This window comes from Culicoides brevitarsis, chromosome 2 (genome assembly GCF_036172545.1).
Source record: "Culicoides brevitarsis isolate CSIRO-B50_1 chromosome 2, AGI_CSIRO_Cbre_v1, whole genome shotgun sequence".
NCBI classification, from domain to species: domain Eukaryota; kingdom Metazoa; phylum Arthropoda; class Insecta; order Diptera; family Ceratopogonidae; genus Culicoides; species Culicoides brevitarsis.
The window spans coordinates 40,994,363-41,114,942 of NC_087086.1; the positions used below are offsets into that span (position 1 = coordinate 40,994,363).

At 30.1% G+C, this 120,580-nt stretch overlaps 19 protein-coding genes, 1 long non-coding RNA gene and 1 other non-coding gene across 27 annotated transcripts; 10 read left to right on the forward strand and 11 right to left on the reverse strand.

The window, feature by feature from the left end:
• Positions 1 to 8,399: 8,399 nt before the first annotated feature.
• On the forward strand, positions 8,400 to 9,633 carry LOC134830420 (vacuolar protein sorting-associated protein VTA1 homolog). The gene is made up of 3 exons (XM_063843900.1): positions 8,400 to 8,578; positions 8,638 to 8,708; positions 8,771 to 9,633. Exons 1-3 carry the CDS (start codon positions 8,503 to 8,505, stop codon positions 9,530 to 9,532), a joined length of 909 nt encoding a protein of 302 aa, XP_063699970.1. The 5' UTR covers positions 8,400 to 8,502; the 3' UTR covers positions 9,533 to 9,633.
• A 774-nt stretch (positions 9,634 to 10,407) lies between these two features.
• Positions 10,408 to 11,724, forward strand: LOC134832776 (nascent polypeptide-associated complex subunit alpha). Its single transcript, XM_063846926.1, has 2 exons — positions 10,408 to 10,495; positions 10,838 to 11,724. The coding sequence occupies exon 2, from the start codon at positions 10,876 to 10,878 to the stop codon at positions 11,566 to 11,568; it is 693 nt and encodes a 230-aa protein (XP_063702996.1). The 5' UTR covers positions 10,408 to 10,495; positions 10,838 to 10,875; the 3' UTR covers positions 11,569 to 11,724.
• Positions 11,725 to 11,739: 15 nt separating this feature from the next.
• Positions 11,740 to 12,609, reverse strand: LOC134829158 (uncharacterized). Its single transcript, XM_063842154.1, has one exon. The coding sequence runs from the start codon at positions 12,607 to 12,609 to the stop codon at positions 11,740 to 11,742; it is 870 nt and encodes a 289-aa protein (XP_063698224.1).
• Positions 12,610 to 13,701: 1,092 nt separating this feature from the next.
• On the reverse strand, positions 13,702 to 14,587 carry LOC134831887 (RYamide neuropeptides). Its single transcript, XM_063845716.1, has 2 exons — positions 14,200 to 14,587; positions 13,702 to 14,136 (listed from the first exon to the last, which is right to left on the reverse strand). Exons 1-2 carry the CDS (start codon positions 14,517 to 14,519, stop codon positions 14,109 to 14,111), a joined length of 348 nt encoding a protein of 115 aa, XP_063701786.1. The 5' UTR covers positions 14,520 to 14,587; the 3' UTR covers positions 13,702 to 14,108.
• Positions 14,588 to 24,291: 9,704 nt separating this feature from the next.
• On the reverse strand, positions 24,292 to 26,296 carry LOC134832823 (eukaryotic translation initiation factor 3 subunit L). The gene is made up of 3 exons (XM_063847003.1): positions 26,168 to 26,296; positions 24,585 to 26,051; positions 24,292 to 24,529 (listed from the first exon to the last, which is right to left on the reverse strand). The coding sequence occupies exons 1-3, from the start codon at positions 26,195 to 26,197 to the stop codon at positions 24,401 to 24,403; spliced, it is 1,626 nt and encodes a 541-aa protein (XP_063703073.1). The 5' UTR covers positions 26,198 to 26,296; the 3' UTR covers positions 24,292 to 24,400.
• A 321-nt stretch (positions 26,297 to 26,617) lies between these two features.
• Positions 26,618 to 29,523, forward strand: LOC134829335 (sphingosine kinase 2-like). Its single transcript, XM_063842374.1, has 3 exons — positions 26,618 to 27,450; positions 28,361 to 28,660; positions 28,718 to 29,523. Exons 1-3 carry the CDS (start codon positions 26,706 to 26,708, stop codon positions 29,521 to 29,523), a joined length of 1,851 nt encoding a protein of 616 aa, XP_063698444.1. The 5' UTR covers positions 26,618 to 26,705.
• A 31-nt stretch (positions 29,524 to 29,554) lies between these two features.
• Positions 29,555 to 32,740, reverse strand: LOC134829336 (transcriptional repressor p66-alpha). 2 transcript variants are annotated; one of them, XM_063842375.1, is made up of 7 exons: positions 32,348 to 32,740; positions 31,785 to 32,291; positions 31,619 to 31,681; positions 30,930 to 31,540; positions 30,068 to 30,249; positions 29,894 to 30,007; positions 29,555 to 29,835 (listed from the first exon to the last, which is right to left on the reverse strand). In XM_063842375.1, the coding sequence occupies exons 1-7, from the start codon at positions 32,543 to 32,545 to the stop codon at positions 29,717 to 29,719; spliced, it is 1,794 nt and encodes a 597-aa protein (XP_063698445.1). In that variant the 5' UTR covers positions 32,546 to 32,740; the 3' UTR covers positions 29,555 to 29,716. The 2 variants fall into 2 exon arrangements, with proteins under 2 accessions (XP_063698445.1, XP_063698446.1); XM_063842376.1 differs by lacking the exon at positions 31,619 to 31,681 and having other exon boundaries at positions 29,556 to 29,835.
• Positions 32,741 to 32,837: 97 nt separating this feature from the next.
• Positions 32,838 to 34,931, forward strand: LOC134829089 (CTD nuclear envelope phosphatase 1 homolog). 2 transcript variants are annotated; one of them, XM_063842083.1, is made up of 5 exons: positions 32,838 to 33,150; positions 33,346 to 33,606; positions 33,658 to 33,840; positions 33,900 to 34,069; positions 34,556 to 34,931. In XM_063842083.1, exons 1-5 carry the CDS (start codon positions 33,046 to 33,048, stop codon positions 34,575 to 34,577), a joined length of 741 nt encoding a protein of 246 aa, XP_063698153.1. In that variant the 5' UTR covers positions 32,838 to 33,045; the 3' UTR covers positions 34,578 to 34,931. The 2 variants fall into 2 exon arrangements, with proteins under 2 accessions (XP_063698153.1, XP_063698154.1); XM_063842084.1 differs by having other exon boundaries at positions 33,355 to 33,606.
• Positions 34,932 to 35,003: 72 nt separating this feature from the next.
• LOC134829088 (peroxisomal membrane protein PEX14) lies at positions 35,004 to 36,083 on the reverse strand. Its single transcript, XM_063842081.1, has 3 exons — positions 35,949 to 36,083; positions 35,333 to 35,889; positions 35,004 to 35,279 (listed from the first exon to the last, which is right to left on the reverse strand). The coding sequence occupies exons 1-3, from the start codon at positions 36,006 to 36,008 to the stop codon at positions 35,117 to 35,119; spliced, it is 780 nt and encodes a 259-aa protein (XP_063698151.1). The 5' UTR covers positions 36,009 to 36,083; the 3' UTR covers positions 35,004 to 35,116.
• A 1,170-nt stretch (positions 36,084 to 37,253) lies between these two features.
• On the forward strand, positions 37,254 to 40,013 carry LOC134830218 (uncharacterized). 2 transcript variants are annotated; one of them, XM_063843624.1, is made up of 8 exons: positions 37,254 to 37,411; positions 38,258 to 38,459; positions 38,517 to 38,641; positions 38,694 to 39,042; positions 39,098 to 39,357; positions 39,423 to 39,669; positions 39,733 to 39,820; positions 39,883 to 40,013. In XM_063843624.1, exons 2-8 carry the CDS (start codon positions 38,283 to 38,285, stop codon positions 39,960 to 39,962), a joined length of 1,326 nt encoding a protein of 441 aa, XP_063699694.1. In that variant the 5' UTR covers positions 37,254 to 37,411; positions 38,258 to 38,282; the 3' UTR covers positions 39,963 to 40,013. The 2 variants fall into 2 exon arrangements, with proteins under 2 accessions (XP_063699694.1, XP_063699695.1); XM_063843625.1 differs by lacking the exon at positions 37,254 to 37,411 and adding an exon at positions 37,476 to 37,687.
• Positions 40,014 to 40,802: 789 nt separating this feature from the next.
• LOC134829413 (WD repeat domain phosphoinositide-interacting protein 2) lies at positions 40,803 to 42,809 on the reverse strand. Its single transcript, XM_063842470.1, has 5 exons — positions 42,483 to 42,809; positions 41,878 to 42,374; positions 41,399 to 41,822; positions 41,218 to 41,339; positions 40,803 to 41,155 (listed from the first exon to the last, which is right to left on the reverse strand). Exons 1-5 carry the CDS (start codon positions 42,548 to 42,550, stop codon positions 41,070 to 41,072), a joined length of 1,197 nt encoding a protein of 398 aa, XP_063698540.1. The 5' UTR covers positions 42,551 to 42,809; the 3' UTR covers positions 40,803 to 41,069.
• Positions 42,810 to 45,526: 2,717 nt separating this feature from the next.
• LOC134829253 (AP-2 complex subunit mu) lies at positions 45,527 to 47,598 on the forward strand. The gene is made up of 4 exons (XM_063842259.1): positions 45,527 to 45,652; positions 45,897 to 47,003; positions 47,068 to 47,206; positions 47,272 to 47,598. Exons 2-4 carry the CDS (start codon positions 45,937 to 45,939, stop codon positions 47,377 to 47,379), a joined length of 1,314 nt encoding a protein of 437 aa, XP_063698329.1. The 5' UTR covers positions 45,527 to 45,652; positions 45,897 to 45,936; the 3' UTR covers positions 47,380 to 47,598.
• A 119-nt stretch (positions 47,599 to 47,717) lies between these two features.
• Positions 47,718 to 48,079, reverse strand: LOC134829254 (uncharacterized). Its single transcript, XR_010161916.1, has 3 exons — positions 48,043 to 48,079; positions 47,813 to 47,917; positions 47,718 to 47,752 (listed from the first exon to the last, which is right to left on the reverse strand). It is a non-coding gene; the product is annotated as an uncharacterized LOC134829254 (long non-coding RNA).
• A 144-nt stretch (positions 48,080 to 48,223) lies between these two features.
• Positions 48,224 to 52,984, forward strand: LOC134829252 (tyrosine-protein kinase receptor torso). The gene is made up of 11 exons (XM_063842258.1): positions 48,224 to 48,441; positions 48,496 to 48,732; positions 48,787 to 49,015; positions 49,075 to 49,154; positions 49,217 to 49,388; positions 49,787 to 49,956; positions 50,011 to 50,286; positions 50,354 to 51,057; positions 51,116 to 51,373; positions 51,435 to 51,581; positions 52,133 to 52,984. The coding sequence occupies exons 1-11, from the start codon at positions 48,283 to 48,285 to the stop codon at positions 52,191 to 52,193; spliced, it is 2,493 nt and encodes an 830-aa protein (XP_063698328.1). The 5' UTR covers positions 48,224 to 48,282; the 3' UTR covers positions 52,194 to 52,984.
• Positions 52,985 to 54,408: 1,424 nt separating this feature from the next.
• On the reverse strand, positions 54,409 to 71,762 carry LOC134832385 (G protein alpha o subunit). Of its 4 annotated transcripts, none has more exons than XM_063846391.1 (9): positions 71,693 to 71,762; positions 71,143 to 71,306; positions 67,858 to 67,900; positions 67,650 to 67,791; positions 67,430 to 67,590; positions 55,870 to 55,998; positions 55,682 to 55,811; positions 55,239 to 55,392; positions 54,409 to 54,826 (listed from the first exon to the last, which is right to left on the reverse strand). In XM_063846391.1, the coding sequence occupies exons 2-9, from the start codon at positions 71,258 to 71,260 to the stop codon at positions 54,639 to 54,641; spliced, it is 1,065 nt and encodes a 354-aa protein (XP_063702461.1). In that variant the 5' UTR covers positions 71,261 to 71,306; positions 71,693 to 71,762; the 3' UTR covers positions 54,409 to 54,638. The 4 variants fall into 4 exon arrangements, with proteins under 4 accessions (XP_063702461.1, XP_063702460.1, XP_063702459.1 ...); XM_063846390.1 differs by having other exon boundaries at positions 71,445 to 71,735; XM_063846389.1 differs by lacking the exons at positions 71,143 to 71,306; positions 71,693 to 71,762 and adding exons at positions 67,985 to 68,308; positions 70,498 to 70,793.
• Trnar-ucu (transfer RNA arginine (anticodon UCU)) lies at positions 55,463 to 55,535 on the reverse strand. The gene has a single exon. It is a non-coding gene; the product is annotated as a tRNA-Arg (tRNA).
• LOC134832384 (probable cytochrome P450 49a1) lies at positions 59,188 to 67,361 on the forward strand. Its single transcript, XM_063846387.1, has 10 exons — positions 59,188 to 59,322; positions 61,389 to 61,573; positions 62,837 to 62,931; positions 65,583 to 65,829; positions 65,899 to 66,092; positions 66,151 to 66,346; positions 66,410 to 66,575; positions 66,637 to 66,806; positions 66,861 to 66,939; positions 66,995 to 67,361. The coding sequence occupies exons 2-10, from the start codon at positions 61,455 to 61,457 to the stop codon at positions 67,340 to 67,342; spliced, it is 1,614 nt and encodes a 537-aa protein (XP_063702457.1). The 5' UTR covers positions 59,188 to 59,322; positions 61,389 to 61,454; the 3' UTR covers positions 67,343 to 67,361.
• A 149-nt stretch (positions 71,763 to 71,911) lies between the features above and the next one.
• On the forward strand, positions 71,912 to 87,411 carry LOC134829659 (dnaJ homolog subfamily C member 13). The gene is made up of 11 exons (XM_063842861.1): positions 71,912 to 72,015; positions 72,293 to 72,518; positions 72,580 to 73,569; positions 74,193 to 74,984; positions 75,593 to 77,642; positions 78,528 to 80,480; positions 85,858 to 86,516; positions 86,575 to 86,697; positions 86,754 to 86,849; positions 86,911 to 87,073; positions 87,133 to 87,411. Exons 2-11 carry the CDS (start codon positions 72,324 to 72,326, stop codon positions 87,252 to 87,254), a joined length of 7,143 nt encoding a protein of 2,380 aa, XP_063698931.1. The 5' UTR covers positions 71,912 to 72,015; positions 72,293 to 72,323; the 3' UTR covers positions 87,255 to 87,411.
• A 1,499-nt stretch (positions 87,412 to 88,910) lies between these two features.
• Positions 88,911 to 94,885, reverse strand: LOC134830600 (WD repeat-containing protein 7). The gene is made up of 9 exons (XM_063844138.1): positions 94,572 to 94,885; positions 93,542 to 94,518; positions 92,793 to 93,032; positions 92,511 to 92,731; positions 91,955 to 92,447; positions 91,758 to 91,901; positions 91,157 to 91,324; positions 89,290 to 91,095; positions 88,911 to 89,231 (listed from the first exon to the last, which is right to left on the reverse strand). The coding sequence occupies exons 1-9, from the start codon at positions 94,706 to 94,708 to the stop codon at positions 89,059 to 89,061; spliced, it is 4,359 nt and encodes a 1,452-aa protein (XP_063700208.1). The 5' UTR covers positions 94,709 to 94,885; the 3' UTR covers positions 88,911 to 89,058.
• A 1,651-nt stretch (positions 94,886 to 96,536) lies between these two features.
• Positions 96,537 to 104,733, forward strand: LOC134829159 (protein artichoke-like). The gene is made up of 9 exons (XM_063842155.1): positions 96,537 to 97,466; positions 97,527 to 98,138; positions 98,222 to 98,313; positions 99,543 to 100,385; positions 100,448 to 100,815; positions 103,406 to 103,652; positions 103,811 to 104,202; positions 104,254 to 104,445; positions 104,504 to 104,733. Exons 1-9 carry the CDS (start codon positions 96,537 to 96,539, stop codon positions 104,731 to 104,733), a joined length of 3,906 nt encoding a protein of 1,301 aa, XP_063698225.1.
• Positions 104,734 to 112,195: 7,462 nt separating this feature from the next.
• Positions 112,196 to 114,562, reverse strand: LOC134829161 (uncharacterized). Its single transcript, XM_063842156.1, has 3 exons — positions 114,482 to 114,562; positions 113,774 to 114,024; positions 112,196 to 113,176 (listed from the first exon to the last, which is right to left on the reverse strand). The coding sequence occupies exons 1-3, from the start codon at positions 114,560 to 114,562 to the stop codon at positions 112,372 to 112,374; spliced, it is 1,137 nt and encodes a 378-aa protein (XP_063698226.1). The 3' UTR covers positions 112,196 to 112,371.
• Positions 114,563 to 120,580: the final 6,018 nt, after the last annotated feature.

Here is a 120,580-nt window from a genome sequence, read left to right on the forward strand (position 1 = left end):
AATTTTACTTCAAAACTCTATTTTTTAAACAAAAATATATTTAAAAAAATTTTAAAAAAATATTATAAAAAAATTTTAAAAAAATAAAAAAAAAAATTAAAAAAATTTAAAAAAAATTTAAAAAAAAATATTTAAAAAAATTTAAAAAAAAAATATTAAAAAAAAATTATTTAAAAAAAATATTTAAAAAAATATTTAAAAAAAAATATTTAAAAAAAATATTTAAAAAAAAATTTAAAAAAATATTTAAAAAATTAAAAAAAAATAAAAAAATATTTAAAAAAATATTTAAAAAAAATATTTAAAATAAATTTAAAAAAAAATATAAAAAAATATTAAAAAAAAATATTTAAAAAAATAAAAAAAAAACATTTTTGAAGTTTTTACATTTTTATATTTAAAAAAATTAAAACTAAATAAATTTATACCAAAAAAATACAATTCCCTCAACAGTAAATTAAAAAATTCATGAAAACGCAATAAAAAAAAATTTTACACGTGATGAACTGGTCCCCCATAATTCAATAACTCGAGAGATATTTTATTATTATAAAAATAACACTCAAATAAAAGGTGTGCGATAACAAAGCTAATAGTGTGCAATAATATGTCACACTCTCTTCACGCCGCTGCTCACTTATTGTCGATGTATATTTAGACCAGAACACTTGAAAATCAAGCAGGTAGCACTTTTTTTCGTGTCATAACGACGACGAACCAAGTGTCAAGGGGGAGAAATGAGTGATAAGAGTTGCTTTTCGAGTTGCGGGCGCGTAAAAATAACGAATAAAGGGATAAAAATCGCCCATAAAATACCTCAAAACAGACGTCAATTCATCATTTTTATGTCATATTGCGATGCTTTTCACATATGGAACGGAAAAAAATGTGAAAAATAATATTTTATCAATAAACAAGATAATAAGAGTATGATAACAATTGTTGTTTACTCGCATTTGTTTGTCCCTATTACTCGACGACGACGTGTTTTGTTTGTGTATTTGACGAGTGTGTGTTCCAATAATGAACAAACAAACTAAATATCTTTTCTTGCTGCTTAAACGGTGCAAGTGAGACTTGAAAAACACCTTTTTATTACTTTTTCTTGAAAAAATGATGAAAACGTGTCTTTTTTTCATGATATTTGCAACATATTTTGCATTTTTAACACTTTTTCTTTGATTTCAGCTCAAAAATTTTCTAATAATCCGACATCTGCATCTCAAAAGAAGATTAAATTTATCAACATCTTGTTATTTTTTTCGTCGAGAGAGACCAATGTGCACAATGTAAACACCTGAAGTAAGCTTATAGCCCTTTCACAAACAGATTTCCTCAATAATATTATGATGTGATTGTAATACGTCTGCTGCGAGTTTTTTTTTTATTATTTTCATATAAATATTTTTTTATCGTCATCGTTCGTCGTCTTGGTATTGAAGTTTTATAGCTTCTGTTCCTGTCTTGCATGCATTACGCTGAGGAGCGAGTACATCATTCAGACATATTTTGATCTGTTTATTAAGATATCTTCGGTTTTTTTATGGGAAAAAGTATAAAATGTTACATAAAAATCCTCTTTTCAACGATTTTTTTGTTAACAAATAATATAATGACGAGTTGAAAATGTATCGAGATTGATAAAAATGGGATGTTTTTGATAAAATGTCGGAGATTATCCTTATTTGTGGACTTTTTTTTTCATCAATCTAAACATGTATGAGATGAGGATGAGAGTAGGAGTTTAAAATTATGTTTGAATGAACCGTTAAAAGATCAGAAATAGGTTTGTTCGAAAAGCATTTTTTTGGTTGATCTTAAAAAAATTAAAGAAAAATTAAATTTTACCAAAAGATGAAAAGTTTTCGAAATCTAAGTTTTTTTTTATAAAAAACGATAAGTTTTGATTAATTTTTTTTTTATGTATTCTTTTTTTCATATTTATTATCGAATTAATCCAGACCTTAAATAGATTTGTTCGAAAAACATTTTTTTTTTGATTCGAAAAAAAATAAAAGAATTTTTTTTTTCTAAAAAGATAAAAGTTATGGAAATTTAAGTTTTTTTTCTTATTGAAAATTGACAATTTATCATCAAAAAAAAAATTTTTTTTTTCAATTTATTTTATTTCGTTTTCATTATTGAATTGACACAGATCTTAATTAAGTTTGTTCAAAAAGCAATAAAAAAAATTTTTTTTTCCCAAATTTATTTATTTTTTATTTTTTTCATAAAAAATCGATAAAAAAATGTATTTTTTAATTAATTTTAATTTTTTTTCTTTTAACTTTTTTTTTCAATTTTTAATTGACAAAGATTTAAATTAGGTTTGTTCGAAAAGCATTTTTTTTTTTAATTTCTTCAAACCATTTTTTTTAATTTTATCCATTTGGAGCAAGATTTGACAAAAATTGCTTTGACACAGCTATTTTTTTGACACAGCTTTGACACAGTTTTTGACACCGGACCATTGCGGCCCCCATAAAATGATTAAAAATGATAAATTAGAGCCCTCTGACAAATTTCAATCCATTTGGAGCAAGATTTGACAAAAATTGCTTTGACACAGTTTTTGACACAGTTTTTTTGCTCTTGATTTAGTTTTTAAAACAAAACTATGTCAAAGAAAAAATTTTTTTTCAGTTTCAATTTTTTGGCAGTTTTGAGTTATAAAATGATTAAAAATGATAAATTAGAGCCCTCTGACAAATTTCAATCCATTTGGAGCAAGATTTGACAAAAATTGCTTTGACACAGTTTTTGACACAGTTTTTTTGCTCTTGATTTAGTTTTTAAAACAAAACTATGTCAAAGAAAAAATTTTTTTTCAGTTTCAATTTTTTGGCAGTTTTGAGTTATAAAATGATTAAAAATGATAAATTAGAGCCCTCTGACAAATTTTTATCCATTTGGAGCAAGATTTGACAAAAATATTTGACACAGTTTTTGACACAGTTTTTTTGCTCTTGATTTAGTTTTTAAAACAAAACTATGTCAAAGAAAAAATTTTTTTTCAGTTTCAATTTTTTGGCAGTTTTGAGTTATAAAATGATTAAAAATGATAAATTAGAGCCCTCTGACAAATTTCAATCCATTTGGAGCAAGATTTGACAAAAATAGCTTTGACACAGTTTTTGACACAGTTTTTTTGCTCTTGATTTAGTTTTTAAAACAAAACTATGTCAAAGAAAAAATTTTTTTTCAGTTTCAATTTTTTGGCAGTTTTGAGTTATAAAATGATTAAAAATGATAAATTAGAGCCCTCTGACAAATTTCATCCATTTGGAGCAAGATTTGACAAAAATAGCTTTGACACAGTTTTTGACACAGTTTTTTTGCTCTTGATTTAGTTTTTAAAACAAAACTATGTCAAAGAAAAAATTTTTTTCAGTTTCAATTTTTTGGCAGTTTTGTGTTATAAAATGATTAAAAATGATAAATTAAAGCCTTCTGATAAATTTCAGTAATTTTTCAAATTACAAATCGATGAGAAATATAACTTTTTAATGTATTTTTTTTCTTTTACAGGTTTAAATTTTCGTTGTTTCAAATTTTTTGGATTTCAGGATAAGGTAAAATTATCAAAAATTTCTTAAAATATTTTCATGTTTAAAGTTTAAATGAATTTTAATCAATTTCGTAATATTATTTAAAAAATTAACAAATTTTATCATTTTTAGGTAAAAATTCATCAAAAATCGAAGAAATTCAGTCCTCAAAAGTAATTTTTCTCAAATTTTCAACACCAAATCCCCTCAATTTTGCACCCCTTTGCATGCCAACGATCCCCCGACTCGACTAGATTACGTTCAATTAAATTATTTTCCTTTATTTTTTGTCATTTGTTGCTCTCTTCGTCGCTCCGATCCGATACAGAAAGACAAAACAAACAAGAAAAGTCAACACACGATTGGATGATACTCCCACGCCGCACATACAGAGATAGCAGATAGATAAATATATCATCGTCGTTGCCTGTTTGCCTGTTGCCATTCGGTATGTATTAATAATCCAAACAATTTTTGCACAGCATGAATTCAATTCCGGCCCCGATAATTAACCTTAATTGAATTGTTATTTTTCGTTGCGTTCTTTGTGTATCAATAACACACGAGGCACCATGACAATAATAAAAGGCATCCAGTAGTTCTGACTCGATTGAAAAAACAGAAAAAAAAGTTACATGAGACAACAAATTTGAAGAAAAATTTGATTACCGATGAAAAAAAAATGTCCTGCGAATCGAACACAAAACAATTTAATAAAAAGCTAATTTTGGACCAATTTACCCCGAAATTAATTGAAAAAATTCGTTTGACGAAATTTGACAAACGAAAAAAGGGGAAATTTGGATCCGTAATTTACTTTCTACACTTCAGCATCGACAATAATTACCCACTTACCTTTAACGACGGTTTTTAATGACTCACCTAAATTAATTCATATTACAGCAACAACAACCCATCGTCCTTCTCCGCTGGATTATCATCACGGGACACGCAAAGCTGCTCGGTAGTTGCCAAAAAAAGAGTCTTGTAACCCGAAACTCATCAAAAATAATGTTAAGTGTCATCAATTCTTGTGTCCCTTTACCGTTTCATCGCTTCATCGCAGCTACAACGAAAAAAAAACGAGCGACAGTAAAATCATAAGAGTAATTGAATTCATTCACGCAGCAGCTATCATCATTACACACTCTTGCCGCAGTTTGTTGATTACCATCGGGGATTTTGGCCTTCTTCTTTCAATTAGCGCTCTATTGAGTCTCGCGCTGAATGGATATCCAATTATATCGTTGTAAATGGCAAAATTATATTTTTCACACACGCGACACGTGACTCGCAAAGATCAAACGAAAATTCCTTTCTCGGAAGCCAGATTCGCAACTCGCATCGTTTATCTCGCTCTCTTTCGCATAAATTGCCGAGCAGATAAAATTACCTCAACCACAGATATTCGTAAACTATTTTGCTTCATTTGTAAATTGATTTCCATTCCTACCATATGCTCCGTTTTTATTTTTTTTACTATTTTTTTTTCTTTTTCAAGTACTTTCCAACGACGACGACGATAAACCGAATGAGAGATTGTAAGTTTTCTTCTTTTAAAAAAAAAAAAATTTTTTTCGAACGAACAGAACATTAAGAAAAATGTCTTTTCAGCTAAAACACATTTGCTAATATTATTGCCGCCGCAACTTGCCAAGTAAATAAATGTAAAATAAAAAAAAGGAGAAAAAAAATGAAGAAATGCAAATGAAATGCATGGCAGAAAAAAAGGGGCACATCATCAATGTATCAAGCGATTGGTATTCAATACAAAGTGATGGTCGTCGATTTTTTTGCCAATTCTTCGTCGTCTTCTTCAGGGTGAAAGTGAGAGAAACAGAAAAAAAATGTCTCAAAGCCATTGAGAATTCGTTTAAATATTTTTTCTTCTTTTTCTTTGGGACTTGAGTCTAGATGGAATGTTGCGAAAGAGTTACATGAGATGAATTTTTTTTTTTCGAATGTCGGAGTGAAAGTTGGAAAAAAGCGCATTTTTAATTTAGAATTAAAATATTATTTTTTTTTATGAATTTCAAGAAAAAATTTTAATTTTTCAGTAAATTTTTTTTTACTAAAATTGAACAATTTTTTTTTTAATTTTTAGATTTAAAAGTTTTATTGTAATTTCAGTAAAAATCAATTAAAAAAAATTCAATCAATTTTTCATAAAAAATTTTTGAAAAATTTATTTTGCATAAAAAAAATTATAAAATTAATTTCTCATAAAAAAAAAAAAAAATGTTCATAAAAAATTTTTAAAAATTAATTTTGCGTAAAAAAAAATTAATTTTTCACAAAAAAAATTCTTAAAAGCATTTGATAAAAAAGTTAATTTTTCATAATTTTTTTTAATAAAAAATTTTTAATCAATTTTATTTTTTTATATTTTACCTTTTTAATTTTTAAAAAAGATTCAGTCTTAAGATTTTTATGATATTTTAAAAATATTTTTGTTGAGTTTCGTTAGTTTTTTGACGAAAAAAAAATTTTTTAATTAAAAATCTTAATTTTAATATGAAAAATTTCTCAAATAATCATTTTTTCATAAAATCTTTCTTGCAGACACAAAAGTTGAAGAAACATTTAAGATCTAAAAGTAGAAAAATTAAAATTTGTGACAAATTTCTAACAATTTTTTTTCTTTTTATATATCAAAATTTGAAAAATTAAAAATTTTTTTACATTATTTTTTTTCTTTTTTAGGAATCAAAACTCAAAAAAAAAGATGAAAAATTAAAAAATTGACGCAACGGAGCTAATTCATCGACAAATCCTTCAAACGTTTAAAAAAAACTGTTAAATAAAGTGGTATTGGGGTTAAAAACATGCCGCCAACGACGTCGATTACTGAAAAGTATTGCGTGGAAGCCTACCAACTGCCGACGTAAACATTCGAATGACCACAACAAACATCCAAACGAACCCATTTCAATTCAATTCGATTCCCTCGTGAGATGCTCAACACACAGAGAATACACAGAACAGTTGACAGAATTGGGTTAACTTGAATTCAGAGACTCGTTTAACACACGAGGACAAAATAATCTGTCACCCCGAACCATTATATGATTAAAACACGCCGCTGACTGCAACGCACGACAAAGACTTTTTTTTCACTCTGAAGAAAAAAAAAAAAGAGTGAAAGAAGACACATTAGTACTCATGGCAACGAAAGCGTGAAATAATATCCTTTACTTATTTTTTTTTTGCATGAGACAAGGAGCGAGCATTCGACAAAAATAGAAGAGAAATAGATTTAAATCTGCAATCCGCACCTTTACAGAAAAAGTCATTGTCGTTATTATTTTTTCTTTAAAAATCGCATCCATTGTCATCAACTCTGTCATAATAATCAAGAAAATACAAGAAAAAAATCCTAATCCAGCATTAGTAGCAATTTTCCATTTCTTGGAAGAAATTTTAACCTTTTGTCTTAAGAAGAAGAAGAAAAAAATCCTTCAAGAAAAGGAATAAAGACACAAATAACAAGGTAAATTGCAGGAAGCAAGTAGGTGTTGTTAAAAGCATAACAATAATAATTATAATTATAATGGCTACTTTAGAGGCGAGAAGCAGTCGTCGTCGTCAACGTGAAAGATTATCGAAGAAGGGATAAAAAAAGAAGAAAATTTTCTCTCAAATAACGAGAAAATGGAAGAAAAAACTGTAAGAAGCAAATAATAATATAATGACGGGAAAAAGGGGTAATAATGATTTTTTTCTTTGTTTTATTAATTTATTATTGAGTCAAGGTGTTGTTGTTGTTGTTATGGGAATTAAACGAACGGATAGAAAGGGACTTAAAATGATGCGAAATTTTTTAAAGGTAATTTTTTAATTAAAATTTTGAGATTTTAATGGAAATTTCCTTTTTTTTAAAGGATAAAAAATTTATAAAAAATCTTAAATAAAATAAAAAATTTTTTGTAATATCAGAAAGAACCAATTTAAAAAAATTTTAAAAAAAAGAATTTTACATGAAAAAAGTTTTTAAAATTAATTAAGCTTAAAAAATTTTTTTTAATTAATTTTGTGAAAAAAAATTCATGAAAAAAATTATTTTTTATGATTTTTTTATTTATCAAAAAAAAAATAATATTTAACTTTTAGTTTAAAAATTTTCTTTAAAAATTAGATTTATATTGGAAAACTTAATTTCTTAAAATTCTTAAAAATTTCTTAAATCTATTGAAGTTGATAGAGGACTAAAAAAAATATTCGATACGTCGAATTATTTTTTTATAATTTTTTTTTAATTTTTAAGAAACTTTATTTTGCTCTTCGTGTCATCTCGATTTTTGTCAAATTTTAATTTTTTTTATTTAAGCTATTTCAGGCACTTTTGGAAAAGAAATTAGTGAGATTTAGAGAAAAGCTGAAAATTGTTAAAATTATTTTATTTAATAATAAAAATTACGTTTATTTTAATTTTCAATTTAATTTAATTTAATTAATATTTTTTTTTATTTTAATTTTTTATTTTATTTTATTATATTTTTCAAAAAATCGAGATGACATGAGGAGCAAAATAACCTTTCTTTGCTTTTTTTATGAATTATTTATCTTAATATCACAAAATTGTCTTTCCAAGGGTAGCAATTTCGTTGAAATTTCATTAGAATGACTTCAATTTTTGTCTCAGATCGATTATTTTGCCTTTATATGTCCTAAAAATTACTTTTTCTTCTCCATTTAGCGTAACAAAGTCATTATTTGAGGTTTTTTAATAAAAATTTTCTAACGTATGTTAACTTTGAATAACATCTCATCCATTTTAGTACCCTCATTGAGCAAATAGATGACGTTGTATGACTCTGAAATGGATTGAATTAGCAGATTTTATTTGTTTGTTTTGGTTTTTGACATCGAAGAACCACTTTTTGGATAATTTCTCATCAATTACTCATCAATTAAAGCCTAAAAAGTTGAAACTCAACTCTTGAAATCATCGAAAATGGCTGCAGCAAACTGTCCTGCTTCGTTAAAGCCGATTTCTCACTATTTGATTCTCGCTGCGGAACATGATAAACGTAAAAAATTTATAATTTTTTTAAAAATTTCATCTTAAATCTCAATTTTTACCTTTTAGGAGATCCTGTTGTTGCATATTGGACTCGTTTATATGCCTTACAAATCGGTTTGAAGCTCTCGAAGAAAGAAGTAAGTTTTAATTCTTCCCTTTAAATGACGTCATTTGATTGATTTTTCAATTTTCCTCGTAGAATGACGAACAAATGTTCCTGATTTCCATCATGGATCAACTGGAGGCCTTCAAAAAGGAAAATCGCGATAACGAAGCAATCACAAATGAGGTTGTTGCTCAAGCACATCTCGAAAATTACGCTCTCAAGTTATTCCAATACGCAGATCGCAACGATCGTGAAGCGAATTTCAACAAAAATGTCGTAAAAGCGTATTTCACAGCGGGGCGTTTGTACGATGTGCTCGAAACTTTCGGCGAATTATCCACAGAAGTCACGCAAAATCGTAAATATGCCAAATGGAAGGCGACTTACATCCATAATTGCCTTAAAAACGGAGAAACTCCCATTCCGGGTCCCATGGCGGGCGAAGGAGATGATGAATTTGCTGAATTAATGGGAGGCGGAGCTGCGGGAAATCCTTCTTTGCCGACGCCAGCGACGCCAACTGACAATCCGGGACCGAGTATTGGATTTCAACCGGCGCCTGCGAACACTGATGGATTGGTCGATCAATTCGATCCGTTGACAATTCGTGCTCCGAGTCCTCCAAAAGATCCGGAAAAGTCTCCCGGAGGTTTTAAGGCGTACGTGCCTGATACTCCGACGCAATGTGAAGCGTTTGAAGAGACAACAGCTGCTGGTTTGGGTCCCGAACTCATGGCAAAAGCACAGAAATACTGCAAATGGGCAGGATCTGCATTGAATTATGACGACGTTCCGACAGCAATTGAGAATTTGCAAAAAGCTTTGCGATTGTTGCAAACGGGACAAGATGGATAAATGCGAATATTTTGAAGATATATCGAAAAAATATGACGATCAGGGCTTCTTTTAAATTATTTTTAAGCTAACACGCAATAAATGTGAACAAATTTAAATGACGAAATTGAAGAAATTTTTTAGAATTTTTTTTTCTAATTTTTTTGAGAAATTTTTAAGGTAATTTTAAATATTTAATTATTAACAATGAAAAAATTTTAAAATTTTTCCAAAAATGATAAAAAAAAATTTTATGAACGTAAATTTTTCTTTAATTTTTAGTGAAAAAATTTTAATTTTCAAAATCAAAGTACAAAATTCATCAAAAAAATTTTTTTTTAATTTTTTTTTTTTGTTAATAAAATTAAAATTTAATTAAAAATAATTAAAATTAAAATTTTTTAAAATTAATTATTTAATTAAAATTTTTAAAAATTTATTTTTTAAATAAAAATAAAAAAAATATTTTTTAAAAATTAATTAAAAATTTTTAACTTTTTTTTGAATAATAAAAATAAAAAAAAAATAATTTTAAATTAATTATTTAATTAAAATTTTTTAAAATTGATTTTTTGACACGTAAAAATAAAAAAAGAATTTAAAATTAATTATTTAATGAAAATTATTTATTTAATTAAAATTTTTAAAAATTAATTTACAACTGTCAAGTTTCCTGTGCAAATTTCAAATTCTTGATCAAGAATCTTGGATGAAATTTAGTATGCGACCCGATTTTCATCAAAGTTGGATGGGAGACTTGAAAGGAAAATTGAGACGAGTGAAATTGATAAACTTGGATCCAATCCATCCAACTTTGATGAGAATCGGGTCGCATACAAAAATCCATCCAAGTCTCCCATCCAAATCCCCCATCCAAGCAACTTGAACTTGTACAAGAAACTTGAACCTGCTGTCAAATAAACTGCCTTTCTGTCAAATCAAAAACCATCGAACACCTCGTGTTTGTGAAAATTAGTTTTTTTGGTGAGTTTTTCACTGCATTTTCCTCAAAAATGTGCAAAAAATGTCCCAAAATCCGCAAATAACGCTTTGGTTCGTGTGAAAATCAAGGAAAACATCAAAAATCAATCATGGAAAGGCTGAATTTAGTACAAGGACTTTCGGCGTGAATGACATTCATTTACCGGAGAGCATTTTGCGTTCTTATATGGAAATTACACAAAAACTGGTTGATTTTAACTTGAATTTTGTGATTTTGGGACATTTTTTGTGATATTTCATTGAAACAAAGTCAAAACTTTTGTTTCAAGAATTTTGCGGTAATTTATCGAAAAATGTGGTTAACAATCTTTTCGTTCTTTCCAGACGTTTGTTAGTACTCGAACAAAAGGAACTTTCGCAAAATGCCATCAGCAAAGGGAAAGAAAGCCGCCGCCGCCGCAGCACCAAAAGCTGAGGAGAAAAAGGTCGAAGAGAAACCCGTAGTCACGGAAAAGGAACCGGAAAAGGAGCCCGAAGCCAAAATCGTCGATGACGTGAGCGACACAGACTCCGACGACACGCCTCCCGAACTCGAAGATGCTGGCGCCGCAACCACGCAATTGGGCGAAGGCGGTTTGCCCGATATGGTATCGAAGAGCAAGCAATCACGTGGCGAGAAGAAGGCACGCAAAATCATGTCGAAACTCGGCTTGAAACCCGTCGCCGGCGTCAGTCGTGTCACAATCCGCAAATCCAAGAACATTTTGTTCGTCATCAACAACCCGGATGTCTACAAAAACCCCCATAGCGACACATACATCATCTTCGGCGAAGCCAAGATCGAGGATTTGTCGCAACAAGCGCAAGTTGCTGCCGCCGAAAAATACAAAACGGATGCCGCGCCAACAGTTGGCGATGTTGCCGGGGCCGCAGCGAGAACGCAAGAACCCCCAATCACGGAGGAAGACGAAGAAGAAGTCGACGAAACGGGTGTCGATGAGAAGGATATCGAGTTGGTCATGTCGCAAGCCAACGTACCTCGCGCTAAAGCCATTAGGGCGCTCAAGAGTAACCACAATGACATTGTTAATGCAATTATGGAGTTGACAATGTAAAATTTTTGTCCCTCCCCTGTCATTAAGTACTCTTTTTTGCGCAACAACTCCCCTCTGTAACCCGTAATTTAACAGTAATCCGGCTTTGGAATTGAAAATCTTTCATTTTCGAGTTAAAACTTCATCATCAATAAAAAAATTCTTCAAAAAATTCAATTTTTTGCTCTTTATCTACCAACATTTCTTCAGAAAAGGCACCAAAACAGGCGTAGATTTTTTATATTTTTGATAAAATTCACTTTCGCCCCATTTTTCATCAGCTTTTTGCTCCAACAAGGGCACTCCAGATACAAACATGAGCAAAAATGTCACAAAAACGGGCGAAATACAAAAACAAATCACTCGTCGAACGTTGTTAAAGTCATCGAAACACGTCAAAGTCATGCCAATCCACAAAACAATCTCCCCAAAGTAGTTCGGATGACGTGAAATACTCCAAAGTCCCGAATCAATCCATTTCCCTTCGTTCGCTGGATTTTGTTTGAACCGCAATTTTTGGATATCTGCAGTAACTTCCATTAAAAACCCGAAAATCCATGTTCCCATTCCAACGTAATTGACAATTTTTAAGGGTTTTGCGTCGACTTCTTGATTCACAACGAGCACAGATAAAAGTGTGAGAAACACCCAGGCGCCTTGAATTGTCCATGCAATGAGAAATCTTCCTTTTTCCTTCTTTATTTCGGCAAATCTCGAATCAACGCCCCCCGATTTGTGAATCCGGTAGAACAAAAAACTCCCGAGGCGTAAAGCCCAAACGCCCGAAAGTGTGGTTGCGATGATTTGTCGAGCGCTTCTCGCGGGTAATTGTGCGATACTGATGCCTAAAGTTGAGAGATACGTCAAGGATCCGATCAAGTCGTAATATTTTTCGGTTGGAGCGTTGCCAAAAATGCCTCCAGCGTGCAAGAAGGAGATCCATTGAACGCCAATTGTGAAGAAACCCAAATAATTGAGGATTTGGGGAGTCCATTTGAGTGTTGTGGTGCCGAGAATTGCAATGCCTTGCGTTATTGCGACGGTAGAGAGAACGATTCCCATTGCTGTGATGATTTTGAGGAAAGCCATTCACACGACGAGATTGAATTTTGCTCAATGAATGATCGGGAGTGAAGGAAAATTCATATCTTTATGTTTTTAATCGAGGAACTGATAAGATATTTAATGAAAACAACTCTGAAGAGTAAATTTACAATTAAGTCAATGACGTACTTGACGTATTTGTGATGCATTTGTCACTTTTAAAAGCGGATTTTTGCATTTTTTTTTTTTATTTTGAAAAAAAAAATAACGGGTAAATTTTTATTTTTTTATATTTTTTTGGATTTTAAATTTAATTAATTTTTTTTTCTTTTAATTTAAATTATTTAAATATTTGATAAAATTAAAAAAAATGTAAAATTTTTTTTAGTTAAGTTTTAATTTTTCAAATTTTAAAATAATTTCTAAAAAATTCTAAATATTTAAAAAAAATAATTAAAAATTAAATTTAAAAATAAAAAAAAAATTGAGAAAAATTTAACTGTCGAAAATATGAGTGAAATTTCGCTTTTTCTCGATTAAATTATTTATATTATTGTCAAAAAAAAAATGATTATTTATTTTTTTTTGTCTTATTTTTGTTATTTTGAATATTTATTTATTTAATAAAATTTTAAAAACTTTTATATAAAATTAGTAAAATTTTACATTTTTCAAATTTTTATAAAATTTTTAAAAATTAAAAAATTAATAATTTGAAAAAAATTTAAAAAAAATAATAATCATAAGAAAAATGAACGAAATTTTTTATTTTTATTTATTTTGGAAGATTTTTTTTAATTCATTCATTTTTTTCATTCATAAGATTTAAAATTTTATAAAACTTTGAAAAATTTAAAATTTATTTTTTCACAATTTAAATTTATTTTAAAAATTAAAATTTAAACATTAAAAATTTTACATATTTTATAAAATATCAAATCTTACGAATTATTATAAAAAATTAAAAATGAAAGAATTAAAAAATATTTTTTTAAAAAATTTTTTTTAAATTTTTTTTAAAAATTTTAATTGTTGAAGAAAACAACTGAACTTCTTACTTTAATTAAATATCCTTTATTTTAACTTCATAATAATTTTTTTGGTATGTTTTTAAATATTTTTTAATTTTTTAGATTTTTTTTTACATTCATAAAACATTAACAATTATTTTCTTTTTATAATTTTTATTAATGTTAAAATTGTCGTTATTTAGAGAAGATCTTCTCTTCATTTTTTTGATTCATGTTTAACGTCTTGATCATATTTACAATAAAAGTAATGCAAAATTATTCGTTAAATATGAAAAAAGTGGCAAAAATCCTGCATTCGAAATTTTCCAGCCCATTTTTCAAACATTTTTTGTGCCTGAAAACGTTTTAAATTAATCGCAATGCATGACTTTTGAAACCACATCGAAGGAAATTAAATTAAATGGAGCTCTTCCATAATACTTAAGGCCATTTTTATACAAAAGTTAAACGAAATGATACACGAGAATGACTTGCTGGTTGCATTTTTTACTCTTCTGACGCTTCTTGGACATTTCTGTTGAAAAAAAAATTTTTTTTAATGAAAATTTATTTTTTTTACAGAAAAAATGGGGCTTACCCGAAGCATTTGTAGAGATTCAGTACGCCAGTGTACAAACAAGTAACTTCCGGAGTCTGTATTCGAATTGCGGGAAAGCCATCGTCATTTGCGGGTGATCGTTTGCCATAACGGGATCCAAGGAAGAATTTGTCGTTTCTCGCAACAACTTGTCGATGTGGATTCGAGGAACGCCCATAACGACTTCCCACGAAAAAGGGACGTTTTTCAGCAACTTCCTTACTTTCGAACATCTCGTTGTCGTCCGCAGCTGCCACGAAAGCCATCATCATGACGCATAACGCGAAAAATACCAAGAAGCAAGTCGATTGAAGAGACATGATGGAATCTGCAACGAGATAAAATTTAAAAATCGATAAATATTTATGAGACACTTTTTGAGACGACATCCCCCGAGTGACCAAAAAATAAAAAAAAATATCACACACGATTGATTGATAAATGAACTTCACCGAGAGAGACGACAATTTTTTCATTTGAAATCATTTTAGCGTGACCTGTGTGCCATATTCCTTCCTCTCCTCGACGATGATGATGAAAATTCACACGAAAACCCAAATGGAAAGCAAACAGGAAGAAAATGTTCTATTATTTTACGATCGAAATTTATTAGATTCAGCAGACAAATTTATTAGGATTTGAAAGAATCTCGCAAAACGTGACATAAACTTTAACCACAAGTGTGTTAAAACTCATAAACTTGTTTCAAAAATAAAAAAAAAGTAACTCTCTATGTCAAATAGTTATAGATAAGTTATGTTTAACGAGGGAATTGTTATTTACGCGAATGAACGTAAAAAAATAAAAGGAGGCGAAATTTTTACATGATAATCGCATTTTTTTATGCAAAGGACAGGTAAGAGATAGAAATAATTAGTAATTTGCGGTAATTAGAGCCTTTGTTAAATGCAGAAATCTGGTTATCATTTGTCATGTCAGGTAATTATTTTTTATGTGATATCTGCATTTTTGTTCAGAATTTTTTTTTTTTTTTGTGAAGAAATTTTTAATTAATTAAGATTTTTTAAGATCAGAATTTTGATTTTTAAGGCAAGTAAAATTTAAAAAAGAATTAAAAATTTTGAGTTTTTTAATTTTTTGAGTTTTAAAAAATTTAAAAGAATTACAAAATTAAAAAAAAAAGATTTAAAAAATTTAAATAATTAAAAAAAAATAAAATAATAAAAAAATTTTATTTTTTTTTAAATAATTTGGTAATTTTGGTAAAAGTTTTAATTTTTTTTTTTTTTTTGTAAATTTCGAATAAAAAAATTTAATGGAAATTCAAATTTAATAAAAATTTTTTTTGTAGGTAGATTTTTTTTTTTAATTAAAAATTTAATTTTTTTAAATTTAGGTATAAAATTTTTTTTGTTTTTGTTAATTTTAAAATTTTTTTTTTTTGAACTAAACAAATTAAATTTAAAAAAAAAATTAATTAAAAAAAATTAATTTTTTGAGTTGAAATTTTTGAATATTTTAAAATTAAAAAAAAAATAAATATTTGAACAAAAAAAAATAAAATAATAAAAAAAATATTTTTTAAAAATAAATAATTTATTTTTTTTTAATATTCTTTTTTTTTAAATTTTTTTTTTATATTTTAATTTTTTTTATATTTTAAATTTTTTATTTTATAATTTTTTTTAGAACTTATATTTTTATTTCAATTTTAAAAGGTTTTCGAACAAATTTTGATCAAAGAAATTTTTATTAATTTTTTAGAAAAATTTTGCTTAATTTTTTTTTTAATTTTAAAGCTTAATTGATTTAAACCTGAATTTTAAATTTGAATTTTTTTTATTGATCAAGCTTTCAAGCGAAATTTAAAAATGACAAAGAAGTACTTTTGGGAGATACCCTTCTTCAAACTGCTTTCAAAATTTTCTGAGAATACATTTTCTCAATTACGTTGACTTTGAAGAATTAAGCATCAAAGAGTGCATTAACGGAAATGACTTTGAAACTTCTCATTTTCTTAAAATTTAAACGAATCTTTAACCAAAAATTTAAATTTCAGCTTTAAGTCGCTCGAAGCTAAAAATAAATTTTGTTCCCCCAAACGATATCGCAACAATAACACGAGAGAACAATGAACGCAAAACAAAAACAATAAAAAAGGTGACAATAACTCCATTATTTGATAAGCTACAGACTACATCGACCTTCGTATCATTTTGCTTATCGTTTCTCATAATTTATTAATTAAATTCGGAAAATCAATAGAAACATCGCGCGCGCTCAACAAGTGCACGATTGACACATCAACAACGGCTTTTTAATCGGAAAAGTGACACAGATCCTGAAATGCGGCATCAATTAACGAGAAATGTCGTAATCAAATGCAAAACGGGAGTGCCAGTCAACCCCATGTCAGTCGTTTCCAAACTCAACCACGAGCCATGGCAGGGACAATTGTGCCGCTGTCGTGTGTGAGTTTTTAATAATGGGTGTTTAAAAAAATAAAATTCTCATTGACGACGACGTTTATTATCTCTTTTCCCATTTGGGACTACGAACGACATACAATCCTTTGTGTGTTGTTGCTTTTGCTGTTGTTCTTGTGTGCTCGGCGGCGGTAGGAGACTGTCACACAAGATTATCTAATTAAACAGAAAGTTGACAACAGAATTAAGGATTGTGAGTTTTTTTAACACCTTTGCACGTGTTTTGGGGAAATTTCATGTTTCGCAATTTTTCTTATTTTTTTTTTATTTTTTTTTTTATTTTTTTTTTTAAATTTTTTTTTTTTTTTATTTTTTTAATTTTTTTAAATTTTTTTTTTTTTAAATTATTGAAATTTTTAAATTTTTAAAAATATATTCAAAAAAAAATTTTTTTGAAAGTTTTTTTTATTTTGATTCAAAAAAAAATTTTTTCATAATTTTTTAAATGAAACATGTGACTTAAAAAGGACAAATTCGAGCCAAAAAGGAAAATTTTTATAAAGTGTCGTGATTCTTGAAAAAAATTCAATTTTTTAAATTTTTTAATTTTTTTCATAAAAATTAATACAGATGTTTAAATTTTTACATATAAAGGAAATATCGCAACTTTTTAAAATTATTTTTTTTTATAAATTTTTAAAATTTTTTTTATAACTTTTTATGGGATTTTTTTAAAGGATTTAATAAAAAAAAAATTGCAAAAAATGATGAATTCGAACCAAAAATGTAAATTTTTAAAAATTAAAAAAAAATTTTTTTAAGTCAAAATATGGACAAAAAATGTTCGAAAAAGTTCTTTCAGATAAGGTTTTATTCAAAATTAATTTTTTATATATTTTTTTTAAATACTTTTTTAATCCTTAAAAGACAAATTTTTAACTTTTGAGACTTGAATTCTTTAAAAAATTTCAATTAATTCGTTTTTTTAAATTTTTTTTTATAGAAAAGTTCATTATAGGAAAATTTTCATCTAAACTTCAGTAAAAAAAGCTTTAAAATAATTACTTTGAACCAAAAATGGTAAGTTTTGATGTTTTGAAGTTTTGAACTCAAAAAAAAAAAATCGAGTCTCATGAAATTTTCACAAGGCATCCCAAAAGTAAATGAAAAATCGTCATCATTTCGTTACATTGTCTCTGCCAACAGATAACCTTATCTATTATTTCATTTCATTACTTGACGTGCATCCTACAGGCAACTGCTGCTGCTTTTTTCTCTCGCATCGTTTTTTGATTGTTTACTTTTTTTATTTTTATTTTTTTTATGTGAATTTCACAAACAAAAAAAGCTTTAAGTATATTTTTTTATGTTTTTACAGCAAATAATTTAATATTTATCCCCAGAGTCGTTTATGTGCCTAACTCGCATCGTCAAGTCAGTTGGATGTAAAATGAGGCGCCGGATAAAGTCTCACTAATCTCTGAGTCATAAACGGTCCAAATCCCTCGGGTTTCGTTTTTTTTTTCATTTTGGAAGCTTTGAAGAAGAAATTCCGAAAAACATCCACGCAAAAAATAGCAAAAAAAAACGGAAAAATGGGAGCGATTCGCAAGGAACATCGAATTAAACCGATTAATTTTAATTGTTTTTCAACTAGAACGGCACAAAACGACATGAAAGGGAGAAAAAAGTTAATTGATCCACATGCGTGTTTTACCGTTTATTGAAATTGAGCGGAAGACGTGAAACGAGATGAGATGCTATTTGTGGCGAGTTCGTTCGAGGAACGTAGTAACAATTAGTTGACGTCATTTTTTGTGTCTGTAAAAGTGCATTGATGTTCATTACTATTCATAGAAGCACTAAAAGTTACTTTTTTCGCGATAAAACTCGAAATTTATGCAAAAAATTGCTTTTAAGGAAGTCTTTAATCCCAAAGGAACCAAATTCGGGGAAGGGAAGTTCATGAATCGTCGTTCAGGTCCCATCTTCAAGGAAAAAATTGCTTGTTTACGTTGTAAATTTGTAAATTGCATTCGCGGGAATCGCCTACAAGTAATTTTTTTCATATGAATTTTTTTTGTTTGAGTGAATTAATATTTTTTCTAAATATTTTTCTTTGTTTTAGGACCAAAACACCTCAAAACATGTTTTCCCGCCTAAAATAGAAACACCGCCTAATCAAACAAACAATTCATAAAAAAAGCAAGAAATCTGAATAATTGATTAACTTTGTCTTCGTTTTTAGGAATTCCTTAATTTCTTCTTAATTCACAAGAAAAAAAAATAATTCCCTTCTGCTAAACAATAAAAATAATGGAAATTCCAACCTATAACTTTTGTGAAGCGACAACATGATAATAATCAATCATCGACTAATCGTTTGATTTTACGGAATTTATTTTTTTTTTTCGCAGAAAGGGAAAGTTTTAATGAAAAAAAAAATTGTCGCAACAATTTCCGAGTTATGTTAATGATGGAGATGGGAGAAAATGACAAAAAAAAGTGAAAATCATTGTTTTTCGGGAAATGTAATTTTGATGCGTGAATTTTGTGAGTATGTGATGATATAATTAGCTTAGATAAATAAATAAAATTTCATTATTTTTCTTTTTTAGGATGCGGGTTGGCGTAGAAGATGACAATTAATTTGGAATTATTACATTTTCAGCCAAGGTTTTTGCGTTTCTGATTAATTTTAATGAGAAAAGGGTCTAAGATGGGTAATTATTTGTTAATTAATTAATTAATATGTGATAATTTGGTTTTTTTGAAAGTCATTTTTTATATTTAATTTTTTTTCTTATTTTTTACAGATTTGTAGAAGGAGATTTGGTAGATTTTCGTTTATGAGATGTCTTCAAAGACAATTTTAAGTCTATGAGAAGCAAAATTTCGTGTTTTTTAAGCAAATTAATGAAAAAATTATCAAAAATTCAACATTTTGATCGGATTTTTAAGAAATTTTATAAAGGTAAGAAAATTTTTTTTAAAGAAAAATTCAAATTTTTACACATAAAACTCATTTTAGGTCCCCAAGAAAACAAATTGAAACTATTGTAATTGAAAGCTGAATAAAAATTCAAAATTTTGATAAAATTTTTAATAAAGCTTGAAAAGGTAAGAAAATTTTTAATAAAAAAAATTAATATTTTCACACAAAAAATTCATTTTAGGTCGCAAACAAGAAGATTTTAACCTTTTTCCATCTTTAAGAGACTTTATTGCAATTGAAAACTTCTCAGGAGCATCATCTCAGTGCATTATTATCAAAGAAACACTCCATGGAAAAATTATTTTAACAAGAATTAACTTCCATTCCCGTTCATTCACCTACTTTGTCTCTCTTTGAAGTCACCATCCGCGGGACAACGAAACATCAAAACATGTTAATTCTGTTTTTGACAATTATTCGAGCCATTGGCGACAGAACGATGAATTTTTATGAACTCACAAAGGCAGGATTTCATTCGAAGAAACGAAAAATTAAGGATTTTTTCATCAAGAGCCCTGGATCGGAGATAAAAGGACAAACAAACAAAAAAACTAAAATTCGCTAAAATATTAAATAAATGCACAGCTTTTAAAATATGAGGTAAGTTGTGTAATAAGGCGGTTTCAGTAGGGTGTGTGTGTGTGGCACGTGTGTTTATATTTGTAGCAAACTCTCAAATGTATATTTAATTAAGTTATACGCATATATTGCTTTGTTCTTTTGCATGTTCACCCGCTCCGTTCATCGGTATGTTGCAAAATAAACAAATTACTCCTGAAAACGACGAGGGAAGTGCAGCAGAAGGGGAAGAAACACTCGTGGGAATCAATAAAAACTTCAGTTTGTCTTTTGTTGAGGCATTCAAATTATTGCAACGACCCACGCGAGTCCCGTACGCGTATCTACACGAAGAAATCAACGAGATTTTCGCGACAAACCTCAACTCACATCGAAAAAAAAATTAAATTTGTGTCACTTTCGGCAATAATTGCGACTCATTTCCAATCAACCGGATTTTCGCGTGTAATTGAAACGACAGCCCCCCCGAAAAAATGTGAGAAATTCAATTTACATCCCGCACTAAATTGATTTCTTTGTTATTTTTGTATCTAAATGTAAATACAAATTAGCGATCAAGACGTTTTTAATCTATTTCTATTTTTTAGATGCTGACAATTTTTCCGAGAGAAGTCGTCATCATATGTCGCATAAATAACTTTTCCGAAGAAGGAGGAAATCATCAAATAGAGCAATAAAATGCCACACAATCCAATTCCGATTCAAGTTTTTCTTTTATTGTTCGAGTCAGTTGGCATCAGGAACGTTATCTATTATTAAAATTATTTTTATTGTCGATTTTTTTAAAAAATAATTTTTTATTTTTTATCAGGAATCGAGATGCACACAGATGACATAAAAATGAGAAATGACCAAAAACACAAAAGTTCAATAGTTCGTTGGCTTCGTGCGTGAATTTTTTGTCAAAAATAATGAATTTAAATGAAATGTGATACGATTTAATTTAGTAACGGGAGGAAAATGAAGGAGATAAATGGAGATTAAATACGGAAAATAATTAAAATATTTAGACGTGAAAGGATTAAAAAGTTAATAAAATGAATCACTAAAATCGGGAATGAATTACATGACATTACAACAAAGTTGCGTGGAAGTCAATTAAATAGAGGATGTTTTTGTGAGAATTTTGCACGTAAGGATATTATTTTTTTCGATTTTATGCTTATTTTAAAAATTTTTTGTGAAAAATCTGAATTTTTAACACATTTTGTGATTTTTTATAATTTTTTTTTTTTAATTTAATTTTAAATTTTTGTGTATTTGAGTTAAAATTTTACAAAAAAAAAAAAAAAAAATAAAATAAATAAAAATTATAATTATAAAAAAAATAAAATTTAAAAATTAAAAATAAATATTTAAAATTAAAATAATTAAAAATAAAATTTTTTTTTCTTCAAAAAATTAAATAAATAAATTAATTAAAAACAAAAAAAAATGAGTTAAAAATATTTATATTTTAAAAATTAAAAAAATTAGAAAAAAATTAAAATAATTAAAAACTAACAAATTTTATCTTTTCTCATTAAAAAAATTTCTTTAAAATCTAAATTTTAAGTTTTAATTTTTTTTTAATTTTATTTTTTTTACACAAAAAAAGTATCAAAAATTAAAATATTTCATGCATATAAAAAAAATATTTCAAAAGTAAAATTGTAAAATGCACTTTAAAAATTCAAATTTTTTTAAATCACAAAAATTGAATAAAAATTGTCTCTTTCACTAAATTTTTAAAAATTAAATTAAATTTTTATATTTTTTTTTATTTTCTTATTTTTTATAAAATTTTCCATCTTTAACATAAGTTTTAAATAATTTTTAATTTTTCACAATCATTTCAAAAATTCACAAAAATAACTCACCAAATTTTTTAAATTTTAATTAAATTGAAAGATTTAAAAATTTAATTATTGCTTTTGAGAAAAGTTCTTCTAACTAATAATTTTCTCTAATTTTTTCACAGATTTTTCGTGTTTTCTGAAACACCTTCAGCACGACTAAGAGCTTTTATCAGACTGAGGACAACTGTTGAACATGCAGCTACTTTTATATAATTCACGGTGCTTTTTTGCGTACATTTCGTGCTTGCTGTTGAATTCTGCACGGAAAAATGTTTCGTATTTCCATTCATTCAACGGAGAGATAGGCGAAGCGGTTCGAGGAAAATGAGTGTGTGAGTTGGATGGTTTTTCCATGTTCTATACGACAACGCAGGTGAGTTGATTTGCATCAGAAAATTCGTTTAACGCACATTTAACTTCTTTGTAGATCACAAATTTGATGAAATTTTGAAAATTCGGCTCAAAATGTGATAAAAAGTTAAAAATTTCGATGGAGACGCCTTGTTTCTCGTTAAATTTCATAGAAAAATGACTCAATCCTTTACGTGGGACGTTTAAAATCCCATTAAATAAATTAATTTACGGACAAAATCACGAATTCCCGATAAAAATGATAATCGAGCATAAAATTATTTGTCTTTCCGTCATAAATTTCATCATAACTCGCCTCTTCAAGGCAGTAACAATGGGAAAATTTGATATTTTTCTATTTATTTGCTCAATTGATTAGACATCGAATGTAAAGTGATACGTTTTAATGCGCGACGATGCATCTTTGCGACGAAGTAATGAAAGAAAAAGATAAAAATTAGAACAATCGAGGAAAGATTTGATTTAATATCCGTTTTCCGATTTTAGAGTCGCAATAAAAAAAAAAAGGAAAAGGTTAGTTGTCTCAATTACATTTTATTTTATTCACAGTATGAATGGAATTTTTCTTTCTTTTTGTAGGAATCGAATCACGTGTCTATCTAGAAGGAAGCAAAAAAGTTTTTAAATTCTAAAGTTACCGAGGAAAGTGAATTGGTTACACCTCCAATTGCAAATCCCATTAAATTTTGCGGATTTTCTACCCACAATAACGTGACGTCATATGTGAAACGCCTTTTGTGACGTCATAACTAGCGGAGATTTTCGTTTTGTTATCAGTTTTTGTTCGAATCGGCTTGAAATCGAAGTTTTTCGGTGAATTTTCGTGATAGTTTATTGTTTTAATTAACATTTGGCGAGTTTTTTCAACACTCGGTAAGATAATTGAGTTATCTATGGATGACTTTTTATTGCAGTTTAACCACAAAACATCTGCGTGTTATCCGAAATATTTGCCGAGCCCACTACTGAAGTAACAGATTGTTGATATTTCGTAAGCAAAATGGAATTCAGGTAAATTTTGAATAATTTTGTGATAAATTTCTATTTTTTTTTTATTTTTTATTAAAAATTTAAATTTTTGATGCATTATTTAGAAAAATTAGAATTGTAAAAGTAAAAAATTTAAAATATTAAATTTTAAAAAAAATTTTTTTTTTGATAATTTTTGACTAACTTAAAAATTTATATTAATTTTTATTATTATTTTTTTATTTATTTTATTTTATTATTTTTTTTTTTTTTTAATCAAAAATTGGTCAATAATTATCAAGAACTCCAAATTTATTAGTTACTTTTAATAACTTTTCAAAATAATTTTTTTTTTATGAAAATATTGTCAAAATTAAAATTTTTAAGAAATTAAAAAAAAATAAAAATTTTTATTAAAAAAAATATTTAAACTTGAAAAACTTTTATGATGCCCTGTCTAAACTAAAGTTAACTACGATAAATTTAATTTTTTTTTTCAATTTAATTTCAATTCAATTTTCGACAAAATTCAATGCCAATATTGGAGAATTCAAAAATTAAAAATATTAAATTTTAAAAAATTCAAGAAAATTTTTGATTTTCTTTGATAATATTTTTTTTCAATTTTGAAAATTTTACCAATATTTTCAAATTTTAGCGAAAAATCCAAATTCATTCTGTGACTCTTAATTTTTTTTTTAATTGAATTTTTGCGAATTCTTAAGAAATTTAAAAAATTTTGAGAAATTTAAAAAATTTTATAAAATTATTAAATTTTAAAAAAAATTTAAGAAATTTTTAAAGTGAAAAATTATTTATAAAATAATTCTTAAAAAAATCTTCAAAATACAAAATTTAAAAAAAAAAATAATTTTTCACCTATACAAAAAAAAATGAATTTTCTGACAAAAAAAGAAAAATTCAGTATGACGAGTTAAAAAAAAACACAAAATTTGCTTTGATAATTTATCAAAAAATTTTATTTCCTTATCAAAACAATTGAATGAATGAATAAGTTGCATATCTAATTTTTTAAAAAGTCCTTTTTACGTTTATTTTTTTTAGATTTTATGGAGACGACGATTGAGGTCCTCGAACTTCAAAATTTTCCTGATGAAGAATTCTCCGTAACGATGCGAAACTTTTGTATCAGCGATATGGATCATGTTGTTGTCGATATAAAAGTCCAACTAAAAAAAAAAATCGTAAATTTTCCAAAATAAAAAAAAAAAATTTTTTTTTTACCTCAGATCCAGATTGGAATTTGCCTTCGAGCCCGCTTGAACCCTTTGTCCATACAACATTCTTCATTTTGTGTTTGAAGCAAAGCAAGTGCGTCAAAAGTTTCGCAACTTTACGATCATCATCACCTTCACGGTTATTCTGATCCATGAACGAAGCCAACTTTTCGATCGGGAGTGTCGTGTACAACTTCAAGTACGACCGGATTGTTGGCAATTGTTGTTGTTGCCGTACTTCATCCATGAAAACTTGCGTTTGATGATCCAGCGGTTCTTTGACGTAATCCTCAACAGGAACATCTGCAGCTGGCGGGCACGGCGACACAAATTTCGGACATGCGAAAATAAAGAAATTCTTAAAAACTTCCAAATCGCCGCATTGCATCTTGTACATGTTATCGTGATAATTTTTCTCGCGAAGCACTTGTTGAATGGACTCGTCAATGTATTGCGGATGCAAAACCAAGCAAATTGCCAACAAATGGTACATCTGATCCGTTTGCTTGTTAATTTGATCGTTTTGGTACGTGCGATTCTGGTAGAATTGCTTCGTGCGTTGGATGTACAACAAAATTGAGGAAAAAGTGCGAATGGCATCCGCATAACGACGCATCATCATGTAAGCGAAGCCCACGTAATAAGAAGTAGAAATTTTACATGCCGGGATATCGCAATATTTGCTCTTCATGTGAACTTCAATGGGTTCGAGGACTTTGATTGCTTGATGGTAGTCGCCCAAAAGTGAATGAACTCGCAACAAACCAACCAAACTGAAGTAACCCAACATCCGATAGAACGGCAAACGACCAAAATCTCCAGCGACAGAATCTGGATCGCCGCCTTGTGCTGCGGTATCGAGTTGTTGCTTGATATTGGAAATTTGCACGAGCGAATGCAACACATTCAACACACACAAAATATTCCAAACTTTCATGTTATTCGTCATCAATTGATCCATCTCCTCTTCACTTTTGTCAACCAAACGGGCACGATATTGCGCGAAATTCTGAAATTGATAAACGAATTCGTCAACAAGCTCCCATAACCAGATATCGGGCAACTCCAAAGCTACAGGTTGCGGCGCCGACAAAATATAATTGAAAAAGTTGCAATAATTCAAGAATGAAGCAACTCTTTGATCCAAACTCGGACCTCCTTGGATGCGAGCATGAATGTGACGATAATACAGTTCCTTATACAAAATGATGAAAACGGCGTCATTCTCGACAATGTTAGCAACTTCATCTTCATCAGGCCAAGCCCGTTTCTCGAAATGCGTTTCGCTGAGTTTCGGGAAAGTTGTTTCGTAAAGTTGCTGGATGTCGTCTGTTGAGCCCTCATTGATGACATTTCGGAAGTAAATGAGGAATTTTTTCACGACATCAGGGATTTGACTGCCATAATAGCCCCGTTCGTACTCGCGATCCATCGTTGGGTCTCCCGTATGACCGTAATCGTCGTACATGTAATCCTGCGGATGGAATAAAATGCAAGGAAATCAATATGGAGTTGAATCGGCGTTCGAAAATTTTGGTTTTATGAAGAAAATATCAAATGTGAAAGAAGAAAATTGTTAGAAGTACTTACATTGTCATCGTAATCGTTGTTGGAATACATCTTGATGCACTTATTCAAGGGATTTCGTTCGGAAAAATGCTTTTTTGATGCAAGAAAAACTTTGCCACGATGTGTTTTTGATGGATTCGTACCGAATTTGACATGGGAAAGATGCTTTAATGAATTTCGTATTGGGATTTTTTGCGCATTTCCTCGAAAATTGTGATTTTTTGTGAGTATCGTTGTCTGTCTGTTGAATAATTATTATTTTTTGTATTTTTAGGTGAAAATTAACAAGAAAAATTATTTTTTTTGAATTTAAAAAGTTAATTTTTCATCATTTAAAAAATTATGAGCTCTAAATTTTTATAAAAAATTGATAAAAAATCAAAAGTTGAAGAAACATCAAAACAAAAATGCGCTTTTGTGATGAATTTTAAGTAAAATAATGATTCTTCCTTGCTATTCGGACTTTGTCTGTATTCATAACAACACACTAATGTGCAAAAAAACTCAATAAAATTCGATTAGAGAAAAAAGTTTTGACGTCAATGGAAAAAAGCTCCAAATGATCCGTCACAAAAACACGCTCGACGACGAGCTGCCATCCGAAGAAAAGATCCTGCTGGAGGAAAGTTTCTACGTGAGTGCCAACAAGAAGAATGTCTTTCACGTGAAGCTCACGGAACGAGGTCTGACACTCACAAAGCACTACAGCAACGGGCGTCAAAAGTCCCATTTGATCCCGATCGAGCAGATAATCGGTTGTTGTTGCCTCAAATTCCGGCCCTCCAAAGCAATTTGTCTCTGTGGCGGCGGAAATGCCGCAAAACCTTCGCCATCTGCGGGATCTGCGGGCTCACAAAATCGTCCTCAAACGCCTGCTGCGACGCGTTACGTTGCCAATAACTCCTCCGTGGCAGATGCCTACCTTTACATATACTCATACATCACAAAGCTCAAACGAAATAAAAGCTACACGGAACGCAATACGATTGCCCTGCGTTTTCGGAGCTTCGATAAATATGAACAAAATGCCGAGGAAGCCAATAAATGGCGCGGTGCAATACTCATGCTGCTGAATCAAAGTCGTGATATGGTTTTTAAGCGAAATTTTAGCACAAACAAAGGTTACCTGATCTTCCTGAATCCCAAAAGTGGAAAGGGGAAAGCACGCGATATCTTCCACAAAATTGTTGCTCCTGTTCTTGCCGATGCTGACATCCAATTTGATCTGTATATCACGAAAAGTGCGAATTTTGCAAGGCAATTTGTGAGGACGAAGATGCTGAATCATTGGTCGACGGTTATAGGTAAGATTTTTTTCATTTATTTTTTTAAATTTAAAAAAAAAATAATTTTTTTCGAATTTCTAAATTTTTTACAATTTATAAAAAAAAAATTTCAAGAATTTATTAATTTTTAATTCTTCAAAAAAAAAAATGATTAAAAAATGTTTAATTTCATCTCAAGTTAAAAAAATATAATTTTTGAAATTTTCTGAATTTTAATTTTTTTTTTATTTTTTTCGAATTTTTTATATAGGTATATATATTTTTTTTTATTTTTAAAAGAATTATTTTGACGAATTTTTTATTTTCATGAAAAAAAAATTTTTTTTTTAAATTAATTTTTATTCTTCAAAAAAAAATTTTTAATTAAACTCATTTTAAAAAATATAATTAAAAATATAATATAATTTTTTTGTGAATTAAAAAAAATAAATATTTTTCTCCAATTTTTTCACTTTTTTTAATTCTCAAAATATTTCTTAATGTTTTAAAAAACTTTCAATTTTTTTAAATTTTTATTTGTTAAAATTGGTTTAGAAAAATATTTAAGTATTAAAATTTCTGAAATTTTCAAAAATTTTAAGTTTTTAAATAATTTTTTAAAAATTTTAAAATAAAAAAAAAATAAATTTCTTTTTACGTTCAAAAACTCTCTTAATTTTTTAAAATATGATAAAAAAAATAATTTCATAAAATTCAAAAAAATATATGAAATTTTATAAAAAATTGAAAATTTGAATCTAACAAAATTAAATTTTAATTTTTTTAGTGAAATATGAAAAAAGGTCAAAACAATTTTATGAAAAAATTTTTTTATTATCTAAATTTAGATTTTCAAAAATTTTTAAATTTCATTTTTTTTATAAATTTTCGAAAAAAAAAAAAAAAATCAATTTGATGAAATAAAATTAAATTTTTACCTTTATTTCAGTTCTCGGCGGAGATGGCTTATTCTTCGAAATCATCAATGGCATTTTCGAACGTCACGATTGGAAAGACGTAATTCGTTATCTCAACTTCGGTATCATTCCTGCTGGGTCCGGAAATGGCTTGGCAAAAACTATTAGTTACTTATATGGCATTCCGCAACAAGACGAAACGCCAGTTTTGAGTTCTTCCATTTCATTCGTCAACGGTTCTGTAACTCCCATGGATTTGGTTCGCGTCGAAACAACCGATTCTATCATGTATTCAAGTTTAGCTGTTGGATGGGGATTTATTGCTGATATTGGTAAATTTTCAAAATTTTCAGTTTTTTTTATATTTATTAAAATTTTCAAATTTTTAGACATTTTAAGTGAAAAAATCCGCGCTATCGGATATCCTCGCTTCACATTGTGGTCCTTGAAGAATATCGTGACACTCCCAAAGTACAAAGGAAGAGTTTCTTATCGACCTTTCGCACAGAACGAATCGCCTCCATTGTTTACGGGATTGTTCAAGTTGCCAAGTACATCGAACATTAATTGTGCATGCGAAGAAATCGGGTTTGACAGCGATACAGACCCCAATGAGACACTTCTCTTGCAAAATTATCACGCGCAGTACCGAGAACGGCTTGAAAGTTGGTATTCGACGAGTTCACGACGCACCGCTTACTTTTCGACAACCGATAGTCAGTATCAGAGTGTCGGCGAGGATCATGACGGAACGAATGTTTGCATGTTTGGACCTCCGTCGAGTCTTCCGTCGTTACTGATGCCCGTTCCTGACGATTGGATTGTCGTCGACGACGAATTTGTGATGGTTCATGCGACATATCAGACACATTTGAGTCTCGATTGTCACTTTAGCCCGGCGAGCAAGTTGAATGACGGCGTAATTTGGTTGCTTATTATGAAAGGAGGCGTTTCGCGTACGGAATTGACGACTTTTCTCATTGGCATGAGCAACGGAACGCATTTACCGAAGACACCCAATCCGAATATTCAGATGATCGCATGTCAGGCATTCCGTTTTGAGCCAAGTGATAACAAGGGGATACTCACAGTCGATGGGGAACAGATCAAATATGGACCGGTGCAAGGAGAAATTGTTCCGGGCATCATCAAAGTTGTCGTTCCGCAGCAACGAAACATTCCAAAGAAAGTCTAAATCGTTAATTACGTTTAAAATGTTATATTTTATTGCATTCACAAATATAATAAAAGGTGATAGGTACTTATAATTCGAAAGTTTGTGGGAAAAAATTTGAAATTTCGTCGAGAAAGAGCCTTTTTGCTTACAAAAAATTGTTTTTTTTTTAAACACTAATTCTTAAAAAAATCTTGAAAGCTGCGACATCCGCTTATTGCTTCCAATTATTTTGCCGTGAATTATTCGTTTGCGGCATCATTTCCATCAAATATTGACGATGCAATTCCATGATCCGTTGCAAATCGTTCAAATTTCCGCTCTTACTTGCAGCTAAAAAAAATTTTCAATCAAAATTTGACAAAAAAATATTATTTTCGTGAATACTTACTGACAGCTTGTGCCATTGCCATTTGATAGGAATACAACAATGGGAGTTGCATCATTTGAGCTTGCAAGTTTTGAGCACTGTTACTGTTGCCGGAAGCCATTCCTTGTTGCAATCCTAAAAAAAATAAGTTTTTTGAGATTTTTTGAAAAAAATATTTTTTTTTTGAATTTTTACCTCTGAAAAGTTGTTGTTGGAAAGCTTGCATTGCAGCTGCGGACATTCCTTGATTTCCAACGCCGCCCAATCCAGTCAAACTGGCGAGAGCATTCAACTGTGCCATGTTCATTTGATCCGCAGCGGAGGATTTCATGTTCATGGATTGATGTTGATCGTGTCCTCCGCGAGATGAGCGACTGCTGTAAGTAGAAATTAAATTGAAAAATTAAATTAAATTAAAAATTAATTTTTTTTGAAAATTTAATGATTTTTGATTAATTTTTTTTAATTTATGAAAATTTAACATTTTTTGTCTCTTTTAATTATTTTATTTTTTTTTTTTTTATTTTTTTTTACTTTTTTTCATATTTTAACTTTTTCAATTTTTTGATTCTAAATCAAAATCAATTTGGAAAAATAAAAAAAAATTAAAAAATGTTGACATTGAAAATTTTTTTAAAAATTAAAATGTGAATTTTTTTTTTAAATAATTTTAAAAAATTAAATGTTAAATTTTTTTTGTACGATCCAAAAAATTTTGACTTTCGATAATTTTTTTTTTTTATTATTTAAAGCATATTTTTTTTTAAAATAAAAATCAATTTGAAAAATTTTGATAAATTTAAAAAAAATCAAAAATTATTTTTTAAAATCGAAAATTTTTCAGAAAAGTTGACATATAACAAAAAAAAAAATTAAAAAAAAAAATTAAAAAAATTTAAAAAAAAAATTAAATTTTCAAAAAAACTAATTTTTGAATTTTTTAAATATTTTAAGAATTATAAAAAAATTAGAATAAAATGAAAAGACAAAAAATTTTTAAATTTTGTATTTAAAGGTTTTTAAAAAGAAAATTTGAAAGTTCAAAAATTAAATTTACCTTTGCTGAATCGGATTAACTTGCACCGAAGACGACGAAGAAGACGATTTCGAGGACTTTTGAATGGGCAAGGGCGTAATTGTCGTTTGCGGATGCAAATCTTTCGGCGAGGGATTCGACGTGCTCTGATTGGCAATTCGTTGTTCGATCTCCTGTTCTTGTTGCAACGCCTTGACAAAAGCTGTCTTCAAGCGATTTGTGTGCTCGGCTTTCAATGCCTTCTTCACATTGTTCGTGACACAAGATTCGCACAAAACACGAAGATCTTTGCCTCCCGTGAACGTCGGATTTCCCTTTTTGCCTTGTTTCTCCCATTTCCACATTGGCGTAAAATCAATTTTGCATTGATTGCAACGGAAGGGCGGCAAGCTTGGCGGTTTTTTGTCCTTCGCGACAATATAGTCGACAACGTGCTCCAAACCGAGCAAATAAACGAATTCCATGTTGCTCGGATTCGGAATGAAATTCATCTCGGGCGCGGGAGGCTTGGGAGGAGGGATTTGCAAAAGAGTTTTTTCAAGTTGTTTACGTAATGCGAGTTTTGCCGCTGCTTGACGTTGAGCAGGAGTTTGAGTATCTTCTTGACGCGAGGATGATGAGCTTCGATCGATCTATGGGGAAAAAAAAATGAAAATTTTTAATTTTTTATCAAAATTTTAAAGAAATTGTGAGAAAAAGTTTCTAATTACATTCTCATTTGCCATAGAACTTGGTCCAGTAGCAATGATAGAAACGGCATTCACTTGATTCATCTGTGTTGCGATTGATTCAAGCAGAAAAAATAGAAGGAAAAATCGAAAAATCGACAAAAAAGTGAGATTTCAAGTGAAAACCTTGCAAAAAATTCAAACTTACGTTATTTCTGTTCTTGTTAGCGGGCGGAACAGATGCTGGCGTGATCGTAACCGACGGAGTGATGGTCAAATTCGGGCGATTTCGTGTCGCATTTCTCACACTTGGCGATCCCGGCGTCAACGTGACATCATTCGGCAAGTTTTTCATGCGATGCGACGTGACAATCGGCTGATTTCGCGACGAATACTGATTCGAGCTCGAATTATTGCTCGATTGTTGTCCGCTGAGCAAAGAAGCGGGCTTTCCGCGTGACGAATGAAGCGGAACGCCACTCGTTGCTGTGACACTAAGTTGCGTTTTCGACAAAATCGATGGGATGTTACTCAAAACGCTGCTATTTAAGACGTTATTTGTCAAAGCAGCAGGAATTGAAGGTTCTTTTACCGCAACTGCATTCGATTGTTTCAATTTCTTGTACAACAACAATTTGGCTTCTTCTTTTTGGAGCTCTTCACGTAATTTTCGCAACTTTCTATCACGTTCCCAGATCTCAGCAGCGGATAATTCCTTTAAAAAGTAAGTTTTTTATCAAGAAAAAGTATAAAAATTGAAAATTTTCTTACCTTAATAGGTTCCATGGGCATCTCTTCGTCATTATCGGTGCCCGAATCTTGAGAAAATTCTTGCATCACGACATCCGGGGTCTCCGCATAACTTTTTGCCTCATTCCGAGGGCGTAAAATCCGTTTCGGTTGCTCCAATAGTCCAGGCTTCATCCGTAGATCCACAATTGACGAAGCATCATGGCCGGTTTTATTCATCTTTTTTTGTTGATAGTTGGCGTATCCCCAAAAAATTGATTTTTTCTTGAAAATTTGACTTTTCAAATGATTTTTAAAGGTTTTTGTCACTTCTTGAGTTCGAGTCCTTTGAGACTCACGTATTTTTCACTAATTTTGACTCTTTTTTCAGGCTTTTTCAGCTGAAAATAGGAAATCAACAAATCAATAGAGGCTCCAAATCGTATCTCAATGCACAATTGATGTCAAATGTCATGAAAAGGGATCAAAAATCGGGCAACCTTACGTCGGGTAACGCGATGGGCAACCGTATGTGTTTTCATTGATGTTCAGTGTGTCCCAAAAAGCAGGAAAATAAGCGAAAAATTGATGTAGGAGCTGCGGGAATCGTTTGCAAATGTAACAATCATCCTCGTATCGGTAAAAAAGTGCGAGAACAAACGACGAATTACTAACAACACTCGAACGCGTCACCTTAAACAAGGCATTCAGCAGTGTCCCATCGAAGGAATCCAATTCTAATGTGGGGTAGCAATACGATAAAGGAAATGCTAAAGCGGACTCTAATATTTGCTTCGAAAATTTGGACATGCATTCTGTACATCTTCAATAGGCAGGTTCGAAACGTAAGTCAAATCCGGAAAATCAATAGTTTAAAGATTACTTTTGTGGCTATCCGTCGTCTCTTGTTAAACTTTTTTCGTCTGATTACCAAAAAAAACAAAAATTCGTGAGGAAATTTTCAAAAGTCACGCAATTCAATCTTTTTCCTCTTTTTTTCCCCATTTTTTTCGATTTTTTTCTTGTTTAACGCACTTTAGTTTGTACAGCATCAACCCGTGAAATATGAATTATTTCCTCTTTCGCCCGTTTCGAGGCATCGACTGACGTTGGTACAGAAGAAAACGCTCGTATTGGATCTCGATGAGACGCTAATTCACTCGCATCACGACAGTATGCCACGCACAAACACAGTTAAGCCGGGCACTCCGCACGATTTCATCGTCAAAGTTACGATCGATCGGCATCCAGTGAGATTTTTCGTGCATAAACGACCGCACGTTGATTTTTTCCTCGATATCGTAAGTGAAAAATTTTTTTTTACGAAATTTAGTTGAAAAATGTCTTTTTAGGTATCCAATTGGTATGATTTAGTGATTTTTACGGCGAGCATGGAGATTTACGGTGCTGCAGTCGCTGACAAACTAGACAACGGTAGAAATATACTGAAACGAAGATACTACAGACAGCATTGTACGCCGGATTTTGGCTCTTATACGAAAGATTTGTCTGCTATATGTAGTGATTTAAATAGGGTAAGTCCTTTTTTCATCAATTTTTTCGAAAAAAAATCTAAAAAAAAATTTTTTTGTAGATATTTATTATTGATAACAGCCCAGGAGCTTACAGATGTTTTCCTAACAATGCGATACCGATCAAATCATGGTTTTCCGATCCCATGGATGTCTCCCTTTTGTCTCTATTACCTCTCTTGGATGCTCTAAGATTTACGCATGACGTTCGCTCGGTTCTTTCAAGGAATTTGTAAGTAATTTTTCTTCAAATTTCAAAATTTTCAATTTCCAAATTTTTTTCTATGTTTTTGTTAATAAAAAAAAAAGTTGAAAATTTAATATTTTTTTAAGAATTTCAATTTATTTCAAAATATTTTCAAGTTTTAATAATTTTTTTTTATTGAAAATTGAAATCTAACATGAATTTTCTTGTCTAAAAATATTTTCAAAAAAAAATATTTTTCAAAGTTTTTTGACAGTTTATGAAATTTTTTTATTAAATTTTTAATAAAATTTTTTTATTTAAAATTTTATAAATTTTTTTATTTTAAATTTTTTTTTTAATTTTTTATTTAAATTTTTTTAAAATTTTTTATTTAAAATTTTATAAATATGACAATTTTTTTTTTTTAATTTTTAACTTGAAACACTTTGAGATCAATTTTAAATTAAAATATCGAAAAAAATTTAAAACGGCCTAAATTAAAAAAAAACTAAAATTTTTGTTAATTTTTAGACACCTTCATCGTTTATGGTAGCAACATGAACCCCAAAAATAGTGAGTCTGCATTTGAACAACAAGAAACAAAACAACAACCATCAACTGCAACAACCTGGAATAAAAGAAACTTTTATTTACGTAAAAAAAAAATAATGAATGTTATTTTTGTCTCCTCACGAAAAAAAAATTAAAAATTTACACAGCTCTGATTCTATAACGATATACGAAACAAAAAAAAATTTAAAGGATCCAATGCACACTTTTTATATTAAAAAAAATATCTTATCACTTTTTAATAATATCATGACATCCGAAGCCGAAAGCCTCACTCAAGATTTAAGAAACAAAAAAATTTTTAGATATTAATTTACCTTTGCAGTTCCTCGACTTAGAACAAAATTTTAGTTGTTTTGTTAAACATTTAAATTTATAAGCTCTTAATAAAAAAAAAAGATAAAAAAAAACAAATTTTAGAAAGTATTTGAAGCCTTTTCTTTGAAAAATTTAATTTTTCGTACAATAAAACATAAAAAATTCTATTTTCTCCCATTTTTACACTTAAAAACTGCTTAAAAGTTACATAATTTCTAAACTACTGTCACTGTTTTTCGTTTCGCTCGAGCCGCTTCCGGCATCTTCGTTCTTCTCCTCTTCAGGATCTTGCGCTGCCGCAGCATCTAATTGCCATTGAGGGATTGATGGCATCATACTTGGCAACGATGGACTAGCAAATTGTTTTCTAAAAGAAAAATTTTAATTTTTTTCGAATTTTTTTAATAAATTCAAGCTTACTTGTTTAAAAGTAATCCCCGAATCTTATCTAAATCCTGTTGGAATGCTTGAATTTCGCGTTTAACCATTTCCGTTTGATTACTTTTGGCAATATCAGCTTTGATGTCGTTGATTTCCTTGAAAAGCATTTTCAAGTCGTTCTCGACGCGCGTCGTGAATTCGTCAAGTTTTTGCTCTACCGTCTTTGGTTTTCGCGATCCAAAGAGAAAAGGTTTGATAAAGTTTTGGATCACATAATAAACGCCGTACATTAAGCTACTGACAAGCGCCAAGGAACCAAAGAGACTTTTGATCTTCGTGAAGGTCGACACAGCATTCGGAGGTTGCACAATTAAACTGTGACGATCCATGTTGATGATTGTATGAGATGAGCTTTGTTGGGTCTCATTGTTATTATTGCTGTTATTATTGTTGTTAGGGAGGAAGATTCCAGCACGAACGGAAGCAACTTCGATCTCTTTGTCGGTTAGTCCTTTGTTTCGAAGGAATTTTTGCTTCTGTGACAACGTACATCGCTTCACATTCGGGTTTGTGAGGAAATTTACCGCAGTGATAATCTAATAAAAACGAATAATTTCATTAGAATTGATTGATTTTTGAGTTTTCAAAGAGTTACCAAGTCTTCACGCAAGTTGAGAGCTTCGGGATCATCATTATTGGTTGAAATCCGATCCATTTTAACAGAAAAAAACAAGGAAACTCCTGTTTTTTGGGTCAATTCGTGATTTTTCCCGAACAGGATCAAAGGTTTGTCAAGTTGTCAAATTTCGCTTTTTATCACTCCGAAGAAGTTTGACACTTTTGACAATGAATGGTTCGTTTCTGTCACTTGTGCAATCCCTTAAGGCATTCTGATAAGAAAAATTTGAAGTTTTCGAGAGGTTTTTGTGTCTGTCTGTTTCTACTTGGGTATGAATTTAAATTATATGAATGAAAAAATAAAAATTCGTTTAAAAATTTAACTTTGAAAACATTTTATATTGATTATTTATTGAAGAAATAATTTAATAAAATTTTTAAATGATGGCTTTTCTAAATTTAAATTTTTGAATATTCTTTCTTTTAATTGATATTGACACGAAATTTGTTCTTTTATTTTGAAATTTGTTGGTATCTTGAATATTTTTAGTTTTTCTTGATGATATGTTCTCTCCATGATTTGCCTTTAATCTTCTTCCTCAAAAGGAATTATTATGGACTTTTGCTTACAATTTGGTTTGCCTTATTAAGCGATGCAATTCAAATTGAAATGCATAACTGGATAAAAATTAAAACATCATGCGAAGATCGTCACAAAGATTGGACAAAGGCGTCTCCTTCATATTACAATACTTCATTTGAAGCACAAGTCGTATATTTCTTTTCTCTTCCCATGTTCATGAGTTAATTTTAATAAATATTCGTTACTTAAAGCAGGTACTTGTGCATCGGTTTTCTTGTCTTTTTGGCTGGATTATAAAGAGTCATGCGCTCAATACCAATGACGACACCCTTTGTTGCCTCTTTAATATGAATTCACAAAAATTGTTTATAAATCAAGCAAAATCTATTCAGCTTAAGTTTTTATTATTTTGACATCTCCAAATTTGTACTTTTGCTAAAGCTTTATAGGCTGTATAAGATTTGTTTCTTTGACTTTCTTTGAAAGTCTTTCAATTTTTATCCAATATATGTTTCCTTCAATTAAATATATCATTCAAATATTCATTTGTAAAACAAGTCTCTAATATGAATCTGAAAAGAAAAAAAATTATTAAAAAAATAATTTGAAAAAATTTTAAAATTAAAAAATACCTAAATTTTAAAAAATTTAAAAATTTAAAAAAATTATAAAGTAAAATTTTGAAAAAAATACGCTTACGTCAAATTACAAATTTTTTCACGATGACACTCCACAAATTTTCTATATGTGTCATTTTTCTAGTCAGTACTGTGCAATTATAATTGATTTTTTCAAAGTAAATATTCTTAAGTAGTTTACAGCAGCGGACAATAAAGGAGCGAAGAAAAATCGGGGGGCATTAGTTCTTAACGAAACTCTTCAAAAAACCTTCAAAAACCTCATTTAGACCTTAAATTGTAAGGAATTTCTTCGTTTTTCTCCTTCATTCGTTTTTTTTGTGTGTATTAAGAAATCTCGTGAATCATTATTCCAACATCGTAGTAGCAATCGTGTGTGTAATCGACTCGAATTGAATTGATTAGAGGACATACACATAATAATTATTTGTTGCCTAATTGCCCAAAACAGTACTTAGTGCCGTTTAAGCATCAACCTTGTCTCGTCGTCGTCTGCGATAACTTTACAAAGAAAAAAAAAGTGCCAAGAAAAATTCGAGAGCTCTTTCTACCTGAGTGAGTTTATGATTTTTTTTTAAAAGACAACGAAAAAATTTAAATTCATTCAGAATCATTGACCCGATTCATTGTTTCAAAATCGAAGAAACGAGAGATGTGTCTATTGTTAGAAAGTTTTTATAAAATTATATAGAGGTTGCTATGATAAGTGAACAACAAAAAAAAATAATATACAAAAAAATTCAGAGTAAGGGAGTCGTCAACGTAATTTGTTTATCTTACAAAACTTTCGGAGCAGTTCATTCAAAATTAGAATAATCTTCGAAAAACACGGTTTTCACGTACAAAGATAAACAGATAAGGTTCTCAAAGTTATCATCAGTTACTTTGTTTGTGCACTGACGAGACTCGAAAAATAATTTTTTAGGTCATTGCTGCACATTTTTTTGATAAAAACGAAAAAAAAGGGCAAAGGTCGAGTTAATTGCTTAAAAAAAAAATTGTGAATGGAAAATTTTTGTATCTTGAGCACAAAGAAAATTGTCGATTCACGTTATTTCCTGTCAGTTCGGTTCTCATTCTCTCGAAGTGATTCATTTGTTTAATTTTTTTGTGTTTTTTTTGTAGGAATTAACACAAACAGTGCATCACGATGGGGCGATACAGCGGCAAAAAGTGTCGTCTCTTGACGATGATGTGGCTAACCACATTTTTCTTCTTCGTCGAGATAATTGTGGGATATGTAACGAATTCTATGGCTCTCGTGGCTGACAGTTTTCACATGCTCGGCGATATAGCGGCGTTGGTGATATCTTTCTTATCGATAAAGGTATAAAACAATAAATTTTTACGACCCTCATGTGCTAATTTTGTTCCTTTCTCACAGATGTCGCCGAAGAAATGGTCAAAAAACACCTTTGGATGGGCGCGCGCGGAAGTTTTGGGCGCATTAGTGAATGCCGTGTTCCTCGTTGCTCTGTGTTTTAGTATTACCATAGAAGCGTGCAAACGGTAAGTGTCGCAAATCGATTGAAAATCGCAAAATTGACGTCTTTTTTTGTAGTTTCATCGAAGAAGAGCACTTGCATCAGCCAAAATTAGTCGTAATTGTAGGAGTAATTGGATTGTTAGTTAATACATTGGGACTTGGATTGCTGTACGAGCATGGCGGGCATTCGCACAGCAGTTTAACGTCGAATCACGAAACTCTCGTCCATTTGGCGGATGACAATGAGAATAATTCCTTCGTGTACAAGGATAGCGCGAAGACAAATGCCAAAAATTCCCCACCGCCCGTCAAAAAATCGAGTCATGGGCATTCGCATGACCCGTCGCAAATGAATATGCGCGGAGCTTTCCTTCATGTGTTGTCGGATGCCCTTGGATCGATCATTGTGATCATCAGTGCAATGGTAAAAATTGATTTTTTCATGAAAAAATTAAAAATTTAAAAATTTTTCATTGTAGATTGTTTGGAAAACCGATTGGAAATACAAATATTACATGGATCCCGCGTTATCGATCGTTCTCGTCATCTTGATTCTCCATTCTGTGTGGCCTCTGTTACGGGAATCCGCACTAATCCTCCTACAAACTGTGCCAACACATATACAAGTAGATGCAATCCAACAAAGACTGCTGGAGAAAGTCGATGGCGTACTTGCGGTGCACGAATTTCACGTTTGGCAATTGGCGGGCGATCGAATTATTGCTTCAGCTCACATTAGGTACTTCATTTCTTTCTCTAAAATAAAAAAAAAAAAATAATAATTTTGAAAAAAAAAAATTTTAGATGTCGAAACTTGTCAGAATACATGAAAATTGCGGAAAAAGTAAAGGAATTTTTCCATCACGAAGGCATCCATTCAACCACAATCCAACCGGAATTCGTCGAAATCGAGTCGTATAATTCCTGCAGCGGATCGGATGGCGTATCGACGTGTTTGAATGTCAGTGCGAGCGATTGTTGCGAGATTCCGTGCCCCACAACCGAAAATTCAAGCTGTGTAAAAGCTACTTGCTGCCAAAATAATAACAAAGTGAGTTTTTTTGCCGTGGTTTTTGCTTGAAATTGTGACTAAAAAGATTTTTTTTTTGCATAGAATCAACTGCCATCTCCAAGCAGTTCTCCCCTCTTATGTCGCCAAAGACCGAATAATAGAACTAACAATAGTAAAGATGTTGAAACAGGTGATTTTTAAAAAATTTTTTCGACGAAAATTGAATTTTTTATGATTTTTGTGTCTTTTTAGGTTCGCTTTTAGAAGAGCAAACGACGAGTTCTGTACCAAAGGATGCGAAAGATAACCTCGATCAAAGCTTGAAAGTTTGACGGACAGATTTAGTATTAAATCTTTAAAAAAAAATGAACGTAAAATGTAGATTTTAGGAGATAAACACTGTTACAAACAAAAAGAAAACATTTACAGAAGTGAGCAGCAGACAAAGTATTTTATAAGTGTAAGGAGATAATGTAGTTAAGATAATTACATCACGTATGATATTTTTTGTTTCAGAACAAAATTTATGTATCATTATATAAAAAAAATTGTTTTTACTTAAACATTAACGAACGTCTTTTAATTATTTCGAGGTTTAAAATCCAAATTTCCAAATTTTTTGAGTCCTTTCAGTATTTTAACCTGTTGGAAAATTTTTTTGAAAAATCACAAAATTTTCCCAAAAATGAAATTTTTAAGAAAAAACATTTTTTTAAACTAAACTCAACTATTCACAGTATTTTTTGATAATTTTTTGACAAATTTCAACAAAAATTTGTAAATGTCAATTCAAAAAATTTTCCGTTAAAAATTTGAAAATTCTCTTTTCACTCAATTAGCTTCAAAAATATTTTTAAAAAATTTAAAAATGCTCTAAACATGAAAATTTTTATAATTTTTTGACAAATTTTAACAAAAATTTGTAAATGTCAATTCAAATAATTTTCCGTTAAAAATTTGAAAATTTGTTCTTCACTCAATTAACTTCAAAATTAAAAAAAAAAATTAAAATTGCCAAAAATCTTAAATTTTTTTATAATTTTCATACAAATTTCAAGCCAAAATTTGTAAATGTCAATTCAAAAAATTTTCCATTAAAAATTTGAAAATCTCCTTTTCGCTTATTTAGATCAAAAAAATCAAAAATTTTATATTCAAGAGATATTTTTTTTATTTTTTTTTTATTATGCAACATTACAGCATTTCACATAAACTTATAGTATGAGAATAATAATCATAATGCTTATTTTGACGTTTTACAAGAATGATTGGACTGCTCATACACAATATTATTTTAAAAACCGTCTAAAAAACATCTCTCACTAAAGCAACTTTGTCCATTTTGTTTTTTCTCAAGCTTATTTACATTAAATTTTGACAATATCCGTAAAGTCGTCGTCATAATCGTCAAGTTCATCGTGCCTTATTTCAACTGGATGTTACTCGTCTTCCGTTGAGGAAGCTCCTTTTACTGCTGCTGCATAACTGGAAACGCCATCTTCACTTGCCGGAAGCGAAACTGATTCTAAAAAAATTTTTTCATGAATTTTTGGTTGAATTGTGAGAAAATTTTCTAAAATTTTTAACCTGTTTTGACACCATGCCCATCAAGGTTTCGTAAATCGTGTCTTTTAAGCAATTGACAATCGCCGCCTTCGGAATTTATTGAATATACGTACAAATAGCCTTCTTGAGATGCGACGAGCAGTCTGAAAAAAAAATTTTTTAAATAATTTTTTAAATTTTTTGATGAAAAAAATTAACGAACCTTAGAGATTTTTGAATAGTAGCAATTGCGACGTTATTTCTGAGTCCCGGATGGGGCAAAAGTGCCGATGCAAAAGCTCGTCCCTGCGTAAATACGTCCGTTACCTGCGACGGCAAATAGCTCGGAAGATAACTCGTCACCGTTTTGCTAATGTATCCGATCCAATCGTCTTTTGGGGCTTCCTTATTATCGTGCGTCGCTTCAACGTTGCTGCTATCGAGCTTAAAGACATGCACCGTTTCCGTATTTGAACTGCAACACAAGTAGTTTGAACATGTACTGAATGCCAGGGACGAGATACTGACGCAACGTTTCACGCCGCGACGATATTCGTACAACTTCGTGCCATCATTGACGGAAAAAACGCGAATTACGGTCCCTTTTTCGCTTGCTGTACCGATTTGGGTGCCATTCGGATTAAAAGCTGAAAGAAATTTGGTTGAATTGATGGGAAAAATTAAAATTTTTGAGTTTTTTACCAATAGCAGCTAATGGCGAATCATGAGCCGGGATCATAATTTTCGCATTCAAGTTGATCGCATCGAAAATCTGCACTTCGCCGCTCGTCGAACTGCCGGGATAGGCCAAATAGCAAATGTCGCTGTTCGTACTCAGCTGACAGAGGCCATTTGTGTTGATCGGCGTATCGCGAATCGTGTGAACGACCTTCATATCACGGATATTGTGGATGTAGAGACTATCTTCGAGGCAAACGACGAGACGTGCGCGATTCAATTTCACCGCAAGAATCGTATTCGAATACGAATAATTGCAAATTTCTGTTCCCTTCTTGAAATGACATACTTTGAGTTTACGCGGCGCATTCAGCGACACGACCGCAACCAATGAACTGCTGAACAACCGTTCTACCAAACAAATATCCTCGCCTTGACTGCTGTAAATTTCCTCCAAACCCGTATCCACGGAATTCAGAGCGAACAAACTGTATCCGCTGCGCGATCCAACCGCAAGAGATCTGCAAAAAAAAAAATGAAACTTCTTGTAACTTTCCGTCCTTGAAATTGACGCGTAATTAATCAATTCGTGTGTTATCGCGAACGTGCAGCGTCTTTGTTCAACTTACGAGCAATCCTGATTGAAATTCACAAAGAAACCGCCGGAATCCAGATCAGCTCGACCTCCGAGACTCATTTTCGGGCAGATTTTTTGCGATAATTTGTCACGAAATTCACCTTTGGAACAAAGGATTTTTTGCAGTTTCTAATTTGGACAATAACAATCAAACCATAAATCTCTCAATTTTGCTAATTTGTACACGAAAAGTTGGCAATTCACTTTTACTCGATGCAATTTTTGATAATTTCAATCACAGATGAACGAAAATTCGGAGAAACAAGTGAATTTTCCGTATTTTCTTTTTTTTCTTCTTCTTTTATTGTGTTTTGACTGGTAAATATTTTCTTTTTGCGATTTGCGTGATGGGTAAAAAATAAGGGATTGCAAACTCGAACTTTCATTTATCCGTGCATGAAGCTCGAGATTTGTAATTTTATGAGTTTTTTGAATTCTTTTAAAATTTTCATTAAAATTTTACTGAAAAAATCTAAAATTTTCGCAATTTTTGATGAACGAGCTTCAAAACCATCAAATGGGTTTTCAAAATAAAAATTACGTATTTTTTACGTAATTTCTACGTAATTTTTTACGTAATTTTAATTTATGAATTGGTTTTCAAGTTTAAAAAAGTTCTTCAATAAATTAGAGCCCCTCTGCTAAATTTTTATCCATTCGGAGCAAGATTTGACAAAAATTGCTTTGACACAGTTTTTGACATAGTTTTTGACACAGTTTTTCTCTTGATTTAGTTTTCAAAACAAAACTATGTCAAAGAAAAAAATTTTTTTCAGTTTCAATTTTTTGGCAGTTTTGAGTTATAAAATGATTAAAAATGATAAATTAGAGCCCTCTGACAAATTTTTATTCATTTGGAGCAAGATTTGACAAAAATTGCTTTGACACAGTTTTTGACATAGTTTTTGACACAGTTTTTCTCTTGATTTAGTTTTCAAAACAAAACTATGTCAAAGAAAAAATTTTTTTTCAGTTTCAATTTTTTGGCAGTTTTGAGTTATAAAATGATTAAAAATGATAAATTAGAGCCCTCTGACAAATTTTTATTCATTTGGAGCAAGATTTGACAAAAATTGCTTTGACACAGTTTTTGACATAGTTTTTGACACAGTTTTTCTCTTGATTTAGTTTTCAAAACAAAACTATGTCAAAGAAAAAAATTTTTTTCAGTTTCAATTTTTTGGCAGTTTTGAGTTATAAAATGATTAAAAATGATAAATTAGAGCCCTCTGACAAATTTTTATCCATTTGGAGCAAGATTTGACAAAAATTGCTTTGACGTAGTTTTTGACACAGTTTTTCTCTTGATTTAGTTTTCATAATTTTTTGGCAGTTTTGAGTTAGAAAATGATTAAAAATGATAAATTATAGCCCTCTGACAAATTTTTATTCAGTTCTTGATTTAGTTTTCAAAACAAAACTATGTCAAAGAAAAAAATTTTTTTCAGTTTCAATTTTTTGGCAGTTTTGAGTTATAAAATGATTAAAAATGATAAATTAGAGCACTCTGACAAATTTTTATTCATTTGGAGCAAGATTTGACAAAAATTGCTTTGACACAGTTTTTGACACAGTTTTTGACAGTTTTTGACACAGTTTTTCTCTTGATTTAGTTTTCAAAACAAAACTATGTCAAAGAAAAAAAATTTTTTCAGTTTCAATTTTTTGGCAGTTTTGAGTTATAAAATGATTAAAAATGATAAATTAGAGCCCTCTGACAAATTTTTATTCATTTGGAGCAAGATTTGACAAAAATTGCTTTGACATAGTTTTTGACACAGTTTTTCTCTTGATTTAGTTTTCAAAACAAAACTATGTCAAAGAAAAAAATTTTTTTCAGTTTCAATTTTTTGGCAGTTTTGAGTTATAAAATGATTAAAAATGATAAATTAGAGCCCTCTGACAAATTTTTATTCATTTGGAGCAAGATTTGACAAAAATTGCTTTGACACAGTTTTTGACATAGTTTTTGACACAGTTTTTCTCTTGATTTAGTTTTCAAAACAAAACTATGTCAAAGAAAAAAAATTTTTTCAGTTTCAATTTTTTGGCAGTTTTGAGTTATAAAATGATTAAAAATGATAAATTAGAGCCCTCTGACAAATTTTTATTCATTTGGAGCAAGATTTGACAAAAATTGCTTTGACACAGTTTTTGACATAGTTTTTGACACAGTTTTTCTCTTGATTTAGTTTTCAAAACAAAACTATGTCAAAGAAAAAAATTTTTTTCAGTTTCAATTTTTTGGCAGTTTTGAGTTATAAAATGATTAAAAATGATAAATTAGAGCACTCTGACAAATTTTTATTCATTTGGAGCAAGATTTGACAAAAATTGCTTTGACACAGTTTTTGACATAGTTTTTGACACAGTTTTTCTCTTGATTTAGTTTTCAAAACAAAACTATGTCAAAGAAAAAAATTTTTTTCAGTTTCAATTTTTTGGCAGTTTTGAGTTATAAAATGATTAAAAATGATAAATTAGAGCCCTCTGACAAATTTTTATTCATTTGGAGCAAGATTTGACAAAAATTGCTTTGACACAGTTTTTGACATAGTTTTTGACACAGTTTTTGCTCTTGATTTAGTTTTCAAAACAAAACTATGTCAAAGAAAAAATTTTTTTCAGTTTCAATTTTTTGGCAGTTTTGAGTTGCAAACTGATTAAAAATGATCAGTTCTATCATATAGAGAAATTAATGAAAATCATACAAAATCAAAAATTTCACTCAAATGTTTTAACTTTCGTTCCTGATGTCAGAATAAAGCAAATGCTAAGGGCCAAAATAGGCATGAAATTTAGATTCTGGACTGATACATTATAAATTTTGAAAGTTAGATTTTTGTATGAAAATCTTTAATTTTAAATTATTTTTGAAGACAACTGAAAATTTTTTGATAAAATTTCGATTTTTTCTTCAAAAATTTTCTTAATTTTCCAATTTTAAGCTTCAATCCCAAAACTCGAGCTTCGTAAAAGTTCGAAATTTTGCAACCTCTATTTCCGTTTGCTGGGCGTTATCATTTTCATTCGTCTCACATGACAGCAATTTTATCAGAAAAAAAATCAATTGCAGCGAAAAATTCAATTTTCCCCCGAAAAGTGAGGCAAAAAAGGGAAAGTTTCTGATCCCGTTGGTGCTAATTGCTCCGGAGGGTGAATGTAAGTGAAGGCAGTGAAAATTTCTCATGAAAATTGTGGAAAAACGAGTGAAACAGGAAGTTTCTATTAGTCGCCATGATTAAACTCCCAATTAATTTTATCAATTGTAGTCGTGTAACGTTATTTCTCTTCCATTTTCGGGACTTCAAAAGTCATTCCATTAAATATTTCACTCGTTTTAACAATTTTTCATTAATTTTTTCGAAGAAATTTTTATCAAAAAACTAAAGAGGCGTTTTTTCAGTGTCACTTTCGTACACGACGAACGAAGCAGCGACGAAAAAATGATTGGAGGACTTTTCGTGTACAACCACAAGGGAGAAGTGCTCATCTCGCGCGTTTATCGTGACGATATCGGGCGAAATGCAGTAGATGCTTTCCGTGTAAATGTCATTCATGCACGCCAACAAGTGCGAAGTCCCGTCACGAATATCGCGAGAACGAGTTTTTTCCACATAAAACGGGCGAATATTTGGGTTGCTGCTGTTACAAAGCAAAATGTCAACGCCGCAATGGTTTTTGAATTCCTCCTGAAGCTGGTTGATGTCATGCAAAATTACTTCGGCAAGATTTCCGAGGAAAATATCAAAAATAATTTTGTCTTGATCTACGAGTTGCTCGATGAAATTTTGGATTTTGGATATCCGCAAAACTCAGATACGGGCGTTTTGAAGACATTTATCACGCAACAAGGCATAAAATCCGCCACGAAGGAAGAACAAATGCAAATTACGTCGCAAGTAACGGGCCAGATCGGTTGGCGTCGCGAAGGCATCAAATATCGACGCAACGAACTCTTCCTCGACGTTTTGGAATACGTGAATCTCCTCATGAGTCCGCAGGGGCAAGTTTTGTCGGCGCACGTTGCCGGTAAAGTCGTCATGAAATCCTATCTGTCGGGCATGCCGGAATGCAAATTCGGCATAAACGACAAAATTGTCATGGAATCCAAGGGACGCGGATTGTCGGGCAATGCGGAAGCGGAAACATCACGTTCAGGGAAACCTGTTGTCGTTATTGACGATTGCCAGTTTCATCAGTGCGTGAAATTGAGTAAATTCGAGACGGAACACTCGATTAGTTTCATTCCGCCTGACGGAGAGTTCGAGCTGATGCGTTATCGCACGACGAAAGACATTTCGCTGCCATTTAGAGTCATTCCGCTCGTTCGGGAGGTTGGAAGAACGAAGATGGAGGTGAAAATTGTGCTAAAATCGAACTTTAAACCGTCACTGTTGGGACAAAAAATTGAAGTGAAGATCCCAACGCCCTTGAATACATCAGGGGTGCAACTTATTTGCATGAAGGGCAAGGCGAAATACAAGGCAAGCGAGAATGCAATCGTATGGAAGTAAGTTTTTGCAATTTTTTTATCTAAAATTTCGAAAAAACTTAAAATTTTTAATATTTTTTAGGATTAAACGTATGGCTGGCATGAAAGAAACCCAATTATCTGCGGAAATCGAGCTCCTTGAAACGGATACGAAGAAAAAATGGACAAGACCTCCAATTTCGATGAACTTTGAGGTTCCATTTGCGCCTTCTGGATTCAAGGTATGAACAATTTCTGTCAAAATTAATCGAAAAATGATCAAAAATTCAAAAAAATTTCATTTCAGGTGCGTTACCTCAAAGTATTCGAGCCCAAACTCAACTACTCAGACCACGACGTCATCAAATGGGTTCGTTACATCGGTCGAAGCGGTCTTTACGAGACGAGATGTTAAGCATCTCCCCTTGAAAATGTCTCAATCTCTGTTCAACTATCAAAATATAACACAAAAATTATATGTATATCTAGAAATTTGCTTTGGAGAGCGACTCATCGCATTGTTATCGACAAAATACTAAATAAGCTAAAGTTATAACTCTATTATTCCACAATTATTGTCTCATTGAATGTCTCGTAGACGCATAACGCAATAAATAAACAAATATTTACTCGAATTCGGATTTTTATTTTTTTATTTTTCAAATTTTCTTCATTATTACACGTACAGCTTACAATTAATCAGGACAAATGTTGGAAATGATAGTTTTTAGTCGAAATTTAGTACGAAAAACCTTAAAACGAGTTACTTCAGTTTGTTTACGGATGTTCTGAAAGCGAAAAAGAACCGGTAAATACCGAATTTGGCAAAAATCTGATAGAAAATTTACCTTCCGGTGCTGTTGGCTGTCACATAATGGTACGCTACGACCATCAGGAACAAGAGAACGCCCAAAATGTTGCTGAAAACTGCGAGAGTCGTGTCGGAAATCATCCTGAAAATAAAAATGACACGTCAGAAAATTAATTTAAACGAGGTTTTTACGTGAAAATTCAATTTTTTAACATTTCTCGAAGATTTATTTGAAGATTTAAATTTAAATTTAACAAAAATTCTTACTTTTTGTGCTTTTTTGGTGTGTTTTAATGAGAAAATACGATTTTTCGAGACTTTTGTTGTCCGAAGCTGCTTTTGAATTATCAAAAAGCGAATCAAAGTACCGTTTTGAGACGTTCAAAAGTGATAAACATTCAAAATGACGGATATTTACAAACACACATGCAAAAAAAAATCAAAAATTTGAATTTCTAATCACTTCATACCAAGTACTTGACCATTAAAGTAGCGAAGGGGCGAAAAATGTACGTAATTGTGATAAAATATGTCCAGCTGTTGTGCTTCAGTGTCTTCTTCAGCAACATAAATTGCAATGAAATCTTCGAGCTTACGAGTCAGGATCAACAAAACCTTTATCGGATAGCGGAATGCGTTTCGCGATGCATCAACAAAGAAAATCAAGTAAGTTTTTACCATTTTTTCTGCGTTGAAACTCATTTAAATTCATTTTTTCAGACCCTCAACTCTTGTTACACGACAATTTGTGAAAAAAACGAAAAATCTCACGACGAAAAACATCAAATTACGATACGGGAAGCTGCTGATCTTGAACTCATCTGTCGCGATAGCTCGAAATTAGTACTGCGAGTCAAATCAGAAGACAATATTCAAAGGAATTCAACGAAAAAACAACTTTACTTGATAAAAGTTCAAGAAGATGACCTCACGAATCGAGAAAGTTTCATCTATTTGGTGAGTTTTTGTCGGAAAATCATCAAAAAGTTTAATGGAATTTTGTCATTTTAGAGCGAATCTCCGATAGTTGCTATTGAAAAACTTCGCCCAAACACAACTTTTAACCTTTCTGCGATCATTTTTTACGAAAATGGTGAGAAACTGACGACGCCAATAAAGAAAATCAAGACGCTTCATTCGTATTACAAGCCAGAAAACATTCGAGATCTCAAAATAAGGAGAATTTTCAAAGATCAACTTGGATTGGCGGATGTACTTGTATCATGGGTGCCCGGAAATGGTAGTTTTTTGTGATTTTTCTTCCTACCTGTTCATAATTTTTAATTTTTTTATGTTTAGATAGGACCTGTTTTTATGACATTGTATATCATTCATCGGATAATGGGGAATCCCCGTTCTATAAAAGGGAAATTAGAGATGTAGGTACTTTGTGTGAGTCATTTCAAGGTTAATTTTTGAAATTTTTTTATTTTTTTTACAGCCCTCGTCGTTATTCACGTACGAAATTAAGAATTTAACGATGAACCAAGACTATTCGGTAGGGATACGAGCGTTGAATAACATCAATATCACTCGAGAGAGTGAATTTTATTGGCAGGATTTCAATACGTCGCGTTGTAATGCCTTTCATAATACAAATCTCACCATTTGTCGTAAGTTTTTGAATGATTTTTATAAAATTTTCACATTTTTACAATTTTTATATTGATTTTGCTCTATGAAATTTGTTGCTGAGAGGTAATCTCGAAAATTATGCGTCTCAGAGCAAATGTTTCATGGAGAAAAATGTTAGTTATGACATGCTTGAGGTTTTTTTAATTAAAAAAAAAACAAATATTTTTTTTAAATATGTATTTTTTTAAATATTTTTTTTTAATATTTTTTTTTTTAATATTTTTTTAATATTTTTTTAAATTTTTTTTTAATATTTTTTTGTATTTTTTTTTTAATTTTTTTTTTTTTTTTAAATATTTTTTTAATATTTTTTAAAATATTTTTTTTTTAATATATTTTTTTTAATATATTTTTTTTAACAATTTTTTACTTGTAGCTCCTGATCAAGTTGCCTCTTTGATGACGAATCTCTCGATGATTGAAGGAAATAAAGGAGAATTTGCTTTAAACGTTACTTGGAAGTCACCATTAGTCCTTCCCGACAACTATACAATTCAAATTACTGAGAGATCGACTCATAAAATGCTTAGTTTCGTAATTTCAGGGGTAAAATTTTTAAAATTTTCATGTCAAAAAATTTTTTTAATGAAAATTTTTCAGGATGACACCGAATTTTACACTGAATTGAGTCTCTCAAAGCCCAATGAAGGAATTTTCTTGAGCATTTATGCGACATCAGTTGGAGGACATTCCAAAGGTAATCACGTGGAAGTATTTCCAGACACAGTTGTGAAGGAAATTCACAAAACCAATGGATCTCTTATCGTTTTCTTCGTACTATTGGTTGTTTTTTTAATACTTTTACTCGTCGTCTTGGCTTATAACTACCGGAAATTCCGGAAATCATTTGTTAATACAACACAAGAGACTTTAATTGTAAGTAAAATTCTTATAAGAAATTTTTTATCACCAAATTTCTCAAAAAAATAATTTTTTCTTTTAGATTTCGCATAAAACTGGACACGATTGCTTGTTAATCGACAATTATGAGAAAGAAATCTCATATTGGTACTCGCAATTCATGAAACCCATCGAAGATGAACAAGAAATCTCGTTCCATCAAATTGAAATTCTCGAAAAATTGGGCGAAGGAGCCTTCGGGATGGTTAAAAAAGGTCGTTTACGATCAAACGGGAAGATTGTTGCCATTAAAACTTTGAAAGAAAACCCGTCAAAGTGCGAAATTGAAGATTTTCGTCACGAAATTGAACTTATGAAGGCAGTTGGGAAGCACAAGAACATCGTTGGCATTGTCGGGCATGTTACGAAGGATTTTAAAGAGATGATGCTCCTTACTGAATATTGCGGAAAAGGAAATTTGCTCAATTTTCTGCGAACGACATGGAAAGAGATGCAAGAAAGACCTTTGAATGAAGCGAATGGATGCATTTTCAACAAATTATACGAAGAAATGCAAGATAATCCGCCGCAAATCGATCGCGACGAAGGATTTGTCGAAAATATGGGCTACGAGTTGTTCGAATGTGAGAATTTTTTGCAATTCGATGGCTTGTTGTTACTCTATTTCGCACTTCAAGTCGCTTTCGGCATGGAATATCTCTCCAACGACAAAGTTGTTCATCGAGATTTAGCAGCACGGAATGTTTTGGTGTGTGACGATTTGACTCTCAAAATTTCCGACTTTGGGTAAATTACTTTTTTTCATGCAAAATTTCATTTTTACTTGAAATAATTCTTTTTTTAGCTTAAGTCGTGACGTTTATCAGGAAAATTTTTATCGCAAAACAGGAAACGGGAAATTGCCTATTAAATGGCTTGCGTTGGAGTCAATGACACGCCAAATGTACAACGTTTACACCGATGTTTGGTCCTATGGCATACTTTTGTATGAAATTTTCACTCTTGGAAATGATCCATATCCATCAATTCCAACGAATAAACTGTTGGATGCCCTTAAAGCGGGATATCGCTTGGAAAAACCGCAGAATTGTAGCGATACTGTGTAAGATTTTAAAGTTTTTTAATGTTTTTGATGAGAAATTTACTTTAAAAAAATATTTTAGATACAATTTGATGGAAAGTTGTTGGCTGGAGAATCCGAATCAAAGACCAGATTTCACTGAAATTAAACAAATGTTGCAAAGATTGATTATTGAGACGAAAAATGGCACGAAGGAACATGTTTCCTTAGCAAAGAAGGAAAAATTACCGTAAGTTTTGATAATTTTTTAAAAAATTAAGCGAAAAAAAATTATATTTTTATTCAAAAATTTTGAAACATTCAACATTTGAAATTTTGGAATAAAAAATTTTTTTTAGCGAAAAAAAAGTTTAAAAATTTCGATAAAAAAAATTTTTAATTTTAATAAAAAAAAATTTTAATTTCGATAATTTTTTTTTAATTTCGATAAAAAAAAAATTTTAAATTTTAATAAAAAATCTTCAAAAAAAAAAATTATAATTTTGATTAAAAAAAAATTTAAAAAAAAAATAATTTAAATTTTAATAAAAAAATTAAAAATTTCGATAAAAATAATTTTTAAATTCGATAAAAAATTTTTAAGTTTCGATAAAAAAAATTTTAAATTTTAATAAAAAAATTTCGATAAAAATAATTTTTAAATTCGATAAAAAAAATTTAAAAGTTTAATAAACAAAATAAGGAAAAAAAAATAATTTCGGTAAAAAATTATTATTTCGATATTCTTTTTATTAAATTTAAATTTATGAAAAAACATTTTTTAACTAAATTTTCATTCAGTTACAGAGAAAAACTATCCTCATTGATATCTGTGGAGTCGTACTTGAAGCCTGTCCCATAAAATCGACACGGAAAAAGATGAAAAACAACGAAATTTACTTTGATCTTCTTAAATTTCTTGTTGTTTATTTATTTTACATCACACATAAATGACATACACAATAATTTTAACTATGGTTAATTATTTGGTATTTCTTTTTTTTTAATCTTTATCATATATAATAATAATATTTTTGTTGCTTTTGCAGCTATTTTTGTTTTATTCTCCTTTTTCATACTCGATTTTTATTTTTAATGGTTTGTCTAAAAATTTGTGCCTCGATCTTGTTCTTTCCTATTTTTTTTTTATTATTATTATATATTTTTTTTAAGTTTTTATTCGTTCTAGAATTCTTATGTGTAAAGAATTGATAAACTTTTGTTTAAAAATGCTGAATTTTGATATAATTTGAGTGACATAGTTTTATTCTTGTGTATGTATTGCCTTTATAAACTAGGTAAAGTTCAGTATTACAATATATTTTTATTTTTTTTAGGTAATTTTTTTTTTAATCATTAATCAAGTTGAATGTGTGTGTGTGAAATTTTTATCAAATATCTATAAATTTAGATGATGAAGATAGCGCGATTGTACGGCGACGACAATATAATATATTTATATATGTTCTAATGTATGCATTTCTGGCAGTTTAATCTCGAATGTAACAAACGTGCGTTTTTCTATTCATTTTTTTGAAAACAAAATTTTTTTAAACAATCTTCTATTTTTTTTTTCATTAGAGGCCAATTCTATAATAATTTTTAATTAATTAATTATTTATTGTGACTAATTTTTTTTTCAACATAAATAATCAGAACTCTAATTTTCTACAATTTTTCTTTAAATATTTTTTTTTTTGTATTTTCTGTAATTTTTGGTAATATGGTAGGATGCGCTTACAAAAATTTTCTTTAAATAATTTTTTTTGTCCATTTTTTGTGCTATAATGTTAAATTTTCTTTGGTAAATAATTTTTTGGTCTGTTGTTTGTTTTTTAATTTTTCTTCTTCTCCACAAAAAATATAGATTTGTGCTACAATTAATATTTTTTTCTTCTTTTTTGTATTTTATGTACACTGATATTATTTTGGGTTGATTTTTATTAAAAGGTAAAAAATTAGACAAATTTTTATTATTTTTTTTAATGAAGAAATTTATGACAAATTTGTCACAAATACAATAAATAGATGTTTTTTTGGTAATAATTTTTTTTTTGCAATTTAATTGCCTTTCATTGGGTTCATTTCAACATTCTGACTAGAAAAGTTCGAATTCGAATTAAAATCGTGTGTGTTTTGTGTGATAATTTAATTAAAAGTAGATGGGTGTTAAAAGTGCCATTTTTGTGAAAATTTTGAAAGCAAGGGTGTCTCATAGGGCATGATTTGAGCGTTTGTTTCATCAAAGTCATAAAAAAATGAAAAAATCTAATTTTCAACTAATTTTTTTAATAATAATGATCCCTTTCGCCGTTTGAGCACTACTTCCCTTCTTCAATATTTGTACGTTGAGTAAATTTTAAGTTTTTATTTTTTACAAGCATTTCCAAAAATATTTTAATTCATTTAAAAAAAAATTCAATTAAAGATTGTCAACGTGTCGATATTTTATTAATTCGAATCGAATACTGATAAAAAATGATAAAATTACGAATTAAAATATCTTTGGAGGCGATTTTAGTTGTTGGCACCAATTGAAGCTAAATACATGTAAAAATGATAGAAAAGCTGGAATGTTATTTTTTTTTAAATTGATGAAAAGCTGTTTTTTGTGTAAATTAAACAAATATATGTTTAGTACAGTAGTTTAGAGTATAGTAAAAAATCTTATATAAAAAAGTCAGCAAAGTGTTTTAAATGCTTGTGTGTGATGTGTGTGTGTAAGACGGTCTTATCTATTAAAAAATGTTGTTTGAAAAAATTGTTATTCGCGTTATTATTATTTTTTTCATTATATTTATATAAAATATGTTATTTTTTATTTTTATATGAAAAAATTAGATTTGTATTTTTTTGTTAAGAAATTTTCTTCTGGGTTTCTTGTAATTTTTTTATATATAATTTTATGTGTGATGCATTTTTTTATATTTATTATTTATATTATATACTTTATATATATATTAGATTTTTTTTTGCATATATTACCAACTTTAATTATTTACTAGAACTCTTCGTAATTTTATTATTTTTAATGTTTTTAGCATCTTGTAAGCTTTTTTTGTGTGTATTGTGTGTTTTTTTATGTGTTGTGTAGTTGTTGTATCCTTAACATTAAAATTTATTATATTTATATATATTTTCAATTAAATTATATTCTTTTGTTTTGTCTACTTTTAGTAAATTACAAGATTTTAATCAATCAATCAATAAATAGCTTTTTTTTTCTTGTTATAATAATAATAATTAAACATTTTTTTTACGTAGTTGCTTAATTTTTTTGTGTAATTATTTTTTTAAATAGCTTAATTTAGTATAGACCACACCCTCTTAAGTTATTTGCTATTATAACGTCAGTTACAGCATCAAATACGAATTGAATGTTGTTTGTATCTGTGGCGCAGGTCATATGGCAATAGATCTCCTTGGATGTCGATTTGTTCTTCGCTTCGAATTGGGCTTGGATGTAAGCAGCTGCTTCGCCGTATTCTTGTCCTCCTAAAAATATAAAAAAAAAATTTTAATAAAATTTATTTAAAAATAAAATTTTTTTAAAAAAAAAAAAATTATTTATAAAAATAAAAATTTAAATAAAAAAAAAATTGGAAAATTTCGTGAAAAAAATATTAATAAAATTCATGAAAAAAAATTAAAAAAAAAATAATAAAATTCATTGAAAATTATTTAAAAAAAAAATAAATAATTAATTAAATTTATTAAAAAAAATGGTTAAAAATAAATAATTTGAAAATTCATCGAAAATAAATTTTTAAAAAATTATATAAAATAATAAAAAAAAAATTCATTGAAAAAATATTTTAAAAATTTATTTTTATTGGATTTTAAATTTAAGAAAAAATATAAAAAATTAGGACTATAACTTTTTTTAATTCGAAAAAAAATATTTTACCTGTATATTCAGGGAAACAAATCGTCAAAGGACTTTTCCTGATTTTCTCTTCGAACAAATCCTTCTTGTTCAAGAATAAAATGATCGACGTATCAGTGAACCATTTGTTGTTACAAATCGAATCAAATAATTTCAGTGACTCTTGCATTCGATTCTAAAAATAGAAAAAAAAAATAAAAAAAATATTGAATAAAAAAAATTTTGTATAAAAAAAATTTCCAATGCATCCCTTGCGGGATTCGAACCCGCGACCTTTGGATTAGAAGTCCAACGCGCTATCCTCTGCGCCAAAGGGACAATTTACAACAGTGGCTAAAACGCAATATGAACAGTGCCAAAAGTGCTTGAATTAGCATTCAGGCGAATTTGTTTATCAATTTCATTCGTCTCGACATTTTGAATTTTTAACCGTTTTTTGTGATTTTTAAGATTTTTATACTCACAGTAGTCTCATCTTCGTGCAGAACCTGATCATATTCCGACATGGCGACACAGAAAATGATTGCCGTGACATCTTCGAAGCAGTGAATCCATTTCTTCCGTTCGGATCGTTGACCGCCGACATCGAACAACCTAAAAAAAAGTGCGTTAATCCATGCTTCGGGCGACAAAAAGTAAAAGTTGAACTTACTTGAAATTGAGATTTTTAAAGGAGAAATGAACTTCGACGATTCCAGTTGTTTTGACACGTGTCCTTAAAATATCTTGCTCTGTAGGCTGATAGTCTTTAGCCCCTAATCGATCTAGGTCGTCTAAGAAGCTGCAAAGAGAAAGTACTTTTTTAGCATTTTTTTCATAGGTGAGGTCAATTTTACTATTTTTTTTTTGTAACTGTATCGAATTCAATCGATAATAATAGACCCACATCAACATGGCACACACACCTTTTACATAATTTCAATTTTTTTTTGTTGTTTCAGCGAGGCACAATAAAAGTGAACTAATATTTACTGGTTACCTAAGCGATACAAATGTAATAGAGAGGTAATGTACAAAGGAAAACTATTACTCACGTTCACAAATTGATTGATTGCAGTGACTCAAGATAAAGACGGGGAAGACGAGGCATGTGTTATAATATTGAACTACTTTTTGAGTTTGAGAAATGCATGAATGAGCATCGAGAGGAAGTTTTGACAAGTTGCTGAAGGGATGGAAAGTCATTGAAAGGTAATTTATCGCAAGTTTTGGGCTTGAATTGAACGAAAATCGATGAATTTTGTGACAAAATTGAAAATTTGAAGGTTTTTAAGAAATTTTCGAGACAAAAATTGGCAAATTATCTCTTGTGAGTTGAAAATTTTAAGAAATTTTATCATTTTCAAATATTGGAAGGTCAAAAATTTTCATAAAGATACCAAAATTTTCTCTTTAGATGACTTTTGAATTATTTAGAGACAAATTTAACCTTAAACAGAGCTTCAATGTCTATTTTTGGTCTCTAAAACTATCAAATTAATAATTCAAACTCATCGAAAAAATTCAAAAATTAAATATTTTTTAAACTTTCTTTTAAAGTCATTAAAATTTTTATTTACAGATTTTTTAAAAAATTTTAAATAATTTTAAAATTAAAATTATTTTATTTAAAAAATTTTTTTAAATTTAAAAAAAAAATTTTAAATTTTATTAAAAAAAAATTAAAATTAATTGAAAAAAATAAAAAAAAAATAATTAAAAAAAATAATTTTAAAATTTAATTAAAAATTATTTTAAAATTTATTTAAAAATTAATTATAACATTTAATTAAAATTAACAATTAACAATTAATAACAATTTTAATGACTTTCAGAGAAAATTTTTTGATAAAAATAAATTAAAATTTTAATGAACAGTTCTCGAAGCTACCAAAATCATCTTCATTAAAGAAATTTTACAAAAAAAAAAAAAAAAATTTTTTTCAACATTTTTTTTCATTTCCAGACCTTTCGAGCAACAATTTACCGTGACATCAACTAAAAACCTCCTCTTGACGTCAAAAAATCATTTCAACGCAACACCGGATGAGCCGTTAAGAAGGAAATATTAACCAACATTCATTGTCCATCCTTCCCCATCATCATCGTAAAATGTTAATTACTGCCCTTTTAACCGCATTCAAGCAACAACAAAAAGCGACACTCTACATTAAACTTTTATAACTTTATCAACTATTGACCGAAAAAAGAGGCGGCTTAAAGGGCTCCCCAGGTAATTCGAAGCACTTTCACTACCTGTGAACGCGCGTTTTTCATTAAATCCATTTAAAACCAACGAAGACCAATACATTGAGCAATCATGCTAAACGCAGCTCTAACTAACTCCCCGTCTATTACTTAAACAAACATATTTCAAAATTACTGAATGAAACTAAAATTATTATTATTTGCGTAACAATTTAGTGTGCTTGCTTGCTTGTTCGCTGTTTATCTCTCTCTCCTCGTTCAGTGAAAAAAAAGCTAATTTTTCTGCGATGATGACATGAAACTACGTCACGAAATGTCAGAGTCATAAAAGCGGCGCGTACGTGCGACAATTGAATTCTGGATCAATAAACCACGCAACGGAAGGAAAACATTTTTTTTTTTCAAATAAAATCAAGTGTGAGATTCTCAAACAAAACAAGCCCATTTTGACACTTTTTTGGCTTTCTCTCGTGTCACATCGCCGAAATTGTCGGTAAGTACTTGAAATTATGACAAAAAAAAAATCATAGAAGAGCAAACAAAAATTAAACAATTTTATAAATATTTGATCGGATTTTCCTTCGACTTCGGTTGATTCAAAACTTCGGTTTTTCGTATGTGAGTTTTTGAAAGAATTAACAATTTTTTTTTTAATTTTATTTTTTGGTTAAAAATTATTTTTTTTATATTAAAAGTACTAATTTTTCATTAGAGAAAAATTTTATGAGAAAAAAAAATTTTTTTTAGAGGTTTGACAAGAGTTAAAGTTTCAATGTCATTCAAGGTCATAATTTCAAAATGTCTCAAATGAAAAGTTTTTCTTATCGTTGGAAAGAGGATAAAATTTCTTATCAATTGAGATCATTTTCAAGCCTTTCATGGTTCAAAAGCTACTAAATTCGATCATTTTATCAGTTTTGAAGACTTATGGATAATATTAAAGGTTACATTGAAAAATATAGCAAAGAAAATTTATTTTAATTCCACAAAATTGTTCAATAAACTTCAAAAACGATGAAAAATAGTTGTTTTTAAGTTACTAAAGCTTAAAAAGTATAATTGAATTTGTAACGAGGGAGAGATGTCACTTTTGTGGCAGAGAGAAAAGAAGATAGACGTACTGGCGATATTCTGGATAATTTTGGAAGAATAAAGCGATTGTTTAATTAATTGATTGAGTTTTCATAGTCATTGGGGTTTTATTTGGCATCCCTTGCGGGATCGAGCCCACGACCTTTGGATTAGAAAGTCCTTGAAGAAAGAATAATTAAAAGAATAAAAATTGTTTCAATATATCACAAATTTTTTCATTTTTCCAAAGAATTTTGAAATTTTGCGAAAGTTATTTAAAGTTAATTTCTTCAAGAAAATTTTTAATTTTTTTTTCATTTTAATTTAGAATTTTAAATAATTTAAAGAAAATGTTTTGAAAAAAATTACTCAAAAACAAAAAAATTTTTTTGAAAATTTTGGTTAATTCTTTGAAAAATTCGCAGAGTTAAGCAACTTCACTTAGAGTGGCGCGCAAAGTGTCTACCTGAGCGAATTTTCACTCAACACATTCATCAACATCGAGAGCAGTCTAGCGTGCTCAACTCGTTCGTACAACAACTTCGAATCTCGAACAACGCGAACGAGCGACGAGCATTATAGCTAAAGTACAAAAAATATGAAATAAAAGCAAAGAAGTAAAGAGATGTAAGAAAAATATTTATACATATAAGTTTAAGTTTTAATCAAAGCGAGTGCTTAGTCAGCATTCGTCGCTCGTGTGGTCAAGTATGAATTAAAAATTCGGAATTCGTTCGACGAATTATAGAAAAAAAAGTGAGAATTAAAAAAATAGTAAAAAAAAATAAAATCAGCAGAACTCCGAGCATCAAATGAATAAATTTCAATAAAATATTCGGCAGACAAGGTGCGTGCTCGAAATTATTGGTTATTATGTTATGCATTTAATGTCGCGTCGATTACGATTGTTCGAAAGAAATTCTTTAAATGGCACTTTGCACGAGAAAAGAGATTAAAAATGCAAGAAATCGCATCAAAAAGTGAAAGTTTATAAATTTAATGGATGCGGTAACGTGAAAAATGCGCAATTTCAAGGTTACGTTGATCAAATAATGACTGCGGAGGAGATGCTGCACGCTGATGTAACGCTTGGATATGCTCAGTGCTTGCGAAAGTGGAAGTTTTGTTGCTGCAACGACAATTTACGATCGCAAAACGACCCATCGGGAGCAAATATTAGTTCTCCACAAATATTTCATGCGATTTTTAAGTAAAGTCGTGTGAATCTCGTTATATAATGTCAATACAACTCGAAAAAATCTCGTCATCCGAACCCGGTCATCATTTTATCGCGCATTTTTTGACTTAATTTCCGGAAATTCATCAAATCGAAGACAAGTTTTGTTCTCGTTCGCGTTTTTGAAGACGGAAAATGTGCTAATTTATCTTTTTTTGACACTAAAAAGTGATTTTTCGTACGATGGCGTTACATAAGGCGCAACTAAAACTAAGCAAGTGTGAATTATTTGAAGAAAAAGTGGGTCACAAGGCAACTTTTTGTTTGAAACGCGTTGAAAATCGACTCGAACCGACGTCAAAGTGTCTGATGCCTCGTGTTAGATGTAAAATTGGGAGAACACCTGTTACAAAATCGCTTGAAAATTTATTCAAAATACCTTCTTAATAGCTTTCACGTGTTTTTTCGCTTTTTCGAAGAGTGCTTTGCTTGGATTGACATCAAAATTCAATCATGAAAGACAAAAATTATAGCTTTCGAGTTGTTTCAAGTTCGTTTGCAGCGACAAATTGATCGAGAACGATGATTTTTAACGCGCATACAGTGACCTTGGAGTATTGCTTTTGCTATTTTTTATATAAAGAAGCATTTTTTATCGGAATCTGACGACAAAAACAACATTTAAAGAGAATGGTTCCCTAATTCTGGTTTGTGACGCAAGCAATGAGACGAGCAAAGGCATGGAATACACGAAAAAATGCAAATTTTGATTATTTTATTGTTCATTCTATAGGAATTTCGCAAAAACAAATGCTTAAAAAGTGTGAAAAAATTAAAAATTTAATTAAAATGAGTCAAAATATCGAATATTTAATGAAAAAAATCAGAATATAACTAAAATTTAAATATTTTGTGGAATAAATTTAGGCGTGAACGAACATCAAGTCACAAAAACCGGAAATATTTAATGAAAAATATATTTTTAGAAGTTGAAAATCGATTTTTGCAACAAGAAATGATAAAATTTTAAACATTTTGTTTAAAGGAAGATGCAAAAATGCTTCCTGAAATGATTTTTAGTGCATCCGATGAACAAAAACTCGTATTTTCAGTGATTTTAGTTCAGTTCTTAATTAAAAATCAACTTTTTGCAACAAAAATTCATCAGTTGTTGGATTAAAAATTAATTATTACGTCATTTTCGGTCAAAATATTCAATAAATCTTTCGTTTTTGGACAGAATTTCATAAAAAATTCAATAGAAATGCGAAAACATGTCTCACAAGAGCAACTTTAAACAACAACTTGTAATTTTTCGCACAAATTCCGTTGCAAATACGTGCTTTGAAGCACATATCTTTGCTAATTCCATCGTCTCGCAGCAACAGTTGACCCATAAAAACAACAAAAAGCCTTTCACAGGTCACTCACTTTACCGTTTCGAGACGAAAATCGATCCGTTCGTGTCCAACACGAAAAATTCGGTTCAATAATCGATTGATTGCATAGAGTTGCTTCGAAGTAGGTAATCAACCTCAATATGCAAATAAGCAAGACAATTATCTGTCACTCGGTTAAGCGACGAACTAATAAATAAAACGCCCGAACTGTCTCTTTCGTGCCTAATTTATCATCGAAAGTATGCGAGAAATGCGCGAGACACGAGAAAAAAATGCAAATGTTTGAAAAATTAAGTCAAATGCATACATAATCCGATTTGTTTTTTTTTTTTGCAGGTTGCAGTTTGATAGCAATTACATAACGTGTACTTTACCTAACGAACAAATAAAAACAAACAAAACATGGCGAATAACGCGAAAAAGTTGGCAGTTAATATAGTTAAGCATAACCGCTTTTCCACGGCGCTGAATGTGTTGCCGAACGAATTAGACGGTCCTGCGATGCATGAGACGACGATTGGGTAAGAACTGCAATTATTTTATTACTATTGCTAAATGAATGCATTTTATGCTATAATAAGGGTGAAGCAATAAGTGAAAATGTTCCATTAAAAAGGTTCTGCAATGTTTTTTGATTAATGATTATTTTTGTTTGAATTCATTAATAATGAAAATTTTTACGTAATTTTATGATTTTGTAAGCTTAAATTAATGAAAAGAAATTTTTTTAGTTTTTAACGGATTTTTTTTTGAATTGACATTTAATTGATATTTATTTTAATTTTTATTTTTCATTTTTTATGAAATTTTTTTTTTTAATATTTAGAGTAAAGTAATTTTTTGAATTATTAATTTTTGAATTATTTTATTATTAATTGTTTAATTAAATTTAAGAAATTATTTGATTTGAATTCGCAAAAAGCGATCTGCAAATTTTTTATTTTTTTTTTAATTTTTGACATTTACCAAATTTACGAATTTTCTTTCGAAAGTTCACAATTTTAATAAATTTTATTTTTGTGATTTTAATTTTTCATTTTTTTAAATAAATTTTAAAAATTATTGAAATTGAATTAACAAAAAAGCGATTTTAAAATTTTTAACGGCAATTTTTTGAATTGATATTTACAAATTTTGTGTCAAAAGTTCAAAATTTTAAGAAAATTTATATTTTAAATTTTTTCAACTAACTTTTTAAAATTATTGAATTTGAATTAGCAAAAAAGCAATTTCCAAATTTTTAACGGTAATTTTTTTGAATTGACATTTTTTAAATTTTTGTAAATTTTAAAAATTTTTAATTTTTTGAACTTTTTTTCTTAATTTTTTAAATTAAATTTTGGATTTGAATTAACTAAAAAGTAATTTTCAAATTTTTTACGGCAATATTTTTACATTTAAAAATTTTTATTCAAAAGTTTAAGAAATTTTATTTTATTTTTTTTAATTTTTAATTTAATTTAATTAATTTTTAGAAATCATTGAATTTGAATTAACAAAAAGGCGAATTTCAAATTTTTAACGATATTTTTTTTAAATTGACATTTACGAATTTTTGCATTAAATCTATCAAAAAATTACATTTTTAAATAAAATTTTGCTATTTTAATATTTTTTATAAATTTTAATTAAAAAAACTAAAAATCTTAATTTTTTAATAAAAACTTGAATCATTTTTCGTTATTGCATCAACCTTTTTTTATGATTGCTAAACACTTAAAAATGCATTTCATTCCATAATAAAATGTCAAACATTTCTAAACAAAATTTAATATTTTTTTCAGTCGTGAAAATACCAATGTTCGTCCATATTCCGACGTGCCCGGACCAAAAGGCTTGCCAATTATCGGAAATTCTTGGCGTTTTGCCCCGATTATCGGTAAGTACATTTTGGCAGTTGAATCATCATCATCTTATAGGGCATCACACACACATCGATTGTTCGTGAAGTACCAAAACAAAAAATTACAATCATATTTTTTTTGTACACAAATAGTAGTAATAAACAGGTTGTAGTATGTAGGCCAGCAACTCTTTCTCAACATAACAGCAACATCGTGTCTCTAACTGACTTAGATACGACGACGGATGACGCTACGTGACGAATGAGAAAAAAAAATTGAATAAAAAATGCACACTGAGCTCCGTACAGACGAGCGACATAACAATATGAATCATGTTTCTTGTCTAGGAGGATCGATGTATGTCAAATTCAGTGAAAATTTCGTATTTTTTTTTGAATAATGAGACGAAAAAATTCAAAAAATGAGGTAAATGTGTGCTTTGACACTTGTGTGCAGTTTGTTGAAGGCATTTCTCAAGAGAGATTAACGTTGCGGGAGAAATGTGACACCGTTGTGACATCGAGCGGAGGCGTTAAGAGGTCTTTGAACTGTTGAACTGCTCGTCAACGAAGGCGTTTTATCGCAATTTATCAATTTGACTGACGAAATTATGACATTTCTGTGTGGCATGAGACCAAAAATAGACAAAAAATGCATAAAAATTTACGATTTTAGTTGAAATTCGTTCATAATTTATTACTTTCGATCCAAAAATGTCAATTGCGAGTTGAAAAGTTATCTAAAATCATCATTTTGTGTCCCAATTTTTCAAAAAAAATTAAAAATCATGATTTTTTGATATGAAAAGTATCTTGCAAGTCATTTTTCAACCATAAATCTTGAAGAAATGCTTAAAAACTCAAATTTTTGTCCAAAGTCATACTTAAAATTGTCATTTATGATGCGTTTAAGTCTTCAAGAGCACTTTGTAATGTATGTAAATGACAAAAACCTTGTCATGAAGTACAATTATGCACAAATATTGTTCAATATTGAATAAATTCATTGAAATTCTTTACTGCAAATTGTTTCTTTTGTCGATTTTTATCACAAAAGTACAAAAAAACTTATTGTCGGATGATTTTTCGTTAAATATTTATGACCGAAGATAAGATTTTTAACAAAAATTGAACAAAAAAGTCTCTTTTTGTTATGAATTGCTCTTGAATCACTGCAATTGAGTCATTTTTAAAGAAAATTTAAATAAATTGCTTCCTTATTCATGCAATTATTGCTTAATTTTAAACTTTTCGGCAATTTTTAATGCAAATCTTTGTCTTTTCTTGAATTGTTATGTCACGTAGCTCCGTTAAATGAGCAAATTAAAAGACAAAAGTTATAATTACTTCATGGTTAAGTGAAAAATTGCGTCTTTTGTCTTCATTTTTTGATAAAATTTAAATTTTCGAACAACCAGGCTTCTCCATCAACCTTGAATCGTCTCTTCCTGCTCGATATTGCGGTTAAAAGTTCAAAGACCTCAAAAAATGCGTCACACATAACATTCTTCCTTCCACACGATTTGTCATAACATCCGAATTTGTATTTTTTACGCACAAAAAAGTTATCTCTCTTCTTTATTACTTAATCTCGCGCAATATTATTCATGCATCATACCATGATAATAATAATAACTCACATGTTTGTAAATATATTTTCTTTTTTTTTTTTTTGGTTGTGTAAATATTTCTGATTGTTATTTTCGCTTGGTTTAACCTACTTGTGTTATTTTTTTTCACATCATGCCCTTTTATGCAACCACGCAACGAACAAGCAGCGAAGAAACGCAAAACAAAAGAAGAAAAAAAGTGCCGAAAAGAGAAAAAATTTCTTCTCATATGCAATAAAGTTGCATAATTCGCGACATGGATTTATAAAATAAAATGAAACGAGCGAAATGGCACAAAATTTCACTTTATAAGTCTGACATTGATTTACATAATTTTATGTGTCTTCAAGGCGAATAAATTGATTATTTTATTTTTTGGGATTTTCCCCTCAGATTTTGATGGAAAATTATTTCATTAAAAAATTTCTGAAAATTTAAGAATTTTTATAAAAAATAATTTTTTAATTTAAAAATTTTTAAATTTTTTTTTTATTTTAAGATTTTATTTATATTTAATTTAGAAAAAAAAATGTTAAAAAGTCGAATAATTTTAATTTTTTTTTTTTTTTTTTTAATTTAAAAAATTTTTTTTTTTTAAATTTAAAAAATTATTTTAAAAAAATTAATTTTTTTTTTTTTTATTTAAAAAGTAAATAAAATATTTTATTTTTTTTTTTTATTTTAAAAAATTTAATAGAAAAATAATTTTTTTATTTTTTTTTTAATTTCAAAAAATTTTATTTTTTAATTAATTTAATTTAATTTTAATTTTTTTTTTTATTTTAAAAAATTAATTTTTTTTATTTTAATTTAATTTTAAAATATTTTTTTTAATTTTAAAAATTAATTTTGAATTAAATTTTTAAAAATTTAATTTAATTAAATTTTTATTTTTTTTAATAAAATTTAATTTTTTAATTTTTTTTTTAATTTTAAAATTTGAGTTAAATTTTGTTTAATTTTTTTTAAATTATTTTTTTCAAGACTTAAAAATGACAAAAAATGAAAAAAATAATTTTATTCGCCTCTTGAATGAGAAATGGGTTAAAAAACTTTTTTTTTGCATTTCCTTTTCAGGTCAATACAAAATTCAAGATTTGGACAAAGTAATGGTAGCATTGAATCAACAATACGGCAAAATCGCAAAAGTCGGCGGCTTGATTGGGCATCCAGATTTGCTCTTCGTTTTCGACGGCGACGAAATTCGAAAAGTTTTCAAGCGCGAAGAGACGTTACCGCATCGCCCATCAATGCCTTCGTTGAAGCACTACAAAAGCGTGTTACGGCACGATTTCTTCGGCGACAACATGGGATTGATCGGAGTGTAAGGGAGATGAGAAAAGTTTTCGCTAAAAACGAAGATTTAATTACAATTTTTTTCTCGCATTTTCAGTCATGGCGAAAAATGGGATAACTTCAGGGCGCAAGTTCAACATGTCATGCTGCAACCATCAACAGCGAAAAAGTACGTGACACCCCTGAACGACATCACGAACGACTTCATGGAGCGAATCAATGAAATGCGAGACGCAAACAACGAGCTACCTGACGACTTTTTGCACGAATTATATAAATGGGCGTTGGAGTGTAAGGCTTCCGTTACGTGAAAAATGCCTCAAGCTAATTTTTTCTCGCTTTTTTGCAGCAATTGGTCGTGTCGCCTTAGATACGCGTCTCGGATGTGTCTCGAAACAAGCGAATCCCGAGTCGAAACGCATTATCGAAGCGATCAACACATTTTTCTGGACCGTGGCTGAAGTCGAGTTACGAATGCCCGTTTGGAGATTCTACAAAACAAAAGCTTATAAAAGTTACGTTGGCGCTTTGGACAGTTTTAGAGAGTAAAAAATTCAATTTTTAATGAAAAATCGAAAAATTAATGAAAATTTCGTACCTTTCCATAGACTCTGCATGAAACACATCAACATCGCAATGGAAAAGTTAGACATGAATTCGACAATCAAGAATGAGGAGAACATTCCAATTGTCGAACGGATACTACGGAAGACGCAAAATCCAAAAATAGCAGCTGTGCTTGCGCTTGATTTGATTCTCGTTGGTGTTGATACGGTAAATAATCAACGAAAAAATCTCATGTTGACCTAATTTTCACACGTTTTTGTCTTTTTAGACGTCAGTAGCTGCTAGTTCGACCATTTATCAGTTGAGTCAGAACCCGGAGAAGCAGGAAATTTTGTTCAATGAAGTCAAAAAGTGTCTCCCGACAAAAGATACGCCATTCACAGTCGACATGATGGAGAAAATGCCATATTTGAAAGCTTGTATTAAGGAAACTTTGAGGTAAATTCCTTAAATTTCCCCAAAAATCATTATTTTAATAATTTTTTTGTACAGAATGTATCCCGTTGTCATCGGAAACGGCCGAAATTTACAATCAGATGCCACGATATTTGGTTACCATATTCCAAAAGGGGTAAATTTTCATCAAAAATGTCAAATCCAATATTAATTTTTGATTTTTTTCATAGACTCACGTAATTTTCCCGCATTTGGTTGTCTCAAACTCCAAACAATACTTCACAAATCCCGAAAAATTCGTGCCAGAACGATGGTTGAAGCGTGGCGAAGTCGAAAGTTCCAAATCTTGTCCTTATTCGGGACAACCCATCCATCCCTTTGTCAGTTTACCGTTCGGATATGGGCGGCGAACGTGCATCGGAAGACGTTTGGCAGACGTTGAATTGCAAATTTTACTCTCAAAGTTGATCAGAAACTACCAAATCGAATACAACTATGAAAAATTAACGTACAAAGTGAATCCAACGTACATTCCGGAAAACAGACTCAAGTTCAAGCTCACAGAACGAACATCATAAATTTTTGTTACTTTTTAGTTTTAAGGCGAAAAATATTTTTTTTGTTGAAAAAAAAATAAATTTTAATTAAAAAAATGGGGGACTTACTATTTTGCTGAATCGTTCAATTGGTACTCGTTGCTGCGACTGAAGCACTCTTGAACGCCCGAATCGGCCCACAATCGTTTCATCGCCAGCAGAAGGTCTTCCGAGAAAGGTTCTGTGTCGTGCATCCGTTGAACGACATCGAACACCATCTTTGCATCGCACTGAAAATCGAAAAAAAATTAAAATGCGCAAAAAAAGCCGGAAACGATGAAAAAATTACCTCCCGCTCATTATTTCCAAATGCAATATTGAGATTCGGCATTGCTCTCAATATTGCAACTAAAGATTGAATCGTGTTGCTGTAAACCACGGGTCTATATTGTTTGAAATCCTCTGACGTGAATCCGCTTTCGTGGATAATTCTGCAAAGAAATATCGATAAAACATGAAATTGGGTCAAAAATGACAAAAAATTATTTTTTACGTACTTCATTTGTTTGACAATCGTACTTTTTCCTGATTCGCCAGCACCTGAAATGAGATTTTTTTTTAATTTTTCGCCCATTTGATGACATTTTTCCCTCGCGATGCCTCAAAAATCGAATTGAATCTTACCAAGTAGCAACAACTTGATGTCTTTGGCAGCTTGAATGCCATCTTCTTTCAAATTTCGTTCTATTAATCTGCTACGAGCGGCAGCAGCTCTCTCCTCTGCACTCTGCGTACAGCCCATAATTCTTATTGCTTCCGTGCAAAACGTTTTGACTAATTTTTATTGTGGATATTTCGGCCAAACTTTCTTAGGCCGAAATATGCAAAGGTTTGTGTTGAAGTAAAAAAGTGTTCGTTTGTCGAAAAATTTTCTTTTTTTTTCGATGATTTATTACTTTTGTCGTATTTCGGTCACTTTTCTGTTTTTATTATTTTTTCAATGTTTTTCTGTTAAAAAAAAATAATTTTTTATTGGAACATTTTTCGTATTTAACGCGTCATTTCGTGAAAATTGACCATGAGTGTGTGTGCACGAGAGAGTCATCGGTTGTGATGGAAAATTTATTGGGTGATAATTGATTCATAACAGGCATTTTTTTACACGAAGAACTTTTTTTTAATAATACGCGATATTTATGGAACAGAATGTTTTTATTGTACATAAACATCGAAAATTATTTTTTTTATGGGAATGAAATTGATGTTTTTTTAGAAGTTTTTGGGTCTGTTCTTTATAGAAAAGTTTTAAAATTATTTTTTTATGTTAAAAAAAAGTAATTTCAGATATTTTTAATCGAAAGTTTTTTTACGATCGATTTTAAGAAATTTTCTTACGTTAAAAAAATATTTTTTATTTCCCAAATCTGTCATTTTTGGAAGATTTTTTTTTATTTTTTTTATATAAAATTTTTGAAGAGTTAATTTTCACTTTTAATGATTCACAAAAATATTTAAAAATTTTTTTTTAATAATTTTTTTTTTAATTTTGAATATTATTTTTCAACATTCTAAAGAAATTGAAGATGGTTCAAAATTTATTAAAAAATTTTTATTTTATTTTTGAATTTTTTTTTTAATTTTTTTGAAAAATGGCAAATAATAATAAAATTTAAAAAAATAATTTATTTTTCAAATTTTCATGTTTAAAAATTTGAAAAATTTAAATTCAATTTTTTTTTTATTTTTTCTTTAATATTTTAATGTTCATTCAAAGTTAAATTTTTGAAAAAAATTTTAAAAATAAATTTTTTATTTAATTTTTAAAATTTAACATTTTAAAGACACTGAAGATGGTTCGAATTTAATTTTTTTTAATGAAATTTTTTTGAATTTATTTTTTTAAAAATTTTTTTAAATTTTATATATTTTTTTTTAAATTAATTTTAAATGATTTAATTTTTGGATTTTTAGGTTTAATTAAAAATTATTTTTTTTTAAATTTATTTTTTTTATCATTTTTAAAAATTTTTTAAAGAATTTTTTTAATTTCACATTAAAATTATTTAAAATTATTTTTTAGATATTTTAAAGAGCTTTTTTAATCAAAAATTATTTTTTTTGAAAAAATTTTTTAAAAAAAATGATAAAAAAGTTTTAAAAAATAATTTTACCGAAAACCCGCTTACACGTTAACTTTACGAAAAATTTCTCGCCGGAAAGTCTTTCAATCAACCACAGTTTACATTAAAATAGTAAAATTTCATTTAAAATCCGTATCAGAATCAAAACACAATTCTTCAAAATATTTTGTTTTAATGAAAATTCGTTGCGTTCTCACATCCAAATAAACATTCGACGTCATTCCAGTTTTTCTTTCGACGATTTTCTAAACACCTTTCACTCCATGTCTCTTAAAAAAGCTTAAATGTGTCAAAAATCCACCTTGAAATGCTTTTTTTGTTTGTATGTCAGTGTACCGAATATTCCAAATGTGAAAGAAAGGGAAATTGACAATAAAAAATATTTAAGTTTTAATGTGTGTGCCAATGAACACGACGATAATAATGGGGAGCAGTGAAAAAAAAACTTGTAGAGTGCAGTTCGTTGTTGTTGTTGTACTTAACATGTGCTTGTTTAGCAGCATAGAACATATCGTTTTGGCAAGCGAATGCACAAAAATGACCCTGTTGAATGTTCCAAAATTATTTTCATGAACAAACGATTTTTTTTTCGGTTGATTTGAACAACTTTTGATAATTTCACGAGAAATTCTGTTAAAAAAGCGACAGATTTGGGGTTTGATAAGATCTGTCGCGGTGAAAAAGGGCGTTGAGTCATAAATTTGCAATATCGTGGATGAGTCGGAGATGAGTTTGAGTCACATTTTCACTTTTTTTCATTAAAATTTGGATTTTTAAAGGTCAAAGCTCTTCATTTCGGGTGGATTTTCGGCGAAATTTGCGATTTTTAGGGGATAAAAATTGCTTTCCATATTTTTTTGTACTTCGTTGCGTGAAAAATCAATAAGTTAACTCTCTGATGATGTATGCTGCCCGTAAATGTGTGTACGTCACACACACAAGTAACACACCCATGAAAAATTTTCGTACACGCGTGATGTACATTAAAAAATTTTCACAAGAAATTCCAATTACTTGTAATTTTTCTCGTTTAAATTGTTCCGAAAAATTCCTCACTTTGCTTCACTTTACTGTTCGCGTGCGTTTCTCACTTTTCTTGACCCGTGTGCGATGTTTGTCGACTTTTACGCCATTTTCACTTTTCGTTTTTTTTTTTGTCAAAAGATGTCCAGTATGTTTTTCTCGTGCCGTTTTGCGAAAGTTTGCGACGCGTTTCCAGCAATTCCGGACCCGACGATGTCAGCGTGTGCGTTTTCTGCGTTTCTCGAGCGTTTTTGCGGATTTTTTCGCTGGATTTTTCACCGTGAATTTTCGCTTTTATTCCGTGCGAATATTCCAAAGCCGCCCTAAAAGTTCGCCTTTTTTATGGAAACTAATGGAATATCGTGTGTGTGTGTTGAATGAAAATCATTATGGAACGTACACACAGCAATTTTCCCATTTCTTTCTTGAACACGCATGCGCACTACGCGCCAATTCCGCTTTTATGACCAAAATCTCTGTGAACGGAACTGATGAATGGTGCTGCTGCTGATGATGTATGAGCTGCTTCTTTCAATCTCGGCTCGTTTTATGATGAAACTCATTAAATTTTCAAAAATTTTCGTGCCGAACATGAAAAACAGACGTCGCTCGTAGCAGGAAATTTGTTGAAGAGGCATCGCGCGATGAATTTTTTTTAATTTTTAGACGAAAACTTACCAAGAAGAAGTAATTTGATGTCCTTTGCTGCCTGAATTCCATCTTCTTTGAGATTTTTTTCGATCAACTTTGAACGAGCCTTCGCAGCTTTGTCTTCCGTGCTTTGACCACAACCCATGTCTTCCTTTCCTCTTCCGTTTTAAACTTTTTTCACAACAATTTACCTAAAAAATATTTAAAAAATTTTAATTTTGTTGATTTTTTAATAAAATTTTTAAAATTCTTGAATTTTTAAGAAAAACAAGAATTGATGAAGGTAAAAGTTCTGAAGCGATATTTCATGAATTCCTTTAAATTTTCACCTTGAACCGTAAAGTCGTCGAAAATTCTTATTAAATGCAATATTTGAGGTCAATTCTTATTAGAATCCTTATCAATTACGAGAGATTCGAGCTAAAACATACAAAGTAGCTGAATTTTTCACTTGTTTGTTTACTTTGTGATAAAGCACTCTCGTTGGCAATGAATCAAATGTCGTTCCTCTCGACTGTCGCTGCCTTTTAAGACCTTTACGGAGACTCGTCAACTCCTTTAAACGACAATTTCCTACCTTTTTTCAGGTATTTTTCACGGGATTTTGAGGATTTCAAGTCTTTAGTTATCAATATTATCAATTTCATTCGTCTCTTTGAGTCGCTTTGAGACGAATGAAATTGATAAACCGGAAAATGGCGCCGCCAAAGCGGAAATGCGGCGACATTTTGAACTAATTTTGAGACGAATGAAATTGATGAAGTTCCGTTTTTCATGAAATTGAAACGAAATATTGCAAAAACGGAACTAAACACTGAAATTGTCGTAAAATCTTTAAAAAAAATCCCCAAAAAAGCCTGAAAAAAGGTATCGAGATCCGTTTTTGAACATTTTTACGAAGTAAGTAACGTCCTAGAAGAACAAAGTTTCGTTTTTGGAACTGTCGATGCGATAAATCTGAAGAAACAAACAAAGACAGGAAAAAATTTTTATAAGGGGGTGTTAAATTCTCTCGTAAATTGCTCTATTTTGTGCTTATCTTGCAATTCATGCTGTTACGGAAGAGCATCTACGGAGTTATCTGCATCGTTGTTTGTTTTGAAGTTACAAAATTTGCCCTTTCAAACATTTTTTTCTGTTGTCGTCGTCATCGATTTCAATTTTTGTCTCTTTGCAGCGATTACAGAATGTCAAGGAGCTCATAAACGATGGCAAATAGCAGGGAAAACATGGAGCTCGAGTCATTTCTCGTGACGAAACACTCTTGGAAGGGCAAGTACAAGCGAATTTTGTCAATTGGCACGACAGGCATCTCGACATATCATCCGGATCGCTTCGACGAGACTAATCGATGGTCGTATTCGGATGTTTTGGGAGCGGCGCCTAATCGAACGGGAGGAAATGTGAGTTGAAATTAATTTTTTCTTTGATTTTTCATCGAAATTTATGTTTTTACCTTTTTAGACTGCTCAAGAATTCACGTTGAGTTTGCGGAAGGACAAGAAACAAGACACGATCAAGTTGTCGTCGGAGTTTCGGAATGAAATTCTCACCGCAATCTTCCGTTTTTACAAGGAATTCTCGGAAAAACCCAAATTTGTGCAAAAATATCAAGCGAAGAAGCATCATTGGTCGGGAATTAGCTTGCCAATTGTCTTGGAAGTGACTCCTTGTTCGTTAGATCAACTCGATCCAACCACAAATACCGTTCTTGCCAGCTACAATTACAAAGATATCGACGGTATCATCGGGATTCAAGATTACGAAGGCGGAATTGTGCTCGCGTATGGCGGTTGGAGTCGTTTGCATCTCTTCAAAGTCATCAATCATTACGAAGTCATTCAAAATATCGTGCAGTATGCGCAGCAATTTCTCGCTATCGACATCAAAGTGCTCAAAAGTCAAATCACGTTGGAGCAATTCGAAAATGAGCGTTTTGGCAAATACAAGGACGACATGTACCACACATCGATGAGCGAATTTATCGTGCAAAAAGTCAGCATTCGTCATTTTGAGCCGGTGCGACGAATTTTGTGCCTCACTGATTTCACGTTGTTGGAACGCGATCCGCAAACGTACAGCATTTGTACGTTACGCCCGTTGAACGATGTCTTTGCGCTGATTCGCGATAATGACAACATCCAGCAATTTAGTATCGAGTACAAGAATGGGTGTGTGCGAACGTACATCACGAACGAGAGGGATTCGTTGCTTGCGACGCTGCTTGATGCTGTGAGATCATCGAGTAATCCGGATGTGCATGTGCGGATTAATCGAACGCCCCGCGGAAAACGTGCAGGACCCTTGACAGCGCCTGTGGATGAAGAAACGGAAGCGAATTTACTGAAATTTATCATTAGCATGTATCAGTATCCCGTGAAACGGTTGGAAATTATCGAACGGTTCAATGCGAATGTTCCTTATAGCGGACTGAATTATAGTGTTACACAAGATGTGAGTATTTTTGAACATTTTTTCAAAAATTTTTATGATGAAAAATGTTTTGGATTTGACAAAAAATTTAAAAAATTATTTTTTGATGTGAAAATTTCATAAAAATTTCATTTTAAGACGTTCAAAGTTAAATTTAGATCCAAAAATTGATTTTTAAGTTATAAAATTTTATTTTCGAATTTCAAATTTTTATTTCGAAATATGAAAATTTCATTTTAAGACCTTCAAAGTTCAATTTATATCCAAAAATTGACTTTTGAGTCGTAAAATTAGATTTTCGAATTTCAAATTTTTATTTCGAAACATGAAAAATTTCATTTTAAGACGTTCAAAGTTAAATTTAGATCCAAAAATTGATTTTTAAGTCATAAAATTATATTTTCGAATTTCAAATTTTTATTTCGAAACATGAAAAATTTCATTTTAAGACCTTTTAACGTAAAATTTAGGCGTAAAAATTAATTTTGACCAAAAAAAATCAATTCAATATGCTTGCTTTGAATTAATTGAAATAATTTTGTACATAAAAACACATTTTGGAGTCTAAAAAGTTAATTTCCAAAACATCCAAAACATTTTTCAAATATTTTATCAAATTTTCACTAAAAAAATTCTTTTTTCAGTCCTTGTTCTCTGAAAACAAAGAAAGATTAATTACGGGTGCCCTTCAAGCTCTAACGACAAAAGAATTGGATCTGTCCCAATTGAATGATCAAGAACTCGAGGGCTCATTTCACGTTTTACGACGTCTTCTTGCAAGCAAAGTTGGTTTCGCCGCCTTCACAAATCTCCCCGGATTCCGTGAATCGATTGGACAACGCGTCGTAACGTCGCTCCGTCGTAAAGATCTCGCTGTTTCTTATGCCGCCATTGACATGATCAACTCTCTGATGCACTCGATGCATGCCGATTACGACTTGAAGCAAGAGCAGCTGAATAAAAGTTCGTTATTACATTCCAAATCGTTCCTCGAGAGTTTGCTCGAAATGTGGGTTCAACACATAAATCTCGGGAGCGGAGCTTTGGTTTTGTCGGCAATGTTGGATTTTCTCACTTTTGCTCTGTGTGCGCCTTATAGCGAGACAACCGATGGAAAGCAGTTTGATTTGTTGCTGAATATGGTTGCGGAACGAGGAAGATCGCTTTTTAAACTTTTTCAACATTCGTCGTTGGCGATTGTAAAGGGAGCTGGTTTGGTAATGAGAGCCTTGATTGAAGAAGGAGATGCTGAAGTTGCGAAACAAATGCAAATTTTGGCCTTAGATGAGGCAGCTTTGTGCAAACATTTGCTTATGGCACTTTATACACCGAGCACAGATGCTACCATGGCAACGCATCGTCAACTTTCGCGACAATTGGTTGGATTGTGGGTTACAGATAGCGATGAAGCTGTCAATTTGTTCAAAAGAATCTTCGTAAGTATCAATTTTTGTTAATAAATTGGTTCAAAAATTATTTTTAATTTTGATAATTTAAAAAAAAATTCTAAAAATTTAAAATTTTTAACTAATTTTCTTAATTTTTCGAAAATTTTAAAATAAATATTAAAAAATTTTTTGAATTAATTTTTTATCGCTTTTTCAAAATCAAAAAATTTTTTTTTTTTTTCAAAATTTTTTTGATATTTTTTCAAAATTTTTAATTTTATTTAAAAATTTTAAAAAAAAAAAATTTAAATTTTTTTTTAAATTTTAAAATTTTGATTTTCTGAAAATTTTAAATTATAAAATTTTCTAAAATAATTCTAAAGTAAAAAAATTAAAATTTAAATAAATTTCTCAAAAATTGAAAATTTTTCAAATTTGTTTTTATTTTCTTAAAATTTTAATTTTTAAATTTTTTAAAATAATTTTAAAAAAAATTTAATTAAAAAGAATTAAAAAAAAAATATTTTAAAAATTTAAATAAAATGTAAAAAAATTTTTCAAATTATTTTTGAACGAAAAAAAAAATTAAAAATTAATTTAAAAAAATTCAAAAATCAATTTTTACTTACATTTTTCTTTCCAAATTTCTTCAACAGCCCGCTGGATTACTGATGTTCCTCGAGTCAGAAAGCGAAGTACCCAAAGACGAAGTCGAAGAAGATCGTCTCAACGTGCGCAACAACTTGGAAATGGCTGTCGAGAGCAATTCGCGCAACAAACGCATCCAATATCTCATCGAAAAACATCTTGACGGCATCAAACATTGGGGTCTCACACTTCTGGATCGTCCCGAATTATCAGCAAAACTCGGCGGAACAACAAATCCCGCCAAAGCTCGTCCCGTCGTTTTGAGAAATCGTCGAAAACGCAAACCGCAAAGCGATAAAATCTTCAATCTCCCTCTCTTCTTCTACCAATTCGGAAAATCGCATACACTGCCGAACCTCATATGGAATCACAAAACGCGCGAAGAGCTCCGTATCGCTTTGGAAAACGAAATTCGTCAATTTCAATCAGATAAGGATTTGGCAGGACAACTTTTGGTAGCATGGAATTACGACGAATTCGAGGTGCAGTACAATAGTTTAGCGGACGAGATTAAAATCGGCGATTATTACATCCGGATATTGCTTGAACGGGATGATTGGCCTTCGAATTTGGTGAAAGACCCGAATGAGTTGTTCAATGCGTTGTACCGAAGGGTTTTGTGTCGCAATCGAATCAATGACGATCAATTGACAGTTTCTTCGTTACAGGCTCTTGCGAAGGTCTACAATCGATATTACGAAGAAATTGGATATTTTAGTGACATGCCTTACATTTTGCAAATGATCGATCGTTGTTTGTCGCCGTCGTTGCGCGATGCCTTGGTGACTTTGGTAAAAGTTCTCGTGCTGTACAAAGCGAATTGCCGTCCCGTCGCTGATCACGTAGGAACTCTCGTGGATCTTTTGACACTCGCGCATCTTCATCGAAATCGTGTGGCGCCCAATACGAAGACAAATACCATCGAAGCGGGTCAAAACATGAAGGAGCACGAAGAGAAAGATTGGTATTACAACATTGAACGTGAAAACGAAAAACCCGAGAGAATCGGTCCCGTGACATTTTCTGAACTAAAAGAGCTTTGGGCGAAAAACGCAATAAATCCTCGAACACGATTTTGGGCAACCGGCATGGATGGATGGCGTTCATTGCAACAAATCCCTCAGTTAAAATGGTGTCTCATGGCAAAAGGAAACCCGTTGTATAACGAAAGCGAATTGGCGAAACTAATTTTGGATATTTTGATCAAATGTACGAGTTTCTTCCGAAGTCGTTCGAGTGACGGACATGCAGTTTTAATTCCCGGACCTCGAATGTCACGAAAACTCTCGGAATTTCTTCATCTCCCGCAAATTGTTCAACTTTGTCTCACCCATGATCCGGCGCTGGTCGAACGCGTTGCTACTCTCCTTTGTCAAATCATGGAAGACAATCCAGAAATGTCGAAAATTTACTTGACAGGCGTCTTTTACTTCATGCTCATGTACACGGGAAGTAACATTCTCCCCGTAGCTCGTTTCCTGAAGCTAACTCACATGAAACAAGCCTTTCGAAGCGACGATCAAAACATGACGTCAAATATCATGTATCGAAGTATCCTCGGACAATTGTTGCCTGAAGCGATGGTTTGTTTTTTGGAGAATTACAGCGCTGAAAAATTCGCGGAAATATTTTTGGGTGAATTTGATACCCCTGAAGTCATTTGGAATTCAGAGATGCGAAGGATGTTGATTGAAAAAATTTCCGCGCATATTGCGGATTTTACGCCACGTTTGAGAGGACATTGTATGTCGCGATATCCGTATATTGCAATACCCGTTATTAGTTATCCGCAGTTGGAAAATGAGCTTTTCTGTCATATCTTTTATTTGAGACATTTGACGGATACGCAAAAGTTTCCAGATTGGCCAATTGCGGAGCCGGTATTGCTTTTGAAACACACTTTGGATGCATGGAGGAAGGAAGTTGAGAAACGCCCGCCGGAAATGACAGTTAAACAAGCTTATGAAGTGTTGGGTATTGATTTGGAAAAGGTTGCACAGCCCGATGAATCTGTAATTAGGAAGAGTTATTATAAATTGGCGCAGATTTATCATCCAGGTAAGAATTTTTATGAATTTTTAAGATAATTTTTATTTGAAAATTTGTAAATGTTTATTTAAGAGCTTAAAAAAAAATTTTTAGTTCATTTTTCAGAGCTAAAAGAAAATTTTACGAAAAAAAAAATTATTTTGTCAAAAAAAATTTATTTAAAAACTTATAACTCATTTACAGAAAAAAAAACATTTTTTCTTAAAAAAAAATTAAAATTAAAATTTAAGAATTAAAATTTAAAAATTTTAGAATTAAGAAAAAAATCATGAGTAAAATTTCAGAAATTAAAAATTATTTGTCTAAAAAATATTTTTTTTTTTAAACTTAAACCTCATTTTGAAAAAAAAATAATTTTAAAAACCTAAAATTTATTGTCAGAGCGAAAAAAAAAATTCATGAAAAAAAAATTTTTTTTTGAACTGAATTTTTTTTTATTTTAAAAATTAATTTTTAAAACCTAAAATTTATTGTCAGAGCAAAAAAAAAATTCATGAAAAAAAAAATTTTTTTTTAACTGAATTTTTTTATTTTTCAATTCATTTTTTAAACCTAAAGTTAATTGTCAGAGCGAAAAAAAAAATTCATGAAAAAAAAATTTTTTTTTGAACTGATTTTTTTTTTATTTTGAAACTCAACGTTCACTTTCAAGCAAAAAAAAAAGAATTGAATTTTTTTAATTTTTGTTAAAAAATCATTTTTGGCTTAAAAATGATTTCCAGAATTAAATAAAAATTTCACGAAATAATTTTTTTTTCAAAAATGATTTTTTTTAAATAAAAATTCAATTTTAAAAATTTTAAGTTCATTTTTTAAAGAACTAAAAAAAAGTAATTTTAATTATAAAAATAAAAAAAATTCAAATTTTAATCTAAAATTTTTCTCTTTTTTCAGATAAAAATCCAAAAGGAAAGGAAATCTTCCTCCGAGTCAATCAAGCTTATGAATTTATTTGCTCCCGCACGAAATGGAGCACAGATGGTCCAAGTGCCAGCAACATCGTACTAATTCTCCGCACGCAAAGCATTTTATTCGAACGTTACTCGGAGGAATTGCGTCCTTACAAATACGCCGGATATCCGCAACTCATCAAAACGATCCGCTTGGAAACGAAAGACGATCAACTCTTTTCCAAACCCGTGCCGTTACTTGCAGCTGCTTCTGAATTGTGTTATCACACCGTCAATTGTTCCGCCTTGAATGCCGAAGAGCTGCGACGTGAAGAGGGAATCGAAGCTTTGTTAGAGGCTTATTCGCGATGCGTTTCCATCATGGGAGTCGATTCGAAACCCGACGAATTGCACTATCAAGTCATCTCGAACATCACAAAATGCTTCGAAGTCGCCTGTTATTTCGAAAATTGCAAGAACAAGATTCTCAAGTTACCGCGTCTCTTGTTGGATGTGTGTCATGTCGTCAGTTTCAAACATTCTCCCTCGGTTGCGCTCATCACGAGTTTGGCAGCGAATAATACGGAATTGCAAAATCAACTTGTGTGCAACGGAATTTTGTGGAGTCTCATGCTTTTCATGTTCGAGTACGATTACACGTTGGATGAGAGTGGCGTCGCGGTTGACGAGAAGACAAATCAACAACAAGCGTGTAACAATTTGGCAAAACTCGCTGTTAGTGCATGCTGTGCCTTAAGCGGATATTCAATCAAACTCTTGAACGATCCGACGGAAGTTTTGGTAAGCTCACCGACCACATCGAATGCCTCACTTCCGGAAAATTCACCGCGAAAAATGCCCCCGCCGCCTCCCGTGTCTTCAAATTCGCTCGATTACGGCGACAAAGCCACAAATATCATCCAACAGAATCAAGCGTTGGCCAATATGATCACGAATGTCACGCGCGAAGACCGAAAATCGGAGGAAATTGAGAAAAATGACACGTCAAAGTTGTCTCTCAGGTACAGCATCTCAGGAACAGCCACAAACAAAGTCGTCAAACGCATCTTAGATGTCTTGCTGACACCTTTTATCGCTAACAAACTCGCAACTGACACGGATAACGAGATTTTGAAGATTCTCACGTCAAATACTCGTAACCCTTATTTGATTTGGGACAATGGAACACGTGCTGAACTCTTGGATTTCTTGGAGCAACAACGGCAAATCAGCGCAAGGCAACAATATGAAGATGTAACTGACGTTTTGAAGCTCGTACAAGACTTCACCTACGAATCACACAAAACGGAAGTTCAAGTTGGACAAGTTTTCTTGCGGATTTACAACGAGATGCCCACATTCCCGATCGAGGATCCAAAATCGTTCGTTATTGACTTGCTCGTGTTCCTGAAACAAGCTTTCTTGTTCTTATCCAATGGAAAATCCGGAGGCGCAGGAGACATTTTAATTCCGACTTTAGCTGTGGATCATCCCTCAAACAAGGCTCCGTTGAATCCGCTGTTGAACGAATATCAAAAGGCGAAGCAGCGAAATCAATTGCAAGTGAATCCGAATCAACCTGCGAATATTTTTCACTTTCAAAATACAGCGACGACTGTCACGGGCATCATTATGGTCATGAAGTCGCTCATTGGGGTCTTCAATTCGAATCCAAATATCGAAATGCAATGCATTGGGTACTTTGATTTGCTTTTCCAATTGCTGTGTCAAAATATGACGGAGTACGATCACGTTATTAAGACGCTGGCGTTGGAAATTATCTCGCTCGTGTCACGAAATAAGGATTGCGTGGCAGAAATCGCCGCTTGTGATATCTTGGGTAGCTATTTGACGTCGATGAAGGATCCAGATTTGAAAAATGTCACGCAAAAGGTGTTGGATACGCTTTCGGGGCTCGTCAATATGCAGAAAATGGTTAAAGAAGCACAAGCTAAAGGTGAGAAAAATTTTAAAATTATTAAAAATTTTTCGAAAAATTCATGAGTTTTTACCGCATTTCGAAGAAAATTGAATAAATATTCATTCTAAAGATTATTTCCATCAAAATCTCCTTGATTTTAAAGAAATAAAAAAATTTTTTTTTTCTTGACCGTTTTTAGAAAAAAAAATTAAAACGGTCATGAAATTTTTCAAGTCAAGATCTAACAAACTTTTGATGGATGTCAAAGCTAAAATTTAATAAATATTCATTCTAAAGTTGATTTTCATTGATATCTGATCGATTTTTGATGAAATAAAAAAAAGTACGATTTTATCATATGAGGAGCAAAAATCGTACTTTTTTTCTCAAGTCAATTTTCAACCAACTTTTGATGGGTTTCAAAGCTAAAAGTTAATAAATATTCATTCTAAAGTTGATTTCCATTGATATCTGATCGATTTTTGATGAAATAAAAAAAAGTACGATTTTATCATATGAGGAGCAAAAATCGTACTTTTTTTCTCAAGTCAATTTTCAACCAACTTTTGATGGGTTTCAAAGCTAAAAGTTAATAAATATTCATTCTAAAGTTGATTTCCATTGATATCTGATCGATTTTTGATGAAATAAAAAAAAGTACGATTTTATCATATGAGGAGCAAAAATCGTACTTTTTTTCTCAAGTCAATTTTCAACCAACTTTTGATGGGTTTCAAAGCTAAAAGTTAATAAATATTCATTCTAAAGTTGATTTCCATTGATATCTGATCGATTTTTGATGAAATAAAAAAAAGTACGATTTTATCATATGAGGAGCAAAAATCGTACTTTTTTTCTCAAGTCAATTTTCAACCAACTTTTGATGGGTTTCAAAGCTAAAAGTTAATAAATATTCATTCTAAAGTTGATTTTCATTGATATCTGATCGATTTTTGATGAAATAAAAAAAAGTACGATTTTATCATATGAGGAGCAAAAATCGTACTTTTTTTCTCAAGTCAATTTTCAACCAACTTTTGATGGGTTTCAAAGCTAAAAGTTAATAAATATTCATTCTAAAGTTGATTTTCATTGATATCTGATCGATTTTTGATGAAATAAAAAAAAGTACGATTTTATCATATGAGGAGCAAAAATCGTACTTTTTTTCTCAAGTCAATTTTCAACCAACTTTTGATGGGTTTCAAAGCTAAAAGTTAATAAATATTCATATACGATTTTATCATATGAGGAGCAAAAATCGTACTTTTTTTCTCAAGTCACTTTTCAACCAATTTTTGATGGGTTTCAAAGCTAAAAGTTAATAAATATTCATTCTAAAGTTGATTTCCATTGATATCTGATCGATTTTTGATGAAATAAAAAAAAGTACGATTTTATCATATGAGGAGCAAAAATCGTACTTTTTTTCTCAAGTCAATTTTCAACCAACTTTTGATGGGTTTCAAAGCTAAAAGTTAATAAATATTCATTCTAAAGTTGATTTTCATTGATATCTGATCGATTTTTGATGAAATAAAAAAAAGTACGATTTTATCATATGAGGAGCAAAAATCGTACTTTTTTTCTCAAGTCAATTTTCAACCAACTTTTGATGGGTTTCAAAGCTAAAAGTTAATAAATATTCATTCTAAAGTTGATTTCCATTGATATCTGATCGATTTTTGATGAAATAAAAAAAAGTACGATTTTATCATATGAGGAGCAAAAATCGTACTTTTTTTCTCAAGTCAATTTTCAACCAATTTTTGATGGGTTTCAAAGCTAAAAGTTAATAAATATTCATTCTAAAGTTGATTTCCATTGATATCTGATCGATTTTTGATGAAATAAAAAAAAGTACGATTTTATCATATGAGGAGCAAAAATCGTACTTTTTTTCTCAAGTCAATTTTCAACCAACTTTTGATGGGTTTCAAAGCTAAAAGTTAATAAATATTCATTCTAAAGTTGATTTTCATTGATATCTGATCGATTTTTGATGAAATAAAAAAAAGTACGATTTTATCATATGAGGAGCAAAAATCGTACTTTTTTTCTCAAGTCAAACCAACTTTTGATAAATATCTGATCGATTTTTGATGAAATTACGATTTTATCATCAATTTTCAACCAATTTTTGATGGGTTTCAAAGCTAAAAGTTAATAAATATTCATTCTAAAGTTGATTTTCATTGATATCTGATCGATTTTTGATGAAATAAAAAAAAGTACGATTTTATCATATGAGGAGCAAAAATCGTACTTTTTTTCTCAAGTCAATTTTCAACCAATCAAAGCTAAAAGTTAATAAATATTCATTCTAAAGTTGATTTCCATTGATATCTGATCGATTTTTGATGAAATAAAAAAAAGTACGATTTTATCATATGAGGAGCAAAAATCGTACTTTTTTTCTCAAGTCACTTTTCAACCAATTTTTGATGGGTTTTAAAGCTAAAATTTAATAAATATTCATTCTAAAGTTGATTTCCATTGATATCTGATCGATTTTTGATGAAATAAAAAAAAGTACGATTTTATCATATGAGGAGCAAAAATCGTACTTTTTTTCTCAAGTCAATTTTCAACCAACTTTTGATGGGTTTCAAAGCTAAAAGTTAATAAATATTCATTCTAAAGATGATTTCCATTGATATCTGATCGATTTTTGATAAATTAAAAAAAAGTACGATTTTATCATATGAGGAGCAAAAATCGTACTTTTTTTCTCAAGTCAATTTTCAACCAACTTTTGATGGGTTTCAAAGCTAAAAGTTAATAAATATTCATTCTAAAGTTGATTTTCATTGATATCTGATCGATTTTTGATGAAATAAAAAAAAGTACGATTTTATCATATGAGGAGCAAAAATCGTACTTTTTTTCTCAAGTCAATTTTCAACCAACTTTTGATGGGTTTCAAAGCTAAAAGTTAATAAATATTCATTCTAAAGTTGATTTCCATTGATATCTGATCGATTTTTGATGAAATAAAAAAAAGTACGATTTTATCATATGAGGAGCAAAAATCGTACTTTTTTTCTCAAGTCACTTTTCAACCAATTTTTGATGGGTTTTAAAGCTAAAAGTTAATAAATATTCATTCTAAAGTTGATTTCCATTGATATCTGATCGATTTTTGATGAAATAAAAAAAAGTACGATTTTATCATATGAGGAGCAAAAATCGTACTTTTTTTCTCAAGTCACTTTTTAACCAATTTTTGATGGGTTTTAAAGCTAAAAGTTAATAAATATTCATTCTAAAGTTGATTTCCATTGATATCTGATCGATTTTTGATGAAATAAAAAAAAGTACGATTTTATCATATGAGGAGCAAAAATCGTACTTTTTTTCTCAAGTCACTTTTCAACCAATTTTTGATGGGTTTTAAAGCTAAAAGTTAATAAATATTCATTCTAAAGTTGATTTCCATTGATATCTGATCGATTTTTGATGAAATAAAAAAAAGTACGATTTTATCATATGAGGAGCAAAAATCGTACTTTTTTCTCAAGTCACTTTTCAACCAATTTTTGATGGGTTTTAAAGCTAAAAGTTAATAAATATTCATTCTAAAGTTGATTTCCATTGATATCTGATCGATTTTTGATGAAATAAAAAAAAGTACGATTTTATCATATGAGGAGCAAAAATCGTACTTTTTTTCTCAAGTCACTTTTCAACCAATTTTTGATGGGTTTTAAAGCTAAAATTTAATAAATATTCATTCTAAAGTTGATTTCCATTGATATCTGATCGATTTTTGATGAAATAAAAAAAAGTACGATTTTATCATATGAGGAGCAAAAATCGTACTTTTTTTCTCAAGTCACTTTTCAACCAATTTTTGATGGGTTTTAAAGCTAAAATTTAATAAATATTCATTCTAAAGTTGATTTCCATTGATATCTGATAGATTTTTGATGAAATAAAAAAAAGTACGATTTTATCATATGAGGAGCAAAAATCGTACTTTTTTTCTCAAGTCACTTTTTAACCAATTTTTGATGGGTTTCAAAGCTAAAAGTTAATAAATATTCATTCTAAAGTTGATTTCCATTGATATCTGATCGATTTTTGATCAAATAAAAAAAAAGTACGATTTTATCATATGAGGAGCAAAAATCGTACTTTTTTTCTCAAGTCACTTTTTAACCAATTTTTGATGGGTTTCAAAGCTAAAATTGAATAAATATTCATTCTAAAGTTGATTTCCATTGATATCTGATCGATTTTTGATGAAATAAAAAAAAGTACGATTTTATCATATGAGGAGCAAAAATCGTACTTTTTTTCTCAAGTCACTTTTTAACCAATTTTTGATGGGTTTCAAAGCTAAAAGTTAATAAATATTCATTCTAAAGTTGATTTCCATTGATATCTGATCGATTTTTGATGAAATAAAAAAAAGTACGATTTTATCATATGAGGAGCAAAAATCGTACTTTTTTTCTCAAGTCACTTTTCAACCAATTTTTGATGGGTTTTAAAGCTAAAAGTTAATAAATATTCATTCTAAAGTTGATTTCCATTGATATCTGATCGATTTTTGATGAAATAAAAAAAAGTACGATTTTATCATATGAGGAGCAAAAATCGTACTTTTTTTCTCAAGTCACTTTTCAACCAATTTTTGATGGGTTTTAAAGCTAAAATTTAATAAATATTCATTCTAAAGTTGATTTCCATTGATATCTGATCGATTTTTGATGAAATAAAAAAAAAGTACGATTTTATCATATGAGGAGCAAAAATCGTACTTTTTTTCTCAAGTCACTTTTCAACCAATTTTTGATGGGTTTCAAAGCTAAAAGTTAATAAATATTCATTCTAAAGTTGATTTTCATTGATATCTGATCGATTTTTGAACAAATAAAAAAAAGTACGATTTTATCATATGATGAGCAAAAATCGTACTTTTTTTATCAAGTCACTTTTTAACCAATTTTTGATGGGTTTTAAAGCTAAAATTTAATAAATATTCATTCTAAAGTCGATTTCCATTGCTATCAGGTCGACTTTTGATCAAACAAAAAAAGTACGATTTTATCATATTTTATCATATGATGAAATAAAAAAAAGTACGATTTTATCATATGAGGAGCAAAAATCGTACTTTTTTTCTCAAGTCACTTTTCAACCAATTTTTGATGGGTTTCAAAGCTAAAATTTAATAAATATTCATTCTAAAGTTGATTTCCATTGCTATCTGATCGATTTTTGATGAAATAAAAAAAAGTACGATTTTATCATATGAGGAGCAAAAATCGTTTTTTTTTTCAAGTTACTTTTCAACCAATTTTTGATGGGTTTTAAAGCTAAAATTTAATAAATATTAAAAAAAATTAAAAAAAATTTAAATAAATGTTTCTAAAATATAAATTTTTCAAAAATTTTTTTATTTTAGGTGCCGTCATTTACCTCCTCGATCATTTCTGTAACTCAAATAATCCTCAAATCCGTGAGACGTGCGCTGAATTACTCGGAAAAATGACTCTCGACAAGTTGAGTGGTCCCAAAGTTCGTATCACAGTTTGCAAATTCCTTCCTGTCGTCTTTTTGGATGCCATGATCGAGACGCCAGCTGGTTGCGTGCAAATGTTCGAGAGCACACACGAGCATCCCGAGTTAATTTGGAACGACAAAACTCGCGAGACTGTTTCGTTTGCCGTACGAACGATGGCTGACAACTTTTACATGAAGCAAAAGCAAAATCCGAAATTTTTGTGGCACGATCCCGAGCAATTGCCCGAAATTGTTTCCGACGAACTTATCGTATCGGGCGTTTACTTGCGCCTTTTTGTCTCGAATCCGGGATGGACGTTGCGCAAACCGAAACAATTTTTGTCGGATTTGTTGGATTTCATCGTGGACAATATCAGTCGAACGGGCGTCGATAAGGAAACGCTCGATATTGCGACGCAATCATTGGTACTGTTGCTCAATGTTCAGCCAAACTTGGCAGATACGATTCCAGTATTAGGACACATACCAAAATTCTTTCGACAACTTTCGACACAACCAAAGAGTGCATTAGAAGTATTACATGCCCTCGCATTGTCAGAGGTAAAAAATTTTTTCCGTTGAAAAATCTCAAAAAATTAAAAATTTTCGTCTTTTTTAGGTTTGTGTGGCTGCAATTGCGCAAACTGACTGTATTTATGCGCTCAAAAAGTGCATGGAGGAAAACAAAAATATGTGGGGAAAAGTTTCCGAGACACTCAATCGTCTTTTCAAGTGCCAGCATGTACGTTCAATACAATTTTCTTACCTTATTTTTCTTAATTTTCATTTTTTTCGCAGGACTCGCTCGTTCGACAATCATTGGAAAGCAATTTAGTGCAATATCTGTTGACGATTCTTGATTCTCGGATCGAAAGTGAAGAAAATCCAGCAATGGTAACATTTTTCATTAAAAATTTCCTTCAACGTATTTTAAAAAATGATTTTTTCGTTTCAGATCAAAGCTAAAATCGTGTCTGCATTGAAATCCATGACGCATAACATCAATTACGGCGATCGCGTTGCTCATATTTTGAATTCTAACAAAGTTTGGGCGGATTATCGTGATCAAAAGCATGATTTGTTCATAATGGATACTAACAGACCCTTTGCGATTACAGGTAAATTTGTTGTTCAAGTCGATTTTTCGCCAAATTTTACAATTTTTTTTTATTTTTAGCTGGCGTTCCTCAAACTGCGGGTTATTTGACACAAGCTCCAAGCAAAAGTGTAGAAGTGACAACATCGCCGCCGCCCATAGATCGAGACGATCCGATGGCAAGACCAACTGACTTGGTTTGAAAGTAATTTTTAGACTAAAAAAAAATATCTAAATAACAAAAAAAAAACATATTTAACTCATTTAGTTTCACAGAGCTTATAACTGTAATTTTGTTAACGCCTCTATACCTATATCAAATGTGATGTAAATACATTTAATATAAAAAAAAACGTATCTCTAATCAAAAAACATTCAAATAAATGAATAAAAAACTAAAAAAAAATGATTTTTATTGTCCAAATACCTTTTGCGCAAAAATAAATTTACAGGAGCCCAAAAACAATTTTACGTATTTTAAAATTACGTATTTTTCTATGTGCAACATTGTTGCATGTGAAAATTGAAGCATCATAAAATTTGATATTTTTAGCTTTGCACTTATCGTACAGGGTAAAATTTACATTCGTTTGAAAGATATGATTCAGAGCTACAAATTACAATAGGTCTCAATGCGTTTTGCGCAAAAATTAATTTACAGGAGCCCAAAAACAATTTTACGTATTTTTCTATGTGCAACATTGTTGCATGTGAAAATTGAAGCATCATAAAATTTGATATTTTTAGCTTTGCACTTATCGTACAGGGTAAAATTTACATTCGTTTGAAAGATATGATTCAGAGCTACAAATTACAATAGGTCTCAATGCGTTTTGCGCAAAAATTAATTTACAGGAGCCCAAAAACAATTTTACGTATTTTAAAATTACGTATTTTTCTATGTGCAACATTGTTGCATGTGAAAATTGAAGCATCATAAAATTTGATATTTTTAGCTTTGCACTTATCGTACAGGGTAAAATTTACATTCGTTTGAAAGATATGATTCAGAGCTACAAATTACAATAGGTCTCAATGCGTTTTGCGCAAAAATTAATTTACAGGAGCCCAAAAACAATTTTACGTATTTTAAAATTACGTATTTTTCTATGTGCAACATTGTTGCATGTGAAAATTGAAGCATCATAAAATTTGATATTTTTAGCTTTGCACTTATCGTACAGGGTAAAATTTACATTCGTTTGAAAGATATGATTCAGAGCTACAAATTACAATAGGTCTCAATGCGTTTTGCGCAAAAATTAATTTACAGGAGCCCAAAAACAATTTTACGTATTTTAAAATTACGTATTTTTCTATGTGCAACATTGTTGCATGTGAAAATTGAAGCATCATAAAATTTGATATTTTTAGCTTTGCACTTATCGTACAGGGTAAAATTTACATTCGTTTGAAAGATATGATTCAGAGCTACAAATTACAATAGGTCTCAATGCGTTTTGCGCAAAAATTAATTTACAGGAGCCCAAAAACAAAATTACGTATTTTAAAATTACGTATTTTTCTATGTGCAACATTGTTGCATGTGAAAATTGAAGCATCATAAAATTTGATATTTTTAGCTTTGCACTTATCGTACAGGGTAAAATTTACATTCGTTTGAAAGATATGGTTCAGAGCTACAAATTGAAGCGTTTTTTGAAAAAAAAAATTAAAACGGTCATGAAATTTTTCAAGTCAAGATCTAACAAACTTTTGATGGATTTCAAAGCTAAAATTGAATAAATATTCATTCTAAAGATGATATCTGTTCATATTGGGTCAATATTTGACGAAAAAAAAAATAAAATTCAAAAGGGAAATTTTTTTACAAGAAGGTAAGTAATTTTTTAAGCGTCTTGAAGTTAATAATCATCCTTTATTGCAACTGTGACTGCGTTTTAATAATAATAATAATAAGACTTCAACATTTTGTGAAACATGAATAATAATAATAAATTTTTCATAACATCAATAACTTTTTTTCTCCTAAACTTTTTTTTTTCTTTAGATATTGAATCGCGTCTCCGAGCCATCAGCCAACATGAGAGTAACGATTTTGTTGCTAATCCATATCAATTTTGCTAAACGCATCGGATTGAAGCGTGAAACGTCGGGAATGGGCGCTGTGGAATAACTTTTGACGCATTTCGTTTGTGACGAGCCCAAACCAAACATGCCTAAAAAGTAAAAATTATTTTTTTTAATCAATTTTTCGAAAAAAATTTTTTTTTTTACCTGTACTCGTTTGCCAGAATGCCAATTTGTTCTCTTCGCACGAATAACTTGCGAGATTTTTGCCATCGGGACTGAAAGCGAGTGCTGTAACGGGATGCGAATGCGCGGGAATCATCTGACACTTGCTTTGTCGTAACTCGTAAACTGCTAAATGTCCGTTCGTTGCTCCCGTGGCGATTCTTCGTGACACGCCGCAATGCGAAACTTGGTTGTATTTGCACAATGCGGGACAAACTTCTTGTAATCCCTTCGTTTTGAGGTCATGCATGTCGACACAATGCAAAATAATGTCGGTTGCTTCGATGAGGAGACTCGCCACGAGTGCTTGCATCTTTTCGATGAGCTCTTCGATGCACTGCAGAATCTCGGATTTCGCACGGAATAATACTGATTGCGTGAGAGGAACACTCAACGCTTGGGCGTTTTGTTGCGCGGCATTGTAACGAGCAACTTCGCGCGCCATTGTCGTGATAAAAACAGCGGGACGTGCTGTGGCGATGGCTCGAATGGAATAACGGGCCGTTCGACATGCATCTGCCTGCGGATTTAGGGGTAATTTGTAATTCAAACTCGGTAACAAGTGATGTGAGTCGCAACAAAGCTCCAAAAGTCCCAACAAAACTTTGCTGACATCCAAATAGGGCTCCCATACGATGAATCCGCGACCAATTAAATCAATGGCGGCACGTCGAAGGGGCGTAAAAGCGGGCAATTTGGGCGAAGTTGGCGCCAAAACAAGATGAGCTAATGCCAAAGCAGTTAATCGAGGCAAACTATTATTTCCGCCGAATATTTCCGATGTTGAACTGGCTCGTCGTTGATCAATCGCAGGCTTTTTTACGTTTTGCGGCACTTCATTTGAGATTTCTTGCCCAAATTCAGCGCCCAAAATGCCCAAAAGCACAACTGCTGTGCTCTGTTTCCGTTTCAACTCTGACAAACTCGAAGGTTTTCGAATCGCAATTTCTTCTTCGTCCTCATCGTCGAATTCCTCTTCTGCTGGTTCATTTGCCGGCGATCCGGGACCCGAATTATTTTGGTTATTTGTCGCGTTTTGAGGTGCAATTGGTTCGGTGTGTGTGTAAAGCGGCAAAAACTGCGCCCATGACTCAACGAGTTGTTTTCTGCCTTTTTTGCCCATTCGCTTCAACTCGCCCAACAGCAAATGTTGCGCCGCTTCACGAATTTCGATGCAATGATGTTGCCATCGTCGTGCCATCATCTCAACTTGAGGCTTTTGGAAGCTCTTAACCTCTAACGTTGAAATTTTTTCGGGCAACGTCAAGCAATGATGCGTCGACAACAAGCTCCAGCCTTGTTTGATTTGCGTTTGTTGCTGATTCACGAGTTTGTCGTGCGATTCTTCGGCATTTGCAGCCGCTGCTGCCTCCAATGCGCGATATTTCTCCAAAAATGACGCCATATTCATCGACATGAGGGTGTTCGATAACGCAACCATCGTCAACAAGTGATTCGAAGTCATCGTTGCACTCAATTCCCAATGCAAGCGAGACGTGAAAAGAGTGTTCAAGTCATTTTGTGTCTTCAATTCCGGATGTTTGTCGCGATTTTGCATCAACGAGTTCTGCCATGTTGGTAATAAGAGTGACATGTAACCGCCTTTCGAGAGTACGCCAAAGGAAACGGGAACTGTAGGACGAAGAAGACCGAGTTCTTCCTCACAAATTGCATCGAGCTTCGAATCGAGACCCCATGAATGGATCAACGAAAGGATTAGTTGAGCAACTTCCATCACGTGAGTCGTTTCCATGCGTGAAAGTGACTGTAAATTAGCTGCTCCGTTATCTAAAAATTGGAGTTTCGTGAAAATTCGGTTGAAAAGTTGAAAAATTTATTAAAAATTTACCTTTATTAGCGTTTTCGATGTTCTTCACGACGGATTCGACTTTCGCTTGTACTTTTGTACCGATATTTTCAGCACCTTCTTTGACTTTTGCTAATATTCCGTGCTTATCTTTGTCTTTTAAAATCTTCTCAGCATCACTCGCTTTTGCTTTTACACGCCCCAAGAAATCTGAAAAAAATATTAAAATTTTAGAAAAATCTTAAATATAAAATTTAATAAAAAAAGTGATTTTTTTCAAAAAATATTTTTTAAATTTTTATAATTTTTTTTTTATTTTTTTGATAATCTTAAATTATTTTTTTTTTTAATTTTTAATTTTTTTTAAATTTAAAAATTTTATTTTTTTTATTTTAAAAATTTTATTTTAAAAAATTTTATTTAGTTATTTTTGATTTTTATGTTTTGAAAATTTTTTTTAAAAATTTTTTTTTTGAAATTTTTTTTTTTTTAATTAAAAAAAAAATGATTAAAATTTTTCTTTAAATGAATTTTTTTAATTTTTTTATGAATTCAATTTTTTTTTTCAAAAATTAAATTTTTTAAAAGTTAAATTAATCCTCGTTAATTAAGGAAATTTAAATTTAATTTTTTTTTAATTTACCTGAAATTTTCTTTCCTGCATCTGAATGATGTTCATTCTTTTGAGCTGCTTCAATCGTACTTTGAACCATTTTTGCATATTCTTCGCTGTGCAACTCGAAAATGAGTCCTTCGATGTCAAAGAACAAAATGTGACTTTCCGCATCTGAAAAAAATTTCGTATAATTTTTGATTTTCTTTAAAAATTTCAAATTTTACCTTGAGGATTCGTTCGAATTCCTTGAATAATTAACGGACTACTTCGATTTTTCATGAGGAAATTCATATCCATCTGGTTATGCCCGTGCAATTGTTGCAATTGATGAATGCCTCGTTGCGTTGCGTGCTTGATTGCCGTCAAATTTCGATGTCGCAAACCACGGAAGAAGTGAACAGCGGGATTTGCCATTCCTGAATCCGTCAAAGATCCGCTTCCGCCAATTTCTTCAGCATTTTCGTCACATGCATTCATTACTTCTTCCGCCAACATCCCGTGAAGGACACGATCGAGATGCCCCGTTTCCATTTGCCAAATGTAAACGGTGCCGTCGGAGCAACCAACAATGAGGAAATCATCATGAGGGCGCCATTTGATGTTCGTAACGGGGAATAAATGACGACTTGCGAGCGTAATGCATTTTCGTTCTTGTAAACTGAGCAAAGCTACGGAATGATCTGAGGCGACGGAACAGATGCATTTTTGAATACGAGGCTAAAAAATTGATTTTTTGATGAAAATTTATAAAAAAAAAATTTTTAAAGGAAAATTTCTTACGCTACACGATCCCGGAGGAGCAAGCAGCTGCGTAATTTCTCCCGCATGAGTACAGAATCTGTGCAGCAAATTACCGCTGTACAAATCCCACAAACAAACCGAGAAATCCACACCGCCAGATACCAAATGCGATTTGTCATAACGTGGATCTGTCAAGGAAGGGCAAAGGAGACAATTTACTCGTCCATCGTGTCCTTGAAGTACTTGATGCGGAGGCCATCCTTTGAAAAAAACATAAAAAATTATAAAATTTGTTCGGTTTTTAGAGAATTTTTGACTTACCATTCAATTGATGAGGACCTTTAAGTAAGTGAATAGCAATAACTTGCGTTGCGGGAACAATTATAATTGAACCATCGTCTCTTCCAACAACTAATCTGCTTTGTTGAGGCAGATAAGTACTCGCTGTGATTTTAATTATGCTCTCTTGCGGTTCATTTAGTTGATCTAAGATGCCAATTGAAGGAGGATCCAAAATACGCCATGCTTCCAAAAGACTTGTTGAGAAACTTGATTTGACGACTGCAAGAACAAAAGGTAATTTTTTATTATTTTTTTTAAATTTTGAATTTTTTTTATCTTTAAATTTTTTATCTCGAAATTAATTTTTTTTTATCTCGAAATGAATTTTTTATCGTTCGAAATAATTTTTTTTTATTTCGAAATAGTTTTTTTTTTATTTCGAAATAGTTTTTTTTAACTTGAAATCATTTTTTTTTATCTCGAAATAATTTTTTTTTATCTCGAAATAATTTTTTTTAACTCAAAATAATTTTTTTTTAACTCGAAATAATTTTTTTTAACTCGAAATAATTTTTTTTAACTTGAAATAATTTTTTTTATCTCGAAATAATTTTTTTTAACTCGAAATTATTTTTTTTTTATTTCGAAATAATATTTTTATTTTGAAATAATTTTTTTTATCTCAAAATAATTTTTTTTATTTCGAAATAATTTTTTTTTATCTCGAAATGAATTTTTTATAACTCAAAAATGAATTTTGTCAACTTTTTAAACATAAATTTACTTACTTTGAGGTCCCTTCTTCGCATCTTCGATCGCTTTAATGCCTTCCGTTGTGAAATCAGGCACTTTCCATATCGTGATATGTCCTTCCGAGTCACCTTTGATCAATGAAAACTGCCGTTTTTCGTCAACTTCCGTTATTGAAACTTGAATTGCGGGCGGGCAAGACAACGGTTTCCCATCTCGCGTCGCTAACATGCAATACAACATTGGCGAGTCGTGATTCACCGAAGGTTGATGAAAATCCTTATTCTCCGGAACACTATTTGCCGGCAACCGATAAATATATCCTTTTCCGTCGTCCGAATAGAGCAACACCCGATCACTCGAAATAAAGTCGCCGCCCATCCAACGTTCTCCCGACGGGGCAATCACACTGCAAAGTATCGTAAAGTCTCCGGCGTCATAAATTTGCCAATATTTCGCGCAAACAATCAGGACAGTTCGTTGATTTTTCGCACAACATTTCATACTGATGGCATTCAAGCAGCGAATTTGCTTGGATTCGTTCTCGTAAATCGGCTCGGAATATTTGTTTTCGTTGCCAACGAGGGTCCAGACTTTTACGACGCCCGTTGTCGTGATCGCCAACACAACGTCGTCTTTGCGTTTGCACGGGCGAAGCACATGAAGAGCTGAAATCCAATCGGGATTCACTTTTGACGTCAGCGAAAAGAGAATTTCCAAACTAAAGGGATCCATGATGAGAATTTCGACGTAATATCCGTTGCAAAAGAGTCGAATATCATCGCATCCGCTCATCTGATACGCCTGCAAATTTGTGTGAACTTGAGGAATTTTCACCGTTTCAAGACATTTGCCGTCAACCAAGTCCCATAAACACATTTCGCCACTTTCTGACGAACTCACGATGTAATTGTAGTCAGGCAGGATCGAAGCCTTCGAGATACACAAAACGGGAGTCGTGTGTCCTATCAGCAAATAGCGCGGAGTCATCTTTTGTGTTGCATCATCAATTTGCCTGAAACGAAAAAAAAGTAAGAAAAAAATTTTTACAAAAAAATAATTTTTTACCAAATGACGATTTGTCCATCATAAGCTCCCGAAACTATGGATTTTTTGTCGTCCGTGAGATATATGCTCGAAATGCAGTGCGTTAAGGTATTTGGTCCCCAAAGAACCACTGGAACAACTAAATTGGAGCCCAGCATCGTATTACTATATTGTCTAATGCACGTTAACTTTTGGATTTTCGATTGTTTTTGTGGCGATCCACTCGACAGGCATCCAGGCTCGCGTTACGATGTGCTCGAGATGCGGATTCAACGATGTACAGAGGTAATAAATTAAAGAAAGTAAGCGACGGAAAATTTTTCTTCCTATCAAAATATTGATTATTTTCGAGTCAGCTGATTTCAGAGACGTAGCTACGGGCAAAAAAATCAAAAGGGCACAAAAAAATTTGAAATTATTTTTTTTTAATTTTTTCTTGAATTTAAAATTTTTTAATTAAATTTAATTTTTTTTTTTGAAAAAAATGGCTTATTTCAGCCCTCAAAAGCCTCAGGAGCTACATACCTGAATCTTCAGTCATTATGGATTTCTTTCAAAAGTCAGTTAAAAACCTCAACGATGTTCTAAAATTCGTCGTTTATTTCCTGAAGTCGCTTTTTTCACAGGAAATTCATGGAAAAGCGGAAATGAGTTGAAATTTTCCTCCATTTTCATCTATAAGGGAGAGAAAAATAGAATTATTTGCGCATGTAGAGCAATTATGGTAACATGGAGATGATAAAAATTAAAAAAAAAGAGGAATGAGACATAATTTTGGGTGACATGAATGCGAAAGGATGAATTTTTTTTAAAGTTTTTATGAAATCATAACTAACGAGCTTCTAAAATGCGTAAAAAAATTGTTCAGAGAAGAAAATTTTTAATGAAATTTCAACTCAAATCAATTTTTAAAGCAATTTTTGAATAGAAAAATGCTTTAAAATTCAATTTTTAAAGAAAAAATTAACTTTAAGACCAAATTTTCATCAAAAATTTATTTTTTTTTTCTTAAAAATTTTAGTTTTAAATAAAATTAATTTAATTTAATTTTTTAATTTAATTTTAATTTAATTTAATTTAATTTAAATAATTTTAATTTAAAAAAAAAATAATTTTTAATAATTTTTTTTAATTTTTCGTCTTTTAGCTCAAAAAAAAAAATTTTTCATGTCAAAATTTCATAATTTTTGGTTCAAAAAAATTTTTTACCGTTATTGCTTTTAAACATTTGACCTTCAAAATATACTTCATAACATTAAAAATCTCCCAAAAACTCTTCAGAGCTTTGAATTTCTTCAAAAAATTCATCTACCGTTATTATTTTTTCATTTTAAGCCATCATAAGCCGCATGAACACAACAAAACGTCAAAGTTAAGTCACCGTCGGCTGCAAATGAACATTTTAAAGAAAGTGAAAGTACAATACAAGAAACTTAACAATACCAAAAACTTCAGTTCTCGCTCAAAATTATGAGTTTAAACAAAAACAATGAAGATTTTTATATTTTTTCTCAATTTTTTACTTACCTTTGCTGTTTACATCGATGAAGATACCCCAATTAGGTAAGAATTCCCTCAAAAACCCTCGTTATAAAATTATTTTCTAACAATTTTTACAGCGTACCACAAATTTGGCCTTGTAAATATACGGAAAATGTGAATGTTACTAAACGAGTTGTTGTCAAATGCGAATCGCTCAATCTCGCAACTCTTGGACCAATTCTCAAAAAATTCGGAGACATCAAAATCCATCGTCTTGACTTACTTGAACATCAATTTTGTAAGTTAAAAAAGTTCATTGACCTTTAAAATTCAATTTTTAATTTTTTTTAAGTAATTTTCCCACTCACATTAAATGATGACTTCATTTTTTTTGTATTTTTTTTAGCTGTTTTGTACGGAAGTTTGTTTCACACGACAATTTTGGAGGAATTGTACTTTACGGATACTCCCTTAACGAGAATTGATGATTTTGTGTTGAAACCAATGAAAGATGACTTGAAAATTTTGTCATTTATCAACACGAATTTAACTGAATTTCCAACTGAAGCATTGAGGCCCTTGACGAATTTGAAGTTTTTAAAGATCGATGGAAGCGAAATCACGAAAATCGATAAAAACTCGTTCACGAACCTGTCTTGGAGTGGCATTGTTGAGACAATTCACTTGACGAATGGAGCAATTGCCGATATCGAAGCCGGAAGTTTCGTGCCTTTTAAGAAGTTGAAGCGACTTTATTTGAACAATAACAAGCTTACGGTACTGAAAAAGAACCAATTTCAAGGTTTACGTGAAGTAGAGTCGCTCGATTTGAGTCACAATGAAATTATTAAAGTTGACACGTCGCACATCGGGGATTTGAGTAAACTTGTGTACTTTAATGCATCCCATAACCAACTTACGGAGATCTCACGAGGAGCATTTGCACGAAATTCGGTGTTGAGACTTCTTAATTTGGCTCATAACAAGATAAAACGACTCGATCAGCACAGTTTTCGTGGCATGCGGTTCTTAAGTCGACTTTTTTTGAACGATAATGCCATCACAGATGTCAGTCGAGGCACGTTCGAGTCTGTAAAAAGGATAGGAGTTATTAATTTGGCACGAAATTTGATCACAAAAATCGATTTTGGGATGTTTTTTGAATTAAATTACGTGGAAACGATAGATATGGCGGAAAATCGAATCACGGCGATATCGAAACAGGCTTTTAAGGACTTGTACTTGACGAGTATCAACATTTCGCATAACCAAGTAAGCGTAATGGAGCAAGGAGCCTTCGAGAATTGTGTAAACATGACTTTGTTGGATTTGTCCCATAATAATATCACGGATTTCGTGAAGGGAGTCTTTGATGAGAACTCGTATCCGGGAGAATTTAACCTTTCGTACAACTTTTTGACCAATTTTTCAAGAGTAAGTTCTAAAAAAATAATTTTTCATTATGAAAATTTTAATTTTTACCTCAATTTTTAGATTCCTTTGGCTCATATGACAGGAATTCGCTTTTTAAATGTCTCCTTTAACAACATTTCGACAATTCCAAAGCAAACTCAACTCAAATTATACGAATTACATACAATAGATGCCTCGCACAATGTCATTACGGAAATTTATGACAACATTTTTCAACCCGCCATCGCTTTGCGGTTCCTCAATTTGAGTTACAATGCCTTGGAAAAACTCAAAGTGTCGACTTTTGGTGCCATCACGACTTTACTTCAGCTGGATTTGAGTCACAATCGATTGAAAATCGTGCCAAAAGACACTTTTATCAAACTCGTGTCACTTTTCCGTCTCACATTGTCCCATAACTTGCTCGAAAAGATGATTACGCCGTCCTTGGCACTCAGTCAGCTCGATTTTAGTCACAACCAGTTGTCGGCGATCGATGCTTCTGTCTGGCCAGTGATGAATGCATTACTTACGCTAGATTTAACGAACAATACGCTTAATGATAATCTCGTGGATGAAAATTTTGCCAGTTTGCTTACGCTGCGGGAGCTGCATTTGTCGCACAATAACATCACAAAAATATCAAAAGGAAGTTTCAGAGGACTAAATACATTACAATACCTCGGATTAAGTGTGAGTTGTGTTTTTCATCTTTCTCTCTCGTCTGTGTTCTTTTGTAATAATTTTTATATGAAATTTTTTATTCTCGTTTGAAGAACAATCAAATTACTGAAGTGGAAAAAGACGCATTTGGAAAAATGTCAATATTTGTATTAAACCTGCATGAGAACCGTATTACGAAAATAAGGTTGGTTGTTTGTTGTTTTTCGCTCTCATCATACTTTTTAACTTTTTAAGTGCGATTTTGCGAGAAAAATTTGATAAATTTGCCGTGAAAATTGATTTTTTGGTTGGATATGATTTATTTTTCATTTAAAAAATATAAAAATTATTTTTCAAGAAAATTATTTTTTTTTATTTTAAAAGATTTTAATTAAAAAAAAATCATAAAAAATTTTCGACAAAATAAAAAAAAATCGAAAAAAAGATAATTTTAAATAAATTAGCAAAAAAATATTAAAATATAAAATTTTGTTAATATTCAATATATTAATACAGATAATTTTTTTTTGAAAAAAATTTTTATTTAAATATTCAAAAAAAAATTTCATACGAAAAAAATTAATAATATTAAAACGTTAAAAAATCTTAAAAATAATAATTTTTACAAAATTTATTTTTTTTGTATTTCAAATCTCAATAAGAAAAAAAAATTTTTTTAGTTAAAAATATTTATTATTTTTTTGTATTTTAAATATGTATTTTGTTTACTTTAAAAAATTTATAAAATTTTAAAAATTCATAAAAAATTGATGAAATTTACAAAATAATTCGAATATATGGAGCTCAAAAAATAATAATTTTGAAAAAAATAGAAAAAAAATATTTTTGGTAGAAAAAAAGTTTTCATTAAAATTTTGAAAATTTTCTATATTAATTTCGAAAAAAAATAAAAAAAATAAATAAATAAAAATAAAAAAAAAACATATACTACAAATATTTAAAAATTTAAATTTAAGAACATTTTCTCATATAATTTTTTTGTAAAATTTTTGAAGACAAAATTTTTTTTCTATAAAAAATTAATATTGAGATAATTAAAAATTTTTTTTCCAAAAATTTTGAAAAAATTCAGTAAGTAATATTAAAATGTTGAAGCTTGAAAAATAATATTTTTGGAAAAATAACAAAAAAATATATTTTATTAAATTTAATTCAAATTATGTCAATATTAATTTTAATTTTTTATAGAAAAAAAATTGTTTAAAAAATTTTGCGAGAAAATTATACGAGATAATGTTTCAAAATTTAAAATTTTAAATATTAATTTTTTTATTTTATTTTTATTTATTTATTTTTTTTTCGAAGAAAATAACGAAAAATATAATTTTCAGCTTTAAATTTATTATTTAAATTCAAGGCAATTTTGTAAAATCTTAAAAAACGAAAAACTTACAAAAAATCTTTCTTTTTCAGTGACTTATCCTTCATGAATTTGGGCGTCTTGTCAACACTTAATCTCTCCTCCAACGAAATTCAGCACTTGCCGAGCGAATCTTTCCGCGGAATGCTGTCCCTCAAAATCATCGACTTATCTGACAACAAAATCGAACGCACGGAAAACAAAACTCACAGCGTTTTCGAGCCCCTTTTGAATCTGGAAGAGATTCATTTGCGCAAAAATCGCATAAGTTTCCTGTCCAAAGTCAGTATTCCGTACAATCAATGGTTCGCCTACAAAATCCGCTATTTGGACTTGAGTTACAACATCATGCCAATTCTAACGAACGACATTACCATCGGGACACAAAATTTGGAGCACTTGAATTTATCTCACAATTACGTTCAGGAGATTCGGGTTGGAGTTTTAGGAAAAATGGCTTCCCTGAAGACTTTGGATTTGTCCTTTAACAATATTCGGGATTTTAATCAGACTTTTGCGCCGAATTTTAAGAAGCTTTATTTGCAAAATAATAAAATGCACACGCTTTCGTGGAGTTATTTGGCGAATTTGACAAATTTGGAGGAGCTGGATTTGAGATTTAATAATATGAGTCGCTTGAATGACAGTTTGTTGCTGAAAGTTCAAGCCGGGATGAAAATGTCGGTAGAAGGAAACCCTCTGGAGTGCGATTGTCAAATGAGACCTTTTGCTGTAGCAGAAAAATCCAATAAAACTGTCAAATTGGACTTTGATAAGGCGATGTGCAATGGTCAGGTGATCGAAGAAATCCCGGATGAGATGATGGTTTGCTCTGACGACGTAAAAGACGAAATTTACAACCATTTGACGGGATTGCAGTTCAAAGTTGTTCGATTGTAAGTAAATTTTTTCCTTCATTTCTGAATGATGTAAGAATTTTTCCCTTTTTCTCTCGTAGTACAAAAGGTCTTCTTTGGTTTAGTTGGCAAATCAAAGGCACCGGCGACATTGCCGACTTTTACGTGAATGTCCGAAATATTGATGACCGACAAACATTACACGAATTTCACATTCCATACGATCAGCGCACCGCAAACATTTCGCTCGGCAATTTCGCAGCCGACAACATGGAAGTTTGTCTGTTGAGCACCGATAGCACGGGAAAAATCGATAAATATGACAAGCATCAGTGCTTTGATTTGCACGCCGAATGGAAGATGCTCAACAAAAAGTGTTACCGCAACGCAGGGCGACATTGTGACATCTTCGATGCGAAGCAAAATGCATTCAGGATGCTCTCGACGAGTGATGGCACGACAATTAACGGTAGCGGAATGTTGCTACTTCTTGGGGTTGCGTTCGTGCAAATATTATTGAATTGGAGGTTTTTGTAGTCGATTTGCTACTTTAGTCATTGCAAAGTTCATCAAAGCTTTATTAATATTTGAGATTAAAATTTATTTTTATACGAAAAGTTAAAAAAAGTTGTTTTTCTTAAGGATTTTTTGTAACAATGGAAAAGTGAAAAGTATAATGACTTGAGAAAAGTTTTTAAATTTTGCTTTTAAAAATTAAAGAAAGGTAATAATATTGAAATTTTCCTTTAATTTTGTTAAGTTTTCTTTATTTTCATGAAAATATCAGTTTAAATTTTATTATTATTTAAAAATTAAAATAAAATTTCTTAAAAAAAAAAATATGAAAAAATATTTTTTTATTTTTCTTGATGAATTGAATATTAAGTTGAGTGTTAAATTGAAGCAAAATAATAAATAAAAATATTTTTTATATTTTTTTTTTGTTTCAGAAATTTTTTGTTCAACTGTAATTTTTATGAAGCCAAGAAATTACCTTTTATTTAATTAAAAAAAAAATTAAAAAGAATTTTTTGTTCTTAAAATATCTCATGAAATGGAATTTTTTTAAAAAAAAAAGTTCATAATTTCTTAAATTTAAAAAAAATTCGTTAAAATTTTCTTGAAAATACAATAAAAAAAAGTTTTTCTTAAAAATATCTTAAATTTGTCAAAATTTTTTGGAACATAAAAAAATCTATAAAAAATTAATGATCTTTAATTTTTTTAAATTTTTATTAAACAAAAACAAAATAATTTCTTTTTAAAAATTTTCATAAGAAATTTTAAAATAAATTACAAAAATTTATTTTTTTTATTCAAAAAAAAAAAATCTTGAATCATGAAAAAATATTTTTTTATATATTTTGCTTTAATTTAACATTCAAACTGTAATTTTCTGAAGCCAAAAATAAAATTTTCTTAAAATTATTTTTTTAAGTAAAATTCATTGAATTTTGAAGTTCATGCAAAAATTAACAATTTTTCATTAAATAGCGAAAATCAATCAATTTTTTTATTTTTTTTTTTATTAAATTAGAAGAAAAAAGTTTTCATTAAAAAAAATCTTAAATTTGTCGAAATTTTCTTAAACATAAAAAAATATGAAAAATCCAAAAAATTTCATTAAAAATTAAATTTTTGAAATATTTTTCTTAATTTTTATTAAACAAAAGCTAATTAATTATTTTTCAAATATTTTCATAAGAAATTTATAATTTCTTCTAAAAAAAGATATTTTTTCTCAACATATAAAAATAACTACTTTTTAATAATTTTTTTAAATTTTCACTTTAAAATTGAACTAAACGATATTTAATCTTTCATCTTAAGAATTTTAAAGAAATTCATTAAATTTCTTAACAAAAAATTCTTTTCTGTCTCTTCATTAACGAATTTTCCATCAAATTTCCATAAAAATTCTTCTCCGTCGGAACATCAATCCAAATTTTTCTTTCAAATTTCGCTTTTCGCACTTGAATAAATTGCCTTCACAAAAAAAAAATAATTTGTCGAAACCTCGTTGTTTTTCAATACTTTTACAATGTTCACAAAAGCGACGATGAAAAAAAGAGACGCAGAACTTTTAAAGTGAAATGTTGAAAATAAATTCGTTGCATGCCTCATACCCGAAAAAAAATCGCTTCTTACATTTTTTTTTCCAACATCTGCCGAGTTCAAGTCGTCGTCGTCGTCGAATTTTCGTCGACACGCAGTAGCAAAACAGGAGCAGGCACAAAAAAAAACAACAACATGGTGGATAAATATTTATGAATGAATCTGTACGACAGAGCACGACGACACGAACAGCAAGCACATTGGATACTGCTCCTGCGAGAAATGTGTGTATAAACTTTGAATGTAGTTTGCTACTTCATTGTTTGTATTGTTAGCTGTTATTTCATCCCTGATTCTATTGAAGTAAGTAAAATAACAAATAAATTTTATAATATGTAAAAGTTCCAACCTTCCTGTCCACCATTTATCCTTGTTATTCTCTTTATCCTTGTTACTCTCTTTGTTCGTGCCATATATAGCGCTGCGCCGCCGAGCATACGACGAACGACACACGACGGAGAGGGAAAAGTTGGATGGGCTTGTTTTGCTGGGGCGGTTATAGATAAATATTGTGTTAAAATTGAAATAGAATTTTGATAGTAGTATGTTAAATATTTTGCATTCAATACAAGGCATTCAATAACAACATCCTACACGTATCGGTTGATTTTATTTTCGTACTTGATTACTTACTGAAATAATAACATTTAATTCGCTCCGTGAGAATATTAATTCGCTCGCAACATGTAACGACGCTGTAACGGATTTTCCTCTTCTAAAAAAAATTTAAAAAAATAAAAATTAAAAAAAAAAAATAAAAAATAATTTTTGGAAAAAAAAGTGAAAAATTTAAAAAATAAAAAAAAATATTTTAATAAAATTCCTGTGAAAAGTGAAAATTAAATAAAATAAAATAAAAAATTACATTAAAAAAATAAAAAATTGGAAAAAAAATTAATGTCAAAAGAATCAAGTTACCGTAGAATAACAATTTTTACACACAGCAACAATGCACAGTGCAGCATCGTCTCCTCTCACAATCTCTCCGTTGGATCTAAGGCCATCCCTTTCCGACTCACCGACACTCTCGAACAACAACAACAGCATTTCGTCGGCGTCAGCCAATGAGAAGCAGCGTCCTCCTTATGCGAAACCTCCCTTCTCGTACATCGCATTAATTACCATGGCAATACTTCAATCACCGCAAAGGAAATTGACGCTTAGTGGAATTTGTGAATTTATTATGGCAAGGTAATAACCACACAAACATACATGATGTAACGTAATTATTACATTATTTAACTTACAAACAACTCTTGAAAAATTTTTTTTTGTAATTTTTCTAAATTATCACAATTATGCCCGCAATTATTTTAACTTTTTTTTTGTTTTTCGATCGATATGCACAGATTCCCGTATTACAAGGAAAAATTTCCCGCATGGCAAAACAGTATTCGACACAATTTGAGTCTCAACGATTGTTTTATCAAGGTTCCGCGCGAACCTGGGAATCCAGGAAAAGGAAATTTTTGGACTCTGGACCCATTGGCGGAAGATATGTTCGATAACGGAAGTTTTTTGAGACGTCGAAAGCGTTATAAGAGAACTGCTATTTCGCAAAATATGCATTTTTCGCCGATTTTTGGGAATTTTGCTCCTTTTTGGATACGGAAGCCTGTTCCAATGTTGCCCATGCAATTATCTCACAGTAATTTTAACATTTTTAACGAGAACGTGGATGATGTTAGCAGTAATAATAAGATGGATGGATGTTGTGTCGATGGAAAATCTTTTGCTAAAGGTTTGTAAATTTTTTTTAAATAATTTTTTTTATGAAAAATGATTTTTTTAGACATTTGTACAGAAAGTTCGGCGGGAAATGCGAGTTACAGCTCAATTGATCAGAATATTTTAACACTAAGTAAGCGAAATAATAATTTTGCGAGAGTTTATGATAACAGCTCCGAAGAGGATGAAGTAGATGTTGATGAAATAACCGAGCAAAAAAGTATTTTTGGGGCTTTGGATCATTCAAAAGTTTTGTGTAAGTAATTTTTTTGTTAATTTTTAAACGAAATTTTTTCAAAAAAATTAAATTTCAGATAAGAGAAAACCCGATCCCGTCGGCGACAGATACGAAGCCAACAACTCACCAGAAGAATGTCAATTTAGTTCAGCAATTTTTGCACAAAACTTCTCAACGAGTCGTCACAAAGACGACGGAACGCTCGAAGATAGTCCGCATGGAGGCGATATCACGTCAAATCGACATCGAAAACTCGACGTGTTCAGTATAGAAAACTTAATTGGCGAAAATATCGAAGGCAGTTAGAAAATACAAACAACAACAAACAACTAAACGACTTGCAATTACATTGGCTGGAAAAAAATCTCCTAACGACAGTTTAATTTTGTGTTAGATGAACTTATTGTTGTACAATTTTGATGCTGTTATTTACGGACGATTGATTAAATCTCTTGAATTATTTCTCTCACTCGCATTCGACGTACTATGGCAACGAAACAGAACAAAAAAGTGACAAGTCCGTAAGTTACAGTCTTTTAATTCCTCTTCATTTATTTTTTGACATGAAATTATATGTGACATGATTTTTGAAATTGTATCTGAACTTACTTATAAAAAAAAAAGTTAGAAATAGAGGATTGATTACTATTATCACTGTACAATTGAGTATCAACTAAGTATTATTCGATGATAAGTTAAAAATATGTGAAAAATTTAAAAACTTAATAAACTGATCAAAAATCAACGTGAAATTTTTTAGTGAAATTCAGATAAAAGTAAGTAAAGTGCATTTTTTGTAAGAAAAAATTAAAATTTTAGCTCCTATTTGTTGTCTGTCTGTTTATCATTTTTAACTTTTTTTTTAATATTTTTTTTTTTTTTTAAGTTTTAATTTTCAGGTTTATTCGATTTTGAGACAAAAATGAATTTTTTACATCCCGAAGAAAAATTTAAGAAACTTATAACTTTTGGTCAAATACTTTTATTGATTTCTTCATATGACAAAGGAAATATTACATTCAAATAAAAATTACAAAAAAAGTTACATTCAATGATGAACTCAAGATTAAAGATAACCGCTTAATAAGATAAACGCTTTTCGGATCATCTGAAATATTTACCGATAGGAGCATTATTATACGATAATCGTCAAGCCGAAATCCTTAAGCCTATCCTCAGTTGCAGCTGGTTAATGAACAAGATTCTATTATTGTGCCATTAAAGTTGGACCTGCATGTCAGAATAAAAATCATTAAGGAGAATTATCAGAAATACCAATAGTACTGAACGAATGATCAAAATCTATTGCCATAAGAACGAGCATTCCAAATTTTTGAAAGCCTCTTCTATAAAAGAAAAGTATTTTCTGTTCAAGCTAAATAATAAGCTGTTAACTTTTCGCGATATAACTCAATTTTTTAAGAACACTATCCTCTTCTTATGCTTTATTATTATAAAAGATCTAAATTTTTACAATAATTTTCCCAGTTTTCCTCATCAAAAACAATTTCAGCAAAATTTTTTAAGAACATCGAACTTTTTTTTTATCAAAAAGCACTTGAAAATCTTTTTAAGAATCCTTTTGAAAATCCATATAAGAAAAAAAAAGACTTCAAAAAATTTAAAGTATAAATGCGCTCAAGTCTTCAACATCCTTCCATGTAAAAAAATTATTTTCTCACAAAAATTTCAACTTTTTTTTCGCTCGAAGCTTATTCAAATTCATTAAAATCCATTTCTAAGCTCTTTAATGCCCTTAACCATCATAACATGTTTTTGATCGCGTTATTTGAACTCCTACACAAAGAATCACTGCAAAATTGAATTCTCGTAATCTATTTATTTTATCTCAGAAAGACAAATATTGTCATCCTCCTTTCTTGTTTTCAAACTGCTTTTTGTTACTGTTTTGCGACACAATATATTAATAAAATGAGTGCTTTGATCGTGTCTGATTAGATTTCTATCAACATGAGATACGGAGGACGAGCGTTAATATAAAAAACTTGTAAGACTTTAATCAAACATTCATAAGGTTGAGACACGTGTGCAAACAGATTTGTTTCTCATGATATGGCAATTGTCGCGTTTCGCTAACACTTTGTAACAACATCATTTTCGCCATGTAATAATAGTTTGTTTTATTTAATTTTCGGCTTGCTTATTTTTATTCGGCATGATAATTGATTTTTAATGTGAATCACTCCTTCTAATCTTTTGTTTGTGCAACGAATTGTGAGGGTACTTGATGTTTTTTTTTAAATGAAAGTTTATTTTTTTTATCTGACGTCTTTTTGGGATCTGAACAAAGAACAATTATTGTTTTAAAAAGTGAACAGAAGTTGTAGAGCTGCGTCAAGGATCAATTTAATATTGCAATAATCCGTTTTTATTGCTTACCAGCGTTTTATTTTGTCTGAAAGAAAGACGGAATAAAATGAACAATAGAGAGGAAAATATATCAAGGACATTTAAATAAATCGCTATATGTGAAAAGGCACGGAAAATTTACTCAACTCTGGTGAATTAATGCTCTCTTATTGCATTGTTTACTCAAAAACTTTTATCGTCATAACAAAGGATTACTATTAAACTTATACACTTGGCACAATATATGAATTACAAAAGACTCGGTAATGATAGGGGACGTTATTCGAACGATTTGTTAGGGTGACCCAAAATTCATTGCCAAAAATCTCTTATAAAGTGAGAAATTTGAAAAAAATGTTCTCTCTATGAAATGTAAGTAAAGAGTGGGAAACCAATCCTAAATCCAACATTATTTGTACACATCTTATTGAAAAACAGCAAAATTTGATTACACGTGCAGCGCATAGAGCAACACGTTGAACAGGTTCAAATCCCTTAAATATGGGCTTAACGGAAAATGATGTTTGGTTTTATATTAAAATGATACGATCTGCAAATTTTTCGTCGGATAAAGTGAATCTCCAATAAAAATATAACAATAAATCATGGTCTTTAGGGTGACAAACGAGCGAATTAGCATTTGTCTCTTCTCCGTCGTATCCCCATTCAACGAGAGACACTTGAAGCAATTTTCAACGTCGAATGAATTTTCATCATATGTTGTTATCGTCGCCGAGTGATAAATTTCACGCCTTTGTAAATCTTTGAGGACTCTTATAAACGTTTTTCTGCACAAAAGTAGTTTACTATCTTTGGGTAATTGAATGATCAACGTGTCCTTAGTTACTCTCAATTCAAACGTTGTTGGATGAAACGAAATGAAATTTATTCAAAAGGATGATGATTAAATTATTATTAAATTTTCGAAGGCAAATTTACAGACAAAGGTTTGACGAGAACGTGGGTTGGTTGAGTGACGTGACGTTTTAAGAGAGCGAGAGATGATGAAAGAAAGGGGATTTTCTCGAGATGTGATAAAATGTTTGAGCGAAGGTGAATTTTTCTCGTTTTGTAGACAATGACGAGCGAATGTGAAACGTAAAAACGCTTAATGAAAAATCATCAATTGGTCAATAACCTTGTTTTTTCATTTATTTATGTTTTGGCAACGACTGTGAAAATTTTTTTGAAGGTAAGTTCAATATTTTTTTTTAATTACCGTAATGTAGATAATTCTTATGGAAAAAAATCAGTTAAAAATTTAAAAAATGCTAATAATTAATGGAACATCAATTTTGAAGTTAATATAAGAATATTCTTAAAATCTTTATTTTTTTTATAAACTTTTGGATTTTTTTTTCGCAAATTTTAAATAATTTTTCAAAAAATTAATTAATAACAATTCATTAAAAAATAATTCATTACATAAAATTTTGTTAAAAATATTAAAAAAATTCAAAATTTTGTTAAAAATTAAAAATTAAAAAAAAAATTAAAATTTGATTTTTTTTTAATTATTATAGTATGAGAAAAAGAAGCTTTAATCGCCTGATGAATTGAAAGAATTAAATTAAAAATTCATTTTTCACCATTTTTGTCGTAAAAATCTTTGAAAATCTAAAAAAGTTCCTTTGTAAGTATTTTTCGTTGAAAAAATTCTTCAAGCGAAATCTTTAAAAATTAATTAAAAACTCAAAATTTCAGCTTTAAACTAATTTTCGAAGATAATTTGCATGAAAATCATCCGACGGTAATTTTGTCATTACGTTAACTTGAGCAACTTCAATGAGCTTCAACTTCAATTCATACACTTCAATGTTCAATCAACGAAAATAATTGTCGAGTCCAAAAGCAAAACATTGTTGAACATGAAAATCGATGACAAACATGCCAATATAGACGTTCTGTGTTGAGTTTTTAATGAAAAAAAATTTCAATATACGAATCGTTTGCATGAAATTCAATGAAAAACAAAAATTTCCCCCTTTTCAATTTCCATCGTAAATGAAAAAATTGAAAAATGAGGGAAATTTCGTTTCATTTTCAAATTTCCCTCATACAAAAAAAATATTTGAAATAATTTTCCGGTAACATAGCAACATTAACATTCGATTTTCTTATTTTTCAGATGAAAAATGGCAAGTTTGACGGAAATTCGTTTTCTTGTAGAGCAATTGAGATTAACGAGTGGCTTTAATGTTAGTTCTTCATTAAAAATTTGTCAACAGGACTTTAAAAAGCCATTAAAGGTAAGTTTTTATGCCTTTTTAAACAATTTTTTAAATATTTTCTTTTAGATTTTGAAGGAAATTGTCTCAAAATTGAATTTTGACATTCTTGATGAACTCCCAGAGTTACAAATTCTCGTCGAGCTCGTGTGTTATCTGTTCCAAAACGTACTTTTCTCACAAAAAACTCATTGGATCTTCAAAGATAAGCAAGTTTTGAAATTAGAATCCTGTTTAATGAAGTTTTTCTCTTGTGTTCCTGCAACAAAACGAGTTTTCGTCATCGACACCATCGTAAAATATTTGGATTCAACCAATTTGTGGCATTTGGAGTACATTAGCGGGCGACTTTTTTGGATTTTGTTACTTTGTGACTTTGAATCTGAATTTATTTTGACCGCTTTTGTGGATTACATTGAAAAATTGTTGCACGTGGAGTCGTTTCAAGTAGCGATCGATGCTCTTCTCGTCTTTAACAAGATTTTGACGATGCAAAGCAAATGGGAGAACATTCATTTTCCCGATGTGACGCACTTTTTGAGGCTTTATCATACTTTAACTCGAGATTCGTGGGTTTCGGATGTCAGTTCGGGCTTTGAACTGTGCCTGCAAGGACTTTTCAAGGTCATGTCAATGCCAGATTTGCTCGAACTCGTGATAATTATGATCCCGTTGGCGTTGGATGTGACAAAATCCGGGGTTTCGTTGCCTTTTACGAATTTGACGCTCGATGCGGTGAAAAGTTACTTGAAAAAAGGAAAATTTTCTGATGTCCCAACGTTTCTTTTGGAATATCTCATTGATGGAATTGCTTCGGAAGATGCGAATAAGAGTTATTTCGCGTGTAAAGTCGTCGCAAGGCTTTTTGACTCGAATGGGAATTACAATGAATTTCTTTTTCCAAGGATTTTTCACTCCCATATGAGTTATAATGTGAATCCGTCATCAATTACGGGCGAAAATGAACTTTCCCTAATTTTGATGTATCAAAGACACATTTACAACGCCTTGTTATCGAGTGTGAAGCAACATAATTTGCATAAAAACAACTTGAATGTCATTTATACGACAATTTGTGCAATTATCGTTAAAATTCTGCCCGGAACTGAAGCTGCTGCCGTCGTTTGTCTTCTCATGGACATGCAAACGTTCTTTCTCGACTCCCGAATTTCGAAAAAAACTGAAAATTACGGACATGGACTCGTTCTTTCACTCATGTCGCTCTATTGTTGGATCTATCGAGGCAAACCTCTCGTCACTTACGTCGATAATTTGATCAGCAAACGATTTAAAGAAGCTCAACATTTACTTCCGCCATCAGCAGCTGTTCAATCTGACGAAATTTCGTACAAATCTCAAACGTTGCAGAAAAAATCCTTGTTTTTCGACAATTTGGAGCTCCGATACGCGCTTTGGAAGTGCTTCGTGACGAAAGAATCCATCGTCGAAGTCTCGCACAGCAAAAAATCGTTGCTGAAGCCTCACAAAATCGACAAAGACTTTCAATTAAAATTGAATCTGACAACAATGGAATAATAAAATGTGCGATAAGAATCACGGGTAGCAAGGAAATTTGGATAAAATTGATGATAAACACGAAGTTCCTACCGAAATTTTTGATTTATGTGCGACGAACGGCAATTTAGCAACAGTAATAAACGGTAAACAGATAGAAAGTCGCCTCGATTACAATTTGTATGGAAAAATATTTTTTTTGTGAATGAAAACTTAATACATTCAAGCACGTGGCGTTCGTAAATTTTTGGAAAATAACTCGTAAAGTACATTTTTTGACTTGAGCGCTTTTAATTTTTTTTTTTAATTCTTCTAAAATCTTATTTTTTCAAAAATTCCGAGAAATTCTAAAAAAAAAATAATTAAAATTTTTTTTTTATTTTTATCAAAAATTCAATGCGTGATGTTCTTAATGTTTGAAAAAAAATTAAATAAATTTTTTTAATTTTTTTAAAATATTTTTAATAAAAAACTTTTTGAAAAAATTTTAAATTTTGAAAAAAAAAATTCAAAAATTTTCTTTTGTCAATATTAAATATTTGAGTGAAATTATTCACAAAAAAAAATTTCGACTTTTCACAAGAAAAAAATTTATTTTGAAATTTTCGTTTTCATTCAAAAATTTTAAAAAATTTTTTTTTTAATTTTTATCATAGATTTTATATTTTATTGCATCTTTTTTCTTAAAAAGTTTTTTTTTACAATATTTGATATTTGAGTGAAATTTTTATAAGAAAAAAAAATTAAACTAAAATTTTTTGAATTTCATTTAAAAATTTTTTATCATAATTTTTGAAAATTCTTATAAAATTTCACTTTTTTCTTGTTTTAAAATTTTTCCAAAATTTTTTTTCAATTAAAAAAAATCCAAATTTCTTAAAATTTTAATTTAAAAAATTAAATATTAAAAAATTTTTCATAAAACTTTTCGAAAAGAAAAAATCGTAAAAATTCAATATTTAATATCTCATTAAAAAAAAAATTTTGAATTTTCACAAAATAAAAATTTTTTTCAAAAATTCTTTTTAAAAAATAGTTTAAAATTTTTTTTTTCATCAAAATTTTTAAATTTTCTTTAAAAAAAATTTTATAAATATTTTCAGACAATTCAAACCGCTTTGGAGCAACTTTCTCTCACGAAACACCAACTAACGACAAATCATAAATTCCTAAAATGAAGTAAATTAGCAAAGCAATGAATGTAGAACAAGGTCATGACAACAAGAAACACAATACAGGGAAAATTTATATCATTTATAAAAATTTCATGCAAATCATACCTTTAGTAGCTGTTTTTTCGATTATCATTCAAATTCAACCCTTTTGTCGTCATATCACCTGAGCATCGCAATTGTCGAGCGTCATTTGAAATGCAAATTTAACGATCCCCATCTTTTTTTTTCATGACAAATCAATGGCTATAATGGATTGTCTGAACCTCAGACCTTGAAAAAAGACAAATAATTTTTTTGGTAAGTGCAATTTTTTGCTAAAATTTTATTTTTCAACATCGATATATATTTTTATTTTTTGTAGTTTTGTAAAAATTTGAACTGAATCATAACAATTTTTATTTTTTATTGGAGTCTGTCGCAAAGAAAGATCGTTTTTTATCACAGTATGTAGTTTTTTTTAAAGAATTCATCACGTAAATGACTCAAATGAAGATTTTTGTTCGTTTTTTGGAGGAACTGACTTGATTGAAGGAAGATGGATTTGTTAGAAGCGCAACTACGGATTTTGTGATCATTTCTACGTCTCTATTTGGGGTGAGTTTGATAATATTTGGCTTTGTTCGCTACTTTTTCATGTGTTTTTGTGCTTCTTTCTTTCATTTTTCCTCATTTTCCTCCTGCTGCTGTTGTTCCTGATCGATCGTAGCTTGACGCGCCAATTCTGATTCCTTCTTCTTTTGGATGACACGAAGTTCTGTGGGCGTTAACATACCTCGCAAAACTGTGTCGAACGAAACATTCAATCCCATGCTCGACATTTTTTGGTACAAACGATAACATTCGCGTTCCTTCGCTGTTTGAACGTTATCCGGAAAAGGTTCTTCTTTTGCAGCTGATTTCACGTCGGATTTCGTTTCGGGCTCTACTGAAGCAACGACAGGCGGCGATTCACGCTTTTGGATATTTGCCTGAGTCTCGAGTTCCTTCAAAAATAGCGAATTAGATGATAATGGTCCGTTATGGGGGCGCGATTGCCGTGCACGAGTCGGCATTGGATTCACCGAATTTTGACGCAGTGACATGAGTTCTTTGTGAGAGTTGTTGTTGTTGTTATTGGTTACATCGTCGTACGAATCATCTTGGAAAGATACGGATTTTCCGATTTTACGCAAAGGCGGCGGTTTGTGCTTGATAATTGGCAAAGGATCCGCTTTTATGGGTGCAGAAGTTGGTGAATTTTTGCCGGGCGATGTCGAAGAAACTTCTTTGTCTTCTTTTTCGGAGTCACTGCCGCCGGAGCTGAGTAAGGAAACTAATGTTTCGACTTCTCCCGCATTGCTGGATGCACTTCGAGGTCTTCCATTTACCGCTGATGAGGTAGTGACGTTTTGTTGTTTGACGGTTCGAGGCTTGTTTTCGACACTCTCGTTTGCACTGTCTTCGTCACACTCTTGAAATTCCCTGAAAAAGGTAAAATTTTAATTTTTTTTATAATTATTTTGAAAATTTTTTTTAGGACTCATCATTAAAAATTAAAATTATTTAAAAAATTAATTAATTTTATTTTTTTTATTTAAATTTTTTTTTTTTATTTTTTTATAAATTTTTTTAGGGCTCATCATCAAAAAAAAAAAAATTAAAATTATTTTATTTATTAAAATTAATTTTTTTTTTTTTTAAAAAATTTTTTTTTCATTTAAAATTAATTTCTTTTAATTTTTTTTTAATTTTTTAGGACCTAAAAATTTTTATTTTTTTATTTTTAAAAATTTTTTTTAATTATTATTTTTAAATTTTTTTTTTTAATTTTTTTAAATTTTTTATAATTTTTTTTAGGACTCAACATAAAAAAAAATGAAGATATCAAGACAAGAAAATCACAAAAACTATATTTTCCACAAAGAATGAGAAAAAACTTTGACAAAGATACTAAACTGATACTTTACAAAACTTTGGGACAACTTTATATGAAGATTTTCAACAAAAACGATCACAAAGAGATGCAAGTGATGTGTAATAAAGCATTTTTTGGAAGACAGATATGCAAAAAAAACTCACCTCAACGCCCTACGTCGCCTCGTAAACTTCCTATTTGCCTTATTAACGTTCCCTTTGCCGCCGTCGTCGAACGAAAGTGCCTTCAACGGAGCTGAACTTGCCCTCGGTTTCCCCTTTTGTTGCGTGTCAATCGTCTCAACCACACGCGATGCCTGAAATTGGGCTCTCCGATTAGCAGCGTTATTATTACTATTTAATTTGTTGCCGTTATTGCTGCTTTGTGTTGCCTGCTGATGATGATGATCGGTAAACTGCAAGTTTAATTCAATTAAAAAATGAAAGCAGCACAAAAGAAAGTCACTTTAGCACTGTGTCGCGCCTCAAGCGAAAACTCAAACAAAACCATTTAATTCAATTTCACTCTCTTACGTGTAAAAAAATGATAAATCGATACCTTCGATACATCATGAATGGAATGAAAAGCAAATAATTCATTATTGAGGATTACTCGGAACACGTGAAAACTTTCAAACAAAGGGAAAATTTTAATAAATCCAATAAAAATGCATTTAATAAAAAAAAATCTCAAGGTCAAATGCTTTCAAAGTCAAGAGTCAAGGGGTGACATAATACTTTTGTTTGCAAAGAAAGTAAAAAAAAATTGAAATAAAATCCATAAGCAATAAATAACGAAAAAAAAGTCGTGGTTGCATGTAATTTTTCAATCAACTTTTTTTTTCAACTTGTCCTATCGGATTTTTCACTCACTTTATCTTTTTGCTTTTTCAGAACCCACCATTTGGAGACTTTTTCCCATTGAGAGCTCTTTGTCGGATGATGGCTGTTCATGATGCGAATCGACTTTGGATCATACTTTTTCAAAATTGATCGCATCGGTGCGTCGAGAGTGTCTTATCTTCGCCGAATCTAATACCGAACTAACAATCCGCCCAATTATTCGACTATACATTTTTGTTTTTTTTTTTTTATTAAAATATTTCGTTTGTTTTTCGATTTTCGACGTTTGTTTGTTATTTCATGTAATAAATGTCTCTCGCGGAATTCGATTTTCATGTGAAACTTGAATAAAGTTCCGTTTTACGACACAAATGTGCGCCTCCCATCGTTTCGCGTCATCGCTGATCGACAGCAGAACGCATGAAAAGTGAAAGCGGGAATCAGGACATGTTCAAATGCGGGAAGTTGCATGACGACCTGCCCCATAACCTGATTTGTTAAGTCCCAAATTGAGGTAATTTGTCATAAAAATGCGTGTGTGTGTGTGCGAAAAACGAATAAAAGTTGCCCTACTTTCCCAATAATCGAATCAATTTTTTATTTTTTTCACGCGTCGTCAATGGCAAGGCGTCTCCATGCGCGAAATATCACACCAACAACTTTTTTTCGAGTGTCTATGGTAGTTGGGTGAAAATTTAGATCAATAGGTTACAAAAGTGCAACGACCTACAAAGCGGGTAAAAAACACACACATCATGCAAAAAAAAGTGTTTTTAATGCAATCAAACAATAAAAAGTTATTTTTCAAACAAATTATAAAATGTGTGCACATAATAAAGTTATTCTCTAAACTTTGGGCTTTTTATTGTTGTTTTGTTGAATGGCGGGCGGGTGAAATGCTCGCTTAACACCTGATCGTGAGCGTGCATGAGGAAAAAGGTATAAAGTAATAAAAAAAAGGGAGGAAATGCATATTTTTCAAAAAAAAAAAAAAAGTTTTTGTTCGTGTCGTTGTTCTGCGTGAAATTCCCTGTTACTTATTGAAGTATTTAAAAAAGTTTTTAAAAAATGGGAATTTTCGTCAGGAAATGCATTTTTAGGGAAAAATTAGTATGGAAATGTCAATCAAGTCTGTCTGAGACTTTTTATTAAAATAGAACAGGAAATGAAGTAATGAATGATTTTTTGATATTTTTCATCTTTTTGACAATTAATTTCAGTTAAAAATAATAAAAACTTAAAAATCAAAAAAAAAAAATTTTTTTTGACGTAAAGAGAAAATTTTATTGAAAATTTTTCAATTTCCTTCACGAATTTTATTGACGAATAAATTATTATTATTATTTTTTTTTTTTTAATTTACTATAATTAAGAAATTTTAATTGTTTTTTGTGATAAAATAGATATTTCATTAATTAAAATATTTATTTTTTTTTTAATTTTTAAAATTTTAAATCTTTAGTTGTCAAATATTTAAAAAATTCATAAAAACTGAAATTTTTCATAATTTTTTTTTTTTCATTAAAAATTTAAATTATTTTAAAGTTTAATATTTTTTTTTATTAAAATTTTATTTTAAGTACTTTAAAAAATTTTTATTAAGAATTAATTTTTCAATTAAAATTTTTCATTAAATATTAAAAGTTTTTCATGAATATTTTTTTAAATTGAAATATTCGAAAAAAAAATTTTTTTTTTAACAAATTAAATTTCTCAATAAAAATTTTGTTTCATTAAAGATTAAAATTTTTCATTAAAAAATAATTCAAAATAATTTCTTATAATTTTTTTTTAATTTAAATTTTAGTTTTTCATGTTAAATTAATTTTTTAATTAAAAATTAAAATTCATCAATTCAAATAAATTATTTTTTTTATTAAAATTTTTCATTTAATTTTTTTTTTCATTAAAATAAAAAATTTTCATTTAAAATAATTTTTTTTAAAGATTAAAATTTTATTTAAAAAATTTTTTTCTTTCAATAAAAAAAAGTGCTTTTTTAACAAAAATTAAAAATTTTAATAAAAATCTTACAATTCCTTAAATTAAGTATTAAAAAATGTTCGTCAAATTTACTATTTTACTGAAAATATTAATCAAAAAGGACTTTTTTCTTAATTCTCATAAAAAAAATTCAAAGTTTTCTTTTCGTTTGAGTTATGTAAAAAAAAGTAACAAAAAAGTGCAATTATAAACACATTAAAAGAAAATTTACCAAAAAAAAACTTACCATTAAATCCTCTGATTCGCTAAAATTATCATTTTCGTGCATATTCGAAGCTTGACCAAGAAAAATATTTATGTTTATTCGTGAGTCTTTCTTCACCAACAATTTTCTGTCGTCATTTTTGTCAAATTCAAAACAAACATGAAATAAAAAAAAGAAAAATTTTTATGAGTTTTCACTTTCAAAAGAACTAAACTCGTAAAAAAAAAGTTATAAAAAAAGTTTCTTTACTCGTTTTTCATTGCTGGCGGGGCGACTTGATTTAGCATGGCATGACGTTTGTTCCTCTGATTGTAATTGTTGTTGTTGTTCAAGTTATTCGCGACAATTTTGAGTCCTGTTTCCTGATGATTTTGCGTCGTTGTGCGTTGCGGCGTCAGTTGCTGAAGATTGGTAGTTGTCCAAGCACGCGACATTTGGTCCACAGAAAGTTGTTTTTGGAGCACGCGACGATTGGCGGTCGGTTGCGATTTGCCGATTATCAATTCGGGCGTCGATTCGAGCATGAAGGATTTCTGCTTCTTCAGGAGATTTCGCGGCGTTTGCCACAAACTCACGTGCGTGGAAGACATTTCTCGTCTTGTTGGGTAGGAACTTTTTTTTCAGACGCGACGAAAGTAAGTGCACGACATTTGTTTGTGTCGAGAATGTGTGGGAAAATCCACGGAAAATATTTAAAAATAAATCGCGGAGAAACCCGGACCTTTGTTACAGATCAAGGCAAGTGCAGTACTAACACTGAACAAATCAAAGGAACTTTTGTGAAAAATGTTACAAACTCGCAACTTTTTTTTTCATCATCGTGTTTGTACATGAAAACACGACGAACGGGTGGTAGCTAACGGTTTCTATAATCAACAATTTTCATGCGTTTCGTTCGTGTTTCGTAGAAAAATGTTGATTTTTTTACGACAAAGAACTTTTTTTTGTTTGCCGAACAGATTTTTTGTTGTGCGAGGCTCACATACAGACGTAGATTGAACTTCGAACATTGCCCCAAAACAGCAAGTCGTTGCTTAGAAGCGAACTTTTTGAATGTTGTCGAACTCGATTTCGGCAGTTTTTCATCTTTAGTGAAGGGGAAAGTGTTCGAAAAGGAAACTTTTTGCCGTCAATTTGGGTGAAAGTGCAAAATTTTAAGTTTTTTTAAAATTTAAATTTTAAGAGCAAAACTAAATCAAAAACTATGTCAAAGCAATTTTTGTCAAATCTTGCTCCAAATGGATGAAAATTTGTCAGAAGGCTCTAATTTATCATTTTTAATCATTTTATAACTCAAAACTGCCAAAAAATTGAAACTGAAAAAAAATTTTTTCTTTGACATAGTTTTGAAAACTAAATCAAGAAAAAACAAAAAAAAACTGTGTCAAAAACTGTGTCAAAGCAATTTTTGTCAAATCTTGCTCCAAATGGATGAAAATTTGTCAGAGGGCTCTTATTTATCATTTTTAATCATTTTGTAACTTAAAACTGCCAAAAAATTGAAACTGAAAAATTTTTTTCCTTTGACATAGTTTTGTTTTGAAAACTAAATCAAGAACAAAAAAACTGTGTCAAAAACTGTGTCAAAGCAATTTTTGTCAAATCTTGCTCCAAATGGATAAAAATTTATCAGAGGGCTCTAATTTATCATTTTTAATCATTTTAAAACTCAAAACTGCCAAAAAATTGAAACTGAAAAATTTTTTTTCCTTTGACATAGTTTTGTTTTGAAAACTAAATCAAGAACAAAAAAACTGTGTCAAAAACTGTGTCAAAGCAATTTATGTCAAATCTTGCTCCAAATGGATAAAAATTTGTCAGAGGGCTCTAATTTATCATTTTTAATCATTTTGCAACTCAAAACTGTCAAAAAATTGAAACTGAAAAAATTTTTTTCCTTTGACATAGTTTTGTTTTAAAAACTAAATCAAGAACAAAAAAACTGTGTCAAAAACTGTGTCAAAGCAATTTTTGTCAAATCTTGCTCCAAATGGATGAAAATTTGTCAGAGGGCTCTAATTTATCATTTTTAATCATTTTAAAACTCAAAACTGCCAAAAAATTGAAACTGAAAAAATTTTTTTCCTTTGACATAGTTTTGTTTTGAAAACTAAATCAAGAACAAAAAAACTGTGTCAAAAACTGTGTCAAAGCAATTTTTGTCAAATCTTGCTCCAAATGGATAAAAATTTGTCAGAGGGCTCTAATTTATCATTTTTAATCATTTTATAACTCAAAACTGCCAAAAAATTGAAACTGAAAAAAAATTTTTGCAAACTTCAAGAACAAAAAAACTGACAAAAACTGTGTCAAAGCAATTTTTGTCAAATTGCGCTCCAAATGGATAAAAATTTGTGAGGGCTCTAATTTATCATTTTTAATCATTTTATAACTCAAAACTGCCAAAAAATTGAAACTGAAAAAAATTTTTTCCTTTGACATAGTTTTGTTTTGAAAACTAAATCAAGAACAAAAAAACTGTGTCAAAAACTGTGTCAAAGCAATTTTTGTCAAATCTTGCTCCAAATGGATAAAAATTTGTCAGAGGGCTCTAATTTATCATTTTTAATCATTTTATAACTCAAAACTGCCAAAAAATTGAAACTGAAAACAAAATTTTTTCCTTTGACATAGTTTTGTTTTGAAAACTAAATCAAGAGCAAAAAAACTGTTTCAAAAACTGTGTCAAAGCAATTTTTGTCAAATCTTGCTCCAAATGGATAAAAATTTGTCAGAGGGCTCTAATTTATCATTTTTAATCATTTTAAAACTCAAAACTGCCAAAAAATTGAAACTGAAAAAATTTTTTTTCTTTGACATAGTTTTGTTTTGAAAACTAAATCAAGAACAAAAAAACTGTGTCAAAAACTGTGTCAAAGCAATTTTTGTCAAATCTTGCTCCAAATGGATAAAAATTTATTAGAGGGGCTCTAATTTATCATTTTTAATCATTTTATAACTGCAAAACTGCCAAAAAAGCAATTTTTGTCAAATCTTGCTCCAAATGGATAAAAATTTGTCAGAGGGCTCTAATTTATCATTTTTAATCATTTTATAACTCAAAACTGCCAAAAATTGAAACTGAAAAAAAATTTTTGTTTTGAAAACTTTGACAAAAAAAACTAGTTTTGTTTTGCTCCAAATGGAAAACAGAGGGCTCTAAATCATTTTTAGCCAAAAAATTGAAACAAAAAAACTAGTGTCAAAAACTGTGTCAAAGCAATTTTTGTCAAATCTTGCTCCAAATGGATAAAAATTTGTCAGAGGGCTCTAATTTATCATTTTTAATCATTTTATAACTCAAAACTGCCAAAAAATTGAAACTGAAAAAAAAAGAATTTTTTCCTTTGACATAGTTTTGTTTTGAAAACCAAATCAAGAGAAAATTTATCATTTTTAATCAAAACTCAAAACTGCCAAAAAATTGAAACTAAAAAAAATGTCAAAAACTGTGTCAAAGCAATTTTTGTCAAATCTTGCTCCAAATGGATAAAAATTTGTCAGAGGGCTCTAATTTATCATTTTTAATCATTTTATAACTCAAAACTGCCAAAAAATTGAAACTGAAAAAAAAAAATTTTCTTTGACATAGTTTTGTTTTGAAAACCAAATCAAGAGAAAAACCAAATCAAAAACTATGTCAAAAAACTGTGTCAAAGCAATTTTTGTCAAATCTTGCTCCAAATGGATAAAAATTTATCAGGGGGCTCTAATTTATCATTTTTAATCATTTTATAACTCAAAACTGCCAAAAAATTGAAACTAAAAAAAATTTTTTTCTTTGACATAGTTTTGTTTTGAAAACTAAATCAAGAACAAAAAAACTATGTCAAAAACTGTGTCAAAGCAATTTTTGTCAAATCTTGCTCCAAATGGATAAAAATTTATCAGGGGGCTCTAATTTATCATTTTTAATCATT

What these genes read in the sequence shown, in the direction of transcription:
- LOC134830420 (XM_063843900.1), top strand. Translation starts at nt 8,503, where the DNA reads ATGGCTGCAGCAAACTGTCCTGCTTCGTTAAAGCCGATTTCTCACTAT. An exon ending in CGCTGCGGAACATGATAAAC is followed by an intron (nt 8,579 to 8,637) that starts GTAAAAAATTTA and finishes TTTACCTTTTAG; the next exon opens with GAGATCCTGTTGTTGCATAT. An exon ending in TGAAGCTCTCGAAGAAAGAA is followed by an intron (nt 8,709 to 8,770) that starts GTAAGTTTTAAT and finishes TTTTCCTCGTAG; the next exon opens with AATGACGAACAAATGTTCCT.
- LOC134832776 (XM_063846926.1), top strand. Translation starts at nt 10,876, where the DNA reads ATGCCATCAGCAAAGGGAAAGAAAGCCGCCGCCGCCGCAGCACCAAAA.
- LOC134829158 (XM_063842154.1), bottom strand. Translation starts at nt 12,609, where the DNA reads ATGGGAATCGTTCTCTCTACCGTCGCAATAACGCAAGGCATTGCAATT.
- LOC134831887 (XM_063845716.1), bottom strand. Translation starts at nt 14,519, where the DNA reads ATGTCTCTTCAATCGACTTGCTTCTTGGTATTTTTCGCGTTATGCGTC. An exon ending in AATCTCTACAAATGCTTCGG is followed by an intron (nt 14,137 to 14,199) that starts GTAAGCCCCATT and finishes TTTTTTCAACAG; the next exon opens with AAATGTCCAAGAAGCGTCAG.
- LOC134832823 (XM_063847003.1), bottom strand. Translation starts at nt 26,197, where the DNA reads ATGTATTCCAACAACGATTACGATGACAAT. An exon ending in ACAACGATTACGATGACAAT is followed by an intron (nt 26,052 to 26,167) that starts GTAAGTACTTCT and finishes TTCCATCCGCAG; the next exon opens with GATTACATGTACGACGATTA. An exon ending in AATTCCAATCTGGATCTGAG is followed by an intron (nt 24,530 to 24,584) that starts GTAAAAAAAAAA and finishes TTTTTTTTTTAG; the next exon opens with TTGGACTTTTATATCGACAA.
- LOC134829335 (XM_063842374.1), top strand. Translation starts at nt 26,706, where the DNA reads ATGATCCGTCACAAAAACACGCTCGACGACGAGCTGCCATCCGAAGAA. An exon ending in TCATTGGTCGACGGTTATAG is followed by an intron (nt 27,451 to 28,360) that starts GTAAGATTTTTT and finishes CCTTTATTTCAG; the next exon opens with TTCTCGGCGGAGATGGCTTA. An exon ending in GGGATTTATTGCTGATATTG is followed by an intron (nt 28,661 to 28,717) that starts GTAAATTTTCAA and finishes TCAAATTTTTAG; the next exon opens with ACATTTTAAGTGAAAAAATC.
- LOC134829336 (XM_063842375.1), bottom strand. Translation starts at nt 32,545, where the DNA reads ATGAATAAAACCGGCCATGATGCTTCGTCAATTGTGGATCTACGGATG. An exon ending in CTAACAAGAACAGAAATAAC is followed by an intron (nt 31,682 to 31,784) that starts GTAAGTTTGAAT and finishes ATCGCAACACAG; the next exon opens with ATGAATCAAGTGAATGCCGT. An exon ending in GTTCTATGGCAAATGAGAAT is followed by an intron (nt 31,541 to 31,618) that starts GTAATTAGAAAC and finishes TTTTCCCCATAG; the next exon opens with ATCGATCGAAGCTCATCATC.
- LOC134829089 (XM_063842083.1), top strand. Translation starts at nt 33,046, where the DNA reads ATGTGGGGTAGCAATACGATAAAGGAAATGCTAAAGCGGACTCTAATA. An exon ending in TTGATTTTTTCCTCGATATC is followed by an intron (nt 33,607 to 33,657) that starts GTAAGTGAAAAA and finishes ATGTCTTTTTAG; the next exon opens with GTATCCAATTGGTATGATTT. An exon ending in TATGTAGTGATTTAAATAGG is followed by an intron (nt 33,841 to 33,899) that starts GTAAGTCCTTTT and finishes ATTTTTTTGTAG; the next exon opens with ATATTTATTATTGATAACAG.
- LOC134829088 (XM_063842081.1), bottom strand. Translation starts at nt 36,008, where the DNA reads ATGGATCGGATTTCAACCAATAATGATGATCCCGAAGCTCTCAACTTG. An exon ending in TCAACTTGCGTGAAGACTTG is followed by an intron (nt 35,890 to 35,948) that starts GTAACTCTTTGA and finishes CGTTTTTATTAG; the next exon opens with ATTATCACTGCGGTAAATTT. An exon ending in CGGGGATTACTTTTAAACAA is followed by an intron (nt 35,280 to 35,332) that starts GTAAGCTTGAAT and finishes TTTTTCTTTTAG; the next exon opens with AAAACAATTTGCTAGTCCAT.
- LOC134830218 (XM_063843624.1), top strand. Translation starts at nt 38,283, where the DNA reads ATGGGGCGATACAGCGGCAAAAAGTGTCGTCTCTTGACGATGATGTGG. An exon ending in TTGTGATCATCAGTGCAATG is followed by an intron (nt 39,043 to 39,097) that starts GTAAAAATTGAT and finishes TTTTCATTGTAG; the next exon opens with ATTGTTTGGAAAACCGATTG. An exon ending in TAGTAAAGATGTTGAAACAG is followed by an intron (nt 39,821 to 39,882) that starts GTGATTTTTAAA and finishes GTGTCTTTTTAG; the next exon opens with GTTCGCTTTTAGAAGAGCAA.
- LOC134829413 (XM_063842470.1), bottom strand. Translation starts at nt 42,550, where the DNA reads ATGAGTCTCGGAGGTCGAGCTGATCTGGATTCCGGCGGTTTCTTTGTG. An exon ending in AATTTCAATCAGGATTGCTC is followed by an intron (nt 42,375 to 42,482) that starts GTAAGTTGAACA and finishes TTTTTTTTGCAG; the next exon opens with ATCTCTTGCGGTTGGATCGC. An exon ending in ACTATTCAAAAATCTCTAAG is followed by an intron (nt 41,340 to 41,398) that starts GTTCGTTAATTT and finishes TTTTTTTTTCAG; the next exon opens with ACTGCTCGTCGCATCTCAAG.
- LOC134829253 (XM_063842259.1), top strand. Translation starts at nt 45,937, where the DNA reads ATGATTGGAGGACTTTTCGTGTACAACCACAAGGGAGAAGTGCTCATC. An exon ending in GAGAATGCAATCGTATGGAA is followed by an intron (nt 47,004 to 47,067) that starts GTAAGTTTTTGC and finishes AATATTTTTTAG; the next exon opens with GATTAAACGTATGGCTGGCA. An exon ending in TTGCGCCTTCTGGATTCAAG is followed by an intron (nt 47,207 to 47,271) that starts GTATGAACAATT and finishes ATTTCATTTCAG; the next exon opens with GTGCGTTACCTCAAAGTATT.
- LOC134829252 (XM_063842258.1), top strand. Translation starts at nt 48,283, where the DNA reads ATGTACGTAATTGTGATAAAATATGTCCAGCTGTTGTGCTTCAGTGTC. An exon ending in GAGAAAGTTTCATCTATTTG is followed by an intron (nt 48,733 to 48,786) that starts GTGAGTTTTTGT and finishes TTGTCATTTTAG; the next exon opens with AGCGAATCTCCGATAGTTGC. An exon ending in TACAAATCTCACCATTTGTC is followed by an intron (nt 49,389 to 49,786) that starts GTAAGTTTTTGA and finishes TTTTACTTGTAG; the next exon opens with CTCCTGATCAAGTTGCCTCT.
- LOC134832384 (XM_063846387.1), top strand. Translation starts at nt 61,455, where the DNA reads ATGGCGAATAACGCGAAAAAGTTGGCAGTTAATATAGTTAAGCATAAC. An exon ending in ATGCATGAGACGACGATTGG is followed by an intron (nt 61,574 to 62,836) that starts GTAAGAACTGCA and finishes TATTTTTTTCAG; the next exon opens with TCGTGAAAATACCAATGTTC. An exon ending in GCGTTTTGCCCCGATTATCG is followed by an intron (nt 62,932 to 65,582) that starts GTAAGTACATTT and finishes TTTCCTTTTCAG; the next exon opens with GTCAATACAAAATTCAAGAT.
- LOC134832385 (XM_063846391.1), bottom strand. Translation starts at nt 71,260, where the DNA reads ATGGGTTGTGGTCAAAGCACGGAAGACAAAGCTGCGAAGGCTCGTTCA. An exon ending in TTGAACGATTCAGCAAAATA is followed by an intron (nt 55,999 to 67,429) that starts GTAAGTCCCCCA and finishes TTCTCTTTGCAG; the next exon opens with CTTCTTAGACGACCTAGATC. An exon ending in TGCACGAAGATGAGACTACT is followed by an intron (nt 55,393 to 55,681) that starts GTGAGTATAAAA and finishes TTCTATTTTTAG; the next exon opens with AATCGAATGCAAGAGTCACT.
- LOC134829659 (XM_063842861.1), top strand. Translation starts at nt 72,324, where the DNA reads ATGGCAAATAGCAGGGAAAACATGGAGCTCGAGTCATTTCTCGTGACG. An exon ending in ATTTGTTCAAAAGAATCTTC is followed by an intron (nt 74,985 to 75,592) that starts GTAAGTATCAAT and finishes TTTCTTCAACAG; the next exon opens with CCCGCTGGATTACTGATGTT. An exon ending in GTGAAGAAAATCCAGCAATG is followed by an intron (nt 86,850 to 86,910) that starts GTAACATTTTTC and finishes TTTTCGTTTCAG; the next exon opens with ATCAAAGCTAAAATCGTGTC.
- LOC134830600 (XM_063844138.1), bottom strand. Translation starts at nt 94,708, where the DNA reads ATGCTGGGCTCCAATTTAGTTGTTCCAGTGGTTCTTTGGGGACCAAAT. An exon ending in TGCGAAGAAGGGACCTCAAA is followed by an intron (nt 93,033 to 93,541) that starts GTAAGTAAATTT and finishes TTGTTCTTGCAG; the next exon opens with TCGTCAAATCAAGTTTCTCA. An exon ending in AGGTCCTCATCAATTGAATG is followed by an intron (nt 92,732 to 92,792) that starts GTAAGTCAAAAA and finishes TTTTTTTCAAAG; the next exon opens with GATGGCCTCCGCATCAAGTA.
- LOC134829159 (XM_063842155.1), top strand. Translation starts at nt 96,537, where the DNA reads ATGAAAGATGACTTGAAAATTTTGTCATTTATCAACACGAATTTAACT. An exon ending in TGATGGCACGACAATTAACG is followed by an intron (nt 100,816 to 103,405) that starts GTAGCGGAATGT and finishes TTTTACACACAG; the next exon opens with CAACAATGCACAGTGCAGCA. An exon ending in GGATCATTCAAAAGTTTTGT is followed by an intron (nt 104,446 to 104,503) that starts GTAAGTAATTTT and finishes ATTAAATTTCAG; the next exon opens with ATAAGAGAAAACCCGATCCC.
- LOC134829161 (XM_063842156.1), bottom strand. Translation starts at nt 114,562, where the DNA reads ATGAACAGCCATCATCCGACAAAGAGCTCTCAATGGGAAAAAGTCTCC. An exon ending in TGAAAAAGCAAAAAGATAAA is followed by an intron (nt 114,025 to 114,481) that starts GTGAGTGAAAAA and finishes TTAAACTTGCAG; the next exon opens with TTTACCGATCATCATCATCA. An exon ending in AGGCGACGTAGGGCGTTGAG is followed by an intron (nt 113,177 to 113,773) that starts GTGAGTTTTTTT and finishes TACCTTTTTCAG; the next exon opens with GGAATTTCAAGAGTGTGACG.